The sequence below is a fragment of the Talpa europaea genome (genome assembly GCF_964194135.1).
Source record: "Talpa europaea genome assembly, chromosome: 7".
NCBI lineage: Eukaryota > Metazoa > Chordata > Mammalia > Eulipotyphla > Talpidae > Talpa > Talpa europaea.
In genome coordinates this window covers 90,739,671-90,883,849 of record NC_140074.1, presented here as the reverse complement: position 1 = coordinate 90,883,849, position 144,179 = coordinate 90,739,671, and the positions used below count along the sequence as shown (strand labels likewise).

Sequence of the window (144,179 nt, the reverse complement as noted above, 5' to 3'; positions counted from 1 at the left end):
AAAAAGTGCCTTAGATGCAAAACTATTGTATATTTATATACATTTTACCAAGTAGGTAAATCAATGTGATTTTCATGGGTTTTGGTGATCTTTCAACTTCTTGATGGATCTGATTCTCATCATACAGAGGAAACTGAGGCATAGACATGACAGTCTCAGGATCACCCAAGTAAGTAAATGTTGGTTGGTCAGATATCTTCTCTGTCCCTTTGCCTAAGGTTGCACTTCAGTGGGAACCATGAAGCAGAAGCTTAGACCAGAAACTTTCCAGAGCCAGTAGCCAGATGAGTAGTGTCATGCCTATAGATCCTAATTCTCATAAGGAAGTGATACAAACCATATTTCCCTTTGGGCACAGCCCTCACAATGACTTATACCAGTTTCCAGAATTGTTGGTAATTTGTTCATGTTGTAATCTCTCCATTCAGAAGAAAGGGAACAGTGGTGTTTTCAAAAGGTGCAAGGATATATAGCAAAAGCACTAAGGTGTCTAGGGAAAGGATGATGAAGCAATTCAGATCCACCTTTGATGGGGCCTGAAACTGCCTTGACCACTGTCTCATCTGTTCCTAAGAGAGCCCCCAAATAACTACCATTTCATTTCTAGCAGAGTTCTGCAACTAGACAGAGCTGAGTTCGAGTTCATGCTCTGGTAGTCACTAGCTGTGTGACCATCAGTAAGTCACTTAATTTGTCTGTGCTTTAGTTTCCTCAACTGTTGAAAGGCAATAATAATGTATCTCCCTGATAGAGTTGTTGAGAGAATTAAATGAGATAACCACTGTGAAGTGCCTAGCATAGGGCTTGACACACAGGGCATGCTCAATAAATGTTAGCTAATAAGATTTATTCATTCAGTCAAACAATTTTATTAATTATCCATTAAGTTCCACACACTGGTTCTTATTGATGGGTAAACAGTGGTAAAAAAGACAAGAAAGGTGGGCCTCCCTGGTGGCATTGTGGGTTAAGCACCACACTGTGAAGCAATCCGCAGCCTCTGCAGCACGAGTTCGATCCCCGGCCGGCCAGGGAGAAACCCACATGGTGCAGCAGACCTCTCCTGTCTCGCCCGCTGCTCCCCTCAGCAGTGTATTTCAGTCAGTCTGCCTGTGTTCTGCTCCCCACTCTGTCTTTGGTGAATCCTCTCACTCCCCTGCATCTCTGGCCTGTACCCCAGCTCTTGTATGTATAAATAAAATAAATCTTTAAAAAAAAAAAAGACAAGAAAGGTTATTATTTCCTGGAGGAGGTAGGTAATAAACAGGTGAACAGCAACTAAAGAAGACAATTTTGGATAATTGTAAGTTTCATAAAGAAACCTCGCAGGATTATTTTAGATAGGGAAATCAGGAATGGCCTCTCTGGGGTGACGACATTTGAGCTGACAGCGGAAGGATGAGATACAGGCAGCTATGCAAAGAACTTAAGGAAGAACATTTCCATCAAGGGAACCAAGCAGTTTTTCTGATAGGAAGAGGCTCAGTGACACCCTCAATTTCTTTCTACTCATGCTCCAAGCTGTCATTTGAGTATGAATTTACACATTGAATATTGGGAGCATTAGTATTTATTCTTCCCCATTTTAACTTGCTCATTTCTTTTGAACAAGATGTTGCCATCTGTGAATCCTAGTGTTATGGACAAAATATTTGGGCCCCCATGAAATTAATGTGTTGAAGCCTTAATCCAGGGCCCCCAATGTGGCTGCATTTGAAGGTGGGGACCCTGTGGAAGTAATTAAGATTAAATAAGGTTGTAAGAGTGGGGGTCCAGTCCAATAGGATTAGTGTCTTTATGAGACTCCAGAGAACTCCTCTCTGTCTTCCCCACACTGAGCCCCTCTCCCCTGCACACTACACAGGCAGGGAGGCAAGGCCTTGTGGGGATTCTGCAAGCAAGGAAGAGTGCACATTGGCCGGCACGGTGATCTTGGACTTCTGGCCTACAAAACTGTGAGAAAATACATTTCTGTTGTTTAAGCTTCTTATCTATGGTATTTTTTTTTTATGGGGATCCCAAGATGACTAAGACACCTAGATAAATTTATTATCATACCCTGAATGAGACTGTTATCAGTAAAATATACTTACAGGCATCTTCTGGAGAGGGCAAATGCCTGGGTGGCAGAGGGGGTAATTGATCTGGCAGTTGACTAAGAACATTCCTGGAGAGAGAAAGAGAAGGGGTCAGTGTTGGTTTGCTAGAGTGTTCATAGCAACACTACTCATAATGGTCCCAAACTGGTCACTACCCAAATGCCCATCAGCAGTAGAATGAATGCATTAATCTTGGTATACCCATGATAGTATACTCTGTTGCAATAAGAATGAACAATCTACAACCATCCACAATGAATCCTAGGCAAAATGTTGAGCAAAAGAAGCCAAATACCGGGTCTCCCCGCTGGTGCAGAGGTTGAGCGCTGGGTTGCGAAGCTGCCTGCAGCCTCTGCAGCGCCGGTTCGATCCCCGGCCACCAGGCGAGGGTCCCACATGGCGCGCAGACCTCTCCTGCTGCCCGCTGCTCCCCTCAGCAGTGTACTTCGGTCCTTCTGCCTGTTCTGCTCCCTGCTCTGGCTCTGGTGAATTCTCTCACTCTCCCGCGCTTCTGACTGTACCCAGTGCTTGTATAAATAAATAAATAAATCTTTTTTTTTTTTTAAAGAAGCCAAATACCAAATAATAATAATACTGTATATTTATATATGCATGCACTTAAATACAGCATGAAAACAAGGAGAAAATCAATCTGTACAGTGGTTATCCTTAGGGTGCAGTGACTGGAGGGGAATGTAAGTTGCTGAGGGTGCTGGTAATTTTGTTTTTTGACCTGGATGTTGATTACTTGGGTCTGTTGAATTTGTGGAAATCCATTGAGTTGTACTCTTACCCCATGCACTTTTCTGTTTTCATGTACAGGGCTGTAAGAAGTTCTCACAAAAAGATTGATTCCAAGGAAGTCTTTATCCCTAGATCCCCATTGTGTCCTCAATACTCTGATCTCCAAATTGATACTAGATTCTTTTGAGCCAAATTTTGACTTCCTATGTGTGGTTAAGTGCCCTTGGGGATGCATAAGCATACTGAGGTTGTTGGGTGAGTGCGGAAGGGGACATGTGGCAAGAGTTCCCCCACAAAGGCCTCTCTCTATGGCTCTTTGGTTCTTCCCAGGAAAAGAGGAAAATCGATCTGATTTTGGGAAAAATCTAGCATCTCCTACTTGTTCCTCCACAGCCAGCCTCACTACAGCAAGATATATAACTGCTTGGGTCTTTACCATTTAGAGAAAGCAGGCTGCCCTGCAGCAGAGACTTAAGGTTCTCTGGGACAAGCCTCTGAACCCTACAGGATTTGCTTGGTCAAGTATCAGGAAATGCACAGGCATTTCCAGAAGAGTCACTTTCTGCAATGCAGTTTTATTCTCAATACAGGCATCATTTTGGATACCTAACTGCATGACAGGTTTGTCTTATTCCTCAAGGTAGTAAGAATCGGTGGGGAAGAGGTCTATTATTTGTTGGGTCCCTTGAGCCCCAACAGAAGTCATTTGAGAAAAGCATGAATTTTGTTTCAAATAGTGGATTCCATCCTCCCTCCCCCACCCCAAAAGAAAAAAGAGCTGGTTCTTGACCAGCTCTAAGCTCTAAAATATCCTACCAGATAAGTGTGTTTGCATACCTGGGGCCATGGGCCAGCTAGTGAGATTGATGGTGAATGCCTGCTTTTGTTTGTGTGGGGCCCTGGGCCATGCTGTTTCAGTTTGACCTCTGAAGGGACTGAATGCTCACTCCATGCCTATGTGATCGATCCCAATAAAACCCGTAGGAACAAGGCTGGGGGAGCTTCTCTGGTTGGGAGGCTTCACAGATGCTGTCACACATCCTTGCTGGAAGACTGATTCTGTTGGGATGGGACAACTGGAAGCATGCACCTTTTTCCTTGCTGATTTTAATCTGTGTCCTTTCATTGTCATAACTGATAACAATGAATGACATCACTTTTATGTGTCCTTTGAGTCTTTCTAGTGAATCATTACGCCTCAGAGGTCCTGACAACTGATTGCAATCTTAGAGCCCCAATGATATCATAAAATGCGAAAGTAAATTGAATGGCATAATTTTGTTCAGCACAATAGCTTTTAGAGGACTATCCTTGTAAGCCACCTGAAGAAAAGAAGGGTAACCAGGCCTGCACATGGTGCAGCAGACCTCTCCTGTCTTGCCCGCTGCTCCCCTCAGCAGTGTGTTGCAGTCAGTCTGTTCTGTTCTGTTCTGTTCCCCACTCTGTCTCTGGTGAATCTGCTCACCCCCCACACCTCTGGCCTGTACCCCAGTTCTTGTATGCATAAATAAATAAAAACCTTTTTTTTTTTTAAAAAAAGGGTAACCTAACATTGAGTGTGGCCCAAAACACAGAGTCTGACCCTTATCAAAATAAATGAGATGAGAGAGGATTTGTAGAACAGCAAGCCAGATGGTGACCTGCACATCAAAGACCTGAGATCTCTCCCCTTAAATGGGGAGAGTTGGCAGATAGGGCATTTCAGTGGCTCCACAGAAAGTGGGTGTTTGAGTCATACTAATACAGTAGCCTAGTTGCCAGAGTGGAAGTGAACAGGGTGTTCTCAAAATTAAAAAGCAGAAGGATTTCCTCCTACTTACTCATACATCATTTCTTCATCTCTTCGTTTTTGTTTCAAGTTCTTGACAATTTCCAATTTCTTCTCTAAGGCAAAAAAGAAAGCATATCATTTCAGGAAGAATTGGCAAATGTTGTGATTCTAGAGTTTAGAAGTCCTCAGAGAGCTGGTGGTTTCAGGATGTTTGGAAGAACCGCCAAGAGGAAACAGGCTTAGGGACATAGAGTTAGTCAGTGGTTAAAAGTTAATGCCAGAATGTAACGCAGGCTGTGTGAACACAGAGCCTTGAGCTAATCCAGCAAGGGCAGGATCAAGTGGTCTGTGTTTATTTCTTGTTGCAGTGTACATAGTCACACTCAGAAGTATTGACTGAATGAATAGCCAAAAGTGGGGGTGGGAGAAAATGAGGTAAAGAATAGAAAACAGTGTTGACATGCTAGACATATAAGTTGTTATTATTACCTGCTTGTTGATAAGAGTGGGTCAAGATAAAAGAGAATAGGTAAAGTTTTTGCTTTGTCACATGTTCATATCTGAGAATGAAAACTTGTAAGAAGGTAAATGGATAGAGGATTATATATATTATAGTATATTCTGGGGCCAGAATATACTTTTTGTATTTAAAAAAATGACCAATTACCATCAAAGGGTAGGGAGAAAAGACTTTGAATGGGAAACCCAGTGGATCCAAGTTCTAGTCCCAACTGTGCCACCAACCCCTCAGCCAAGGCTTTGCCTCTCTCTGAGTCTTAATTTTCTTATCACTAAAGAGATTGAGAAGAATGACAAGAATGTGTTGCTTGTTGTGCAGCCCTCACCTTCCAGCATTGGGCAAAGTGTGATTCTGTGGCTCTGTCCAGATGCGAGGGGAAGACAGTGGCTTGATCCTGAGGGATACCTGCCCAGTGTGCCCTGGGAAAGGTGACTGTACCTCTCAGGGTATTTACCATTTGCAGTTGTACCCCAGGCTAAGGTCATTGCTTAAAGAATAAGATCTCCAGAAAAAAAGGGATAAGATCTCAAGAAAACACACTATTGAATCAAGGGGTTGGTGTGTTCTGGATATAAATAAGGAAGTGGAAGCCCGTTTGTAGATAATTGAATGTTTGTGTTAATCTCTGGAAAGTTGTTTGTTTATGCCTGACAATGTCAACAACCTCTGGCCAAAGGCAGATATAGTACCAGAAAATTCAGAGTGTGATCTTAGAGGAGGCAATCATGGTGGCAAAGTAATTAATTATGAGTTAAGTCTATTTTTTGCACCTGAAGGCAACTTTTTTTGAAGAACATTTTATTGACATATAATTGACATAAAAAGTGTTGTATGTATTTAATGAATACAACTCAATGAGTTGGGAATTAAGGCAGTTTTTGACACATAACAGACTTGTGCTCTTTCAGGTGTGTGATAAGAACTGTGATCAGGGCCTCCCTGGTGGCGCAGGGGTTAAAGTCTCAGGGCTATCAAGCTATTGCCAGCCACTGCAGCATGAGTTTGATCCTTGGCCAGGGAGCAACCCACATGGTGCAGCAGACCTCTCCTGTCTCGACCACTGCTCCCCTTAGCAGTGTACTTCAGTAGATCCGCCTGTTCTGCGCCCCACTCTGTGTCTGGTGAATCCTCTCACCCCCTGCACCTCTGGCCTATACCCCAGTTCTTTTATGCATAAATAAATAAAAAATAAATCTTAAAAAAAAAAAAGAACTATGATCAACAGCCATAATGGAGAGAGAAAGTACTGTAACACGGGCTGCCTGGAAACAGCTTCTGCATCCAAGCCTGGGGCTGGAAGAGTTCTTGGAAATTAGCTTACTTTTCCCCTATTCACTATGTAGATGGGGAAACTTAGGCATAGAAAGAGACACAAGTTAGTGACAGGGTTAGAACTCCCACCAGAGCTCAAAGTTCAGGCCAAACATACATACTGATCTAACCTTCTTGCCTTAAGGGAAGCCTAATGCACTCACAATCACCTCTCCCTCCCTTCTGCCTGCCCAGGTGAGATGGCCGTTACCTCGTCTAAGCAGCCACCTACAGATGCAGAACAGGAGAAGACCCAGGCCCACGGAGACAATGATGATGGTCACAGCTATGCTGACCCAAAAGTTCTTCCTCAACCATTGCATTTCAGTAAGATCCTGAGTAGAGTGTTGATTCATCTGCTTGGGAGCAGGCAGGCGTGACTGGCAGCTGGGTGACCTCAGGCAAGTCACTTAACCTTCTCTGAGCCTCAGTGTGGTCATCTGCAGTCATGGAGTGACACCATCTACCACTTCACAGGGGACCTGTGAGGACTAGAGATAAGATATATGCTGAGTAGTTGCTCTAGAAACGGTAGACACAATCGCTTTTCTTTCTTATATGGCCAACTGCATAGCAGGAGGGGGAAATGCCATTTAAACAACAACTGATCACTGTTTCTTCTTTTTAAAGATTTATTTATTTATGCATACAAGAGCTGGGGTGTAGGCCAGAGATGTAGGGGGTGAGAGGATTCACCAGAGATAGTGAGGAATAGAACAAGCAGATTGACCGAAGTACCTTGCTGAGGGGAGCAGCGGGCGAGTCAGGAGAGGTCTATGGTGTCATGTGTGTTTCTCCCTGGCCAGCCAGGGATCGAACTCGTGCTGCAGAGGCTGCGGATTGCTTCATAGTGTGGTGCTTAACCCCTTGTGCCACCAGGGAGGCCCTGATCACTGTTGTTTTTATATTAATTACATTATATTTTATATTGAGGTTAGAAAAATAACTTGATGGAACAAAAAAGAAAAGATAAATAACTTGATGGTTCTTTTTGAGTGAGGCAAGTTCAGAAGGGGTGGAGGTGAAGCTGCAAAGCAAACTGAGTTAAGTCTGCAGGAGAAAAATAATATGAATTTGGGCACTGACAGCTGACGTCTGGAGAGGAAGAGAGTCTTGGAAGAGGAAAGCAGTGAGAGGGAGGTTAAGAGAGAGCAGTAAGAGATGTTCTTCCACAAAAAAGAAATGGCAATCATGTGACTTGAGGGTTATTAGCTTAGGCTCTGATGGCATTCAATCAGACAATATCTAAGTATATCAAACCAACACATTGTAGGGCCTCCCTGGTGGCCTAGGGATTAACACTTACTTAGCACTATCACTACTGTGGCCTGGGTTTGATCCCTGGCCAGGGAGCTGACCCACATATGGTGCAGCAGACCTCTCCTGTCTCACTGGCTGCTCCCCTCAGTAGTGTATTTTATTTTATTAAAGATTTGTTTATTTATGCATACAAGAGCTGGGGTACAGGCCAGAGGTGTGGGGGGAGGGAGGGGCAAGAGGATTCACCAGAGACAGGGAACAGAACAAGCAGATTGACTGAAATATACTGCTGAAGGGAGCAGTGGATGAGACAGGAGAGGTCTGCTGTCTCATGTGGGCTAGCAGTCTGGCTGGGGATAGAACTCATGCTGCAGTTGCTGCAGATAACTTCATAGTGCTATGACTCAACCCCTTGTGCCACCAGGGAGGCCCCTCAGTAGTGTATTTTTATTTATTTATTTATTTATTTATTTATTTATTTATTGTAACACACCGCTGAGGGGACCAGCAGAAAAGACAGGAGAGGTCCACTGAGCCATGTGGGTTGCTCCCTGGCTGGCAGGGGATCGAACTGGCGCTGCAGAGGCTGTGGATTGCCCCACAGTGCAGTACTTAACCCCCTGCACCACCAGGGAGGCCCCTAAAGATTTATTTATTTATGCATACAAGATCTTGTTATGCAAACAGGAAATTTATTTATTTATGCATACCAGAGGCATGGGGGAGTGAGAGGATTCACCAGAGACAGATTGGGGAACAGAACAGGCAGATCTACTGAAATACACTGCTGAGGGGAGCAGCAGGCAAGTCAGGAGAGGTCTCCTGCACCATGTGGGTATCTCCCTGACTGGGGATCGAACTTGTGCTGCAGTGGCTGCAGATAGCTTCATTGGTTGCGTCTTAACCCCTTGCACCACTAGGGGGCCCAGTAGTGTATTTTAGATCTTCAACAACAACAACACATTGTAACCTTAAATGTACACAATGTTATATATCAACCACATCTCAGTGAAATTGGGGGAATAAAAAGAACAAGAAAGCAGAAAGTCTGACTATTGTTAGACTGTGCATCTGTAGGAGAGTTGTATCTATTCTAATATTCAGCCTCGGGGTGTTGCCTGTATAATGCTGTGTTGTAATCTTCCATTGCCATTACATCTTCAATAAAATTGTACAACAAATGCTTGTATGAACAGAGCCTGGGGATAAATGACAGGTGTGCAGTCGTTTTCCAAACTGGGGGTGACATATGGGGAAGTCGCGGGAATGGCAGTTGCCACACTCCAAGTGAGGGGGTTGGGGAGCAGGCTGAGGGATGGATTCACAGGAGTAGTCTCCAGGATTTCAGGGAGATTTTGGGGTGGGGACAGCTCCCCTCATCCAGGGAATGGGCACTTTATCAGTTCATTGGAATATTAAAATCCTAGTTATTTGAGGATCCATGTCTTGTGTCATCTTTTAGCCAATGGAAACTCACTCGGGTAGCGCCATTTCACATTCATACATTTGAATCTGATGATGTCAACAGGAACAGGAGCAAAATTAGGCTGCAGCTAAAGTCATTATTACTACAAAAATCTCCTAGCTTGGTTTACTATTTTAAAATGTGTTTGTATTACTGGCATAGAGTCTTCACTTACTAAGTTGTGTTATAGTTCAGATTTTCAGTAAAAGCTGCTTCTTTTATGATGTGGCTTGATCAAATATGAAACTATTTGGCATTATTAAGTTTTATGCCATAAAGTTATATTTTCTGCAGGTTTTTTTTTTTTCCCATAATATGTTTTTGTCATTTGTCCATCTTGGTAGATATGCTGGAGGTTTACTCTTAAGAGGGCTAAGTGTCAGCTCCCTGGGATATCTTACCCCAGCCTCCTCCCCAGGCCTGCACATGGCCTGCCTTTTCAGGATGCACAAAGCTGCAAAGGAAGAACAGAGGGTGTAGGGAAAACATTATGGAGACTGGAAACTTGGCTCCTAGTAGGGTCCTATGAAATTTGGTTTTCCAGGGTCCAGTGAGGCCAAAGAGCACTGGACTTAAGATACAACATAACAGAAGGTGGACTCTGTTCAACAAACCTAAGTTAGGGTCTCACCTCCTTAGCCCTGGGGAGCCAGATAGATTGAAAGATGGGTGGATAGGCAGACAGGTAGATAGGTAGACATACAGATTTTTCCCCCCTTCATTTTCTCATTCCTTTTTCTCTTAGTCAAGTATGTCGCTTCTAGTTCTTTGTTTAATTTTCCTCTCATGTCTTCTCTTTCTTTTTTATTTTACTCTTGAAGGATTTCTCTGAAAAAGCAACATAAATATACTGTTTTTCAGCCATAGGAATACATACCATGACACAAGAGTTAAAAGCTGTTGTATCATAAACACATGCTGGGCGAAAGGATGGAAGTGTGAAGACAAGGGACTGCTTTTCACTATAAAACCAAATTACACAGGGCAGCAGCTTTCTGGCTGCCTGTGACCTGTACCATGCCAGGACTTCTCTTCACTGACCTCCCTCAGTGCAGGCAGCTCTCCTCAAGGCCGCCTGCCTGCAACCATGCAGGCCTCAATTAGTAAAACCTTTCCCTTTCCCCAATAAACCTGCTCTTTAAATATAAAATAAATAAATAAATAAATAAATAAATAAATAAGCAAATAAATAAATAAATAAATAAAAAACAAATTACAGGCCTCCCTGGTGGCGCAAGCGGTTAGGCACCGCACTATAAAGCAATCCGCAGCCTCTGCAGCACGAGTTCGTACCCCGGCTACCAGGGAGCAACCCATATGGCACAGCAGATCTCTCCTGTTTTGCCTGCTGCTCCCCTCAGCAGTGTATTTCATTCAGTCTGCCTGTTCTGTTCCCCACTCTGTCTCTGGTGACTCCTCTCACCCCCGACATCTCTGGCCTATACCCCAGCTCTTGTATGCATAAATAAATAAATCTTTAAAAAATAAACCAAATTATTTGATTTTTGAACTATTTCAAATTTGTGTTTACTTTGGTAAACTTGAAAAAGGGTCAAACAACCCTACTCTACAGCTATTGTAGCCATAGCGTAACATGTAGTAAGATGTGTGTGTGTGTGTGTGTGTGTGTGTGTGTGGGCATGCTCTCAGGCCCTCCTCGTAGTTGCATGAAAAACCATTGCTCAGATTTCAAGGTCAAAGAAATTTCATTTTTGTCAGAATCCTGGAGAAAGAAGAAGTCGAATGGGGTCAGAAATCGAAACTTTGGGTCACTTTTCAGAAGTACATGCAGTGATAAGTATTTTGCGGTTCTGTTCTTATAGATTGAACAGATTTGATTTGCTATCAGATGTGTTGAGTGTGTTTACTGCACCTAGCAATCTGCAAGTGTTTTCCCAACTCTCCTCTCATTTCATCCTCACTAGCACCACCCTGTTCCAGACAGGGAGCCCAGACGGAGGTGAAATGACCTGCCCAAGTTCTCCCAGGGCAGAAGCAGGGTGGAATGCTTTCTCTCTGCTTCATAGAGCCTTCCTCTGCTGCTGTTGGTCATGCTGCCCACAATCAAGGAAAAGTCAAAGGGGGTTCAGGATATCTTACATGAAAGTGAGCACTGCTGTGGGGTGATATAGGATACAAGGGACCCAAGGATTGCCCAGAGTGAATGATCAGGACTCACAGTTAAGAATAAAATCCCAACTTCCCCATAATCTAAGCCTAAGCACCCTTCCCCATGAGCTGCTGAGAGATGTCTTTTCAACAGAATGAAGAAGAGCTTGTCTTTTGGGGAAAGTGCAGCTGAGAGAGGAGGACATTAAGAGAATCACATCCCTTCCCAGTTGGACATTCACTGGGCCACTAGGCTAGTTTAGTAGCCAGATGCCACTAGGGAAGAGGAACTATAAGGAGAGATGACAGGGGTGGAGGGTACAGGCAGTGGGGAGCATGAATGTCTGCATGGTCAAGTTCAGGCCCCAAAAACGTATGGAAGGAATCACACCAGGGCACCATGTAGATAAGACTGTGGGGTGCAGGCCTGCCCAGAGCTACTGAAGCATGGGCAGAGAGGTATGCATAAGAGACGGTGGTGGTAGTCAGCCCAAAGACACAGCTTAGTCTCTAAGGGGCTACAGGGGACCTCTTAAGATCTAAGGGTTGAGTTCTCATCTGTGGACTGAGTAGAAGGCCTGCCCTAGTTTGTGGTGATAAACTAGCTCAGCGAGAATGGCCTGTAAGGGCAGACTTTCTGTGGAAAACTCTCTTTCTTTTTACTCGCCTGTCTAGTAACAGGGAAGTAAGTGCAGGAAAGGGTGTGGAGGGAGCTGAGATCTCCTTCCACCCATCTTTCTACTCCCCCTCACTGTGGCAAAAGGGAAGCTTTGTGTCAAAGACAAGATCAAAGTTTTAATAATGAACTTGACTACAATTTTAAAACTGAATTGAGTCTGATTAATAATCAAAATACCTTCAATGTTTTGGAATTGGACTGAGATCATCAGAGGAGGTCACTCCCCAAGGGAACAAGGCAGGAGCCTGGGCAGCAGCAGCTGCTGGAAACAAACCAAAAAAGGCAAAAAATCTGTTTTTAAGAGTGAGGACATAGGAGGGTTCTCAAGTCAGATCCCAGACTCAGGGATAAAACAGAACCCTGTGAGCCAGGTTCTACATAATAAGAACCTCAATATGAAAATGTACTTTAGAATAGTAGTAGGGGGGGTCTGAGGTCCAGGGTAGACCAGAAAGAACAAGATCCAATGCAGGACCAGAACTGGTCCACCCAGAACCAGAGGTCAGCAGGTCTCAGGACATGAGTTGGGGTATGGGGTAGGCTGAGTCCACAGATGCATGTTCAGGCTGCAGGACCTAACCTCAGTTTCTGTCACCTGGAGGAGCATTTGGTGGATACCATAATTGGAAGAAGGAGGAGCAAAAGGAGTTATGGGAACACCTTTTAATTATTAGTTTTTGGTTCCTTGGGTGTATCAGGAATATCAGAAGTTCCCAGCTCTGCCTGAAAGTTTGCTTTAAACTTCCTGGGAGAACTTTAAAGACTGCTGTTCTTTGCTCTACATATATCAGTGCTTTTCGGTTAAATGATCTGGGGGGTGGGGGCAGCCATGGAGTAGATTGTTTGTTTTAATAAAGTTCTCCAGGTGATTCTAGCATGAGGCTAAAGTTGAGAATCAGTGACATATTTTATCACCTCATTATAGCTTTCCAAGGGAGGAGGTGCTATTATTACTCCCATTTAATAGATAAAGAAACAGAAACAGGGAGATTAAGAAATTGCTAAAGGCAATATAGCTAATAGTCAACTGACCCAAGATTGCAACTCAGCACAGTCTGATGTCAAGTTCAAGCTCTTTCTCCTCTGTCAGATCAACACCAAGCTGCTAAATGTTTCTTTTCATAACAGAACTGAAAGCAGAACCGTTGTTTAAGAACTTCCAATATTGGCAACACCTCAGACTTGTTCTACATAATAAGAACCTCAGTATGAAAATGCACGTTAGAACAGTAACATGCATTTCTTGCTAACTCACTCCAAGTCCTCAGTGCTATAAGGCATCTCACTGAGTCCTCACAATGGCTCTAGAGCAGGTCATAATTACTATCTCATTTTTCAGACAAGAAAACAGAAGCTTAGAAGAACCCAATAATTTGTTCAAGATCACAGAGGTATTAAATGGGAAAATCAGAAGCCAAATGCAGGTCTTTATGATTTGAGGGCCCCTAACTTATGAGCACCAGACCAGGGCTTCTCAAATGTCAGTTTGAATTGCCTGGGAATCACATTAAAATGCAGGTACCAGGATCCCTGTGTCCCTGATCCACACCCATTTCTGAACTGTAGGTCTGATAAAGGACTTGCAGATCAGCATTTTAAATTTATTTATGTATACAAGAACTGGGGTGTAAGCCAGGGGTGCAGGGTGTGAGAGAATTCACCAGAATAGGGAGCAGAACGGGCAGATCTACTGAAATACACTGCTAAGGAGAGCAGTGGGCAAGACAGGAGAGGTTTGGAGAGATCTGCGTGACCATGTGGATTAGTTTCCTGGCCAGGGATCGAACTCATGCCACAGTGGCTGGTGATAGTTTGATATCTCTGAGACTCAACCCTGAACCATCCTGATCCCAGATCAGGATTTTTAAAAAAAGATTTATTTTATTTATTTATGCATACAAGAGCTGGGGTATAGGCCAGAGGTGAGGGGTGGGGGGGATGGGAGGATTCACCAGAGACAGAGCAGGGAGCAGACAAAGCAGATCCACTGAAATATACTGCTGAGGGGAGCAGCGGCCTAGATAGGAGAGGTCTGCTGCACCATGTGGGTAGCTCCCTGGCCAGGATCAAACTCATGCTGCAGTGGCTGCTGATAGCTTCATAGTGCTGAGACTTAACTCCTTTTGCCACCAGGGAGGCCCCAGATCAGCTTTTAACAAGCTTTCCAGGTGGTTCTCAGGTCTGGGGGGTGGTGGTGGGGTCTAGTGGGCAGAGCTGGGGCAGGGAGTTGGATGCTTATCCCCAACATGGGCAGCAATAGCAGCTGACAGGAGATACAGACTCCTTGAACCACTAAAACAAACTCCTTGAACCCAAATACCTTTCTTGTCAACTTGTCACAGTGCCTAGAATTCCATCAACTCTCTTTTCTCCAGAATAAAGTTCCATGCTACATCCCCACCCATCTTCCCCTCCATTTAAACTCATTAACCTGGGTATACCAAACACTGAGGAGGAGAGACTGATTTTTATTTGGGTGTGAGTGACTTCACTGGATTCTCAGGCTTCTGTCCCTAGGGTGTTGGCAGGAAGAGAGACATTCTAGAATCTTATCCTAAGTCCTTGGAGGATATTTATAACTGAACACAGTATCTCAATGAAGGGCCAGAAAGACCCTGTTGTCAAGGCATTGCCTCCTTGCTTATCATCTCCTCCCTTCCTCACAATTGCTTCCCTGCTCAGTTCACAGCGCCTGTACTCACTCTCCCTTTTTCTCCCCAGCCACCCTGCCCTCCAGACAGAGCCATTTACTCTTAGGCCTCCATGATGAGAATGGCTTAAAGAGGCTCCATGGTCAGTGTGATTAAAGTCCAGAATGCAAGGGAAGCTTGGATTTTAAGAAGGAAGGAAGTTGAGGTTGAGGAAAGGGTGATTGTTCAAAACCCAAGAGACTTCACCCTATTTATAAACTGTGAAGTTGCCAAGAGAGCAGATAAGAATGAAACACAAAGAAGAGCGAGCAGGAGCAAGATCTGAAGAAAAGCAGAGGAGATGCCTTCATGATCTCAGACCGAAAAATGAGTTTGTAAAAGGGAACAAAGGTCAGGAGAGGAGAATGATGTTGGATGGTAAGAGACTAAGGCATGGGGACAGGAAGTTGAGAACTCACACTCCAGCACTCCCATTCTCTCCAAAGTAGGCAATAAAGTCAATGGGTGGGGTGCTGGGTGGGGTGGGTGAAAGACAGATCCCCCCACAATTTGTTATGATCAGTGTGTGTGATGCCTTTCCCCTGCAGCTCAGCCCAGGTAGTTTTAGGGTGATTTGATTTATAGGTCTCTTGATTTATATTTGTTCATTGTCTGTCTCACTAGCCTATGAACTCCATGAAAACAAGGGCTTTGCCTTTATTTTTACCACTGTTTCCAATGCCCAGGCCAACATTAGGCACTCCGTAGGTATCTGTGAGTTGGTGAATGAATGGCTGATATCCCAGCCTCTTTTCCTGCCACTGTCTGCCTTCCCCTGTAACAATGCAGGGTAGTGGGCATTTGGACCCAGAGTCTGACACTCAGGAGCTGTGCATTCTAATTCCAGTCACCTCAGCTGGACATGCGAGTTTGGATGTGCTACCTGTGTTCAATCTGCCATTGCTGCTGGTTTCCAATAGCTGGCTGGGAGGGGAAGCAGAGGCTGGGCAAGTGTGGGAGTGGGGGGGTATTCTGGCCCCGCTTTTGGTTCTCCCCATTTCTCGTAGCCTAAGACATTTTTATCAGTGAGCCTGTTGCAATTCTGAATGCCGTGAGGGTGGGATAGTAGCTAAAAGCACCACACCAGTCTCAACTCTCACTTCCCCAAAAGGCATTTCCAGGGAGTCTGAAAGAAATCATACTTATGTATACTAGAAACTCGGAGACAGTATTTTTTTCAGCGTTTCCTTTTTTTTAACCAAGATCCTTAGTAAAACAGACAGTTTATAATGGGATAACTACACATTTATTCACATATCACAAATTTCACAAAATATCTTTATTGCAAAATATCTTTGATAAACTGAGATTTTCTAACCTATTCTATCCCATTTCCATGAAAAAATAAAAGGACTGGGTGTAAGTCCCTAAATTTAGTTCACAACCCACTAATGGTCATGTCCTACCTATTTAAAATGGGTTTTTCTCATGAAAATAAATGACATCAAATAGACATGTGTCCCAAAAGTTATGGGTAGAATGCATGTGTGTATGTAGTGGGGGTGGGAGGTCAGGGTTTCAAGAAGTTGGACTTGGAAGAGGACTCGAGAAGCATTTGTGGGAAGACACAGACTTGCAAACAGCTCAGTGGGAAGGTGGGGAGACCTGAACTCAAATCCAACTCTTTCCTGGCTGCTATGAAGGGTTTCATGACCTTGATCACAAATCCCATTACCCAAGGCCTGTCCAAGGCACAGCCACTGACCACGTGAGGCTAGCCTCTTGGGAATTGCTGTCTGGTTAGTTGGGGCTGGATGAGCTGTAACTATGAAATGCACTCTAGATTCCAAAACTCTGGTATGAAAGAAGAACATGAAAGATCTCACTTATAAATGTTTGTATGGTTGCATGTTGGGATGATACTACTGTGGACATATCAGGCTGGGTAAATATGATATTAAAGTTAATTTCAGAATAGTTCCCCCTTTTAAAATTTTTTCTCCCATTTGAAATCCACCCTTCACCCCCAGCCCCGCCTTGCTTACATTCACATTCTTAGGATCTAGACATGCTAATCTACTGGTGTGAAAAATTGTGTTAAAACAGAATGGAATTCAACAGAAGAGTGGGTAAATAGGCTGATATATCCATACCCATGAAATGCTACCCAGAAATTAGAATGAAATTCCTGATACACACAATAGCATAGAGAGATCCTGACAACATGGATTTTAAGGAAGGAAGCCAGGTACCAGAGGGTACAACCTGGTGAGTCTCTTCACATGAAGGTCAAGAACAAACTAAACTACTTACTCTCTGGTGGTACAGATCAGAACAGTGGGAGGAAAGGGTCTAATTGGAGAGGGGTCTGAGAGAATGTTCTGGGTGATGGGGATTTCTACATCTTGTTTTGGGTGGTGGTTTAAAGAATACAGAAAACGACTAAAAGCGTTAAGCTGTACATTGCAGACCTATGTATTTTACTGATGTTGATTATGCCTCATTTAAAGTTTATAACAAAAAAAGCTGCCCTTAAAGTACTGAGCTGTCTGGGCAGGGAATGAAATTTGCTGGTAGGAACTGTGGACTATTGAATTCTTCTGGGTAATGGGGTGGAGGAGAGAATTTGGAGCTCGGCGGGGAGAAAAAGCTGAGAAGGAATGGGAGGAGGAAGTGAGGAAGGTGGGCGAAGGAACTGGTCGAAAGTGCTCAGAAATGTAGTTGCCAGCAACATTTTAAGGACCGGGCTACATTCCCTTCAATCTGCAGTTGTTTGCGTTGCTGCATTAAAGCTGTCTCCTCTGGTCCTCTGCTCAGACTTCAGTAAAGTCTACTGCATCTGCCAATGCTTTCGTGAGCAGTTTTGTTTTGGGGGTGTGTGTAGCCAAGAGACTGAGTTTCACCCCTGGGTCAGAGAAGTGTGGAACAGAGGCTCACGCACAGGGACCTGGAGCTAGTGCTAACCATAGGAAAGAGGTGTCCTCCTGGGGAATCCACCGAAGTCTCAGGGAGGGCTTGACTTTAGCAGGGGGTGGAATCAGCGATTGAGCTGCTCTCAGTCCAGATCTCAAGGGTCTGGGACACTATAGATAACACTTAGGCTATACATGAGTAGTTCTTGGGGAGCCTCTTGTTCCCAGACTGTCACTGCCCATGTTCAGTGAGGCCATGTTCCCACCTGACCTCCTCGACAACGGCCAATGTCAGTGCCAGAAATGGCTGTGTGTATAGTTGATGGAAGCTTAACATCCAAACCTGCGTGGGGATAAGCAGGATGTTCTAGCTGAAGGGAGTCCAGCCTCTCTTTTCCCTTCTCTATCCTTTCATTTCTGTGAAAGGCTGAATATAAATCCTATGGAATGAAGGATAGGGTGAAGTGAACATATCCTTTTAGGGTTGTGCAAAGCCAGGCTCATTCTATATGCTTCCTTCAGTGTGGCAGCTCTCATTAATCTTGTTTGATTTATTTCATGACAGGACTCGACTCTGTTCATATACGCTCACTCATCATCGTTTATCGTTCCCCTGGAATATTTGTCTGTCCATGGTTAGACACGACATCTGTTTGCTAGCAAGAATGAAAAATAATGATAATATCCTCTCCTAGCAAAGTTGGGGTGAAATCAATCCTCTCACCTGGCCAGTGGCAGTCTACATTGATTAAAATAGTTTTTTGGAAAGCAAATGTTAATACATTTTAAAATGGCTGTAGTTTTTGATTCCATAAAAGCATTTCTAGAAATCAAGCCCAGGAAGTAAATCCTAAATGCACAGATATGTTCACCTCCGTAGTGAGAAACAAAGAGCCTAGTAGTCACTAGTTGTAGGTTTTTTCTTTCAAGAGCACCAAGATGTATCCCAAAGTTTGCATATTCAATGCCTTGACCCCCACTTCCACCTCCAGCACCGACCCAGTAAGGTCCTCTCAACTGTCAGTTACCAAAACTCACCATCAGAATTCAGAGAGTAATAAAACCCCCTTTACAGCACATACATCTCACTCCCAGTCATTATGTCATTTCAACCTGAGGAGGCTTCTATTGCCCCAACCTATATAGGAGGAATCTGAAGCCCTGAGAGGCGAAGGGATCCTGAAGCCACCCAGCCAGTGACTGGCAGGGCAGATTCTCCAACCAAGACCCTAGACTACAGTCCCCTAGCCCAAGCCCAGCTGATCACTCACAGGAACACATGCCCAGATGCCCACACTGACAGACGCCTGCCATGGAGAAGCAGGAAAGTGGCCCTGGGAAAGCCAAGGGGCTTACCTGGGTCAACAGGATGTCCAGAGGTGAGTGGTTGAGGGGAGAGCAGTGCCCCAAGTGCTGTGGCTCAGTCACAACTGGAGAGAGGCGTCCCGCCTACCTCAGAGCAGTGTGCTCCAGTCTGACCTCACTTCCCCTTTCTGCTCAGCCCACAGAGAGAGAGGTCCAGGCCCCACCAGCAGGCAACCAGTCCATGTCCAGGGAGCTGACTGCTGCACCTCCCCCTGCAGTGACCCTTAGGGCTAATGGCTTTCGCCACGGTCCCTAGGTCGGGCTGGGCAAGGAACCAGCGTGCAGGGGGAGAACAGCAAAACTCCCTGAAGCAGGGGAAGTACAGCAAAGTTCCCTGAAGACATAGATAAGACAGAAGCTTATCAAAAGATAACGACCACCAGGAACCACTACAAGAATGCTAAAAAACCTTATCCCGTCTTTCTAGAACTACAAACTTTATCCCTTAATTGTCTTTCTAAACTTCCTTCTTCTATAAAGTTCATTGCTTGTTAATCAAAAAATCATATGAAATCCTTAACACAAAGCTGACTCAAATAAAACATTACTAAACCCTGTAATAATTAAAATATAGTTTAGGTAAAAAAGTAGTTAGTAAAAAATGCGATTATATAGTTTAAAAACAAAACTAATGGTCTATCTACTTAGGAATGAGGCTAGGTCCAGATGTAAATCACTGCCCTGTCAGTGATAAGCTAAACCCATGAACAAGCTGATTTCATTGATATTCATTGTTCCTATGCTTTTAGAAAACATATATATACTGGTCACCAACTCAAAGAGAATTACACTCAGATTTACACTCTCTCTTGAAGTGTGTCTGTTTGTCATTTCTTCAGCTGAATCCCTGACCACCCTGCGCAGTCTCTCAACCCTGAGATGGCCTCATCGTTCACTGCTGTGCTGGTCCGCGGCAGCTGACACCTGAGGCTTCCCTAAAGTCAGAATCTTCTCACTCCTCCTTGTGTCCCTGAAAGACCCACCAGGCCACCATCCCAATGTGGAGGGGGATTTGGAAGGGGTCAGGCCCTAGGGTGGAGACTTGAAAGTTGCGGGATCAGAGATGTCCCCACAGATGAGCCTGCCCTGGCACATTAGGGCTCCAGAAGAGGGGAGTCTGACACTCACCCAGAGATAGCCAGTAAGAAATCAGCTCATGAGTGACACACCATCCCACAATAGAGCAGCTCTTGCAAACTGCAGGAACTCTGGGAACTGCTGACCCAGCTTCTGCCTGGGAAATTGAAGAAAAGAGTCCCCATTGAGAAAGGTACTTGACAGGCTGCATCAAGAAATGGGTCCAGGGCCTCCCCAGTGGTGCAGCGGTTGAGCGCTGGGTTGCGAAGCTGCCCGCAGCCTCTGCAGCGCCGGTTCGATCCCCGGCTGCTCCCCGGCCACCGGAGGAGGGTCCCACATGGCGCGCAGACCTCTCCTGCCGCCCGCTGCTCCCCTCAGCAGTGTACTTCGGTCCTTCTGCCTGCTCTGCTCCCCGCTCTGGCTCTGGTGAATTCTCTCACCCTCCCGTGCTTCTGACTGTACCCAGTGCTTGTATAAATAAATAAATCTTAAAAAAAAAAAAAAAAGAAATGGGTCCAGGGCCTCCCTGGTGGCCCAGCGGGTTGAGCGCCATGCTGTGAAGCTGTCCACAGCCTCTGCAGCATGGGTTCGATTCCCAGCCGGCCAGAGAGATACCCACATGGCGCAGCAGATCTCTTCTGCCTCGCCTGCTGCTCCCCTCAGCAGTGTCTTTGGTCTGTCTGCGTGTTCTGCTCCCCGCTCTGTCTCTGGTGAATTCTTTCACCCTCCCATGTACCCCTGTTCTTGTATAAATAAATAAAAATCTTTAAAAAAAAAAAAGAAATGGGTCCAGCTGACTATTATTTTGACTGAGTTGGCTTTCTTCTCCCAACGCATGACTGAGTCTCTTAAAACGGAACTGGGAGTGGGGAAAACGAGTCGACCATTTTGTTAATTGACACTTCTGACTGCAATGAGCAGTCATGTTGGAAAAAATAGCCAAACTGGTGTGCTTTGGATCTGCTCCAAGTAAACAAATTATTATTATTCTCAGTAATAATGATAATACCCTGAGATGTCTGATAAATGTTTAGCAACCGACTCTCCAGAAACAGAAAGCTTTGTAGTGTCTGCTACTTTCTATGATGTAGATATTCCCACCATGGCCTATTTGAAGCTACCAACAGGATGTCACTGGAGTTGGAACTGGGAGCACATGTGCACAAACGGCCATGCACCACAGAATCAAGAAACCTCATTATTGATCACCTACTGGGAACCGGGACCCGAACCCAGTGCTTTCTCTCCTTAGCTCACCGCATCTTAATTTCCCTGAAGGGTTATCTCCATTTTTACAAGTGAGAAAATAAAAACTCAGGTAGATTACATCATGAATCAACTCTGCACAGCCAGAAACAGGTCTTTGAACCCAGGTCTGTCCATTTACAAAAGCTGTGCTCTTTCTTTTTTGGTGCTGATTCAGTTTATCCGCTCCCAAACCTCCCTGAAAGCATGATTGAAATGCTTTTTAAAAAAAATTTAATGTAGGGCCTCCCCGGTGGCGCAGCGGTTGAGCGCTGGGTTGCGAAGCTGCCTGCAGCCTCTGCAGCGCCGGTTTGATCCCCATCCAGCGGGCGAGGGTCCCACATGGCGGTCAGACCTCTCCTGCTGCCCGCTGCTCCCCTCAGCAGTGTACTTCATCACTCTGCCTGTTCTACTCTCTGCTCTGGCTCTGGTGAATTCTCTCGCCCTCCCCCGCCTCTGACTGTATCCAGTGCTTGTCTAAATAAATAAATAAATCTAATATTTTGACAGTATAGGTTTTCTCCCTTCAGGTGTGGTCACCGTTGCTCTCCACCACCAAAGCACCCACAGTCCTCTACCATAGTTCTTTGTACTATACCTCTCCTCCTCCTTCAGGTGTCTGATCAGCTTTCAAGGGTAGGTTTTAATATTTGTCTTTGACTGACTCTATGTTTGATTTCTCCACATTCCATATACATGTGATGCCATCCAGTATTTATTTTTTTCCTTCTGGCTAATTTCACTTAATGTAATACCTTCCAACTCCCAAATGATCTTTGGAGAAATAATAAGTGCTTCTGTGGGTAAGCTCATCCTTTGCTACCAGTGCAGTGACCCCTTGGTTTGTGTTCCATTGGCTCATTTAATAAATGCTTTTTCTGGCCCTTTGTGAGGCCCTCATTCAGTAAACTTGACCAACCCACTGCTCCTACAATGCACTTGGCACAGCAAGTCCAAGCCTAAGGTGTCAGGAGATCAGAATTCTGGCTCAGCTTGCCAACTACCTATGTAAACCCCTCCCTCATTGAGCCTCAGTTTCTTCATTTATAAAATGAAAGAGTTTGTCTAATAAACATAAGGTGGACCAGGGATTGTACCACGAACTCTCTTCCATGACTGTCACTCTCCCTGGCTGGCACAGGGTAACCCCCTCAACAACCCTTCCCAACCAGACACCTAGCTCAGTCCTGGCCATAGCAGTTAATGCTAGAGATGTGTTGACTGAAAAAAGAAGCCTCATCATCCACAGAGAGAAGTGAGTTACATATACCAAAGGCAGCCACTTCATCCCAGCAAACTTGCCAGACGCTGTGCTGGGCAATGCGAGGGCCAGAGAGGAGAATCAGACCCAGCCCGAAGTCTCTCATGGTGTGGGAGGAAGAACTAATATAATGCAGGTTAGGTTCAAGCCGCTTTACTTTGTCAGGCTTTGCTCCTGAGTCTGCACACAGATCTGAGATTTCACGGCTCCTGGTGGAGCTCCTGTTCTCCAAGACAGAAGGGCACATAAGCAATTACTATTGAAAACCATGAATACTGGTGCTGTGGGACCACAGAAGTGAACAGACTGAGAGGGCCCCAGAAGTGAAGGTTTTTTTTTTTTTTTATAGAGGCATGTTTTTATTTTTATTATTTATTTGTTTGTTTGTTTTGTTTATACATGCACTGGGTACAGTCAGAAGCGTGGGAGGGTGAGAGAACTCACCAGAGCCAGAGCGGGGAGCAGAGCAGGCAGAAGGACCGAAGTACACTGCTGAGGGGAGCAGCGGGCGGCAGGAGAGGTCTGCGCGCCATGTGGGACCCTCCTCCGGTGGCCGGGGAGAAGCCAGGGATCGAACCAGCGCCGCAGAGGCTGTGGGCAGCTTCGCAACCCAGCGCTCAACCGCTGCGCCACCGGGGAGGCCCCAGAAGTGAAGTTTGAGCCAGGCCTGGAAGGGTGTGTGGGAGCTCCCTAAGTGACCAGAATGTGGATAGACCAAGCCAGAATGTTTGGAGAGCAGCAGATGGTTGTGTGGCTGACAAGGAGTGAATGTGAGAGAGGCCTGGGACATGTGGACCTGCTCACTTCCTTGCAACCCACACTCTCCCCCTGACTCCCCCATTGTCTTTCTACCACAGAGAGGGCAGGAAGTTAGGATAAAATACTTGACTTTCTCTGCACATCTAAAATGCCCCCTGCAGGTCTGGGCCTCTATGGTGGCCAAGGAGGAGAGGGGAGCACACCCCCTGGTGGTCACATGTGGCACTTTCCACCTGGAAACACAAGTTTACCTCTTAAAAATCACAGAGCAGGACAGTCTATAATAACTCAGAAGGAAGATAAACTCATGGCATTCGCAGCAATGTGGATGGAACTAGAAGGAATTATGCTCAGTGAAATATGCCAGAAGGAAAAAGAAAAATATCGGATGGTTTCGCTTATAGCAGGAATATAGTGAAACCCAATAAGGTATCAGTGTAAAAAAATAATAACAGTATAAAACACAACAAAGCAAAAATGGACAATCATAAATCAGAGACATCCTGCAGGGGAGGAGGAGGGAGAGGGGTGAGAGGGAGGGAGGGAGGAGCACAGGGGACTGAGGTGATGGTGCACGGGTGCTTTGGTGAAGGAAACTCTGGGGACTACACCTGAGGGAGTGGGGGGAAGCAAATATTGTTTAAAAATGAACAATGATGTAAAAATTTAAAAATTAATATAAAAATAAAAACAAACAAACAAACAAAAAAGAACTCAGAAGGGATGATAGTCTACTCTGTACCTCATGACTTAATGTACCTTATCAACATCCTGCCAGGTGGCACACGGCCTCTGCTGTACTGTTTCTGCTCACTGAGTCATCCAAGATATATATAAATGAAGGTCTTACCCCTTGTGCCATTTCACAAGTGTTAATTAATCTGTGTCATGAGAAACAATTGAAGAAAGGGCTGCATGGGCAGAAATAATATTTCAAGGGGCTGTGATTTATGCCTTCTAATTGCAAAACTGCTGATAGAAGGAAGAAGGTTCCACTTGCCTCATTTGGCATGAGAAACATAGAACCAGAACCATCTGGGGGAAACTCCCATATGGAAGAAAGTCTGCAAGGTGGCAGCTGGCACCCTTGGACAGAGTGGGCACTTACAGGTGGAGGCCCACAAGCTACCTTGAACTGTAGGGCACACTTAGGTAATTTTTAAAAAAAATTTACTTATTTATGCATACAAGAACTGGGGCACAGGCCAGAGGTGCGGGGAGTGAGAGGATTCACCAGAGACAGAGCAGGGAACAGAACAGGCAGACTGACTGAAAAATACTGCTGAGGGGAGCAGTGGGCGAGACAGGAGAGATCTGCTGTGCCATGTGGGTTGTTCCCTGGTCAGCCGGGGATCAAACTGTGCTGCAGAGGCTGCAGATAGCTTCATATTGCTGCGCTTAACCCCTTGTCCCACCAGGGAGGCCCCAGCTAGGTAATTTGATAGAATGGAAAGAGTACTCGATTTGACAAACTCAGATTCAAGTGAGGTCCTCCCAAATGCAAAGTGAGTGTCTCTTTCTACTGTCCCAGGCAGCTGATGTCCTGGAAAACGGGTGGCATGATTTGGATGGAAAACTCTCTTATTAATGGTTTTCACTGCCTTCCTACTGACTCCTTTATATCCAGTCCAACATTTTTACCACCCTCTGGCTCAAAGTATCAAACTATGTTAAACTGAAAGAAAGGAATAAAGAAAAAAATATCTGTTTCTATTTTGGACTAGACTCTAGAATTTCTCTATGGAGAGACATACTGTCCATCCCATGACTTGATTAAACAGCCCAGGACCTTGCTCTGGGAGTCCTACCACTCAGGTAGTTTTCTTGAGAACTCACCCAGTCTCAGATGCAAACAAAAGTTGGTCATTGGAGCAGGTGCGCTTCATTTGCATTGTCTAGCTACCTCTGAGTTTGCCCCTTTGCATTGACTTCCTCCATGGGAGATGAGAGGCAGTTACGTATCTGCACCAGGAAGGTGGGGCACTTCAGGAAAAAGCAGCAATAGTGCCTCGTGACACTGTCTGTTAGTATTCATTTATTTGATCAAAAAATTATGAAGGCTATCCTAAGTGCCAGTCACTGAGTACAAGGTGAACAAGACCCAGGTCGTCTAAAGTGACTCACAGTCACAGACAGGTGAGCAGATCACTAGTCAGGAAAGCTGCAAAGTGCTCACAAAAGAGTCCAGAAAGAGAACTCCCCAACACATGGGAATTTGGGATCTGATAACAGTGGTTCCTTAAATTAGCATGGGAAAAGAATGATCATTCATTTCATGTTATCATCTAGTCATTTTGAAAAACGACCTAGCTAGATTTCAATCTCACTTCTCACAGGAACACATAACAAAGATTGAAGTTTATTTTTATTCATATTTTGGTTTCATTTTTTTAATTGATGAAATACAGTTATAGGGCAAGGAGAGGGTCGCCTGGGGTCCCTCAAACCTACGTGCTCTAAATGGGTTCTTCCATCCACTGCATCAAGACAAAACATACTCTAGTGTGTAAGACCTTCAATGGAAAGGAACTTTAATTAGTGTGTGATATAGAGAAGAGAAAGAGAAAGAATATAGGATTTCTCCTCTTAGGTATGATTGAGCTTTCCCACCATAAGCACCATAGTCCTTTGTGCTCTCTTTCTCCCCACCCCCATCTTATCCCCTTACCTTCTCCCTTAGATGTCTCAGATCTATGATCAGTTTTCAAGGATTGGTTTTATAGTTTGTTGCAAAGATTGAACTTTAAAATATGAAATCACAGAAGTACCAGGAGAAAATATGTATAATTTTCTTTTTAAAATTGTCATGGGTAGAGAAAGTCTTTCTAAGTTTACTACAGCAGCAGAAACCATAGAAGAAAACATCAATAAATTTGATTATATATGTTTATGTTTCTAAAAGGTAACAGAAATCATACACATGGGTGAAAGGTAGATGGTTAAATGGAAAACGCTTGCAGATATGATTAAGCACTTTTAGTTTGAGAGATTATCCTGAATGATCCAGGTAGGCCCAAGATTATCACAAAGGTACACCCAAGAGGGAGGCAGCAGAGTCAGAGTCAGTAGGAGATGTGATCATAGAAGAAAGAGTTTGGAGTGATGGAGGAAGGGGCCATGAGCCAAGCAATGCAGGTGGCCTTTAAGAGCTGAAAAAGGCAAGAAAACAGACTCTCTTCTGGTGTCCAGAAGGAACCAACCTAGCTGACCTACTTTAGACTTCTGACATCTAGAACTTTCACAGATTTGTGTTTTAAGCCACCAAGTGTGTGGTAATTTGTTACAACAGTAACAGGAAACTAATGACTGGTCAGAGCACTTCCAAGACCCTCCCAACACCATCTCCTTGTTTATGTCTAAACCAGTTCAAAGAAGATGTCTGTCATTTTGTTGCCAAAACAATTCTTTTAGAACAACAGTAAGTACTACATACATACTGACAGACCTGACTCTCCCTTATGGTCAGCAACTTGTTCTTATCTCATCCATTTCCCTCCATGGAGTCTTCTAGATGGGGGGGTCATAGTCATTATTTGTTGTTTGGTTGAGAATTGAAGGGGTGGGGTAAGAGGAGGAAGGTTTATTTTTAAAAATCACATACATACAAAAGTTCAGTCTCAGAGAAGCTGTAAAATCTTGTCCCACTCGTGTTCCCTATAGGCACCCACTCAGAGAAGTGTTCAAATTAGCAACTCTTCCTCTTTTTTTTTAATTGTGGTAAACTGCACATAAGGTAACATTTACCATTTTAACCAAACAAATCAGAAAGCTTCAAACCAAGTCTTCTCCCCCATTCAGAAAAACCTCAACTCTGCCTTCATGATGAGTTTACCAACCACATATTGCTCCCTGTGGGGACCAGAACACAGAAGTGTGATCTCCATCTGAGACCAGAGGGCAACTAGAGGGGAGCCATGTCACCTCTATTGGGCTCCCCTGAAAAGGGACCTTTGCAGGTTTTAATACCAGAAAACTAGGCTCTTCTGGGTGCAGGGGAACTGCCCAGTTTAGTGTTAAAGGATAATTTTCAATGATAGGTAAAATCTTGAATCTCAATCAGATGTAAAAATGAGCACCTGCTAAAGATTTCATTCTAAGTATCAATCAATGAGGGAATCAGGAAGATGATATAATAAATTTATAAGAGAAACCAAATAACAGACAGATGTTTAGATCAGGAATATTGAAATGAATGTGCAAATGTAAGCTGAACTGGTTTTTTCACAAAGCAGGTGGAGGGGGGAGGAAAGTCAATGCAACTTCTACTGGTGGCACAGACTTTCCATATCAGTAAACAAGAGTCCTTTCTGTGTTGATATCCATTATCTATGTTTAACAGAGAGGTGGGGTCAGAAAACCCTGAGGGATTTCCTTTAGAATTCAGACTGTGCATAGTTTTTGGAAACGATTTTTTTTCCTCTATAGAAGTGAGGGATGATTGAGGCTAAGAAATTAGAAGGAAGAGCACAGTCAGTGGAGATTTTGAGAGAGGGAGGGCATCAGGAGTAGTGTGTGGAAAGACACAAAGGCCTCATATTTCTGGGAGATGCTAGAGCTTCCATTGTTGAATTGTTTCCCTGGTCCCTGTTGAAACTGGCAGTGAAGCTCTAATATGAATGACATGAGGACTTGTCTTAGGAACTGCAAGGAAGGGCGAAGACACAAAGCAAGGCTGGACCCTGGAGCCTTCATGGGAAGGAAGTACAGGTATTTGAGAGGAAGGGAAGTGCAGGTGAGTGGTGCTTGGCCACTGAGGCAACCAGACCAAGGCTGGATGGATTACACTGTGCAGTGGATGTTCTGCACAGGTGGAAGATGGATCCTGTAGAGGGGTGTGCATTCCAGAACTGGAGGCAGAAAAGGGATAAGGTGACTCCAAAAGAGCCCCAAGGTTTCCCTGCAGGAGGAATTTTGAGACTCTGAGGGAATTCCTGATATTGGCCAGAGGACAATCTTGGGCCCATGTGAGCACCGCCTGGGGACCTCTGCAGTGAAGTTTACCCTGCCACTCCCACACGTGAGTAAGGGGAGGAGCCGCTGCATTTCTTACTGAATTAAAGAGAATCTCAAAAAGTGACAGCCCAGGGGCCTCCCTAGTGGTGCAAGAGTTTAAGCTTTCGGCAGCCACTGCAGTCAGAATTCAATCCCCGGAGAATTGATCCACATGGCACAGCACCTCTCTTTATTTGCCCGCTGCTCCCCTCAGCAGTGTATTTCAGTCAATCCTCCTGTTCTGCTCCCCACTGCCTCTGGTGAATCCTCCCCACCACCCATCGCCCCTCACCTCTGGCCTACACCCCATCTCTTGTATATATAAATAAATAAAATAAATCTTTTTTAAAAAAGTGACAGCCTGGTAGGCGCTGCTAATCCCCTGCATGGATCTCCATTCAGCCTCTTCCTAGTGTTATAGAGCAACCCCGATATTAAACGGGTTCCTGGCTGTGGGTCCTCACCCGCGCGCTTTAAAGGGACTTATGAATACTCTACTACAGACACACGCAAAAGGGTTAATAAAAGGTTTATTTACAAGAGAAAAAGAAATAAGGAAAATGTACAACTCAGGGAGAAAATAGGGAAATAAAGTCTTTAATGCGTCCTACCCGATCCGACGACCTGGAAACCCAAAGTCACTCTCAGAGCTGGCCAGACGCTGCGAGCTGGCCCAGAGCCCAAAAATGGAGAGCCCCCCAAAGCCCACGTGTCTGCCTTTTGTATCCACCTGGCTGCTTAACCCCACCCTCAGGTCCCAGCCACCTTCCCTTTGGTGGTGATGGGATTTGGAGTTCCCAGTGTCTTTGGCTTTGACCTGGGGTGGGGGTGGAGTCCACAAAGCCTATATGGAATTTGCTTTGGGACATCCTTTTCCCCCTAACACTAGGATTCTCAGTGACCACTGAAAGTCAGCTTCACCACTCATTCTTCCAAATGTACCAGAAATTCTAGTCAGTACAATAAAATTTTAGAGAAATAAATGAAAGGAAGATGAGTTGGAAAGGAAAACATAAAACCATTTTTATAGGAAATACGATTGTCTACATGGAAACTTATTCAAATGACAAAAAAGACACTAGAATTATTAAGTGTGTTTAATAATGTTGCAAATACAACACAAAGCTAAAGTATTTCTACAAACTAGCAATGATCATTCAGATATTGAAACATGTTTAATATAAAATTATTAAATACTTAAGGAGAGATTTGACAAAGATGTGCCAGATATACACATTGAAAAGTACAGAGCATTGTTAAGAAAAAATCAAAGAAAACCTAAATAAGAAGAAAGCTATATTATATTCATGGATCAGAAGACTAATATTGGTAAGGTGTCAATTTTTCCCAATGACCTATAAAATCTTTACCATCCCAATCAAAATATCAGAGTGTTTTTCTTTTTTGATTCCAAAATTTATACAGGAATGCTAAGGACCTAGAATGGCCAAAATAACACTGAAGAAAACAACAAAGTTGGAGTTAATAATGTCTGATGAAAGACTTATAAAGTTACAATAATAAAAACAATGTGTTGTTAGTGCAAATAAGTCAGTAATAGAATAGAGAGTTAAGAAATAGACCTGCACATATATGGTCTATTGATTTTTAACAAAGGTGCAAAGACAGCTCACTAGAGAACAGACAGTTTTTCAGTTCTTTGACTAGATCAACAGAACAGATCAGTGTCCGGATATAGACATACACATACATGGTCAATTGATTTTCAACAAAGGTGCAAAGGCAATTCAGTAGAGAAAGAAAGAATAGCCTTTTCAGTAGTGTCTTATACTGAAACCATAAGACATCCATATGCAAACAAGACAAAATTAAAAGAAATAAAAAATGAAAATGAAACCAAACCAAACCAAATGAAACCAACCAAATGAACAAAGAAAAAATCCCTCAAAATTGATTCAAAGAACTAAATGAAAACTATAAAACTTCTAGAAGAAAACATGGGGAAAAAATCTTCGTGACCACAGGGTTAGCAAAGATTTCTTAGATAATCAAAAAAGATAAACTTGTGCCATTCACAGCAACATGGATGGAGCTTGAAGGAATTATGCTCAGTGAAATAAGTCAGAAGGAAAAAGAAAAATATCAATGGTTTCATTTATAGGAGGAATATAGGGGAACCAAATAAGACATCAGGGGAAAAAATAACAACAATACAAAACAGAACAAAACAAAAACAAACATAATTATAAATTAGAGACATCCTGCAGGGGAGGAGGAGGGAGAGGGATCAGAGGGAGGGAGGGTGGCACACAGGGGACTGAGGTGATGGCGCTCAGGTACATTGGTGAAGGAAGTTCTGTGGGGACTGCACCTGAGGGGGCGGAAGCAAACATTGTTTTAAAATGAACAGTGGGGCCTCCTTAGTGGCACAGGGGTTAAAGGCAGTGCTAGCAAGCTGTTGCCAGCTACTGCAGCAAGAGTTCATTCCCAGGCCAGCCAGGGAGCAACCCACATGGCACAGCAGACCTCTCCTGCCTCGCCTGCTGCTCCCCTCAGCAGTGTATTTCAGTCAGTCTGCCTGTTCTGTTCCCCACTCTGTCTCTGGTGAATCCTCTCAGCCCCCACACTTCTGGCCTGTACTCCAGCTCTTGTACGCATAAATAACTTAGAAAAAACTTAAAAAAAATAAAAATGAACAATAATGTAAAAAATATAAAAAATAAATTAATTAAAAAAAGATTTCTTAGATAAGAAATCAAAAGCACTATCTGTAAAAGAAAAAAATCTAATTGGACTTCATCAAAATTGGAAACTTCTGGGCTTCCCTGGTGGCACAAGGGGTTAAACACTGCACTATGAAGTAATCCACAGCCTCTGCAGCATGACTTCAATCCCTGGCCAGCCACATGGCACAGCAGATCTCTTCTGACTCGCCCACTGCTGCTCTCAGCAGTGTATTTCAGTCAGTCTGCCTGTTCTGCTCCCCACTCTGTCTCTGGTAATCCACTCACCCCCTCCCCCCATCTCTGGCCTGTTACCCCGGTTCTTGTATGAATAAACAAATAAATAAATCTTTTTAAAAAAAAATTGGGAACTTCTTTTCCAAGACCACTGTTGAGAGCCTGAAAACATAAGCCACAGACTGGGAGACAATATTTGAAAATCATATTTCTGATAAAGACTTGTGTACAAAATATAATAAGAATAATTAAAACTCATCAATAAGAAAAACATCCAAATGAAAAATGAAGAAAATATTTGAACAGGCACTTCACCAAATAAGATATATAAATGGTAAATAAAGCTGATGAAAATATCCTCAGAATTATATATAAATAGGGAAATGCAAATTAAAATCCCCATGAGGTATCTATAGACCTATTAAAATGACTAAAACCTGTGTTGGTGAGGATGTAAAGAAATAAGAACTCAGACACTGCAGAAGAAAATGTAACCCAGAGTAACCAGTTTTGAAAATTTTGGTAGTTTCTTATAGAATTAAATGTGCATGGACCATATGATCACCCACTGGTCCCCTAGGCCTTTATTCAAGAGGAATGAAAGCGGGCCTCCCCTGGTGGCGCAGCGGTTGAGCACTGGGCTTGCGAAGCTGCCCGCAGCCTCTGCAGCGCTGGTTTGATCCCCGGCCACTGGCAAGGGTCCCACATGGCGCACAGATCTCTCCTGCCGTCCGCTGCTCCCCTCAGCAGTGTATTTCGTCAGTCTGTCTGTTCTGTTCTCTGCTCTGGCTCTGGTGAATTCTCTCACCCTCCTGTGCTTCTGACTGTACCCAGTGCTTGTATAAAACAAATAAATAAATCTTAAAAAAAAAAAAAAAAGAGGAATGAAAGACTTGTCCACAAACATTGAGAGTGCCTTTATTCAGAAGAGGCAAAAACTGGGAACAATCTAAAAGTTCATCAGCAGGTAAATGGATAAAACAAATTGTAATACATTCATACAATGGAAAGTACTAAACTTGGCAATGAAAAGAAATGAACTATCATGATATACAACAGCAGGGATGAATCTCAAAATAATTGTGCTGAGTGAAAGAAGCCAGATAAAATGGAGTAGGTATTGCTGATTCCATTTATACATAACCCCGCTCCCAAATTGCAAACTAATGTATAGTAAGAGAAAGTATAGCAGTAGCTGCTGTAGGGGGCATTCAGGAAGAAGTGGGAAGATAACGGGCTATGAGGAAACTTAGGGGGTGATGACTTTCTTCATTATTTTGATTGTAATATTGGTTTCTGGCAGATGTTGTGTTCACCTTTAAACAAGGCAGTGGGAAGGGAGGCTTAAGGGTGTTCACAGCTCATGCAGTGGAAAATCTGAATATAACTTACAGTTTGGTAGGCCCTGCGTTCTGCACCAGAGTCAACCAGCTGACATCCTTGGTTGGTTGAATCTGTGAATGCAGAACTTGTGACCCCACAAGTTCAAACACATGTTGTTCAAAGATCAACATATCAAATTATACACTTCAAATATGTGCAGTTTATTTATTTCAATAATACCTCAGGAAAGCTCTTGACAAAAAAATCTGAGTCTTGGGGAGTAAGGCTGGGTGTCAGAACATGGAGGACTTTGAAAGCCACACCTAGGGGTGTAGATGATGTCCCTGAGGTGATGGGTAGCACTGGGTGTTTACTTCAGGATTCGGTTGTGGGAAGCCAACCCTGTAGGAAAGGTCTGGAATAGTCTGAGGAGAGCAAAGCCAGGTTAGGAGATCCTTGCAATGGCCCCACCAGAGGTGTGGGGATGGATTCTAGAGAAAATAAAGAAGGGAAAAGCAACCAACGGGATCCATGATAATTTAGGACCCAACCCTGGTCCCAGGGCAGTATGTTGATAAATCAAATCTGGGGCAAGGAAGGCCTTTGGGACTTGAAAAATAAAATCCTGCCACGTCAGCTTCTCTCTGGTTTCTTCTCCCTTGTGAATAGGTCCTGTGACCACAGCTCTTTTTTGCTAACCACAGCTGGGTGTTACTGCCTGTCAAAGAGCCAATCTTTCTGCTGAGGCTCACCCTGCAGGCCTCCAGGGCAGGAAGGGGCTGGCCATGGAACAACTTTTCCTGTTGGCCTTCCTCTGCGCCCTTTTTCCTGCTGAGGCCAGGCACTGATTTCTCTCTAACATCACGTTACTCCTTGGGTCTGATGTCCATGTCTCTAAGTTTAATGGAAACCATCAATTTTCATCCCTTCCTTGGAACTTGAAACTGCATTTTGGGAACCATCTTCCTGGTCTGACAGGCTGAAGCCCCTGCTCAGTCACAACAGGCTAACCTTGTTCTAAGAAGAAATCATGAAAAGAAAATCCATAAGAGCCCAACCAAGAATCTGGTAGGAGAGTTAGGACGCGGTGTGAAGACTCTGATGCCTCGTCTTCTTGATGGACAGACAACAGTTTTAGGCAGAACAACCAGGAAAGTTTGACACTTCAAAACCTATAAATGAGGGGCCTCCCTGGTGGCACAAGGGGTTAAGTCTCAGCACTATGAAGCTATCCACAGCCACTGCAGCATGAGTTCTATCTCTGTCTCTCCTGCTGCTCCCCTCAGCAGTGTTGTAGGGTAAGGAAAAAGTATCAGGCTTTTCTACCCTCCTGCCATTAGGATAGGTGAGGGAACCCTGTGTCCTGAATGCATGCCTGATGGCGGGCACCTGAAGTGGGTACACCTGGGTTGAGAGACTGAGTTTATAAGGACGGCATCATGGAGACGCCAGCAGAAGCCGAGACAGAAGTAGAACAAGCAGAAGCTGAGAGAAGAGAAGCAGAGAGAACGCCAGAGAGAGCCCAGATAGAGTGAGGATTTGCTGGGGGCTGGGAGGACTGCCAGCCTCCTGGACCCCCAGCACCCCTGCCTGCCATGTGCCTGGTAAATCTAAATAAAAGACCTGCAAAAGCCACTGAGGACTCTGACTCCTCCTTTACCCGGTCTGCAGGGTCAGAAAACCTGCACTGTGGTCTTCCTGTCCTTACAATTGGCATAAGTCAGCAAGATGATCCATGCAGACCGGTGTGGAGCCCTCCGAAGACCTGGAGGGACTAAGGAGTAACAGACTGTGTTTGCCTGTGATGACGCTGGAGGCGTCATGGCGGCACAGGAGATGGACGAGGTCCGGGAGCTCCGGGACGAGAACTTGCGTGGAGGAGACGCCCAAGAGGACCAGCCAATGACCCCTGAGGCAGCAAGAATCGTCGGGGAAGAGAGCACCACGATTTGGAGCTCGCCAGTGCTGATGGCAGGGAGAGGCCTAATGGACTTGGACTGACAGTCCCGCCAGAAGGAGGAGGAACTTTGGCAAGTTAAGTTTTTGGGACCCTGGGGGAGGATGCTATTGTTTGTACACCCCAGGAGATGGGAATCTGGGGGTGGCCAGTGGGCCTTAATGGCCAAAAGCAGCCTGTGTATGCCCAGCAGCCAGGCAGAGGAGAAAAGCCAACTGAGAAGGCAAAAGCTGGTACTGATGCCAAGTTTGGGAAGCCCTGAGTGGCTGCTAAGCACTAAGTAAGCTGAGGAAGGCCAGAGAGTCTCGTAAAATCACCTGTGGGTGATGCTCTGCTCATTGTCGAGTGAGGGTGAGGAGCTGAGGAACCCGTCCTTGGGGGACGGGTGGGGAACGTGGCTTGGGGTGGAGCCCAAGCCGAAGAGGGAACCCAAGAGAGGCCGCATGTGGAATTTGGATCCCCGACCCGTGTGCTTGTGCAGTGGGTTGGCCTGAGTGCAGGGGTCTGTGTGTCATATCGGTGGCTATGAAAGCCCAGTGTTGGAGTGACCGCAGACAGAAACCCTGGGGGTTGGGCGATTATCCCCAAAGAGTAGACAATCCCCAATCCAGGAGTGAGTGCATCCTGGGGGTGGATGTGGTGTGTAGTTTGTGGCCGAGACCACAGCCAGAGAGAGTCAGGAATCCTGATGGCTCCTGGCATGTGACAGAGATGTGGAGAGATTTCCCCTTCTTCATATGAGCAGTGCCTTCGGCAGCAGATTTGGTGGATCATCTGCTGGTGCCAATAATTGTCTTTTGTCACTAGGTTATTTTGTTCTGTTGTATTTTGTTATATTTTTCTATTGTGATGTATATTTGTTTTTGTGGGCCATGGCTGCAGTGTTCTATTGCCAAGAGAAACATATAGACTGTATGGCAGAAAACCCTGAGGGGGTGGACTGTAGGGTAAGGAAAAAGTATCAGGCTTTTCTGCCCTCTGGCCATTAGGATAGATGAGGGAACCCTGTGGTCCTGAATGCATGCCTGATGGTGGGCACCTGAAGTGGGTACACCTGGGTAGAGAGACTGAGTTTATAAGGGCAGCATCATGGGGACGCCAGCAGAAGCTGTAGCCGAGACAGAAGTAGAACAAGCAGAAGCCGAGAGAAGAAGAGAAGCAGAGAGAACACCAGAGAGCCCAGAGAGAGTGAGGATTTGCTGGGGGCTGGGAGGACTGCCAGCCTGCCATATACCTGGTAAATCTAAATAAAAGACCTGCAAAAGCCACTGAGGACTTTTGACTCCCCCTTTACTCGGTCTGCTGGATCAGAAAACCTGCTCTGTGTCCATTCCTGTCCCTACAAGAGTATTTCAGTAGATCTGCCTGTTCTGCTCCCCACTCTGTCTCTGGTGAGTCTTCTCACCCCCTGCACCTCTGGCCTGCACCCTAGCTCTTATATGCATAAATAAAACAAATCTTAAAAAAAAAAAAAACCTGTGAATGAAAATCAGAAACACTTGTCAAAAATTAACCCAAGGATCACTGTACCTTTTTTTAAAACCTTTTATTAGTTTTTTTTTTTTTTTTTTTTACATTGCTGTTCGTTTTTGTACAGTATTTTATTTCTCCCCTCAGGTGTAGTCCTGGTAAATATCCCACCACCACATCACCTGGGAACCATCACCATGGTCCTTGTGCTCTTCCCACCCCTATTTTGATCCCTTTTCCTACCCCTCCCCTGCTGTAAGCCTCGGATCTATAGTTGTCTACAAGTTTTGTCTTTTTTTTTTTTTTTTTTTGACCCTTGTTTGGTTTCCCTATATTCCTCCTATAAGGATCACTGTACCTTTGACCTAAGAAAAAATAATTACTCCCATTTTTCCTGAGGTATGTCATTTGCATGAGGTATCGCATATAAATTTGTGATTGGTAGAGCTGTCTCTCAAAGTCAATCTTTCAGACTGTTTCTGGGTTCAAATCCTCACTTTGGTTATCTAGTAAAGTCTTTGTCTAATTATCACTATTACTAGGATGATTATATCAGTCCACATTTGCTTAAATGAGCTGCAGTCAAATGCCCAGGTTCTCTTTCCACTTCCTCACTGCCCCTGGGCCCACCTCAGTTTACTCCTAATAACACCACAGCTGCCATGGTGCCCTGATTAATGGGTGACCCCATCAAGTGACAGAAATCTAAATATAACTGTGGCTGCCTGCCTGAGTGGCTGACTTCCTGTGTGTGTTCAGGGCAACAGACCAGGACTGATGCCTTCCCTGAGCCTGCAGATCCAGATCTGTGTTGTAGGGATGGCTACCAGGACACAAGTTTGCAACCTGATGACAGAAAGAGAAGGTGTGTGCATGGGAGATAGCATGGTCCAGAGAAAAATGGGGGCCAAAGCCCAAGTTTTGATGGAACATAATCTCATAAGGGTGCCAAGTCCTGAAAGGTTAGTGGTTGTGTTAACTGAAAATAGTGTTTTAGTGGTGATGGTTAGACTAAGAGTTTACTAGATAATTAAACTGAGAATGCAAACCTGGGAAGCCAGCTGGCCAGTTTTACTCTGTGAGAGCCCATCCAACAACCACAAGTTTGGATTTAGTTAATATAGGTAGGAACAGGGAGTCATGGCATTAAGAATGTAAGTATTTTTCATAGGAGGGGCTTCTGGTTGTAAATTGTCCCAACAGATATGCTGATGCGAGCAGAAGGCAATGCAGGATTTAACTTCTTCCTTTCTAAAGAAACCACTGCAGAGAGGCAAAGTCTGGTTACTATTGATAAATTGTCTTTATCTGACTTCTTGGTCTTCAGTGAGCGTGAAAGGACTGGCTTTATCTTCATACAGAACTCCTGTATAAGTGACAGGATGGAGCCCATTCACACTCTAAGCACTTTAAGTCTATGAAGATCAAAGCCTTACTTGTCAGTTTGGGGCAGGGGTTATGGGTGCTGGGAAGGGCATGTTATCCCCAGTACTTACAATATGTTGGCAACAGGAATAAACTGAGAGGTATGCTGTAGGGTAAGTGAAAATTATCAAGCTTTTCCGCCCTCCCCCCACCAGCATTAATGTTACATCCTTGTGGTCCTACATGCATGCCTGATGGCGGGCACCTGGAGTAGGGTGTGGGCATGCATAAGTGGGCACACCTGGGCTTAGAGACTGGGCTTATAAGGTCAGTGTCACAGGGTTGTCAGCAGTGGTGGAAGCAGCAAAAGAATGAGAGCAGAACCAGCAGAACAGCAAAGGCGAAACAGAGAAGCAGAGTCCACAAGAGAACGCTAGAGAGCCCAGAATGCTAGAGAGCCTGCCAGCCTCCTGCACACCCCACCCCATACCCCCAGCCCTCCTGCTTGCTGTGTACCTGGTTGCCACACTCCAAATGGTGTAAAAAGCTCAATAATAGCCTGAAAAAGCCACAGAGGTCTCCAAGACTCCTCTTACCCGTCTGCTTGGATCATGGAAAACCTGCTCTGTGCCTTCCTGCCACTACAGAGCAGAGTCAGGTAGGTGAGCTTGAAGATACCTCCGAGAAGTTTGGATATTGGGCACTTAGGTTAAGATGGTACAGTATTGAGATTTATAAGAAATATATATTTGGTAATTCAGATGGCCAAAGTATATTTCTCATACATATTTTGTTTTCAGCCACAATTCCTGGCTCATAGCTCCCAGAAGTCTAGAAATTTCCTGTGTTGAGAGTGATAAAGGTGTCTGTAGTTAAGTTACTGAGCTGCCTTTTGGGAAGCACCTGAGGTTAGTGGGTTGGAATTTTCATTCCCAACCCTCTAGAGGGAAGAAGGGCTGGAGGTTGAGTTCAATTTGCTGATTGTCAAGAGTTAATAAATCATGTAATGAATTCTCCATAACAGCCCAAAAGGATAGGCTTTGTTTTTTTTTTTTTTTTAAAGATTTATTTATACATGCATACAAGAGCTGGGGTACAGGCCAGAAGTGTGGGTGGGGGGGAGTGAGAGGATTCACCAGAGACAGAGTGGGGAACAGAACAGGCAGATTGACTGAAGTACACTGCTGAGGGGAGCAGTGAGCGAGACAGGAGAGGTCTGCTACGCCATGTGGGTTTGCTCCCTGGCCAGCTGGGATCCAGGATTGAACTCACTCCTGCAGCAGAGGTTGCGGATTGCTTCATAGTGCGGTGCTTAACCCTTTGCGCCATCAGGGCGGCCAGGATGGGCTTTGGAGAGCTTCACGGTTGGTGAATATGGAGATTTGGATAGAACAGTGCCTTGGAGAAGGCATGGTAACGCCAAGCTTTTCCCCATCCCTTGTCCTATGCATCTCTTCCATCTGGCTGTTATATTCTTTTAATAGCCATCAAGTGAGTAAACAGATTTCCTGAGTTCTGCGAGTGGTTCCAGCAAGTTAAGCAAACTTGAGGAGGGGAACTTCTGACTTATGGTCCACTGGTCAGAAGCACCTGGGGCTTGAAGGTTTGCAGCATATCTGGTCGGAGGACTGTCTCTGTAGGCTGAGCCTTTAACCTGGGGAATCTGACACTATCTCTGGGTAGATGGTGTCAGAACTGAGTTGAATCCTGCTGGTGTCTGATATTTGCTTATTTATGTGGGTAAGTCTACCCATGCTCTCATTGGAACTGGGTCTAGGAACCCAATACAGATGGACACAGGATATTGAGACAAGGTAAGTCTTCTATCTTGAAGGATTTGTATACCTGTCTAAGAAATATAAGTTATATCCAGCTAGCTGTAGGGAGCCAAATGGAGTTTTAGACATGTCAGAAGAATCTTGCTTTCTACAGCATAGAGAGTAGAAAGTACACAATTTGGGAAGTGGGGAAGCCGCTTAAGCACTCTAAAACTATCTGCAGCCAATTCAGCACCAGTTCGATCCCCAGCCAGGGAGCTACTCACATGGAACAGCAGACCTCTCCTGTCTCACCCACTGCTCCCCTCAGCAGTGTATTTCAGTAGATCTGCCTGTTCTGCTCCCCACTCTGCCTCTGAATCCTCTCACCCCCTGCATCTCTGGCCTGTACTCCAGTTCTTGTAGGCATAAATAAATCTAAAAAAAAATAAGTAAAAGAAATTGAAGGAGGCAGGACAAATTTTAAATGTCCGGAGCCGCCTGGAGCATGCGCTGTGTTGCACATGTGCTCGATGAATTAGGTTTCGATTTACTGTTTCGCCTTCGGAGAAACCCCTGCGTTCTCCTGTAAATCACGCGAGACTGAGAGCACGATGGGAGGAGCGACCGGGGTATAAGAAGGGAACCACGAGCGAGAGGGAGACTGCGAGGAGACTGAGAAGGAGATATGGCGAGGGGTACTGCGAGAGGAGCAGAGAGAAGGCCAGGGAAGTAAGAAAGACAGGGAAAAGAAAGATATGTAAAAGTAGGAAAAGGATAAAGGAAAATAAAGAAGCAAACGCTAGGGTCAAGTTGTCTCAAGCCCCTCATTTCAATCCTCAGCCCTTCTCTTTTCGTGCCTCCGAATCCCGCTGGTCGGGACATTAAAGGAGTCAGACAATAGGGTAAGTGATGGTCAGGCTTTTGCGCTGTTGGCCTCTGTGGCTATCACCTGTGGCCTTGAATGCAAGAGGCACTTGGGAGAATGTGCTTGGTGGACACCTGAAGTATGGTGTGGCATGCGAAAGTGGGCATACTTGAGCCGGGAGGCTGACGCTATTAGGGTGGTATCACAGAGGAGAGTGTGCAGTAGAGAGTAGTGGAGAACAGCTAGGAGAGAAAAGAGCATGTGGAGATTTGCAGGGGGGCCCAAGTTGCTGTCTTCCTGCTGGCTTGTTTCCCCTGCATATTAAAAAAAAAAAAAAACCCATGGGGATGATGCCAAGGGCGCCAAGATTCTCTTTAAGCTGCCTGAAATGACAATGAACCTACCCGACCTGGGATGGTTGCAGAACAGGTGTCAACTGGACAAGTGCTAGGAAAGCTGGAAGGAAAGACCTCACTGGAGCACCATCCCAAACTCTGTGACCTCAGGCCCTATAGCTTCTGGCTCTGTAAGGGCAGGACTGGGCACAGTGCAGGTTTTCTGATCCCATGCAGACCGGGTAAAGGAGGAGTCAGAGTCCTCAGTAGTTTTGCAGGTCTTTTATTTGGGGTTCACCAGGCATATGGCAGGCAGGGGTGCTGGCTGGGGGGCTGGGAGGCCTGCCAGCCTCCCAGCCCCCAGCAAGTCTTTACTCTATCTGGGCTCTCTGGCGTTCTCTGCTTCTGCGTCGGCTTCTCCTTCAGGTTCTGCTGCTGCTGGCTGGGGCTGCTGGCGTCCCCCCGTGACGCCGCCCTTAAAAGCACAGTCTTAACTCAGCTGAATCCCATCTACCTATGCCCACACCCTATTCCATGTGGCCGCCATCAGGCATGCATTCAGGACAAGGATCCATCATCTATCCTGATGGCGGAAGGGCAGAAAAGCCTGACATTTTCTTTACCCTACAGGCTCCCTTACCAAGTTCCAGTCACACCAGTCTTTCCAGTCGTGTGCTGCGCTAAGACGGATTTTTTCAGGGTCTTCACACTTGCTGGTCCTCCTCCCTGAGATACTGTTCCCCAGCTTTTCACACCCCTGGTTCCTTCTCATTATTCAGCTCTTTGTTCAAATAGCTCCTCAGAGAAATTGTCCCCAATCACCCTATCTAAGTAGCATCCTCACCCCCTTTCAGTCCCCCCACATTCCCACTCTTTCCACTTCCTCTGTAGACGCAGGACTGGCCACTGAGCAGGTTTTCTATGATCCAGCAGACTGGGTAAAGCAGGAGTCAGAGTCCTCAGTGGTTTTCTGCAGGTCTTTTATTTAGATTTAGCAGGCATATGGCAGGCAGGGGTGCTGGGGGGCCGGGAGGCTGGCAGTCCTCCCAGCAAATCTTCACTCTATCTGGACTCTATCTGGGCTCTCTCTGCTTCTCTTCTTCTCTCGGCTTCTGCTCGTTCTTGGCTTCTCTGGCATCCCGGCGACACCGCCCTTATAAACTCAGTCTCTCAGCCCAGGTGTACCCACTTCAGGGGCCCGCCATCAGGCATGCATTCAGGACCACAGGGTTCCCTCATCTATCCTAATGGCGGGAGGGCAGAAAAGCCTGATACTTTTACCTTACCCTACAACCTCATATTGTGTTTTTGTTTTTTTTTTTTAAAGATTTATTTATGCATACAAGAGCTGGGGCACAGGCCAGATTCACGGGGAGGGTGAGAGGATTCACCAGAGACAGAGTGGGGAACAGAACAGGCAGACTGACTGAAATACACTGCTGAGGGGAGCAGCGGGCAAGACAGGAGAGGTCTGCTGCACCATGTGGGTTGCTCCTTGGTCAGCCAGGGATCAAACTCGTGCTGCAGTGGCTACAGATTGCTTCATAGGTTGTGTCTTACCCCTTGCACCACCAGGGAGGTCCTCATGTTGTTTGTTTAAGAACACATTGCTGGGTGACATTGCCTTTTATTTGCTTTTATTTTACATCTTCACCAGAGAGAAGCTCTGTGGGAGCAGGAACATTGTTGTTTTCATCAGGGTATCCACCAGTACTTGAAAAAGTGCCTGGTATGTAGGGCCTCCCCGGTGGCGCAGCGGTTGAGCGCTGGGTTGTGAAGCTGCCCGCAGCCTTTGCGGTGCCGGTTCGATCCCCGGCTGCTCCCCAGCCACTGGAGGAGGGCCCCACATGGCGCGCAGACCTCTCCTGCCGCCCGCTGCTCCCCTCAGCAGTGTACTTCGGTCCTTCTGCCTGCTCTGCTCCCCGCTCTGGCTCTGGTGAATTCTCTCACCCTCCCGCGCTTCTGACTGTACCCAGTGCATGTATAAACAAAACAAAACAAACAAATAAAATAAATAAATAAATAAAGCATGCCTCTATTAAAAAAAAAAAAAAAAAAAAAAGTGCCTGGTATGTAGTAATTACTCTTTAAATATTGAATGAAAGAATAAATACATGAAATAAAGTCATTCTTGGGGTTCGGTGCCTTGGCCAAAGTAACCTGCCTAGGGAGGGCAGATCTAAGGCAAACACTAAGTTACTCTCCACCTCTCAGTTACACAGCAGGGCGCTCTCAGCCACAGGGCCCTGGGCACATAGAAGCAATTAAAGGAGGCCAGCTTGGGGAAAACACTGCACTTCTCATTTTTGTGTGGTTGCCTTTCCAATCTCTCCTCTTAGAATGCTTACCCCTATCTTCACCTGGCTAACTTCTATTTATCATTTATGACTGAGCTCAATTTAGCTAAATGGCAGGACAGAACAAATTTATAAAGACTAGGAGCTATAAGGTACATATTTACCAGTTTGACTCTCTCTCTCTTTCTTTCTCTCTCTCTCTCTCTCTCTATATATATATATATATATAAAATGCATATACTAAAAACCAAAACCTTCCATACTGGGATAGATTTTACAAAATTAGATGAAGCTGGGAGAAAATAATTGTAACCCATTCAACAGATAAAGAATTAATACCCATAACATATAGAATGCTCCTATAAATAAATGAAAAGACAAATAAGCCAATTTAATAAACTTAGGCTGAATGGATGAACAAATTGTAGTACATCACTGATTAAAAAGGGATAGGATATAAATAGATAATTTAAGACTAAAAATAAAAACGGGCAATTAATTTATTAACTTAGAGAAATACAAAAGAAAACTTATTTTCACCTGTCAGATTGCCAAAAAATTTTTTTAAACAATTGGACTGGATTATTTTATTTTTAAGATTTATTTATTTATGCATACAAGAACCGGGGTACAGGCCAGAGGTATGAGGGGTGAGAGGATTCACCAGAGACAGAGTGGGGAGCAGAACAGGCAGATTGAGCGAAGTGCACTGTTGAGGGGAGCTGCGGGCAAGTCAGGAGAGGTCTGCTGCTCCAAGTGGGTTGCTCCCTGGCCGGGGATCGAACCCTTGCTGCAGTGGCTGCGGACAGCTCCATAGGCTGTGTCTTAACCCCTTGCACCACCAGTGAGGCCCCCAGCTTGCCAAAAATTTAAGAATAGTAATATACAGTGTTGATGAGGGTGTGGGGGAATGGTATTTTTATTCACTATTGGTAGGGCAGTAAATTTGCAAAGTCTTTTGGGAGAGGAAAATTGGCAGTTTGTACCAAAAATAATTTTAAATGTACTCTCACTTTTAATCCTCATTTAATTGAAACTCACCTATTAAACCTTTATTTATGAAGTTATTCATTAGTGCAGCACTGGTTTTAATTAGAAACTAGTCAAATACTCATCAATAGGGTAATAAGTAATAAAAAATAATACACACTAAAATACTATAGCATACTACAAAAATCAGTTAAACATTTAAGTACAGGAATAAAGTACACCATATATGTTAAATTAATAAGCAATTTGCAAAATAGTGTGTAAAACGTATTCTCATTTCTTTGTAAGATACAATTTAAGAACATTCTGACATTCATTTTTATGATCTTCAAATTTACTGAAATAAATATTTTTGTATAAAAGTAGTAGCTTTACAAAGTCTGTGTTTTTAAACTCAATTTAAAAGCTTTAAAATAATCTTGAATTTAGTTGAAGAACTTTCCTCATGGGCTAAGTAGTTTGTTATATAAACATAGAAAACTATCATTATTAACTTCTTGGTATTCAAATTAGAACAAAAACCAAGCATCAAAGAAACCAGCAGCTGTGGAATACCCCGAAAAGGCTTGGACTTGCTGCCACAAAAATCTGAGCAAAAACTTGGCAGTCACTAATTAGCTGTGTGGCTTCTGACTCAAACTCTTGAAGGTTTGCATTTCTTACTTGCAAAATAAGAAGTAACAATAAACAGCAACAACACCCTAATGTAGGAGGCCTGAGAAGCAAAAGTGGGATTATTGAGTGCAGAGGAAAAAATGAGTCAATGTAGCTCAAAATGATAAGATTTAAAACTTTAATCCAGTCTTGGTTTAAAATTAGGTTAAAATTGGTCATAAGGATATTTGATAAAAAGGCTGGAAAGGAAATAATGTATTTGCCCAAATTATATGCGAATTCATGTGTTGTGCAGGTTATTGCAATCTCAAGAGAAAGAAGAAAAAGGTAGCATAGCTGGAGACTAGCCAGCTGTCACCAGAGATCGAATACGTGATTAAACTAGACACCCTGGCTTCCTTGTCAGTTCCTCTCTCCATGTGTTCACTGGTATTCAAGGAGAAGGAACTACAGCTGTTGCATGAGATAGTCATTTGTTAGAACACAAAAGGTGTTTTGTTTCTGTTTAATTTTACAGGAATGTAACCTTTACCACAAAGTTTGGGATAACCACAAACTTGTAAATTATATTTATGCTGACAGATTGTATTTGCTTGTGCAGATCACAAAGTCTGCTTCTTCTAGGAAGTTGAGTTTGTTGCTTTATCTGTAAATGAACTCAATGGTTTTATGATAATTAATGTACAATTTTATAAATTAAATAATTTCCATTGCATAGACTTGGGCTGGCTCAAGGTATTGCCAAGAGAGCTGGAGAAGCAGGTTTGAGGTTATGCAGTGAGAACCACAAACAAAATTATGGCATAGAACCCACTGGTGAGGACACTTCTGCCATCCCAGAGGGGCAATCCTTCAGTGGTGTTGCTGATGGCTCCACTGGCACTGTGCCTTTAGGAACTGGATGTTGCCATCTCCATCTCTGTAACAGTCAGTGATGATGCACCACTGCCTCTGTTGATTCCTTAGCTCCCATTCAAAAATTCAGGACAAATGTTGGCGAGGTTGTGGAGAAAAAGGAACTCTCCTACATTGCTGGTGGGAGTGCAAACTGGTCCAACCACTATGGAGAGCTGTGTGGCGATTTCTTGACCTACTAAAGATAGAGCTTCCATATGATCCAGCAATTCCACTCCTAGGTATTTACCCAAATGACACAGAAACATTAATTCCAAAGGGCACCTGCATTCCTATGTTTATAGCAGCACTATTTACAATAGCTAAGCTATGGAAACAACCCAAATGCCCAAAAATAGATGACTAGATCAAGAAGATGTGGTGCATATACACCATGGAATATTACTCAGCAATCACAAAAGATAAACACAGGCAGTTTGCAGCAACATGGATGGAGCTAGAAGGGATCATGCTCAGCGAAATAAGTCAGAAAGAAAAAGAAAAATACCAGATGGTCTCACTCATAGCAGGAATTTAGAAAACCTAAATAAGGGACCAAGAAAAATACTGATTAATAAAAGTAAAAATCAAAATCAACAAGCAACTATAAACCAGAGACACACTTCTGGGGGTGTGGGGGGAGGGAAGGGGAGAGGAAGGACTAGGGTCAAAATAAGGGGGGGTGCAATTGTATGGGGAATATAAGCAAAATGAAAATGCATACATTGTGAAAAAATGAAAAATGATGTAATAATTATATAAAATAAAATATTAAAAACAAAACAAAAAATTCTGGACAGTGCAGAGACTGCCTATGTCATGAACTCATAGCTGCAAAGGAAAGAGGTTCTAATAGATTGGAAAGGGGTTCAGATTCTGAGCAGCCAACAAATTATAAAATCCAAATATTTTCTTAACTCTCTCTACCTCTGCACCCACACAAGGGAATGTTACAAGAGAAAATCAACTCACCATACTTATTTAAAATTACTCACTTTCAGTTTATGTCCATAAGTCTCAAATGAGCTTGCAACACTATCAGACTATTCATTTTTCTTTTTTCACTTCCTGAGATACTATTTCATATTTCTCACATCAAATGTCCAATATCTCCCCTTCATTCCAATGGTGTCTTTGTTTAGTGATCCCTCCAGAAAACAGATTCATTCAGAGGAGCTCTCTCTACCTCCTCTTTCTACCATGGCAACCCTTCCACATGCTCTCTGTCCATCCCCTTTACCTACTCAAAGACTTCACTCCTGCAGCCTCCCCTCTTTCACATTCTACTGGATCATTCTCAGTGGCATAGGGACATATCTTTGTATCATTCATCTTCTAAAATATAAACAGAACTAAAACCTCCTTCAAACACAGTCCTCTTTCAACTCACCTCATTTCTCTCTTCTCTTTCTCAAACTCATCATTTGAAGGTGTCTTCTTGCTCTCCTTCCTCATGTCCATCTTTCCCACAAACCACTTCATCAAGCTCTTGTCCTCACTCTTTTATTAAGGTCACCATGACCTACATCTACCCAAGCAAATGTTTGCTTGTTTGAGTTTTTCTTTTCTTTTTTAAAAAGATTTATTTATTGGGGCCCCCCCAGTGGCGCAGAGGTTGAGCGCTGGGTTGTGAAGCTGCCCGCAGCCTCTGCAGCGCCAGTTCGATCCCCGGCTGCTCCCCGGCCACCGGAGGAGGGTCCCACATGGCGTGCAGACCTCTCCTGCCGCCCGCTGCTCCCCCCCAGCAGTGTACCTTCCATCCTTCTCCCTGCTCTGCTCCCTGCTCTGGCTCTGGTGAATTCCCTCACCCTCCCGCGCTTCTGACTGTGCCCAATGCTTGTATAAATAAATAAAAATAAATCTTAAAAGATTTATTTATTTTTATGCAAGAACCAGGGTAAAGGCCTGATGCACGGGAGGGTGAGCGGATTCACCAGAGACAGAGCGGGGAACAGAACAGGCAGACTGACAAAATACACTGCTGAGGGGAGCAGTGGGTGAGACAGGAGAGGTCTGCTGCACCATGTGGAATTCTCTCCGGCCAGCCGGGATCGAACCTGCGCTGCAGAGGCTGTGGACAGCTTCACAGCTCAACTGCCTGCGCCACCAGGGAGGCCCGTTTGAGTTTTTCTTTGGCACCTTATTGAACTTCTCAGAAGCATTTGATGCTCTTGAATGCTTTGTCCTTTTCAAGACACTTTCTTCTTGAGCTTTCAGGATTTCATACTCCCCTGTTTTTCTTCTTCTCAACATTTTTTGCTTCCCCATGACTCTGTCCTCGGTAGTCTTCTCTCTTCTATATTCTCTCTAAATGATTTCCAACCTGTTTACCTACTTTTCCCTGCTCTATGCATTTTATCACACTTCCTGCTTTGAAAAATCTCAAATTTACCTAGAAGTTTGAAGAGTAATAATTATGAGTATCTCTGTACTTTTCAATGATATTCATCAGTTGCTGTCATTTTGCCAATATTTGTGTGTGTAATTTCTCCATCTCTTCCCCACCCTATACACTTTGGCTCAACCTTGGCTTCAACAAATTTCAATCAACATGATACAGTTCCTTTAAATATTTCAACATTACCTTCCAAAACTGAAGTATTTTCCTAAAGAACTATAAAACTATTATTATAGCTAAGAAAATTAACAATAAATCACTATGCAGTATATTTTCAAATTTTCCCAAATCTCTGAACTATGATCTATATAGAAATCATTCTTTTAGGGCCTCCCTGATGGTGCAAGGAATTAAGTCTCAACATTATGAAACTATCTGCAGCCAGTGCAGCACTAGTTGGATCCCTGTCTCGCTCGCTGCTCCCTTCCACAGCATATTTCAGTCTGCCTGTTCTGCTCCCCATTCTCTCTGGTGAATCCTCTCACCCCCTTTGCACCTTTGGCCTACACCCCACCTCTGGTATGCATAAATAAATAAATCTTAAAAAAAAGAGAAATAATTCTTTTAAATCCAAGGTCTAATCAAGAATTACTCATAAAATTTCATCATTACCTTTAGTCTCTTTCATTATTAAAAAGATCATCCCTCCCCTGTCTTTTGTTGTTTTCCACAATATTGACTGTTTTCAAAAGTCCATTCTTTACAGAATGCTTTCTAGATTAGTGGCTCTCAAAAGGGGTGATTTTGTTCCCCATGGGAAATTTGATAATGTCTGGAGATATTATTGGTTATCACAAAGGGGCAGGTGTGTCTTAGACATATAGGGCTATTGTAATGAAATGCCATAAACCAGTGTCTTATAAACAACAGAAACTTATTTTTTGACATTCTGAAGGCTGAGAAGTCTGAGTTCAAGGTGTTGGCAGGTTGAGTGTCTGGTGAAGTATATTTATATATATCTTAAAAAGTGAAATGTGGGAGGGAATTTTCTCTGGTCTCTTTTATGGGGACACTAATGCCATTCAGGAGGGCTTACCCTCATGACCTAAATACCTCCTAAAGTTCCCACCTCCTAATATCATCACCTTGTGGGTTAGGGTTTGAACATACGAATTGTGGGGGGAGGGGCATTTCACATTCAATGCATAACAATCTACTGGCATCTAGTGGGTGGAGGCCAGGGGTGCTACTAAACTTCCTATAGTGCACACAATAGCTCCCAGACCAAAGAATTATCCACCCCAAAATGTCAGTAGTGCAGAAGTTGAGAAACTCTAGATTCATCTGATAGTTTGCTCATGGTTAGATTCAGATACAACAGATGATCCTCGCCTAAACAACTATTACAATGGGGGTTGCAGAATGGTTACTTTCTTTTATTCTGCCATTCTTTGTATGATTATAACTTAGAATTCTTCTGTAATGAAGAACTTTGCATTTCTGTTTCTCTTTTTCATTTTAGTATTACTTGGACTAATGGGAAAACAGAATGCATCAACTTTACTCATCTTGATATTCAAATTTTAGCATGTATATTTAGCATGTCACTAACTTGGCCAATGGGAATCATGTTAAACTCTTATCCTACGGACATTGCCATTTCTTTAGTCTTCAGTCTTCTTTGATTTCTGACATTAAATGTCCCAGGTATACCTTCTACTTTGCCTGCCCCCGTCCTGGAATCATCCATTTCTTGAAATATTGTTTCTTTTAATGGGGTGTAGTATTTAGAAACCAAGGACTGGATACTAGATATGTTCATTGCTACTGGGATATCATTGGTTCTAAGTCCATGGAGTGGACAAAGCAAAAATTTGAACTTATGAAAAAATACACAATTTAAATTCAGCAAATACCTCTCTACTATTGTCTCCTCTATTTGTACTTTCCTTCTCCTATTATGAGAAACCTGGTTTTCAACAAAATCAATGTATTTGTTCATTTGCTTTATCCTATAATATACCCAAAGTTGCTTGATAATTATACCCTGTATAGTGATTATTAATAGTCTCTGATTTATTCTGTTTCTTATTGTGGGAAAAAAATGAATAAAGATAGAAGCACTTCCAGAATGACAAAGATCTCTGAAAATCTACTCCTCCATAAAAGTAACAAGAACACTGGCAAAAGTTGTCGAAATCAACTTTTTCAGAACTCTGAAAAGTAATCAAAGGCTTGCTAAACTTCAAGGAAGATTTATCCAAGGAAAGCAGCTGAATCTAGTAAGAATCTAGGTAAGAATAGAAGGTTTTCTGGCATTTTAACTTACTCTCTTACCATCTTCCGCTCAGCTTTTCAGTATCCTTGGAACTGTACTAGCTATGAAAATCAGAAGCTTAGCAGCCACTGGAAGGAATAGAACAACTTTGAACTTCCCCCAAATGCCCAACTCAGACAATTGTCACTATTAGACCTGCCAGGCTGTCACTTGAAAACCTTCACTCTTAGGGCTTGTTTTTATTTGAAGTGACTCAGAACTCATTCTATGCCTAGCAGTCCTATTCCCAGGTATTTGTTGGGAAAAAAAATAGCTGCAATCGCTTATATCTTAGTTGCTTGAGGTGGTAATACCAGTTGGGACTAGTGAAAGGCTGACCAAAGAACAAAACAGGAGAAACTGGGATATTTGTTAATTTATTGATTGGTTTTGTTAAGAGCTACAATTTAATGGAATACAACATGACTTTTTTTTTTAAACAGATTTATTTATTTATACAAGAACTGGGGTACAAGCCAGAGGCACAGGAGGGTGAGAGGCTTCACCAAAGACAGAATGGTGAACAGAACAGGCAAATGGACCAAAAACACTGCTGAGGGGAGCAGTGGGCAAGACAGGAGAGGTCTGCTGCACCATGTGGGTATCTCCCTGGCTGGTCGGGAATCGAACCCACATTGCAGAGGCTGCGGACAGCTTCACAGTGCTGTGCTCAACCCACTGCACCACCGGGGAGGCCCAACATGACTATCTTTTGATGATTTAATTTTTAAATAACTCCAAGGGGAAAATAAAAAAGGAAAAACTTGGGAATGAGATTTCCATAGAGGGCTTTGATAATCTCTGATTTAATTTGGGACTCTAGAAAGACACTTGCATGTGCATTTCCATACTTTACATATTTTTTTAAACTCTGATTTTTTTCTCTTAATAAGATATCTTGGCATTCACTTTATAGTAACACATAAAACTCTTATACATTCTCTTTTATGACCATGTATCATTCAATTGTGCATATGTATCATCTTTATTTATATATTCATTTTTTTTCTTAGGGCAAAGTGTGAATGCAGTCCTCCACTTCTACAAATTATGCATTCAATTTTCCCACATTTGGGGAAATCACAGAGGTCAGCACATCCAGAGTACAACGGCTGAGCCTCACCTGGGGAAAACCACCGTTGTGATCATGGCGTCTCCCTTGCCAGGTAGGTGTCTTTAATTGAACAAGTTTTCGATGTAGGTGGCATACGGGTTGTTTTAATATTTTGCTATTAAAAATAATGCCATAATTGGGCCTCCCTGGAGGGAATAGAACAACTTTGAACTTCCCCCAAAAACCCAACTCAGACAATTGTCACTATTAGATCTGTCTGGCTGTCACTTGAAAACCTTCACTCTTAGGGCTTGTTTTTATTTGAAGTGTGTTTCCAGCGGCAATGTAAATAAATGAGTGCCTGTTTTCCTTACAGCTTCTCTAGTACAGGAGGTTGTCAACCTTTTGAACTTTGTCACTCAATGGATAAGAAACAGTATCTCAATGTTTCAATTGCATTGTGTTTTGAGTGAATTTGGGCATCTTTTAATATGTTTAAAATGAACTTTTAATGTCTTTTAAAAATGAATCTTCAAGTCCTTTGCCCACTTTTCTATAAGTTTTCAGTTTTGTCTCTTTAGATTTTTACAGGGCTCTTTGTATATTCTGGCTGTTGATTATGAATACCATCTGAACTGTTGACTTCTTAACCATATACCCCTGCCTGAGCTCCAAATTTGTATGCCTGACTATCTATTTGACATTTCCAGTTAGATACTCAATAGGTGTTCTTGACAAAAACAGAGCTCTTTCCTCCTCAGCAAATCCTTATCTCATAAGTCATATCCAACATCTGTCCATTTTCTATATCTTCCCTGGTATCATGCTGGATGAAACTACCATCACTGACTATGGCAGCACCTCTTAACTCTTCCCCACTTCCATCATTACCCTTCCTCCCTCCTATAATTTATTTTTCATATAGTAAACAAGGTTATCCCTTTAAAAGTGTAAATTGAACCATGTAGCACTTCCATTTAAAACTTTCTGATGGCCTCCCATAATAGATGGAATAAAATAGATATTAAGATGACAATGGGCCTCCCCAGTGGCACAAGGGACTAAGTCTCAGCAGGACTAATTTGCAGCTACTGCAGCACCAGCTGGATCTGTGGCTGGGGAATTGACCCACATGGCACAGCAGACCTCTCCTGTCTCACCCGCTGCTTCCCTCAGCAGTGTATTTCAGTGGATCTGCCTGTTCTTCTCCCCACTTTGTCTCTGGTGAATTCTCTCACCCTCCATACCTCTGGCCTACACCCTAGCTCTTGTATGCACAAATAAATAAATCTTTAAAAAAAAATACGACAGCAGGCCCAAAATTAAGTCTCTTGTACTAAGCCTTATGTCACCAAACCAAGACTTTATTTTTGTTGTTCTTATATCAATTTTTTTTTCTTCAGGGAATATTGGTTTATGATACTGTATATTATCAGAGATACAGAATCACACTTCATCAGATGTATGTTACCAAACCACACCCACAACCAAGGCACCCATAGTCCTCCATTATAGTCCATGGTGTACCCTCCAACATCCTGTTTGCTACCCTTCCTCTCCTCCTCCCATTGTGGTATCCTCAATTCTATGGTCAGACTGCTAGGATTTGTTATTGGTTTGGTTCTGTCTGATCCTTTGTCTTATTTCTCTATACTCTACAAATAAGTGACACCATCTGGTATTTGTTTTTCTCCTTCTGACTTATCTTGCTTAGCATTATCCCCTCCATTTCCATCCAGAATAACAAGAGTTCATCTTTCAAAACAATATAAAAACAAAACAATATATATGGAATACTAATCATATATATATTACATATATATTCATGCCATCTGCAAATAGTGATAGTTTTCCTTCTTTCCCAGTTTGGATTTCTTTTATATCTTGCCAATACTTAATTTGATTACAGATTAAATTACATTTAAGAAGTTGAATCTTAAACCAGTAAATCAGGAATCACCTCACCAGCAATAGTTAGGTAATCTTCCTGAAAAACCCCCTGCCATCCCCTTCAAGAAAGTGACTTTGTTATAATCAGACTGCTCTTTGACCTAGTGTAACTTCCTTATTTCCACTCCTTCTGCATATAAAAATCTCTCATTTTACACAGGTCCTCAGAGTTCCTTTCTGTTTACTAGATGGGATGCTACTCAATTCATGAATCATTGAATAAAGCTGATGAAATACTGAAGATTTACTTAGTTGAATTTTGTTTTTAAAGACAGAATATAATTTAGTTCATGTTGTGGCATCAATGTCTTAGGACTGACTCTGGCCTCCCTCTCCTTTTCTACTTACCACTCTGGCTTTCCTCTACTCTGGTCCCTGGTTATTATAATTTTTTTTAAAGATTTATTTATTTATGCATATGAGAACTGGGGTACAGGCCAGAGGTGCGGGGGTGAGAGATTCACCAGAGACAGAGTGGGGAGCAGAACAGGCAGATTGACCAAAATACACTGCTGAGGGGAGCAGCAGGTGAGTCAGGAGAGGTCTGCTGTACCATGTGGGTAGCTCCCTGGCCAGGGATCGAACTCATGCTGCAGTGGCTGCGGATAACTTCATAGGTTGCGTCTTAACCCCTTGTACTACCAGGGAGACCCCCTTTTTTTTTGTCTCTTGGACATACTAAACCTTTTAATATTCTTGATACTTTTTAAAGTTTATCTTTTTTTTTTTGCATGACTATTCTTTTCCATAGCTTCTAATTGCTGCCTCCATTGTCCCACTCAGATAGCTCCACTTCCATCCTCCATTGTTCTAGTTAATTTTTTCAAAGCCTCTCCCTTTGGAAAGTTACATGAGAAAATTTTCCTTCTTTCCTTAAAATGGTTTGAGAGTTTTTTTTTCCTTGCAACTGAAATAATTCTAGTTAATATATTTATAGGAATTTATCAATAATAAAGATAGCATTTCAAATTATTGGGGAAATAATGATTTGGGCACAATTACTTGTCTACCTGAAAATAAAGTTAGTTCCCCTACCTAACACCATGTAAAAAGTCATTCCTAATAGATTAAAAAGGAAAACATGAAAAACCAAAGATATACGCATACTGGGAAAATGTTCACAGAATCATTGCCCATTTATGGATTTAGGGTTGAAAGGCCTTCTTGGAGAGAGGGGAAAAAAGCTATAGAAAGATAGATAAATTGACAATTAAAAACTTAAAATTCTGGGGCCTGCCTGGTGGTGCAGGGGTTAAAAACAGCTCTATCAAGCTATTGCCAACCACTGCAGCATGAGCTTGAAAACCTGCCAGCCGGGGAGAAACCCACATGGTGCAGCAGACCTTTTCTGCCTCGCCTGCTGCTCCCCTCAGCAGTGTATTTCAGTAGATCTGTCTGTTCTGCTCCCCACTCTCGTGTATCCTCTCACCCCCTGCACCTCTGGCTTACACACCAGTTCTTGTATGCACAATAAATAAATCTTGAAAAAAATTAATTAAAAAAACCAAAAAACCTTAAAATTCTGTAAATAAATGACACTACTAGTATTATTAATACTAAAAGACAAATAACAAAATGGAAGAAAATACCTCATATTTTACATATAAAAGATTAATATCTACAAGATGTTAAGAACTCTTTTAAGTCAATAATAAAACACAACAACCAGTGACAAATATCCAAAGATAAATAAAATCTGTGGTAGATGAAATGCAAACAGCTAATAAAATGTAAAATGATTCCTAACCTCATTGATATTCAGGAAAATGTTTACTAAAATGTCATTAATATATAATCTCTTGCCCATCAAATTGGTAGGCGAAAGAAGATTGATAAAAGCTAGCAATGGTATGTGCAAAGATGTTCACACATGTTGAGTGGAATATACATTATGATACTTTTTTATAGTAATTTTTTAAAAAAGCTTGTAATTTTTTTTTTATTTTAAAGATTTATTTATTTATGCATACAAGAGCTGGGGTACAGACCAGAGATGCAGGGGGTAAGTGGATTCACCAGAGACAGGGTGGGGAGCAGAACAGGCAGATTGAAAAACACTGCTTAGGGGAGCAGCGGGTGAGACAGGAGAGGTTTGCTGTGCCATGTGGGTTGCTCCCTAGTCAGCCAGGGATCGAACTCGTGCTGCAGAGGCTGTGGATTGCTTCATAGTGCAGTGCTTAAACCCTGCACCACCAGGGAGGTCCCATGATAGTAATTTGTCTGTGATGATAATGAAACGGTGTTTATGATCTTTGATTTTAGTAATTCCAAGTGTATAGGTATATATCCTGGAAAACCTCTCATATAAGTGTCAAATATACATGCATGTTCCTTGCTGCATTGTAAATAGAGAAAAATTGTAACTTAACCATTTACTAAAATGAAAACTATGTGGCAGTCAAAAAGATTGAATAGAGTTATATGTACTGGTCTGTATTTTTAAAGGAAAAAAACCACACTCAGAATAATATATTTAGAAACGTATATAATGGGGCCTCCCCGGTGGCGCAGCGGTTGAGCGCTGGGTTGCGAAGCTGCCCGCGGCCTCTGCAGTGCTGGTTCGATCCCCGGCTGCTCCCCGGCCACCAGAGGAGGGTCCCACATGGCGCGCAGACCTCTCCTGCCGCCCGCTGCTCCCCTCAGCAGTGTACTTCGGTCCTTCTGCCTGCTCTGTTCCCCGCTCTGGCTCTGGTGAATTCTCTCACCCTCCCGTGCTTCTGACTGTACCCAGTGCATGTATAAACAAACACAAAACAAACAAAATAAAACAAAGAAAGAAATAAAACATGCCTCTATAAAATAAATAAATAAATAAATAAATAAATAAATAGAAACGTATATAATGTCATAAACCATAGTTACCTCAGTTAAATAGATACATGAATATGTTTAATCGCAGGAAAAGTTAAAAAGTAATATGAACAATTTGATCTTATCTATGTAAGAGACACATGACCCTACATGTTCATAGATGCATAGAAAAATATCTGAAAGGATTCATATAAAGCTGATAATAATAGTTCTGGGGAAAAGTGTGGGATTGTGTGTGTGTAGGAGAGGAGAGATTTGGGGGGTATTTTTGCTTTATCTTTTTAATTTAGAATTAGGACTGGAAATTTTTGAAAAAGATGCACAAAAATATAAGGGAGGATAGCTTTTGGAGATATGATTGAAAATTCTGAAAATGAATTTCATTGGCAATGGTATAGGAGTTACAGGGGGTATTCGTTGGTTTCTGATAGATATGGGTAGCCAGCACTGATAGCAAAAAAGTATATGCTTTGGAGTCAGAGAAACTTGGAGTTGAAATCTCCTTCTTCCATTTACTATGTAACTTGGGCTGGTCGATTAACCTTTCTAAATAATGAATAGAACCTACTTCAAAGGGCTGTTATGAGGACTGAGGTAAGATCTCTAACATGTAGTACTCACCATGTAGTTAAGTGGTTAAGTATTATTATTAATGTTAATGGTTAAACTTATGTTCTATAATCCAATGAGAGTTGAGAAATAGATTAATGATGACCAAATCAAGTTGAATCACAAAGATTTCATCTGCAGATTGCACATACATGTCACTAGCAAGGATTCCTTATTATTTGTTCCATCTACTTTTTTTTTTTGAAGATTTATTTATTTATACAAGCACTGGGGTACAGGCCAGAGGCGCGGGAGGGTGAGAGAATCTACCAGAGACAGAGCAGGGAGCAGAACAGTCAGAAGGACCGAAATACACTGCTGAGGGGAGCAGCGGGCGAGGAGGGAGAGGTGGGAATCTCCCAAGGGGCTGGAATCGAACCAGTGCCACAGAGGCTGTGGGCAGCTTCACAGCGCTGTGCTCAACTTGCTGTGCCACCAGGGAAGCTCTGTTCCATCTACTTCTAATATTATTTATTTATCCATTCATTCACTCATTCAACCAGTAAGTATTTACTGAGCATTTCTTATGTCAGGCAATTGATATATGTTAGAAATAAATGACTCTTCCCACTTTCTGGGAGTTGTTATTGTTCCCCAATGGGAGAAAGACATGAATTTAGTTGGCAGCATAGCAATGGAGTTACACATACAGTCAGTGGACCCAGATAGCCTGGGTCTAATTTCCAGCTTTACTCACTTATTAACTCTGTGACCTTGGAAGAATTATTTAACCTCTTTGGTCTCATTATCTATAAAATGGGGTTAACAACAGACCCCCCTTACTCCTACTCCCTACCTTCCCACTGTAAGGTTCTTAAGAGGATTAAATGAGTCATTGCAAGGATAAAGTACTTTGCCCAGTACCGAGCACATGGTATACACCAGTAAATGTCAGCCATTTTTATTTCCAGGCAATTATGTCACGGTGTGGTCGCCATTAAAAGAGGAATCCTGAGAGGGGAGACCACACCAGATATAAAGTTACTTATCTACCTATCAAACTTCATTTAGTAATAATGGATCCCATTTCATATTATTAATGAAGAGCTAATATAGAACTGGAATAAGAACTCCTAATCAATATGAGATAATTAACGTGATATACTTTTGTCCAAAGTAAAGAAACTTGACATTTTTAACCTTGGGGAATTATCTAGTGTAAATGGGACAGTGCCATTAGGAATTTCTTTCACAGAACCTCTGACCAACTGCCAGTCAGTTCTACTTGTACACTTGCAGAGACAGACAACTCACTCTCTGAAAGGTAGCCTTGTGTCTGGTGAGCTCCAACTGAGAAAAAGTTCTCCTTTAGGTTGAACTAAATGCAATCTCTGGCCCTACAACATATTGTATCCACTATCCTCCAGGGTCTGATGATAGTCTTCATAGCCCAACACATCTTCCCCCACCCCCATGCTCAACTCCATGCGGAAGTACCTTCCTCTGATACCTCCAAGTACTTTGCACACATCATTTCAGTTTCCACATTCCCTGTGGCTCCACCCACCTCAGCCAGTCAGTGTGCCCTTTAAGTAATGGTGCCCCAGAACAAACACTATCAGCACCGCTGATGTGACCCAATCAGGGCAAAGTGCAGGACAGGCATCACCTTCTATAATCTACACTCTGATTCTACTAATGAAGCACAAAAAAAAAAAAAAGTTTTCTGGCAGCTGCATCGAATTTACTTAATTAAAACCCCTAATTGGCAAATAACCCCAATATTTCTCACCTAGACTACATTAAAGTTTGTGCTTCCCAGATTGAGAATTAAATGGATTCAAGTTTGGTCATTTTCAATGTGGTAAAGTTGTATGATCATTTTAGAATTTATTTCCTTATCCTGTTGATGAATATTTGGGTCATTTATTTAATGGATAAGGAACTCTACCACCTTGAATATTTTTGTATGTGTCCCCTGGGGTACATGTGCAATGTAATTGACAATTATTTCATATGTTTAAATCTTATTTCTCAATTTCCTTCAGAACACAAGAATCACATCTTTTGCACTTAATAAAAGCTTTGAGCACATGCCAATTTTCTTAGGAATATATACCTAGGGGTGAACTTGCTGTGTGTTAGGGTTTACTTAAAAATATGAAAATGTACATAACTCTTGATTGATTTCAAAATTGCTTTTTAGACCACCTCCTTAGCAGAGGGAGATCTAGGTGTCTAAACCACCAGTCTAACCACTTCCAAATGACATTGATCTTAAGGGCCTGGCTTGGAATCCCAGAAGAGGCAATAAATGGGCCTCTTCTTCACTGAAACGAGCCCCTATAGTAAAAGGTATCAATATCTGCTATCTTTGTGACCTCTGCCTTGTGTTAGTCATCACAATAATGTAGAAGATACACTGGGCTACCCTATGTGGGACAAAGGTTCTCATTGCCAAGTGCAAATTTGCTCACCCAGGAAAGTCATCTCTGAGGGAACTGGGGGTGGGGCTGGGGTGGAGGAAATAGTACTGCTTGCTCTCTCCCCAACATACCACCCATCCAAGGATGTTACCTGCTCAAAACACTGAAGTCTCTGTTGAAGCCCTTCCTAATGTGAGCAGGATTGTGAGACAAAGGTATAATAGATGCCACATGTTTACCTAAATTAATTTAAAATTACAAATTACTCCAAATAATTGTTAATCTCAATGTACTCTTTTTACCTTCACAAATACATATTTTTAAGGAGGTGAAAGACCAGGTTCAAATTTAGAATTCCTGTACTCAGATGTATGCACTTGAATGAGGTAGAGGAGCTCCAGACCTGATGGGCTTTTAGCTCATGGCACATCTGCCCTCTATTCCCATCTCTGTTCTGCGTTAGGGGGGGTCTGATGTCCAGAAGCTCAGATGTCCAAGTACTGTGCCACCTCCCCCAAAACACAGTGGCCCCTCAGCTACTTTTACGGGTGCTCATGATTTTGCCATAGTGAAAATGGACCTGGGGGGAGAAGCTACAGCATCCAGGCATTTGGGAGGGAATTCTGGGTTCACAGATCAGAGGGTGCCTTAGAGGCAGGCTTTAAAGTACTGGCCTGGAGCCTGCTCTCTTCCCTAGGTGTAAAGGCAGCGCTGTAGGCGCCTGTCTCTCCTCTCCTAGGAGTGCAGGGAGAGTGGCTGGGCTCTTTCCCCAGCGTCTATCCCAGCCCCTGCCACTGAAGCCACGTTGCACACAGACGCTTAATGGAAAAGTTAAGTCTCAAACAGTGCTTCATACTTTACTTCATTAAAAAATTTCTCAGTCATCATACGGATGAAGGCCAAGAAGCTTAAAGAAGTGAAATGACTCGCCCAAGGTCACACAGTGAGGCGAGAGGCAGAGTAGACTCACACTCACTCCACCAGCCGGCCTCCTCCCTGGTCCCTCTTTATTTATTTTCCTGTCCTTCTCTGCCAAAGCGGGCGACTGGGAGGCGCCCTCCAAGAGGCCGAGTCTCCCTCGCCGCCCACGTGCCCCCCCTCCGCCCCACCCCGCGCATCCCACCGCTCCCTCCCTCCTCCCTGCAGCCTCCCTCCGCGTCCCGCGGCGGACCCAGCGCCTCCAGCCTGGCCTCCCGCCCTCGCCCCCTCCCCGCCCCTCCCCCGCCACAGGAGAAGCCCCGCCCCTCCCTGGGGCGACGTCACGTGCCGCCCCATCCCCCCGCGCATGCGCACTGCTTATTTCCCGCTGTCAGGATGAGGAGGCGGAGGTCGGCGCTCGGGTCCGTCTCTGCCCGGGGCTGTGGCGGCACCGGCGGCTCCAGCCTTAGCGGTTCCTCCCTGGGCGCTGGCGGCGGCGGCTCGGTCGACGCCTCTCCCGCCAGCTGAGCCCGCGGCAGCGCTGGACGCCGCTTCCCCGCCCATCCCCGCTCCCCGAGGCCGGCCACCTGGCCATGGCGCAGCCGGGCCCGGCTCCTCAGCCTGACGGTGAGCGCCCACCATGGCAGGCGCGGCGGGCGCGGCCTGCGCGGGGCTGGCTCGCCGGGGCTCCTCCGGGCGGCGGGAAGGGCTCGCGCGGGCCGGGGGGGAACCCCGCGGGGCCGAGGTGGGAGCGTGCGGGCTCCGGACGGGCGGCGCGCGAGGGCGGCGCGGGGGCCCGGGGGGCTGGGGCCGGGCGGCCGCCGCTGGGGAGGGGGTGGGCGGCGCGGGCGGGAGGCGGAGGGAAGGGCGTGGGGCGACTCGGGGACCTGGCGGAGGCCGGGGAGCGCGGAGAGCGAGCTGCTTAGGCAGCGCCGGGACCGGCACGTGGGTTCTGCCCGTGGGGTGGGTGGCAATCGGGAACGTGCGCTGTATTCGTTAAAAAGGAATTGCCTTAGGTGTTGGTGGGTGCCCCCACCCCCTTTCGGAGCCAAGCTGCAGAGATTTTGTGATAGAAAACTAATTGGGAACATTAGCTGGATTTAGTGGCGTCCCTTGAAGCTGGGTGGTTTAATTTTAAGTTCTGGGGCCTGGGAGTCTAAAGGACCTGGATCCTTTACTGGCAAGCTCTAGGCCAATTCCTTAACCTCTTCGGGTTGCAGTCTTCGCGCTCAAGAAGAAGTTCATTAATGCCTTTATATTTTATTCATAAAGATGCAAACGTGCGTAAAATTATTATTATTATGGGGTATTTGGGAATAACGAGGAGAGTGGTGTCTGTTGAAGTCGAGGAAATGGTGACTTTCATCACACTTTTATTTTTAGAAGGAAAATCAGCCCTAAATAATCCAAGTTGGTTGTCAGAATCCTTCATTAATACCTCTGGGAAATGTACTAAACTCTGCTTCAGATGATGATTTGATCACATCGGGCCAGACTTTACTACCTGGAGTAATGTTTGAAAAAAATGTGATTCGTTTTTGGCAGGGTGCTACTGAATCTAGTTGAGAAAGTACTTACAGGTGTTTTTCTGTAAACAGTGCTTTGCATTTTTAAGAGTGAGTAGAATGTTTGGATATCATGCTGGACACATAGTAGGTACTTAAAAACTTGCCTCTGCCTAGGGTTGTCTCTTAAATAACCTTTCGTGGAAAACCTTGCACTTTGTTCTTGCCTCTGGCAGAAACAATGTTATCAGATTTTAAGGTTTTAAGGCTAGCTACTTTCTTGGAAGTATCCTTCAACGCTTGGTAGTCTTTAGTTTCAGGTTTTGTTAGTTACCTCAGGAGAGATGTCTGTTACAGGGCAAACCCGATATGAAATGGGTTATCTGACTGTAGGTCCTCACCTGCGGGCTTAAAAGGGACTTATAATAATACTTAGTTGCAGGCACATACAAAAAGGTTATTAAAGGGTTTACTTACAAAAGAAAGGGAATTGAAGAAATGAATAACTCGGGAAAGAGAGGGAGATAAATTCGTGAATGCATCCTACCAGTTCTGCTGAGCTGGAACCCCAGTGGCACGCTGAGAGCTGGCAAAAAACTCAAGAGACCCCCGTGGCCCACGTGTCTGGTTTTATACCAAACCTGGCTGCTTAACTGCACGCTCAGGTCCCAGCAGTCCTCCCTTCACTGATGATGACATTATGGGATTTGTAGTTCTTGGTGTCTTAGATATCTTTGGTCTGAAGTGGGGGTGGAGTCCATAAACCATATTTGTGGAGTTTGTTCAGGACATCCTTTCCCCCCAACATGTCCAGTCTGCTGCAGACACCTGGAATTCCAGAAGAATCTGCTGGCTGTTTCTATTCAAGTAGAAGAGAAGGGAGGTACTTCTGGTGGTTATCAGAGAGGAGACAGGGATAGTTCAGGCTACATTTTAATTCTCACCTTTTGCATTTGGTATTAGGGAACAAAACTGCTTTTCTACAAACCCAGAGCTCTTTGTTAAGTGCAGACAGAGGCAGAATACAGAGTACTCTACTGGCTTCTGGTTGTGTTCTGGAGGGGGTAGTATGCTTAGCTGGCTGCTTCCTTCTCTTGAGTTGCATGGAAACAAATGTCTAAGGCAGCTCAGGTGACATGACAGTCTGGAATAAAAATTCCCTGCCTCCTTTGAGATGTGAAATGGTTTTCCTTGTAAATAGGCAGAAGTGACTAAGCACTGAAAAAGAGCCTAGAAAAATTCGATTTAGGACTGTATTTTTGCTAGTCTTGGTAGAAATTTATTCCCTATTTTGCAAATTCTGTGACTCTAGGATGAGATTTGGTTTATATAAATGACACTACTTACAATTAGTATAGTAAATAAGAAACTACAACTACTGTTTAGAAACAGAGTATTTGGGATATTTGAGTGCTTTGTGTCAGTGTCTTTGTAGAAGTTCATTTTGGGGATTTTACTTTTTCTCTTTGGCTGAATTTGAATAGACCACTTCTTTTTTTTTAATTTTATTTTTATATTCCCCATACAATTGCAACCCCCTTTTTGACCCCAATCCCTCCTTTCTCTGCTCCCCCCTCCCATAGTGTGTCTCTGGTTTATAGTTGTTTGTTGATTTTGATTTTTTTCTTTCTTATAGTTATTCTTTTTCCTGATCCCTTGAATAGACCACTTCTTAACGCTTTAACTTTAAACATACTCAAGTTTCCTACCCCTGCTGATTTAAAAAAATGCAGAATTCTTTGTGTCAAATTGACAGTAAAAGATAACTGCTTCATTTCTTACTTAATCTTTCTTTTGACACATTCTTAGAAGCAATTGTGTTTTGTGTTGACATTGTTTTTTCTTTTTTGCATACCTTTGTTTGTCAGGTAGATATGTAGAGTAAGAAAAGATTAGATTTGTATATTAATTGAAATGTATTATTTTCTGCTTATTCTTTTACTCATTTGGTAATTTTTTTTGAGAAGTTAATCTTCAAGAAATCTTAACAGCCAAAGAGTTCAGCTGATTTCATTTTCCCTTGAGAATTCAAAGACAATATCATTTAAAAGCATTTGATTTTAATATTTTAACATCTAAGTTATATTTTTGAAACATTTGCTCTGATTTTACACCATTACTTTTTTTTTTAAAGATTTATTTATTTATTTATTTATACAAGCACTGGGTACAGTCAGAATCGCGGGAGGGTGAGAGAATTCACCAGAGCCAGAGCGGGGAGCAGAGCAGGCAGAAGGACCGAAGTACACTGCTGAGGGGAGCAGCTGGTGGCAGGAGAGGTGCGCCATGTGGGACCCTCCTCTGGTGGCCGGGGAGCAGCCGGGGATCGAACCGGCGCTGCAGAGGCTGCAGGCAGCTTCGCAACCCAGCGCTCAACCGCTGCGCCACAGGGGGGGGCCCTACACCATTACTTTTTTATTTAAAAACACTCTCTTCTAAAATCCCTCCATTAAGAAAGTATGTATATTAAGAAATATGTCTCGGGCCTCCTTGGTGGCGCAGGGGGTAAAGACACGCTATCAGCAGCCACTGAAACATGAGTTCGATCCCCGGTCAGGTAGCCAACCCACATGGTGCAGCAGACCTCTTCTGTCATGCTCACTGCTTCCCTCATCAGTGTATTTCAGTACATCTGCCTCTTCTGCTCCCCACTTTGTCTCTGATGAATCCTCTTGCCGACCCACACCTCTGACCTACATCCCAGTTCTTGTATGCATAAATATATAAATCTTAAAAAAAAAAAGGTCTTCTGTCTCCTGCAGTTAACCACTAATAAGTTTTCTGTCTTCTTGACTTTTTTCTATAGTTAAATAACTTGCTACCTTTTACCCCTGAATGGGACACGCTTTAAACATACATAGGGTCAGCACTTGTCTATTTTACTTAACAAATGTTTAGCTGTGATGTTTATTATTATATAATAAACATATAATAAATGTTTATTATATATCCTTGTAAGTGATTACGTGGCCTTGTAACATACTAAAAACTCTACATGTACTATGTCAGGCAATCTTCATATCATTGAGGTAGGTACTATAGTAGTATTATCCCTATTTTATTGATGAGGAAACTGAAGCATAGAGAAAAAAGTGCCGAGAGTTGTAGATAGTTAGTGGGGGAGCCACAATTCAAACCCAGGTGATCTGATGCCAGGACCCTGTAGTCTATATACTAGATCATAGACTGCTTTCCATTTCAGTGTTACAGATCTGCCTCATTCTTGTTAAAGTATTCCATCACATTCATGTACTGTGTATGATTTTTTAAAACGATTTATTTATCGCATACAAGAGCTGGGGTACAGATGCAGGGGGAGAGGTGAGAGGATTCACTAGAGACAGAGTGGGGAACAGAATTGACAGACTGACTGTACCACACTGCTGAGGGGAGCAGTGGGTGAGGCAGGAGAGGTCTGTATCGCCATGTGGGTTGCTCCCTGGCCAGCCAGGGATCGAACTCGTGCTGCAGAGGCTACGGATTGCTTTATAGTGTGGTGCTTAACTAACCCTTGCGCCACCAGGGAGGCCCACTATGCCTGATCTATTTGTGTGTTTTATTGATGGAGAAGTAGACTGTTTTCAGGTTTTTTAGCTTTTTTTTTTTTTTTTTTTAAAGATTTTATTTTTGCGTAGAAGAACTGGGGTTGAGAGGATTCACCTGGGACAGAGTGGGGAGCAGAACAGGCAGATCCACTGGAATAGACCACAAAGGGAAGCAGTGGGTGAAACAGGCGAGGTCTGCTGCGCCAGGTGGGTTGTTAGCTCTCTGCCAGGGATTGAACCCAGGCCCTTGCCTTGGCCCTCCTGGTTGTAGCACTGAGACTTAACCCCTAGGTCACCAGGTAGGCCTAGTTTTTTCATTTTATAAGCAGTGCTTATACATATTTTTCAGATGCTCTTGCCTTTTTTTTTTTTTTTTAAAGATTTATTTATTTATGCATACAGGAGCTGGGGTGCAGGCCAGGGGGATAGGCAGTGAGAGGATTCACCAGAGACAGAGTGGGGAGTAGAACAGGAGGATCTACTGAAATACACTGCCAAGGGGAGCAGTGAGCAAGACAAGAGAGGTCTGCTGCGGCATGTGGGTCACTTCCCTGGCTGGGGATCAAACTCGATTGCTTCATAATGCTGATGCTTAACCCGTTGCACCACCAGGGAGGCCCCACTCTTGTTTTTCTGAGACTATTGAACAGAAGGTTATGAGCTCTGAGTAGCTTAAATTTTAATAACTGTTGCTAGATTACTCTAAAAAAAAAGTATCAATTTATGTACCTACCAACAGTATATGAGAGGGTGGATTTCCCCTTCAGTCTTATAAGATCTGGATAATGTCTTGTTAGATAAGATTCTTGTGTTTTCTAATAGATTAACAAGTTATATTTTTCATTTAAATGTCTCCATGCTTTTTTTATGCAAAGCCCACTGCTAGGGTCTAGGAAATACAATGACCAACAAAACTGACTCAAACCGTGTTTCTCAGTAGTGAATCAGATGGCCATTAATTAGATAATTCCATAGACAAGTATAAAACTATTAAACAAATATGAATGTCTACTACTTGTCAGGCACAATTCTAGATATTTGGAGTAATCAGTGGGTAGCACAGATGACAAATAGCCCTGCCCTAGTGTGGGAAAAACAGATTAGTTGTAACTAAACAACATAAGCAAGTGATATGTATTGTTCGGTGATAAGTGCTATGGAAAAAAAGAAAAAATAGAGCCAGGGTAAAGGAGGATGGGTTGGTTAAATAGGTTGGTCAGAGTAAACTTATTGAGAAGATGACTTTTGAGCAGACTTGAAGGAGAGATAGGGATCAATTTTTCACATGCCTTAGAGGAAGGGGCATATCTGGCATGTTTGAGGAATGGCATGGAGATCAGTGTGACTGGAATGAAATAATGGGAGGGAGGTTGGGTAGAGAGGAAGAGAAAGGAGAATAATAGGATATGAGGTGAGAGGCAATGGCAGAACTTGTGGGGTCCTAGAAGGATAATAGAGATTGGTTTTCCCTGAGGGAAATTTTGAGGTTTTGAGCAGAGTGGTGATGTGATCTGACATGTTTAAAAAAAAATCAGTACAACTGATACATTGGTAATAGAGCAAAGGGTGGCAAGAGAGGCATTAATCCAGGGAAAAAATGATGAGGATTGAATCAGGGTGTAATGGTGGAGGTTATTTTTTCAAGGTATGGCCAACAGCATTTGGATTAGATAAGGGATGCAAGAGAGAGAAAGGTGTTAAGGATCACTCAAACATTTTTTTTGGCTTCAGTACTATGAGAGTACCTAAGTACCTGTGCAGTACTCCTGAATGCTTATATTTGAGAAGTTTGACACATCAGGGAGGCCATGAAAGGTTTCTGAGGAAGTGGTCCTGGAGCTGATATATAAGGGATGATCGGGAGTCCCCTTTTGGGAAGAAGCAGGATGTGTGAGCCAACGGAAGTTGGTTAGTGTGGGGGAGTAGAGAGAATGAGAGGGTGTGAAATAGCTATGAACAGGTCTTGAGTGGTCTTTTGTCTTAGAGCTGTAGGGGAAGCCACTGAGGGGCTTTAAGTGAGATGGTGACATGATGGCTTTTTAATTTGTACTTCCTTGATAGTGATTGTATGTTTTTTCTTTTTTGTCCAGAATGCTTTAATTTTTATGTTGCTCTGACCTTTTTAAAAATTCTTGGTTTCTAGATTTCTTGCCATGCTTATTAGGAAGATCCTCCTAACTCCATGTTTATTCAAACAAACAAGCAAACCAACCCTCATTTTTAACACTTTTAAGATCTTTTGTCTTATATTTTCTACTTTTATCCAGCTGGAAGTTATTTAGTTAATATTTCGTGAATACAAAGAATTAACTAAACCAGATTATTTAAGAGAAAAAGAAAACCCTGAAGAATACAGGAATAGAAGCTGTAAGGTGCAACCACTGTCTGTAGGGCTGAGGCAGAGCACCTAAGGAGGAACAGATCTTTCAGTGGCCATTTCCAGAACAGATCCAGACTTTGTTGGAGAGGGTGCATCTGTGACCCTCTGAAGTATAGGGATCATTGATGGGCCTCTTGGGAAGAAAAACACTTTCTGGTTTTCTGGGGAAGTCTGCCTGTACTTGGAATTTATTTTTGCTATGACATAGGGACCCAACTTTATTTTTCTTCTAAATGGATAACCAGTTGTCTTAATACCATTTATTCAATAATTCTTGTATTTGCTTTATTATAATTTGACAAATTTTTCCAAATGCTAATCTTGTAGAGATAGTTGATCTGAAACACAAAAGTCCTGTGCTCATCCCAGGGTCTTTTCATTCTGATGTTCCAACACACATTAATTTGAAATTGTAACACCTTTAATTTGTCTTTCCTGAATACCTGTGGATGAAACTGCCTTTGAATGTTTTTTTAAAGTTTTTTTTTTTTTTTAAGATTTATTTATGCGTACAAGAGCTGGGGTATAGTCCAGAGGTGTGGCGGGGGGGGGGGGGTGTGGTGTGGTGGGTGAGAGGATTCACCAGAGAGAATGGGGAGCAGAACAGTCAGATCAACTGAAACACACTGCTGAGGGGCGCAGTGGGTGAGACAGGAGAGGTCTACTGTGCCATGTGGGTAGCTCCCTGGCCGGCTGGGAATCAAACTTGTGCTGCAGTGGCTGGCGATAGCTTAATAGTGCTGTCTTTAACCCCTGCACCACCAGGGAGGCCCTACCTTTGAATCTTAAGGGGTTTAATTTCTAAAAAACGTGAACTACATCACAGACTAGTTTTTATTCAATGAAATTTCATGAGTTCTTTTTGTATAGTCATTGAATTGAACTGAGTCTTCACTAAGAGTAAGAGAACTTAGTCTTCAACAAGAGTATTTTTTTTTTTTTTTGCATAGTATTTTTGTGCTAGGCATTGTGGAGGGGATATAGAAGTGAGTGAGATGTGGTTCTGCTTTCAAAAAATGTATGCTCTAGTGGAGGAATGGGCCTTAGGCACACTAAGGTTAACTGAAGAGGTGCCTAGTGAAAGAACACAGTCAGTGCTGTTGGATCACTGAGGAACCTGTTATTTCAAGTAAAAGAATAGGAAGACTATGAAGGAAGGTACCTTTGTTCAGTTTTTTTATTAAGATAACTGAATTTCTTCCAAGTGGTAGTCTTATTTCTGTTTGTCTCTGGAGAGAAAGAACTAACTACTTCCTAGTTTGGGCTAGTTCTAATGTTTTTCCTTTAAGCAGAAACTTGCCTCATAATTTCTACTCACTGGTTTTAGTTTTCTAGGATCACAGTGAAGAAATCTAAGGCATTCTTCCCCATGTTTATCTGAGGAAATTTGTTGGTAACATCATGTCTTTCCTAAGCATTTTTATTTCTCCTGTCAGATGGTTTTGAATCTACTTAACATTTTTATTCTCTTTGAGACATTGGTTGTTAATGACTTTAGATGGTCCCTAGTGTTCTCTAGATGTAGTCAACCTATAGGGAGTATTAGGTATTGAGACATCTTTGAAAGGAATCTTGGGGTCTCCCTGGTGGTGCAAGGGGTTAAGACGCAGCTTCCGCAGCCACTGCATCTCCCAGGCCAGCGAGCTGACCCACATCGGGCAGCAGACTTCTCCTGTCTTGCCGGAAGCTCTCTTCAACAGTGTATTTCAGTCAATCCGCCTGTTCTGCTCCCCACTCTGTCTCTGGTGAATTCTCTCACCCCCCATAGCTCTGACCTCCCACCCCAGTTATTGTATGCATAAATAAATCTTTAAAAGAGAAAAAGAAATTAATCCTAAAAACTAGTTATCTTTCCTCATTTTACAGGTCATGAAACTATGAACTAAAGAGGTGGAAGTGACTTGGCCTCGTAGGAGACATTGTAAAAGAATTTAGGAGTGGAATGGGGCTGTCTTTCTTTTTGTTACTACTTCTTAAATTTATGTAGCATGAACTTTCTAGATGCCTCATTATAACATGACCTGGTAAGAATCATGAACTTTAAAAAAAAAAAGATTTATTTATGCATAAAAAAGCTGGAGTGCAGGCCAGAGATGTGGGGTGAGAAGATTCACCAGAGTGGGGAGCAGAACAGGCAGAAGTACTGAAATACACTGCTGAGGGGAGCAGCGGGCGAGGCAGGCGAGGTCTGCTGTGCCATGTGGGTCATCTTCCTGACTGGGGATCAGACTTGTGCTGCAGTAGCTGCAAATTGCTTCATAGTGCTGATGCTTAACCCCTTGTGCTATCAGGGAGGCCCAGAATCATAAACTTGATATAATTTGATTACAATCAAAATGCACACAATTTCTTGATAATCTTTTTTTCTTTAATACTTTCATTCTTTAAACATTTACTTTTAATGCTTATTGCATGAGCCTTGTATTGTGGATATTACAACAAAATAGAAAGGTGTTCCTTTCCTGATGGCCCTATAAGTCTCGTGGTAAATATAGACAAACTCCTCCCTGAGGACAGGGCATTTTTGTCTGGCTGATGATGGTGTCCTAGCATAATGCTTAACATAGAATAAATATGAGCTATAGGTTGTTTGTTGAGAGAAATGAGAACATGTAGATTTAGTAATGTGGTAACTTCTACATTTAACAATATTTTTATAATACATAACAGGGACATCTAATAATATTCAGGAAATTTAGTTAACATAGGACCCTCCCTCCATTTCAGCCTTACTGCATCCCTTATGTTGGAGTAAGTGGCATTTGAATAGAGCTAGAAAGTTGTGTAGAATTTTTGACAGATGGAAATGGTGTCTTTGAGAAAATGTTAGAGGAGAGGAAGGAATTTTGCAGGATGGGGTGGAGCATGTGCAGTATTGGGTGAAACATGTGAGTAATCTGGTGTCATGGGAGTGTGAGTCCTGTTGAAGACAGGTTTGAAGGAGGGGGTTGATCCTTAGTAGCAGAAAGCTATGCTGCCAGCTAAGGAGTTTGGATTTTTCTCAATGATGTCCATAGGCCTTTGTCTTCAAATATTTAATGAGTGTTTTTCCATTTTGGCAGTTCCTCATGTGAAGATTCTCTGCCTTCACCATACTTCTTGACTTTCTCTGCTCTCTAGCCAGACGTTCTATTTGATACAATATAGATTACTAGTGTTCTTCTTAAAATGGTGCACCTAAAATTAGAGAAAATATTTCAGACATAGAATCTATGTGACTTGGATATAAAATAGCTAAAGCACTCTTTTTTTGATCAAGACCATCAACTCTAAAGGTTAATATTCCCTCAATTTGTTTTAACCCCCTGTATCATACTAGTTCATGATTAAGTAGCAACTGATTTATTGGGAAGCTACAAATAGCTTGTACTGGACTGTGTATTAATTTTTCTTTGAGTATTATAGACTAGATACTGTGCTAGCACTGGGGACACAGATATGGTTATAATAAAAAAAATTAATAGACTTTCTTAGAACAGTTTTAGATTTGCAGGAAATTATATAGAAAGTACACAGAGTTTCCATATACTCCCTCCCTAGGGGAACTCCCCCTTCCATCAACATTCTATACCATAGTGGTACATTTGTTACACTTGGTGAATTTACATTGGCACATCATTATCACCAATGTCCATTGTTTACATTAAGGTTCACTCTTGGTGGTGTATAATTATTGGTTTGGACAAATGTAAATGGCATATATCCACCATTGTAGTATCATGCAGAATAATTGTCATAAAAATCCCCTGTGTTTTACCTATTCGTTCTTCTTACCCCCTGAATCCTTGCCAACCACTTTTCTTTTTATTGTCTACATAGTTTTGCCTTTTGGAATTACACAATATGCTATCTTTTTAGACTGGCTTCTTTCATTTAGCAATATACATTTACGTTCCTTCATGTCTTTTCATGGCTTGATAAATCATTTATTTTTGACTGATTAATACTCCATTGTATGGATATACCAGTTTACTTATCCATTCATACATTCACCTGTTTTTTTTTTTTAAGTATTTTATTTATTTATTTATTTATTTTTTTGTTTATGCATGCACTGGGTACAGTCAGAAGCGCGGGAGGGTGAGAGAATTCACCAGAACCAGAGCAGGGAGCAGAGCAGGCAGAAGGACTGAAGTACACTGCTGAGGGGAGCAGCGGGCGGCAGGAGAAGTCTGCGCGCCATGTGGGATCCTCCTCCGGTGGCCGGGGAGCAGCCGGGGATGAACCGGCGCCACAGAGGCCGCGGGCAGCTTTGCAACCCAGCGCTCAACCGCTGCGCCACCGGGGAGGCCCCCATACATTCACTTGTTGAAGGATATCTTGGTTATTTCCAAGTTTTGGCAGTTATGAATTGAGCTGATTTTTTTTTTTTGAAAGATTTATTTTATTTATGCATACAAGAACTGGGGTATAGGCCACAAGTTGGGGCGGTGAGAGGATTCACCAGAGACAGAGTGGGGAGCTGAATAGGCAGATCTGCTGAGGGGAGCAGCAATGCTGAGGGGAACATCAGGTGAGGCAGGAGAGGTCTGCTGCACCATGTGGGTTAACTCCCTGGCCGGGGATCGAACTCATGCCACAGTGGCTGGGGATAGCTTGATAGTGCTGAGACTTAACTCCTGCATCACCAGGGAGGCCTGAATAGAGCTGCTTTAATATAACTTTTTGTGTGTATATGGATATGTTTCCAGTTAATTTGGGTAAATACCAAGGAGTGTGATTGTTGGATCCTATTGTCAAGAGTATGTGATAGTAACTGTCATTTGCATTCCACCAGCAATGACTGAGAATTATGTTGCTCCACTTCCTCAGCATTGTTGTCCATGTTTTGGATTTCAGTACTTTCAGTTGTGCATTGGTACCTAATTTTAATTTGCAATTCTCAAATGATGAATGATGTTGAGTATCTTTTCAAATGCTTAATTACCATCTGTTGTATCTTTCATGAAGTATCTGTTCAGAAATTCCCCTGATGTTTTAATCAGGTTGTTCATTTTCTTATTGATTAGTTTTAGGAGTTCTTTGTATATTTTGGATAATAGTTCTTTATCAAATATCTTTTTGTAAGTATTTTCTCTCAGTGTGTGACGTGTCTTCTCATTCCCTTGTACAGAGCAGTGGTTTTAAATTTTGATGAAAATTATTTCTTTTGTGGTTCCTACCTTTGGTGTTGTATCTAAAAAGTCATTGCCATACTGTGTGTCATGTAGACTTCCTCCTATATAATGTCCTAGAAATTTTATAGTTTTACATTTTACTTATGTCTGTGACTCATTTTGAATTAATTTTTGTGAAGGTTGTAAGGTCTGTATCTGTTCATTTTATATATATATATATTTTTAAATATTTATTTATTTTATACAAGAACTGGGGTACAGGTCAGAAGCGCGGGAGGGCGAGAGAATTCACCAGAGCCAAAGCCAGAGCCGGGAGCAGAGCAGGCAGACGGACTGAAGACACTGCTGAGGGGAGCAGTGGGCAAGGCAGGAGAGGTCTGCTGCGCCATGTGGGACCCTCCTCCGGTGGCCCTGGGGATCGAACCGGCGCCGCAGAGGCTGCGGGCAGCTTCGCAACCAAGCGCTCAACCGCTGCGCCACCGGGGAGGCCCTACCCAGATATTCTTGATCCAAGTTTTTCCCCCATTGATTTTGAAGTGCCACCATTTCTTCTATGCTAAATATCCAGGAATACCTGAGTCCATTTCTGGTTGGCTTGTTGTTCAATTGATTTATCTATTCTGATGTTATACCATATAGTTAAAATTACTTTCTACTTTCTAATGTTTTACTATTTTTTTAAAGATTTATTCATTTATTTATTTATACAAGCACTGGGTGCAGTCAGAAGCGCGGGAGGGTGAGAGAATTCACCAGAGCCAGAGCAGGGAGCAGAGCAAGCAGAAGGACCGAAGTACACTGCTGAGGGGAGCAGCGGGCGGCAGGAGAGGTCTGCGTGCCATGTGGGACCCGCCTCCGGTGGCCAGGGAGCAGCCGGGGATCGAACCGGCGCTGCAGAGGCTGTGGGCAGCTTCGCAACCCAGCGCTCAACCGCTGCGCCACTGGGGAGGCCCTAATGTTTTACTATTTTAAAGAACCAGGTATCCTTCATTACTCATTTTCTGTAATTTTCCTGATCTATTCTTAGTTATTTATTCACTCAGATAAAATTTGAAATGATCACATTAAATTTGCCTACTATGTTCTTCTCATCTGCCTATAAAGGGGAAAAGGGGAACCTTAAAAAAAAAACGCAACTCATTGAGTTTATAAACTAAGGAGCATGTGTATTTTTAAGAAACATTTTTGTAATTAAAGTACCTTATGGCACTTTAAATACATTAATTCTATTATTTAATCCTTTAATTCTTTCAGGATGGTAGTATCCTTATTTCACAATTGAGGAAATGAAAGTGTAGTACTTGTTCAGGGTCCAGTCCCATGACTATTTTTATTCTACCCACTCTCTCTCAGGTCAGGTCAACCAAAGTAAACTGTTAGGTCATTAAAACGGAGCTAGAATTAAGCCCCAAATTGTTTTTTTTTTTTTTTTTTTTTGGATCATAAAGTACAAAGAAAGTGTAACTGAACTTAGCCATAATTTTATCATTTGGAGTATTTTGTAATTTTAGTGTATTTCTGATCCTGTTTTATAGCTATAAGTAAACAGCATTTTAAACAGTCATTGTACATGTGGTTTTGTATTCTGCTATTTTTTAAAAGATTTATTTATGCATACAAGAACTGGGGTACAGGCCAGAGGTGCAGGGGGTGAGAGGATTCACCAGAGACAGAGTGGGGAATAGAACAGGCAGACTGACTGAAATACACTGCTGAGGGGAACAGCGGGTGAGACAGGAGAGGTCTGCTGCGCCATGTGGGTAGCTCTTTGGCCAACCAGGGATCTGATAGCTTCATAGTGTGGTGCTTAACCCCTTGCACCACTAGGGAGGCCCTCTGCTATTTTTAATTATGATGTGAAGTTTCTCTGTGTGTCGTTTTTCAGAAAACATGGGTTTTAAAAGTTTATTATGATTGTGTTCTAACAGTCTTCTTATTGCCTATTTGATTATTTGTAAAATCTTGCTATTAATAATTCTATAGGAGACATCCTTGAACAGTAATCTTTGATCTCATCTTTATTTCTTATAGAGTTCTGAATCAAGAAGTATGAGTTTTGGTTTTGAGATATGGTTGCCAAATTGCCTTTCAGAAGGTCCAGTTCTAGTTTATAGTTCTAACAGTAGTGTCATGTCTACTTGTGTCATTGTTAACATTATATACATATTAACATTTTCTTTGCCAATAATATAGGCAACAATGGTATCTTACTGCTGTTTTAAATCATGTTTTTAGTATGATTGGCCTTTAAAAAATATATTGGCTGGGCCTCCCTGGTGGCGCAGCTGGTTGAGCGCAGTGCTGTGGAGCTGTCCGCAGCCTCCTCAGTGCTGGTTCGATCCTGGCTTGCCAGGGAGAATCCCACATGGCGAGGCAGACCTCTCCTGTCTCGCCCGCTGCTCCCCTGAGCAGGGCTTTCTGTCTGTTTGCCTGTTCTGCTCCCAGCTCCATCTCAGGTGAATCCTCTCACCCTCCCGCGACTCTGGCCTGTGCCCCAGCTCTTGTATAAATAAAATAAATCTTAAAAAAAAAATATATTGGCTATTCGTTTTCATTTTCTTCCTTGTTCATTGACTAACCTTTGCCATTATCTTTTTTTATTTTGTTCCTGTTACAGAAAACTCCATTTATTATAGACTGGCAGTGTTTCAAATTGTGGAATTTCTACTGGTCTTTCAGTTCCTTCAGTCTTCTAATGGCAGACTTCCCTGTGACTGTAAAAATGGTGTTGTAGGTCCATGCACCACCACCTACCATTTTGATGCAGGAACCACAGTGCCAGGTCCCCACAGCTCATATCTTCATTTTGGTTTTGCCACAGAGGGAGGAAGTGTACTTGGTGTGTTGGTTAACTTCAGTTTTCTTACCATTTTCCTGAGGGAGGCACCATGATGGGTACCCTATTTACCATCAGTCCTGACCTTGGTGTGTTTGGCCATGTCACACACTATGTCAGAGCCCAGAGACTTCTTTGTTATTTCCTTATTAATTTATAAATAACTGTCATTGTATTAGCCTTTTTGCTTCTGATATTTTCTAAGTTTGTCACTTTATTTTGGCTTTTTGGTGATTTATGATATAGAGAAGTTTAAGATTTCATTTGAACAAACTTAATAGTGCTTTGATACTTTTAAAGACCCCTCTGTCTCACATATCATCTCATTTTCTGTTTTGTGTTTAAAATTGTTTTTTTAAATACTTGACTAGAGTTAGTTTTTTTTCCCCCAGTATCATTTGAATTTTTAAGTATTGGTTTGTGTCTTTTTAATTTAATGAAGTGCCGTTGTTTTAGATGCTTGTAAATATTTTAAAAGTATACGGTTTCTCCCCTCAGGTGTGGTCACCTTGCTCTCCCATCACCAAAGCGCCCATAGTCGATTGGTCTCTTCTCTTCCATCCTTTTAAGTTGTTTGTGTATGAGCTATTTATCAAGTTAGGTCCCCCACATCATGTACTTAAATTATTAATTTCTGCAAATAATTTTGTAGTTTTAGATAAAATTCAGAACGCCTATTGCAAACAATTCAGAAAATGTAGAAATGCATGAAGAATAAAACTGATCATCAAAGATAATTTCCATTAACATTTTGGTGTATTATCTTTCTAGAGTTTTCATTTGTATATTAAAATGTATGAAAAAGTACTTAAAGTTCAATAAAAATGTTAGTATTTTTATAGTATACATTTCCTACTTAAACATACATTCATTCATGATGTGTTAATAATGTTATTTAAAGTAATTGGATAGTATGCCATTGTGTGAATTCCATAATATGCTTAATTAATCCCCTCTTGGTATTTAAGTTTTAATTTTTTTCCTGTTACAAATAATACTTTAGTAAACATTGGATTCATGTTTCTGCTTGTTTGTGCAAATATTTACCTCAATAAATCCCTACTAGTTGTTTCAAAGGTGATATATATATATATATTTTTTTAATTTTGGTGCTTAAGTTTCAATGTATTCTTTATTCATTGGGAGTAGGTATGTCTCAGAACAGGTGTAACTCCAACTCCTAGTGGTTTAAACAAGAGTTCAGTTTTTGTGTGTAACAATTTGAGATAAAGCAACTTTCAACTGTTGAAGGATATCCAAGTTCCAGATTCCTTTTATTTTTTACTTTCCTTCTCTGTGGATCTCTTCCGATCTTTATTTTTATCTTACAGACTCAGTTCTGCTTTCCTTTTGGGAATATTTATTCCTTTAAGTCTTTCAGTTTGTTTTTTTTTTCCCTGTCATTATTTACATTATTCTATTCCATTTCTTGGATTCTCTATGCATATGGGTCATCCTTATATTGAATATTCTTTGCTTCTTGTACCTATTTCCTCTTTAGTTGCTTTACTATTTTCCTTTTCTTTGTAATTCACTGAGACTATTTCAGGTTTTTTTAATCTAGCAATTGATGAACAGATATATTAATGTTGGACAGCTTTTGTATGCATGTGATAAACTCAACTTTTGTTTGTGATGGATTCTGTATACAGTTAGATTTGATTTGCTAATGTTTTAAAAAATTTGCAGTTACCTTTGTAAGATTGGCTGTTATTTTTACATTTGGTATTTTCTCGGGTTTTGATATCTTATTTTACCAGTCTGGTAAAACATGTTGGGAGCCTGTGCTGGGTGCAGCTTAATAGTATAGGAAATGTTTATTCCTGGTAGATTTGATAGAATTCTTTTTCAGGTTTCACCTTGAGACTTGCATAGATATTTCATAATTTGCTTGGTCATGTATCCATTAAACATAGGTTTGTTTTTAATATTTTGGAATTTTAACTGATGCTGCAGTCAACATTCTTGCAATTAATTCTACATATGTCCATGATTACTTCTTTTTTTTTTTAAGTTTTTTTTTTTTTTTAAATGCATGCATACAAGAACTGGGATACAGACCAGAAGTGGGGGTGAGAGGATTCTCCAGAGACAGAGTGGGAACAGAACAGGAGGACTGACTGAAATACACTGCTGAGGGGAGCAGTGGGTGAGTCAGGAGAGGCCTACTGCGCCATGTGGGTCACCTCCCTGGCTGGGGATTGAACTCGTGCTGCTGTGGCTGCAGACAGCTTCATAGTGCTTCATCTTAACCCCTTGTGCCATCAGGGAGGCCCCCCATGATTACTTCTTTTTTTTTTTAAGATTATTTATGCATACAAGAACTGGGGTTCAGGCCAGAGGTGCAGGGGGTGAGAGGATTCACCAGAGACAGAGTGGGGAACAGAACAGGCAGATCTACTGAAATACACTGCTGAGGGGAGCAGCAGGTGAGACAGGGGAGGTCAGCTGTGCCATGTGGGTCACCTCCCTGGCCGGGGATTGAACTCATGCTGCAGTAGCTGCGGATAGCTTTATAGTGCTGCGTCTTAACCCCTTGCACCACCAGGGAGGCCCCCATGATTACTTCTTTCGGGTAAATTATTGGCGGTGGAATTGCCTGGTTAAAGAGTATACAGAATCTAAAGGTGTTTGCTATTGATTCTCGCAGTCATCCATCTTTAAATATACCCTGGATTTGTTTTCATTAGGTATGGTAAGAGGTCATACACAGAGTCAGCCACCTATGAAAGCAGAGTTTCTTACAGTTTTCAAGAGAGAGGTGCACCCATGCTACATAGAGCCCCATGGGGTAAGTATGAGGGTGCAGGGAGAGCATAGTTCAGAGATTTATTGTCATTTCCATGGAAAGGAATAAGTGGGCCCTGGTAGGCAAGTTTAAGTAAATTTAGGATTGGATAATTCAGATTGTGTTGGTGGCCTGTGGTCTGTGGGAATGGCCTCTGATTGTCTGGTACATGGCCTTTGGGTAACTTAGGACAGGGGAAATATTGATATGGAGCAGTTCAATAAAGGAGGTACTAGGTGTATGGACTTGGAATTGTTTGTTTTATATGTGGTAGCTGTGTTCACAGGTAAGTTGTTCATTATCTTTAGGAATTAGCTAGCCCTAGGAAGTGCAGTCTTTTCCTGGCTACAGAGTCCTATCAGGTTAAATCATCATAAAATATAGAAAACAAAACATTACATACCATTCTTTAATATTATAGTAGTTGGTGCTCACATCAAGACTAGGTAGTGGTATTTTTAATTAAAAGAAGGAAATCCAGGGTCTCCTGGTGCAGTGGGTTGAGCACAGTGCTGTGAAACTATCCAGAGCCTCTGCAGCACGGGTTCGATTCCTGGCTGGCCAGGGAGATTCCCACATGGCGTGGCAGACCTCTCCAGTCTCGCCGGCTGCTCCCTTCAGTAGTGCTTTCGGTCCGTCTGCCTGTTCTGCTCCCCACTCTGTCTCTGGTGGATCCTCTCACCCTCCTGCGCCTCTGGCCTGTTCCCCAGCTATTGTATAAATAATAATAATAATAAAATCTTAAAAAAGAAGGAAATCCACAAAAATGTTGGCTAATTTTGCAAGCAAAAATCTGTGTAGTTGTGCATTTCTTTGATTTCTGTTTGCATTTGGAATTTCTTTGCAAATGGTCTATCTTTATCCTTAAAATATTGTTTGTCTTTTTTATTGATCATGAAGAATTTTATTTACAAGAATAGTACCCTACTAAATAATAGGTTTTAAAATGTATGTTTTTTGGTGAAATATGGTTACCATAATTTGAATTAATTTTGCAAAGTTGTCAGAGGAGAACAAGTTATGGGGTGGTGGTGTTTAATGTGGGTATTGCTACCTCCCAAAAGTTGATTTAACTATCACTAATTGATAAACCATATATACCTGTGCACCATACATACTATTGATACTTCAAAAATCATAAAAAATGTGTAAAAGTCATTAGAGAATGAAGTCCTTCATCTTTATTATTACAACCAGAGTATTTTTTGTTTTAACTGTTTTTGAGTGATCTGGTTAAATTTAGAACAAGAAGTTAAACATTTCTTTATGCATTGTCTTCCCCCATTAAAAAGAGGTTTTTTAGATTTTGACTAAAATACTTCCATGAATATTTTGGATACAGGGTTTGGATAGTTGGTAGAAGTATTTGACCCTGTAGTTCTCCAAGATTTAAATTGTTTCATTTTTGTGAGGTAGAATATTGAAAAAATACTGAAGTAGGTACCTAAGAACATACTAAATGAGCATTTGAGAGAGCAGAACAGGCTTTTTACCTGTTTCCTAGGCTGTCATTTTATTTCAGAAGTTCTGATCCCTATCTTTTTTTTTTTTTTAAAGATTTATTTATTTATTTGATTATTTATACAAGCACCGGGTACAGTCAGAAGCGCGGGAGGGTGAGAGAATTCACCAGAGCCAGAGCGGGGAGCAGAGCAGGCAGAAGGACCGAGGTACACTGCTGAGGGGAGCAGCGGGCGGCAGGAGAGGTCTGCGCGCCATGTGGGACCCTCCTCTGGTGGCCGGGGAGCAGCCGGGGATTGAACCGGCGCTGCAGAGGCTGCTGGCAGCTTCACAACCCAGCGCTCAACCGCTGCGCCACCGGGGAGGCCCTGATCCCTATCTGTTTTATGACAGGTTTTACACCTTGTCACTATTAGCATTTTGGGCAAGGTAGTTCCTTGCTGTAGAGGACTGTCCTGAGCAATCTATACACTAATGAGAATGTGTTTCATCTAGGTCTTTCCCTAGTGCTGGGATTCTTACCTTGGCATCCATAGGAACAATACAGAAGTTTACGAATTCAGGAGTAAAAAAATCTGTGTTTCCATGAACTTGAACTGTACATTGTTGAATGTTTAGCAGCATCTTTGGCCTCTCCATGCTAGATGCCAGTTGCTTTCTCCTTTTATACACCTCCTCTTTGTGACAACCAAAAATATGTCCAGACATTGCCAAATGTCCCATGGGGAGCAAAATCATTCTCTGAGAACCACTGGTTTATTATGAAGTGCTTTAGAATCCTTTACCCTTCTGATATAAATTATACACGTGACTAAAAAAAAGGTTTAATTCCCTTTCAACATCTAAGTGAACAGTGACTAGGTAAAAGAACACCCCTACGAGGTGATGTTATACTTGCTTATAAACTCTGCTCATGTGATACATAAATTTACTATATTAACCTCCTCTATTCAATGCCTGTATTCACATAGAAATCTTTGTAGGTCTTGGAGCCAGGCAACTCAGAGTTTGAATCCAACTCTGCCGTTTATTAGGTGTGTAACAGATTAAGAGATTAGTTAATCTCTTAGAGCATATTACTTCATCTATAACTGGGAGTGATAATGTCATCTTTGTGGTTTATTTTATCAAATTTAATGAGCCAATGTAGAAAATAACTTTTGTAGTACTCCATGTAGAACTATATATGGATTATTTTAATCTTTACTACAACTCTAGAAAGTGGTACTATTCTAGTCTCCTTTTTACAGATGAAGAGAAGCAACCAGTTTGTAAATGGTAGAGCCGGAATTTGAGCTCTTAATTCCAGAGCCTGTGCTTTTAACTATTATGCTATATTGCTTATTATATAATACCTGATAAATAGGTTAGCTCCTGTTAGGGTTTCATTTTCTACCTTTGAGATACTCCTCACCCACAAATGTTAACATCAGCTCTATTTCCTTAAATTTTTTATCTTTCCCTTTCTAGAGACATTCAATTAATTTTCTTTATCCATGTATAGGCAGGGTAGCTATTTTCAAAGATTCTGATTCCTGTTTGTGTTTGACTTTGATATTTCTGCAAAGCTCATAAATAATGCATTCAGCTTTCCTTATAAATAAAATATAACCTTTGTTTTTATTTATTTATGGAAAACTTTTCTTCTGCTAAGTAATTTCTATATTATTGCCTTTTTAAAAATAACACAAGTGTGGGGGCCTCCCTGGTGGCCTAGGTTTAGGTCTCAGTGCTATCACTGCCACAGCCTGAGTTCGATCCCTGGCCAGGGAGCTAACCCACATATGGCACAGCAGACCTCTCCTGTCTCGCCCGCTGCTCCCCTCAGCAGTGTATTTCAGTCAGTCTGCCTGTTCTGTTCCCTACTCTGTTTCTGGTGAATCCTCTCACCAATCCCCCCCCCCCCCACCTCTGGCCTACATCCCTGTTCTATGCAAAAATAAATAAAATTTTAAAAAACCAGGGGAAAAAAAGAATACTTCTGTTAAAACACAAGTGTGGGAGGATAAATGCGGGTACATTTTAGATTTTCCGTGTTATAATGAAGGACAGTGTATGCACAGGGAATTTGATTTTTTATGTTCCATTAGACTCAACTTTTCTCCCTCTAAATGATAAAAAAAATTCAGATTATTCTAAACCACTTACCATTTTATATTAAAGAAATTGGTAATAAACAGAAATAATTGAATTTTTATTAATGGTTTTCCATTGTGAATTGTATGTGTGCATATGTATAATAATCCATTATCTGGATTGGTGGAGGAATGAAGTTTTATTGGAACATTATTTTCCAGCTAATTATGCTTAAGACCCTCAAAGCACAGAAATGGCAAGACTTAAACAAATTAATGTCTTTATATGGGATATTTTTTAAACACTTAAAAAAGCACAAAGGTTAGTGTATAGATTCACTGCACTCACTTGGTCATGATTACTAATGTATAGCCAATCTTCTTTCATTTATAACCCTCTTCCCACCTCCCCTACTGGATTCTTAAATTGCAAATCTCAGACATTATGTGATTTCATTTGGAAGCATTTCAGTATATTTATAAACATAGTGACAATACTATTTGTAACACCTCAAAATAGTTAATAATTCTGTAATATCACATATTAAGTCAGTGTTGAAATTCTGTAATGGTCTCAACTTTAAAAATTGAGTTGTTCAAATCAGGATCCAAAATAAGTGCTGTCCTTAAAATTGGTTGCTGTATCTGTCCTTTCCCCCTCACCCACTGTAATATATTTGTTGAAGAAATCCATCCTGTAGAATCTTCACATCTGTAATTTCCTAGTTGCGTCTATGTGGTGGTGGTCTCCGTGTTCTTTTTGCCTTTTGTGTTTCCTCTAAGTTGGAAATGACTTTTAAAAGTAAAGATCAGATTTTTTTTTAATGTGGTGGTTTTGTTTTGTTTCTTAAATGAGTATTTCAGAATATTTGCTATTTAAAAGAATATTTCCAAAGAATATTCAAAATTGGTAGTCTTTTTTTGAAATGATTTTAAAAATTAAAAATCAAGAGACAGAAGAACATACCAATTTGTTGGAGCAAAATACTCAGGGAATTCTCAATCTAGTGAACTGCAGAATGTGTCTAATTAATGAGTCTTGGTGAATTAAGAAAAACAATGGATGATAAAAATCATGATCATAATACTGATTGAGGAAATATGAGACTGATACAGCTAGAACTAATGGATTTTAAAAAATGCTATAACCAAATTAAAAGTTATAATAAAGGGCTTTTACAGTAGACAAATAAAGGTAATGCAGAGAATTAGTGAGCTTGAAAGCACAATGGTGGCAAAAACACAGAATAATAAACAGGAAAAAGTGAAAAAAATGAAAACAGTATAAGAACTCTTTGGGATAACTTTTTCTTTAAAAAGATTTATTTATTTATTCATACAAGCACTGGGTACAGTCAGAAGCGCGGGAGGGCGAGAGAATTCACCAGAGCCAGAGCGGAGAGTAGAACTGACAGAGTGAGGAAGTACACTGCTGAGGGGAGCAGCAGGTGGCAGGAGAGGTCTGTGCGCCATGTGTGACCCCCACCCAGTGGCCGGGGATCGAACCGGGGATCGAACCGGGGATCGAACCGGCGCTGCAGAGGCTGCGGGCAGCTTCGCAACCCAGCGCTCAACCGCTGCGCCACCGGGGAGGCCCTCTTTGGGATAACCTTAAGAGAAATAATATCCATAGTGTGGGGATTCCAGAAGGAGAAGAGAAAGGAAGGTATAGAAAGTGTAAAGAAAAATTGCTGAGAACCACCTCAATCTGGGAAATGATCCAGATGTCCTGATCCAAAAGCTGGAAGCATTTGCGTAGAAATATTTGTGTGGAAATTTTCATTTATAGAATTGTTGGTTTGTATGGTAAGTGTGTGTTTATAATAAACTGCCAAACTTTCCCAGAGTGGTTATACTGTTTTTGCATTCCCACCACCAGCAGCTTTATCAACAGTTGGTACATTTAAGCACAAAATTAAGTTTAACCATAATTTTACTCTCAGTGAACCTTTAGTGTGTCCCAAGTCAGGCATGAAGTGGCATGATGTAGTTCTGCTTATGAATGCCAGTAGAGTTGTAGGTGGAAAATTGAATTTTTTTGGCCTGTCTCCTTAAGCCCAATACTTAAGTTTTGAATATTTTTTCTTGTGAAGAACTAAACTATTTAAATATCCAAATGTTAAAAAAATATATCTGCTGATCAGTCCATTGACAGTTATCCTTTTACATCTGGCTTGCCTTTATATGGTATTTGAAATACTGTGGAAGTAGGATAATACCAGTTTATACAAATTGAATAGTCTGTTTTTATCCACACATACTTTTATCAGCTATTGAAAACTAGCTTTGACAATTACAATAATTTGATTAAATGTAATTGGAGAAAATGACACACACGGTGTGGTAAAATTTATGTAATGATGGTTAAATTTTACCGTGTATCCTGACTAATATTTTTAAATATTCATTGTTTATTTCACCTATATTCCTGTTTATTTCTGAAGTAATCCTTATTGGCAACTATTTGAGATTTTTTTCCTGGTTTACATTTCAATATATATTCCATATGGGAAAACATGATTGAGTATAGCTTTACAGTCTTATAGTAATACAGGAATAGAGCCTGGAATATAGTTGATACTGCATTGTTCATGTAGAAATAATTTGAACAATGTTTTTTGCCCTAGTATGTTCCAGAAATTATGATTACTGAAAGGTCATGGGAAGTTCCCATTCTTTTGTTCACAGTTTATGCCTTTTTTGTGTATTTGACTTTTTCTCAAAACTCTGGTTACCTGCTTTTCATACTGATAAATTTGAGAGCAATTTTTGGAACATTTAACAATAGGTTATTAAATAATTTGTGAGTATTTGAAGAAATAAGTGATTTTCGTAGTTGTCATTAGGAAAAATCTCTAGATCACCATGGACCAAATTAATATCTCCGTTTATTTTTTTAGCAGAATTATGAAACCGAAGCCATTAAATCCTGAAGCTGTTAATAGTAACTATCATTTGAGTGCATGTTACATGTGAGTTACCTTTTATGATGCTTTCTCTAATCCTCAAAGAATGGGATACTCTGCAAAATGGGTATTTTTGTTTTAGTGAAATCTTGAAAAGGTTAAACTATTTGCCCTAGTTTATATAACAATAGCTTATCCTTGCATTTTAATAAGGTATTTGACCTACATGTTATGAAATCTTTGACCTACATGTTATGAAATCATGGATAAGATGAAGAAATGTCATTTGACACTAAGGGTTAGAATCAATTTGTAATTAATATAAGAGCAATCTCTAAATTTGTAATTAATAGAGACCTCCGCTGGGATCTCAGGTGATATATTAGAAGAATATCTTTCATTTATAACTTAAACGTTGCTACACACACCCACCCCCACACACCCACCTCCACCCCAACTCAAACTGCAACAAGACTAAAGCTGTAGTGAAAGTTCAAGCATAAAGAATTTAAGGAGGCAGTGTTAAATTACCTTAATGGCTAATAATGACAATGTGCACTTGTGGCTGAAAACTAGGGTAGATTTATAATACATTATTAAGAGCGTAGCCCTCAGATAAAATGTTTGTATTAGACTCTATGCTGATATTTTATTAGTGTCAGAATGGCTTATTTTATGTAGAATTTTGACTAACTTGTATTTCAGGAGAGTAACTGAAATAATGAAGATTTACTATTAAATTGCTAGTATGTGTTTCATCTGGAGAAGAAAAGAGAGGGCAAGTGTGAGATTTCAGATACTAGAAATTTCCCTTTCTAATTCTATTGGGCAAATCTGAGATCTCTAAGGAAACTGATTAAGGATTGTGTTACTAAAAATAGGTATTTCTAACAGCTGACCAATTATCCAACAGGGAAGAAGGGGCTGATCTAAAATCTCCAAACAGTTGAATTGGCAGCCCCATGAACTGAGCTATTTAGATAGCTGTTCATGTGGAAAGCCATATGATCACCTGTCTGTGATACTGTAGGAATGGATTCCTTTCTGAGCTAGGAATTGGTGGCATTCAAACTGTTTTTATATCTGTCCACGAGTAAGACAGCGCATTTTTCATTGCAATGCAGTGTAAACATATCAGAAACATAAATTTCATGAAATAACATACACCCATATTAAATGTGTTGCTGAAGTTTTTTGTAGTATTTCATTCTTTTAAAAAGGCAGTTTACTAATCACTAAATTGATTTAACAATTCACTAATTGACTCAGTTGAAATAAACTACTTGAATAATCTCTAAAATCTTTGAACAGTATGATGTTGTGATTGTCCCTGTATAACTAATAATCTAGAACCAAAAATTAAACCCAGAATACTCCATATTGCAAATATCTGGAGATACTAATTTTGATCATCCACCTCTAGGCAGGTTGAAAATGAGGAAACATTCTGTGTCCTCCTATTCTCCATTCTTCTTCTGAAGATGAGAAGAACTTCATATTTTCTCAACTCCTTTCACTCTTGCCGCCACCCAGTACCCCCTCCCCAATTTAGGCTTTTCCATGTTTTTTCTCCTTAATTCTTTTTACTCTTTTGAAAATTCTTAGTTTTTATTTCATTTTCTCCCTGAATTAACATTTGGTGTTGATTCTTTCACTTAATATTTTTTTTCTGGATTCGTAATAGCATTTTCTGTTAGTTTACATAAACACCTAAGCTTTAATATGTAATTGATTTTCTTATTTGAAACACATCATCTTCCAAGTATTTTTTAATCAGAGGTATTATGATACCTAATTGCTTTAAGAGAGTTGCTAAAACGAGAACGACTTTTCACTTTGATTCACGGAAGGAAGGCTAAGTAATTACTTTGTGCAATCCTCTTAACTAATAGTATTCTGTATTAGAACTGTTTTTTTTTACTCAAATGGACAAGCTAAAATGGGGTGCTGTTTCTTAAAGTTGCAAAAGTAAGATGTCTTTGAGATTATGTAAAGTGAAATGAGAGTATGTAAAGTGAAATGGCAACTTTCTATTGGTTTAAAGAATTGCAATTATCTTTAGTATTTTTTTTCCAATGATGACATACCTTTAATTCAGTTTTTTAGGATTGTTGTAAAATGTCAGTTTTTCCCCACTACCTCTTAAATACCCCTTTGACTCTTCTCCCTTCCCTCTCCTTCTTAATCTCAGTTTGGTTGTCAATTTCCACTAGTTTATAGTTTGCTTTTGCTTTTTCAGTTCATCTACTTTGTTTCCTTATGTTACTCATATATGTGAAATAGTGCAGTCTTTATCTGTCTGTCTTTGCATCATTCCCTCAAGTATCTTCCATTTTTTGCTGTAAATGGTATCATTTCATCTTACAACTTGAATAGTACACCATTGTCTATATATACCATATCATCTTTATCCAGTCCTATATTAGCTTGCATTTAGCTTGCTTCTCTATGTTGGCTATTGTAAATAATGCCAAAATAAAAATTGTGGAGCATGTAATTTTTTGAGTTGATGATTTCATGTTCTTTGCATAGATACCCATGAGTAGATTTCTGAGTTGCATGGTATTTCCATTTTTACTTCTTTTTGTTTTTACTTTATAAAGATAGGTTCAGACTGCTTTCCAAAAATGTCTATGCCAATTTACATTCCCACCAACAGTGTATAAGAGATCTCTTTTCTCCACATTCTCTCAACACTTGTTGGAAGTATGTCATTCTCAGAGGTATGAGATGATACTTCATTGTGATTTTGATTTGGATTTCCATTGGCTTTCTTATATCCACTAGGAACTGTGGATTTATTTCTGGGATTTCTATTATCGTTCATTGATCCAGTGTCTATTTTTATTTAATACTGCATTTTAATTGCTGTTGTTTTATACTATGGTTTAAAATCAAATAACATGCCTCCATTTTTCTTTTTTCTCAAAATTGCTTTAGCTACTGAAGGTCTTTTATGGCTCCAAATAAATTTTAGTATTTTTTGCTTTTTTCTTTGAAAAATGTCATTGCAGTCTTAAATGGGATGGCATTAAATATGTATTTTGTTTTTGGTAAAAGAGTCATTTTGACTATATGTATTTTCTCCTTCCATGAACATGGGATATTGTTCCATCTCTTTGTGTCTTATAGAATAATTATCATAAATTATCATAAATTCTTCACATCTTTGGTTAATTCTTGGGTATTTGATTCTTTGAGGGGATTGTAAATGGAATTATTTTCTTTTTCTTTTTTTTTAAAATAAAGTTATTTATTTATTTATTTATACAAGCACTGGGTACAGTCAGAAGCATGGGAGGGTGAGAGAATTCACCAGAGCCAGAGTTGGGAGCAAAACAGGAAGAAGGACCAAAGTACACTGCTGAGGGGAGCAGCGGGCGGCAGGAGAGGTCTGCGCGCCAGGTGGGACCCTCCTCCAGTGGCTGGGGAGCAACCGGGGATCGAACCGGCGCTGCAGAGTTGCAGGCAGCTTCGCAACCCAGCGCTCAACCGCTGCGCCACCGGGGAGGCCCTGGAATTATTTTCTTAATTTCTTTCAATTATTTATGGTATTTTCCTCTGTCTCTTCATTTTCAGTTTTTAAGGGTTAAGGTGAAGAACTTAATTTCTTTATCCTAGTGAATTAGCCTTATATTACATTTGCAGGTTACAGTGTATGATTCTAGGTTGCTTCATAGATTGAACCCTCAAGTTCCCCTGTTTAGGGGTGAAGGGGCATTTTTACTCTCCAGTTCTGGTTGCTTCCTGGCAATATAGCTTTTATCTTTACCTTTGCACTTTTTTGAATGACTGGAGCTCTGTTGCTGGCAGGGGGCGGGAGATAGGAACTGGGGCAGCATGATCCAAGAAGTTGTGCTGTGTGTACCAGCAGTTCAAGCCTCCTAAGGTTCTTTGGAAGTCTGAGTTGCTTGGGGATTTACAGTGCTTTTCCCTAGGCCAAAGTGGCCAGAATAATCTTGGACTAACGTCAGTCTCAGCTCTGGTTCAGCTCTGGGGTGTGGGTTCTGTGACCAGTAACACCATAAATACCTCCACTCCCAGTCCCCCATATGTGTAGGAGCAGAATGATCTGAGAGCTTCCCACTGCAGACAGGCTACTGTTCCAGTTCTGAATCCATGTGAATTAGGGTTGTGTTTCCCAAGGTTTCCACCTGCCTTCCCTGTAGACCTCTCTCAGTAGTTGTAGGAGGGGGCAATGGTTGGAATAGAATCAGTCCCTTGTCTTTCAAATACAGAACCTCCCCCCACAAACACCCCCCCCCCCCCGCCCAAAAACCCGCGCCATGTTTGCTTCTGTTGCTAGGACCTGGCTGCCTTATACTCTGGTTGATGGCAGTATCCATTATGTATTATTGCTATCTCTGCTTTGGCCCTGGGTGCTGGTGATGCAGATGAGTCTCTGCTATAGAGAGAAGAACCCTTGCTTGTATAGCCTGCACAGGTGAGCCAGTTTAGCTTTCCCTTTAGTTCTGGCTCCACTTTTTCCTGTCTGGGAGCTGCAAGCTTAAGCTGACAATCACTACCTTATACAAACCCCATGCTGGCAGTTGCCAAGACTGTCTGTGACCCTCAAGTTCCCCTGTTTAGGGGTGAAGGGGCATTTCTACCCTCCAGTTCTGGTTGCTGCCTGGCAATATAGCCTTTATCTTTACAGGACTTGAACACTATGCTAGTGTTCTTTGGAAAATGCCCCCCTATTCCTGTAGTTCTCTGGAGGTAGAATCCTCTGTCCTGTATACTTAGTTTGTGTACCTTCACTCTCCAGTGTGGTCTCCATGGGTTCTAAAGTCCACAATGTGGGTGTGAACCTTTCAGTTAACAACAACAGAGGCTCAGTATCACAGTCATCACTCCTGCTCTTGGCTTGCCCTGTCTTAGTAACTCTCCCAGCACAATTACATTTTAGCTTTTTCTGTCCTCTCTGCTTGGCCATTCCTCTTTTTGCATACAGTGTTCATCCAGTTATCCTCCAGGAACCTTTATCTTTATTTATGTGTGGGTTTTTTTTTTTTTTTGTGGGACCCTCACCGGGGGCCTGGGAATGAACCAGCGCTGCAGAGGCTGTGGGCAGCCTCGCAGCCCAGTGCTCAACCGCTGAGCCACCAGGGGAGGCCCTGCCTTTATTTATGTATAATTTGTACATATGTGGAGGAGGAAAGCTCGGTGTCTTCACTCTTCCACCATTTTGCTGAACTCTGTTCTAACATTGCAAAGTGATTGGTAATATTAATCCAATTACCTGTGTGTGGATTGCTTGTGTGATGAATAGTCTCTAGATTAGTGACCCTGCTAGCCCCATCAACTCCTTCTCTCTCCTTTTGTGAGGCATGCTAAGTAATTATGGATTTATCTAAATATTAGCCTAAAAAAGTACAATTGAGAGAATAGAGTTACTCCATATTTTTAGTAATTCCTAAAAGAATTTGGATGTGATGAGTTTTTAGAGCACAGAGAAAAGGGAAGGCCACTTTTCAAACAAGATACTTTGTTTTTAGGGAATTTGTCTATTTTTAACAAATTGCTTATTCTAGGGAGAACGTAAGTATAGTTTCAAAATTGATTGTTTTTTATGTTAAACAGTTTATGAGCAAAGAACTTGAGACAGAAAAATAGATGAAAATAATCACTAAAGTAAAGCAAAATGAAGCACTTCATTACCTTTATTTTCAATCCAATCAGTGTAAGCTGTCCTTTTTATTGCCCTTTGAATCAGTGAGGTAGCCACTGTGAATATAATTTGGCGTATTCTTTCCAGTCATTTTTCCTTTTTTTGAGGTACAATTCACATATTTTTTCTGCTTTGATATTATCCCATTGGGTGGATGTATCTACCATTCATAATTTCATATTAAAGTTCAGTGATATTAAACTTAAGACTTCTGAGTTTTAAACGGTTCATGTTCTTTTGTTCTACTGGAGTTATGTTCTTTTGTTTTTTGCTTGATAAGAGGTATTTTCTTGGATCTTGAACATCTTTACACAAGGATTCTGCTTGTAGTAATATTTGACCTAGACAACTTTTTTCCCTTTTTCCGTTACTCGTGATTTATCAAATTTAGTACAATGTTAGAGGAATCTAGTCGTAGAACACAACTTGGGGCTTAAAATGTTATTATGTATTCTCCCATTCATGTCAAAATTAGGAAAGATATATCTAAGAATTACTGAGTTTTTTCATTTACTTACCATCTCATTTTTTTCTTTCTGGGTTGTTGCTTAATTCAGGTACTTGGAGGGAATGGTCTAAAATTTTTTTTCCCTTTGGATGTCAAGCATTAAAAGTTAGCCATTGCATCTGCAGCAGCATGGATGTCGCTGGAAGGGATCATGCTCAGCGAAATAAGCCAAAAAGAAAAAGAAAAATACCGGATGGTCTCACTCATAGCAGGAATCTAGAAAACTTAAATAAGGGACCAGGAAAAAGAATAACTATAAGAAAGAAAATATCAAAATCAACAAATAGGGCCTCCCCGGTGGCACAACGGTTGAGTGCTGGGTTGCGAAGCTGCCCGCAGCCTCTGCAGCGCTGGTTCGATCCCCGGCTGCTCCCCGGCCATCGGAGGAGGGTCCCACATGGTGCGCAGACCTCTCCTGCCGCCCGCTGCTCCCCTCAGCAGTGTACTTTGGTCCTTCTGCCTGCTCTGCTCCCCGCTCTGGCTCTGGTAAATTCTCTCACCCTCCCGCGCTTCTGACTGTACCCAGTGCTTGTATGTATAAATCAATCAATCAATCAGTCAATCAATCAATATATCTTTAAAAAAAAGAGAAAAAAAAATCAACAAATAACTATGAACAAGAGACTCTTTGGGGGGGGTGTAGGGTGGGGGAAGGAGGGCTTGGGGTAAAAATAAGGGGGTTGTAATTGTATGGAGAATATAAAAATTTAAATTAAAAAAAAAAGAACATAAGGTTCCTAGATCCACATAATTTCCACCATCACACATCACTTTCATCAGTGTCTGCCAGTTGATTCTGTAGTAAATGTGAATCAATGCTTTGAAGAAATAAAGAGCAAGTGGGCGAGGCAAATAAATAAATAAATAAAAGTTAGCCATTGCATAAGATAGTTTATCTGTTTTTCTTATAATTCAAAGGTAACACTGGATGTGTGAAATGGTTAATGAAGGCTGGTATGCTAATAACTCTCAGTTGCTAAGTTAAAAGGCATAATGTTGTTGAAGGTTGACATTAATGCTAATTTGTCCACAATGCTATGAAGATACTTGGTAGGCGGGAAAGGCATGAGCTGGAAATCTAAGCTTGGAACTGAGTCAGAATCATGAGGTTAGAAGCAACTTCTGGTCTTTTGTGGCTACATACAAAGTCACTTGATCACTCTACTGTTTTCCTTTATTACAGAAATATCACTAGTTTAATAATTACAGCTAATATTAATCAATAATTACAGCTAATATTAATCAACGACTACATTCCTCTAACATTGTACTAAATTTAATAAATCACGAGTAATGGAAGAAGGGAAAAAAGTTGTCTAGGTCAAATATTACAACAAGCAGAATTGTTGATATCATCTGTACCTGGCAAAGTGCTTTTGGCATAAACTATTAGCTAATTATTGTGAACTGCTTGTAATTATGTCAGAAAAATAATACAGCATTTTGTGTGATGAGAACTATTTTCAGTTTGATTTGTGGTTAGTTACTAATGCATTAGGATATGCCTGTTTGTAAACTTTCCTGATGTCTTACGCAAGGCTAATTGATTTTTCTAGATAAAGCACCAGAGGCATTTTTGGAAAAAGCAGTTATTTCAGCTGTAGGGTCAGGAATGGACCAGTGCAGGTTTTCTGATCCCATGCAGACCGGGTAAAGGAGGAGTCCTAGAGAGTCCTCGGTGGGTTTTGCAGGTGTTTTATTGGGATTTACCCGGTACACAGCAGGCAAGGGTGCTGGGAGGCTGGGAGGCTGGCAGTCCTCCCAGCCCCCAGCAAATCTTCACTCTATCTGGGCTCTCCAGTGATCTCTGCTTCTCCTTCTTTGCTTTTCTCTCGGCTTCTACTACTACTTTCTCGGCTTCTCTTTCGGCTTTTGCTGGCGTCCCCGTGACGCCACCCTTAAAAGCCCAGTCTCAGCCCAGGTGAATCCCATCTACCTATGCCCACACCCTATTCCAGGTGCCCGCCATCAGGCATGCATTCAGGACCGCAAGGATCCATCATTTATCCTGATGGCGGGAGGGCAGAAAAGTCTGACATTTTTCCTTTCCCTACATCAGCCTTTATCTGTATCATACAATTATAATATATTAGAAGTATTTTTGTTTTATTTTATTGGAATACTTTTATTAGAAGTATTTTTATTAAAAGATGAGAGAATAAGAGTTATTTAGTATACCCTCAAAGGGGTCACAATTCCTGGAATTGAAAATGATCCTGAAGCCTGGAGAGGCAGCCATATCTGGGGGTATGGACTGCATCTGACCTGTGATTGAGAGCCAGGTCCAGACTGGGAGTGAAAACACATGTAAAGCTGCAATTATGAAGCAGTATTTTAGCTTTTATTGGTTCATTATCTTCAGAGTCTAAATGAAAGGTATGGATGGTATGTGTGCATGCACTTGGGCACACGTGCACATGCACATTTTGGTAGAAGATAGTAATGAGGTTGGAGAGGAATTGTTAGAGTAAGAACTGGAGGGATCTTAACTTTTTCTTCAATGTTGATTTCCCAGAGCCTTTCCTACCTCATGCTGTAATTAGCAGCTACCAGTAACATTACAGCATTAAGAAGAAACATGATTACACAGAGAGCAAGTTTCTTTCATGATTTCAGATGGTACATATGGCATAACTGGACATTTACCCCTTCTAATAGATTCTTCTTCTTTTCTTTCTCCTGTCACTTCACTTGACCAGATCTCATTCTTTGCTTTCTCCTAAAGACCCTAGGTATTTGCTCCTCAAAATGATTCCTTCTTATCTTTTATGACATGGAATCCAAAGCAGTAATCATTTCTTCTTACTGTCATAGATTGTACTAATAATGCTAGATCTCTGATGAGGCTGGTCTGGAGATATGGAAGTGAACAGATAATGTTTTTTGTTTTGTTTTCTTTTTACCACTGAAGTAGACTATTTTTTTAGCTTGTGTTTATCCTTTTCAAAATCAGATAGACAGAAAGCATGAAGACAACTTTTTTTTTTAAATTTATTTATCCAAGCACCGGGTATAGTCAGAAGCAAAGGAGTGTGAGAGAATTCACCGAGCCAGAGCGGGAAATAGAACAGGCAGATGGACTGAAGAACACTGCTGAGGGGAGCAGCGGGCGCGGCAGGAGAGGTCTGTATGCCATGTGGGACCCTCGCCAGCGGCCAGGAATTGAACCGGTGCTGCAGAGGCTGCGGGCAGCCTCGCAGCCCAGCGCTAAACCGCTGTGCCACCAGGGGAGGCCCCCTGAAGACAACTTTTTCTTGCACCTGTAGTGGATACTTTGGCAGCAGGCAGTAACTGCCCCAGGTCTGTCAAATAGATGCATTCAAAACTGGTCTTAATTAATTCCTTATTATCAAGGAGTTGTAGAGAACTTTGAAAATCATATGGAAGGTATAAATGACCCAATTCTGTTACTCATAGATAAATCATTGGTGCATTTTCCCAGTCTTTTTTCTGTGTCCTATAAAATCAGCTCTCATTTAAATTGAGTAATGAATATGTTTGGGGTAGGAGAGGGTTTTCAGAGATAGTCTCAGATTATGGTTAAAATTGTTGACAAATCATCATCTGGGCATAGCTTGTAGTAAGGAACTGGGACCTCTACTGGCCTAGGTAATCAGGCAGTGATGTTAGTACTGATAGGTATCCCTGGAGGAATTAGGGCCAAAAAAATTAGGGCCATTTTGTAACTGGGTTGCTGTTGGGCTAAAGGAGGAGGTCAAGGTTTTGAACCCTGGATTTCCCACCCTTGCTTGAACTTGAAAAATCTCTGGATTTCGTTAGGATAGGTCTTTATTTAATTAGTTGTGGCTAAATTATACAGTCCCTAAAATAGCAATGTGCCCCAGTCCCTGCCACATCACAATTGACATTAATTGAAAAACTCAGTGGCACAGTGGTTGAGCGCTGGGCTGCGAAGCTGCCCGCAGCCTCTGCAGCGCAGGTTTGATCCCTGGCCACCAGCGAGGGTCCCACATGGCGAGCAGACCTCTCCTGCGGTGCCTGCTGCTCCCCTCAGCAGTGTATTTCGTCAGTCTGCCTGTTCTGCTCCCCACTCTGGCTCTGGTGAATTCTCTCGCCCTCCCCCACTTCTGACTGTACCCAGTACTTGTATAAATAAATAAATAAATATTTAAAAAAAAAGTAATTGAGAATTCATACGGAACATACACTTTTGTGTTCTTCCTATATGAAAGGGTTTTTGATTGGTTTCAGAATAATAATAATGGATCATCTTGAAAATGGAAGAGTAGTTCAGACTGGAATGACTATCCTAATTAGGGAATTCATTTGCTTTTGCTTATAATACTTGAGAGAAACAGGAGCTAGCAGGATTGGCAGTGGGTTCATATGTGAGGTATATAACCCAAATAAACCAATATTTAATAATTTCAGAATGGATTGCCATTCTGTCAGCTATACATAAAAACAGTCAGTGTTCTCTTTTGAGAAATTTACCTTGTATGATTCTGTATATATGCTGTTTCACTTTCTATAATTAATTCAGTTTGTGTATTTTTTTAAATTAGAATTTTCTAGAGCATATTGTATCCTGGATGAAGCTTGACTGCTTGTTTTTTATTTATAGAAAAGTGCACTTGGAATACCAGTTTGTTGTAATAGTTCATAAATAAGAGTTATTTGTTAACTAGTATTTTTTTTTCCAGTTTCTCTTCAGCAACGGGTAGCAGAATTGGAAAAAATTAATGCAGAATATTTACGTGCACAGCAGCAGCTTGAACAAGAATTTAATCAAAAGAGAGCAAAATTTAAGGAGTTATATTTGGCTAAAGAGGGTAAGTTCATAAGTCTCCCCACCCCTATTCTGACACTATCTTGAAATGTGATGTTTCTTGGTTATACAATGTTAATTTTATCGTTTGAATTAACCTTGATTTTAATGGTACTTACATTTATAATAAAAACTTTGGAGCTGGGGTTATAAATGCACTTGAAAAGTAAGTTGAAAAAAATGCATTATTCAGATTTTTCCTTGCTTTTGACAAAACAAAAAACATGATATTTATTATAGTAGGCTGCATATTTCCTGTGACATAGGACTTTCAGTGATCTTCGCACTTGAAAGATAGCCCTGGACAAATCAGGACTTTGCATTCTAATAATAATAGCTTTAGCCACATTATATTAAAACTAACAATTCATGGAATTTGTCCAATAAATGTTCAGTTATTTATCAACAAATGTTTAATACCTTCTATGAGGCAGACATTGTGTCTGGGTGCTGGGTTTACAGCAGAGAAAGATTCATGTGGTTCTTTAACTCATAGAACCTGACCTCTTGTATAAAAAAAAAAAAAAGGAAAGTATGTAAGGGAAATCCATGAGAACATTATTATGGAAGATCTAATCTAAGGAATAAGAGAAAGGGCTTACATTTTGGATATTGACTTAGAAATATATGATTATGGTTTTCACAGCTCTCTAGACCAGAGTTTCTGAAAGCCTGATTATGGAATAGCAGCATCAACATCACAGGCATCTGGGAAATTTAATGTCATTTAAATTTAAATGTTAGAAATGCAAATTTTTGGCTTCTACCTTAGGCTTACTGAATTGAAACTCTGGGATTAGTGTCTGCCAGTTGGTGTTCTAAGAAGCTCTTTGGGTAGTTCAGATGCACACTGAATTTGAGAATCATTGCTGTAGTTTAGACTGTGGTTCTCAACCTTTAACATGGATAAGTCTCCTGAAGAGCTTGTTAGTTTGTTGGTATGAGGTCTGAGAATTTGCATTTCTAGTAGACTTGTAAATGCGATATTGCTAGAGACCACGGTTGAGAACCACAGCTGCAAACCATCACCAAATTTTTTAAGTTTATATATTCATAAAATATTTATACCCCTCACATGTTGACATTTAAATTTTTTATTTTAGGGCTACCCCAGTGGCGCAGCGGTTGAGCGCTGGGCTGTGAAGCTGCCCGCAGCCTCCGCAGCACCGGTTTGATACCTGGCTGCTGGCGAGGGTCCCAAATGGCCTGCAGACCTTTCCTGCCGCGCCCACTGCTCCCCTCAGCAGTGTATTTCGACAGTCTGCCTGTTCTGCTCCCCGCTCTGTCTCTGGTGAATCCTCTTACCCTCCGGCGCTTCTGACTGTGCCCAGTGCTTGTATAAAGTAAATAAATCTTTAGAAAAAAAATTTTTTTTTATTTTAAATTTAAAAAGCTGTGAAAGATGTAAATTATATCATGTTGTCAATATTGACAATTTAAATGAAAACTTAATGTTTTGAAACATATACAGTGAAATCAATCACCATCTATTTCATTAAAAAATGAATAAGCTCTTTAATAGAAAGTTTACATTTTTGTTGTCTTTGTGTGGGGTTCTTTTTCATTTCCCTCAGAATTTTATTCTAAAAAGTGTTTTTTTAACATTTAAAAAAAATTTATTTTTATGTAAGAACTAGGGTACAACTCAGAGGCATGGGAGGGTGAGAGGATTCACCAGAGACAGAGCGGGGAGAAGAACAAGCAGATGGACCGAAATATACTACTGAGGGGAGCAGCGGGCGAGACAGGAGAGGTCTGCTGTGCCATGTGGGTATTTCCCTGGCTGGCCAGGAATTAAACTCGTGCTGCAGAGGCTGTAGACAGCTTCACAACACTGTGCTCAACCTGCTGCGGCGCCACTGGGAAGGCCCTAAAAAGTATTATTTTTAGAATACAGACTTGAATATGCATTAGAATTTTACCTGTAGGGTTTGTTAAAACAAAGATGGCGGGGCTTCACATGTAGTAGTTCTCCAATTCACTAGATCTGTGGGATCCTAGAATTTTCATTTCTAAGAGATGAACAGATGAAACTAATGCTGTTGGTCAGGGACCACTCTTTGAGAACCACTGGCCTAAAGTAATATTTTGTGTTTTAAAGCCATTTAAAAAATTTAATTAGAATTCTCTGTAACAAAAATATGCATGTAAATATTCTGTATTAAGCTATAATTACACTGACTCAAAGTACATAATTGATTACACCATAAATATTTTACAAATTAAAAAACATTAACAAATAAAATGATTTGAAATGCAGTTCATATGCGATACATTAAATATTATTCCCCCAAAAGTTATTTATCTGTGGATGAGTATTATTTATTTTATGAAAAAGACAGTTTTAGTTTTTTAAAAAATAGCTATAGGTGCTGTAAACCCTTGATGTCATAAATAACTGGGTGGAAATAGTTTTTTTAATTGTGATTGTTAAATTGTAAATTGAGTCCCACAGTGCTCTAGCTTTAAAAATATTTTTATTCTACTGGTGACAACTCAAGTTTAGCTTCAGTCTTGTAGAAAGCAAGACCTGTCTGACCTGCTAAAAGATTTGTTAACTAGTTGTTAACAATTTATTAAAACACTGGTATTTGAAATTCAGGGTAGGTGAAAAGTCTTTTTGTTCAACAGGAAGGGGTGATTATGATATAGGAGAATATTTAAGTACCCCTCTGTTTTATGAGAGAATATTTATGAAAATTGAATTTCTAGATATTGATTCCTTTAAAACAATATGTGCCTATGAATCACTTAGAAAAAAATCTTTGCATACCCCCCAGAGGATAGGTGGGATCCCAGAGGAATCCCACTTTGAAGACCACTGCCCAGGAATTGTGTTATTCAGATTATAGATTACCCTGTATAGGTTATCCATTGATGGGTAACAAAATTGAGTGGATTGTGACTAGCAATTTATAAAAAAGAATAAAATGGAAAATAATAGCACATTGTACTTAGTAAGGTTAAGTAAGTATAGTTACACAAATTTTTTTTGTTTCATTTACATGTATGCATATGAGCAAAGAAAATAAATTTCATATAAATGTCATGTAAAATACATTTCTTACTGAGAATTGTGGTAGAAGAAATTTGAAAGCCATTGTTCTAGAGGATGGAAGGTTCTTAGGCTTTATAGAATAGAGCTCTGATTGTAGTGCGGAATGGGGTTCCCACAAACAGGAGGACTGTTTCCTCTTTCAGTTTGTTTCTTCATAGATTGATAAGGAGATGGGAAAACTGGTCTTCCTGTTTAGGTATGGTAGTATTTTGCAAGTAACTGGAGGTTGGGATGAATGAGATATGGTTTCTGTCTTTTTTTTTTTTTTTTTAATGCATCAAGAACTGGGGTGTAGGCCAGATGTGCAAAGGGTGAGAGGATTCACCAGAGATAGAGTGGGGAGCAGTGGTTAAGAAGGGAGTGGTCTGCTGTGCCATGTGGGTTAGCTCCCTGGCCGGGGATCCAACTCATGCTGCAGTGGCTGGTGATAGCTTGATAGCACTGGGACTTTAACCTCTGTGCCACCAGGGAGGCCCCTGGTTTCTGTCTTGAAGAAAGTACAGTATAGTAAGTATAGTATCATCGCTTGAATATATGTTAAATGTCATGAGAAATAAATTCTGTCTAGTTCTTCAGTATGTTTATTTGAATTTGTTAGCCTCTCCCTTTTAAAATTTGTTTTAACCTTGAATTGATACCACCTTAAACTCTGTGCAATAATGCTTTCTTGTCAAGAAGACTTGTAATATTTTTAATGTGTATTGAGGAGGTCTGGTTGTATTTTCTAATGGCCAATTCATACTCACTATTATACTAGCTAGTGACATCCTTTTTTTTCTCCCATCTTTCCTCCTGATAATTCTGTAGTTTGAGCATCACTCTATAACTTTATTTCAATCTTGTCTTATTTTTAGTAAATTCAAGTTAACCTTGTCAAAAATTTGTCCATATTTATTTGTTTTCTCTGTATCCAAATAAAACTGTTAGGATTTTCTTAATTTTATTTGAAATTATGGAATTGACTTTCCTGTAAAACTTTGAAATGTGAATATGACCACAAATCTTTCATTTTTGAAATATTTTATCAATTACAGTTCCCTCTCTCTGATCTAAACAGCTTGTAATGTGAATTCATCTAAAAGGCATACTTGGTATGTTAAAATTGCTATGAGTACATCTAGATACATCATCTGTATGTGTATTATTTATATCTTTACCATCTGAAGTTCTTAATGAACTTAAGCTTATTATAGAGAGTAATTGAGGTAACTTTTGCAGAAATTTCAAAAGAAATAATGTGACACTTCTTTTTGAGAGTTTCAATGTCATCTCTTAAAAAGTGCGTAGTATGTAAATCTTTCATGTTGAGTTAGTTTGTCGGGATGTTTGCCTCTATCATAATAAAAATCAAATTTGAAGATTTCCTCTAATGCAGAAACTTACATTGTGTCAACTATGATGTGTAAACCTAACCTTTTATGTTTGTCACAAGTAGTAACAGCATAAGCCATGGGTTTGATGTACTCAGCATTCTGTTTTATCTTTTCAGCAAATTAGGTCAAGGTAACCCCAGAAATCCAAATACTGGTATTTATGCTCTTGTTTATGGAGAATAACTGAAATATAACTGCAAATAATAATAAGAAATGGTAATAGAGACTCTTACTTTTTCACTTCTCTTACTGTCTTTTTGGAACCTTGGAACCTATTCTGATATCCTTTTCCAGCTAAATCAACTGGAATGTTATAAATATTTTGAAACTTTTGTTGCTTTTGTGTTCAACTTGGAAAAATATTTTCTGATTTAGTTTTTTCCTTTAAACAACTTCTGTACAAAGCTTGACACTGAAGCATTGTTTGTATTTTGGAAAGCCTCAGTTGTGGGCAATCAGTAAGTGCCTATTACATGAGACAGCAAACAAAAGGCCATAGAGTTCTTAATTTGACGAAAAATAGTATACATAGAATTTACGTTAATCACCAGAAGAGAATGAAATTTTCCAGTGGTGTTCAAAAAGACTTTATACATGGTCATAATTTATATAAATCTCAGATGCTAAATAATCAGAATTTCAATAGTTAAAAGTTAGGCTTAGAAAGAAATTTGTGGCTCAGATGGTATAAGCTTGTACTTAGATATGGAAAATAGAATAAGAGTATGTTAAACAAAATTTAAAACAAGACTGTATTAAAAAAATTTAAACCATTAGAAATATTGGAAACAAAACAAAAAGGTTAACAGATGGTTTAAACTGTACATGAGGAATTCTCTTTTAGAATGAGACAGAGAGAAAAAATATCAAAGAACAGTTGACATCCAGGATGAATTGAGAACCTCCAACTCGCATCTTAAAAAGATTTCCAGGAGAAGAGAATGGAGGCAGTAGTAGAAAATATTTGGGGGAATAATTGATTTTTTTTTAAGTGTTAAAAGTCCTTGGTGTAAATATTGAGTAGCAGGCAAGGTAAATAATAGTGTATCCATACTTTGACACATCTTAAATTATAGCATATTAAGAAAGTATTGAAAGTTACCAGAGCAAAGAAACAATGCTGGCAGGGGATAATACATAAGGAAAATAAATGCTATGAGACATGAAATAAGATTCTCAAATTATCAACCTAAGATTTTATATGCAGCTAAATTATTTGAGCAAGAACAAAAAGACATTCCAGGCTTACAAAAACTAATTGCGTATGCTGCCTATATAAATCCACTATAAGGCCAGTAAAGATAGAAGAAAAGTAAACATAGAGGGAATGTATAGGATATAAGAAACAGTACCAATCATAGAAATGGATAAACCTCACAATAAGAAACAAAATAAAAATTTTCCTAGTTCACTTAATTTTGTTAAAAGAAGAAAGACAAATGCAATAACATCAAGATTAGGATTTAAGATAAAAAGCATTGAAGGGATATAGAAGGCCATTTCAAAATGAAAGAAGCAATCTACTAAGGAAGTATAATCATGAGCAGGTATGTGGCTGCTAAAATAGCCTTCACATGTCATATAAAATAAAAGATAAGTGGATTACAAGGAGAAATTGATAAATGTGCATGAGTGATATCACATTATATCAATTGCTATACCAATAATAGGTGAAGATATAATAGCTTAGAGCCACAGAATTTTTAAAAGCTTGACCTAGGAATTCTGTACCCAAGAATATAGAAATGTTTTATTTATGTGGAACACTTTAATGCCTATGTTCAACTCAAAGGAAGACTCAGTATATTTAGAAAATAAAGCTACTTACTGTATTTTCTTACCAAATGCTATCAGAAAGATTTTAACAATATAAAAATTTTAAAAGTTTGGAAATTAGGAATGCATTCCTATTATGAGTTAAAGACAAAATCAGAGAGTGCAAAACATTAAGAACACATGAAGATAAGTGTGAAATGTAGCTTAAACAATAGTTTGAGATGATCTCTGTTCATCTCCAGAAGTTGGAAAAAGTGAATCCAAAGAAAGTAAATGAAAGAAAATAATAGAAATTAGTGAAATAGAAAAAGCAAAGCAGTCATCTATAAAGTTAAAAGTATACTTTTGGATAAAACTAGTAGAAAATAAAAAGATATGATTACAGCTAGAGTAGAGATATAAAAGCATAATACTATGTATGTCTGCCAAAGATTTTGAAATTTTAGATAAAAGTAGTTTCTCAGGATATATGAATTACCAAGATTGCCTCACAGAAACCCTGAATAAACCAATAATCATAAAATTTGCCAAGTCAATAGAATTCTTTTTTAAAATTTATTATGTATGCATACAATTACTGGGATGTAAGGGGGGGAGGGGAGAGTTGGTGGGAGAGTGGCAGTGGTGGTGAAGGGATACACCAGAGACAGTGGGGAGCAGAATAGGCAGACTAACTGAAAAACACTGCTGAGGGGAGCAGCGGGCAGACGGGAGAGGTCTGCTGCACCATGTGGGTTGTTCCCTGGCCAGGCTGGTGGGCGGGGATCAAACCTAGTGCTGCAGTGGTTGGGGATAACTTGATAGTGCTGTCTTTAACTCCTGTGCCACCAGGGAGGCCCAAGTCAATAGAATTTGTATTTACAGGACCTGCTGGTGACTACTGGTTGTCTCAGCACTACCACCACGGTAGCTTGATTTTGATCCCCACATGGCGCAGCAGACCTCTCCTATTTTGCCTGCTGCTCCCCGTATCGATGTATTTCAGTAGATCTGCCTGTTCTGTTCCCTACTCTGTCTCTGGTGAATCCTCTTATCCTGGCACCTCTTGCCTACATCCCATTTCTTCTATGCAAATTAAATATCTTCAAAAATCTTGGGGTTTTAGAAAATATTCTTGTTTACAAAAGTTTTGCACAGGCTTATGTTTTATAAACATATTTTGTTAAATCTTTAATATTTGTTACTTTCTTTTTTAAATTGTCAGACACTAGATAAAAAGGGTTAGTGTAACTGGATACTCAAACAAGAAGTATTAATACTAGTACACCAATACACACTTCTCATTTATGATCATAGAGTTTAAAATCTCTAAGTTTTGGTTCTATAGAGTATTAAAAAATAGTATATACCATAAAAATCCGTACTAGAGATGCCAGGATAGTTTAACATTAGAACATCTATTGATGCCACTCACTATATTAACAAATGAGGAAACTCAGAAAGGACCTTCAATTCCTGTTAATAACATGAATTCTTACTAGTTCTCAGCAAACTAGGTATTGAGAGGGACTTGCCTTAACCTAAGGAAATTTTCCTACATAGAGGAAGCAAGAGAATCTGCACTATTAGAACTAAAAAGAAAATTGAACATTGTTGGAATGAAGATCAATATTGAAGATTCAATAATGTTTGTCTCTGTACTACTAATTAGAAAAGTAATAGAAGAAAAAGATATTCTGAAGCAAGCAAATAAAAAGAAATCAGAATGCTTAGTCACTTCTAAAGTAAAGTCAGTCTAAGAAACCTTTGTAGAGGAAATTTATAAAACTGTATTTAAGGGGCCTCTTCGGTGGCACAGCGGGTTGAGGGCAGTGCTGTGAAGCTGTCCAGCCTCTGCAGCACAGGTTCGATTCCTGGCCGGCAAGGGAGATTCCCACATGGTGTGGCAGACCACTCCTGTCGCGCCTGCTGCTTGCTGCCCTCAGCAGTGGACTTGGGTCGTCTGCCTGTTCTCCCCGCTCTGTCTCTGGTGAAGCCTCTCACCCTCCCGTGCCTCTGGCCTGTACCCCAGCTCTTGTATTTAAAAAAAAAAAAAATCTTAGGAAAAAAACCCCACAAAAAAATAGTTTTTAAGGACATACTTTATAAACAGAATGAGATAATGTGTTTATAGGTGGGATGACACAGTGTTATAAAGAAACTCACCTTTATCTATATGTATAGGACAATTCTAATTTTATTTTAAAATCTTATTCCTCCTTCCCTTGGGCCTTTTAAACTATCTACAAATGTACAAGAAAGAATAGGATTAAGAAGAGGGTAATCCACTACATTTTTAAATTTATTTATTTATTTTTTATTAAAGATTTTTTTTATAGAGGCATGTTTTATTTATTTATTTGTTTGTTTGTATATACATGCACTGGGTACAGTCAGAAGCGCGGGAGGGTGAGAGAATTCACCAGAGCAGGGAGCAGAGCAGGCAGAAGGACCGAAGTACACTGCTGAGGGGAGCAGCGGGAGGCAGGAGAGGTCTGCGCGCCATGTGGGACCCTCCTCCGGTGGCCGGGGAGCAGCCAGGGATAGAACCGGCGCCACAGAGGCCGCGGGCAGCTTCGCAACCCAGCGCTCAACCGCTGCGCCACCGGGGAGGCCCTCCACTACATTTTTTTAAAATGGAAAACAGTGGCTATTGGTAAAGGCTATTTCCAATAGTGGCTATTGGGAAAACAGACATACTCCTATATTGTTAGCCCATAGTATCTATAGGTTCTTTATCTGCAGATTCAGTCAGTAGTGGATGAAAACTACATAATTACATCTGTGATGGTTGCATTTGTACTGAATATGTACAAACCTTTTCTGATCATTATTCCTAAACAATCCAGTGTAACAACTATTTACGTAGTATTTTCATTATATTAGGTATTAAAAGTCATCTACAGATGATTTTAAGTATATGGGAGGATGTGCATAGATTATGTGCAAAGACTACATTTTCATGTATAAGGGACTTGAGCTTGTGTGGACATTGGTATTTGCAGGGGTCCTGGAACCAGTCTCCTGTGGATACCGAGGAATGGCTGTATAGTGTTGGTAGGTCCATTTTTTATGGAAGTCAGTTTCCATATATTCTAGCTAGGCTTAAATCATATAGAAAGCTCATCAGATAAACTTAATATTTAAGAGATGATAAAGGAGTGCTGAGAAATTAATCCTAACTTAAAAATATCTGAATCTAATAACTATTATATACTGTTGTTTTATTAACATTCCTTTTGTATTTATGTTGTGTAAGGTACTGTCTTTATAAGCATTTTCATCTAATTGTTTCATCATTAAAACAGCCTTGTGACATGGTTATTTTTAATCTCCATTTTATAGAAATGGAAAGTGAGGCCCAGAAAGGTTAAGAAGACCAAGTTCATTTAACTAGTATGTGAAAGAGCCTAAATTTAGCTCTTAAACTATAATCTTAATTAATTACTATATGGTTATAATCACTATGTGGTTATATAGTTAATAATGAATTGATTTGTGATACCCACATACCTTAAATCTTACCTTTATTAAAATGGTTACATTTTCTAGTTAATTTAAAATTTAATGCTTAATTTCTTTCATTAGAATGTTAACATTGTAGAATTAATGTTTTATTTCTTCATTGGATTTTCAGCCTGTTATAAAAAAAGCAAAACCCTTATTAATGGAAAATTGTTTGCTTTTTCCCCAGAGGATCTGAAGAGGCAAAATGCAGTGTTGCAAGCTGCACAAGATGATTTAGGACACCTTCGGACACAGCTGTGGGAAGCCCAAGCAGAGATGGAGAATATTAAGGCCATTGCCACAGTTTCTGAGAATACTAAACAAGAAGCTATAGATGAAGTGAAAAGACAGTGGAGAGAAGAAGTTGCTTCACTTCAGGCTGTGATGAAAGGTAAAGACAAAGAAAATAAGATCTCCTTTATGATTTTGTGAGATAACTGATTCTGATGATTGAGAGCATTTTTCAGAGGGTCTTAAAAATATATCCTGCGTTTCATCTGTGTTTGTGTATTGCCATCTTTCAAAATAGAAGTCAGTAACATAAATTGGTATGTCATCTATGTTTTAACAAACTTGATAATGGAGAATTATGAGGGTGTTATAGAGAAAATGCATTAAATTAACTAATTCATTATAAGGTTAAAAGCAGGGCTCTAAAATAGTTTTTCTGTAGAAATTAGGTTAGTAATGTCAATGAATAAAGCTGCATAGGCATAGGGAGTGTGCTGAACTGGGTGATCTGTAAATAGTAAACAGTAAAAGGTTACTATTTACACTTAATGGTTCCTGCTTATTATTACCCATCAAGTTCAGTGTTGCCAAATCTTTCACAGTTTCAAGAAAAATTTGGATTTTTATGTGAAATCCCCACTGCAGTCTGTAAGATAGAATGTGTTAGAATAAACTTTTGGTGCCATCAGCTTGTGACCCTTGATCTAAAGAAAAGATAGTCATTTAGTCTCTCTCTGCCATTGACACTTCTACTAAATTACTTCCTGCATTTCTGAGAAGATGAAATGAAATGAAAATGAAGTTGTCTCCCCGAATCTTTGGCTTCCTGGAATTATTTTAGGTAGGATTGTATATGTGAAATAATGATGACCACTCCTCTCCTGTGGGCCACTCCTCTCCTGTGGGCCCCTCTCTGTGGAGTTTTGTGTAATTTTGCTTTAGTGATCTTTATTAAGGCACATAAGACTAGTCGTATTTCTGGGTTTATGGATGTCATCTAGGGATTACTCTCAACTTCATGTAACAATCCTGACTATAGTGACTTACCCAAATAGGAGTTCACTTTTTTCTGACAGAACAAAAAGTCCAGAGAGCTTATCTAGGGCTGGTTACAGTGGTTCCATGATGTCACTGGTGTCTGAGACTCCTTAGTCTTTCTGTTCCTTCATCCTTAAGTATGTGGTTTTCAACTTCATTTTGCCTCATGGTTGAAAAACAACTGCTCCATCGTCAGTTTGCCTCAGAAAAGCAACAGCTTTTTAGAACTATCCAGCATATACCCTTTTCTTACACTTTGAGGTGTGTGTGGTTACTCCTAACTACAAAGACAACTGGAAAATCAAAATTTCAAATTGGACCATTGACTAATGAAATTTCAGTGTTGTTAGGAAGGAGTGGAAATTAATCGACAGCCAGCAATGTTTCTCATATTATGTTTAAAAATTAAGACTGTATAAAATTTGCCTCAATTTAGAATCTTGTTTATAGTAAAATATTCTAGAAATATATCTCTTTTCTTTAACTTTGAGGTAGTTGATTGGGGTGACTTGTTATGTTTCTCTAAGGAGTTATAGCATGTCTAAAAACATAGGTTTTGGAGTTTGAATTCTAGCTCTGCTTCTTTTAGTGGAACATTGATCAGAATATTTAACTTATCCTGAGTTTTCCTCATCTGTAAAATAATGTGGCACAGGTTTATTATGAAGATAAAAGATGATGATTAAAAGCTTTCAGCAAAATTTTAAAAACTAAAAATGTTAGTTATTTTAATTGAAATAAAAACTTTCTAGAAATTAGAAATATGTGCTTATATAACTATTTTAAAAATTTTGGTGTGCAGATATTTTTTTTCCAGATTGCTTAGACATGAAATATTTGGTGATGTTTTGTAGAAACAGTTCGTGACTATGAGCACCAGTTCCACGTTAGGCTGGAGCAGGAGCGAACACAGTGGGCACAGTATCGAGAATCTGCAGAGAGGGAAATAGCTGATTTAAGGCGAAAGCTTTCTGAAGGTCAAGAGGAGGAAAATTTAGAAAATGAAATGAAAAAGGTATGAAGGAATGTATTTATCATGTAGAAATAATTGAATCCAAATGCAAGATGCTTTAACTAATACTCTGGTAACAGAAGTTGTATTCTATGTTTTCTGTTAGAGAATTATTTGGGCACAGGCATAAATACAGTACCAGATTATTTGATGCCCTCCCCCTCCCAACACCCTCAAATATGTATGGCAGACTTGATCACTTTCTTCAAATCTTTGATCACCTTATAAGAGCTGTCCTGACCACCTCATTTAACATTGTAACCTACCGTCTTTCCTCCCCAACACGGATGCTGATCATTTTTATCCTAATTCTTCTTTTCCCATTACACATTTCCTTATACATACAGTTCACCTATTTATTATGTTTATTGTTTGCTGCCTTTCTCTCCATGCTGGAATGTAAGATTCATTAAAGGCAGAAGTCTTAGTTGAATATCCTAAATGCCTAAAGTAGTATCTAGCACATACCTTTTCAAGAAAATTTGTTGAATGAGTATGTTTGCTTGCTGATTATGTCTAAAACTTGTGAAAGATGTTAGTTTTCTTTCTTTCTCAATATAACTTGGTTCCTATGTCACGAATATACTGCATTATTTTGCCTGAACATAGAGCAACTAAATATAAGGTGAAATATTTTATTATTGAGAGAGATCGTAGAGTTCTCATATACTCCACACCCAGTTTCCCCTGTTATTAACATTTTAAATAAGAATAGTACACAATAAAATATTATTGGCACACTGTTAACTAAATTCCATCCTCTATATTCAGAATTCATTAATATCCTTTTATTTTCTTTTCTAGGATCCCATCCAGAATATCACATTACATTTAGTCATGTTTTCTTAGGCTCCTTGTGCTATGACAATCACTCAGATTTTACTTTTGTTCAATAACCTTTCTGTCACGTTACAAAAATCATCTTTAAAAGTTTTATTTATAATGAAATATAATGTTTAGAATTGTGAGGTCAACTTTGCATTAATAGATAACTCAGTCTATGTTACATTCTTTGGTGCTGTCCTCCTTTTTTTCCCCCTGCTGGTTTTTATTATCCGACCTCTGTCAGCATCCCAAATTAGCCTTGACTGATGATATTTTAAGCTCACATGTCTTTCCCAAACAGGACTTACTTCAAAATAAAATAAACCATAAAATGACTTTGTAAGGATTGGAAAACAAAATGAAAACCTCTTTTGTAAGAGATTTTTTTCAGGGGAAGCTCTCTACCCACCTTTGGACATATATGATATTTTTCTCTATCATGAACAAATTCAGTGAATAAAGTTAATTTTTGTTTTCACTAGAAGGAAAAAATTAACTTTTAGAGTGTTCCTTGGTATGTGCATAATTTTATAAATAAATGTCAGTATATAAATGTATAATTATGTATGTATAGATAATTGTTTCTCAACAATTTTTACCTTAGGGTATTGTTTCCTTTTAATCCATGTTTTTTTTTTTTTTTTTTTAAGATTTATTTTATTTATTTATACAAGCACTGGGTACAGTCAGAAGCACGGGAGGGTGAGAGAATTCACCAGAGCCAGAGCAGGGAGCAGAACAGGCAGAGTGTCGAAGTACACTGCTGAGGGGAGCAGCGGGCACGGCAGGAGAGGTCTGTGCGCCATGTGGGACCCTCCTCCGGTGGCCGGGGAGCAGCCGGGGATCGAACCGGCGCTGCAGAGGCAGCGGGCAGCTTCGCAACCCAGCGCTCAACCGCTGCGCTACCGGGGAGGCCCTTAATCCATGTTTTTGAGAATGAAGGATGGAGGACAATATGATAGTTTTAGGAGTCATTGTTTGGGTTTGTTTCACTTAGATATCAAAAGTAAAATAGTTTTTAAAATGCTCTTTAAATAACTAGATGGCAGCTTCTTTATAGCAATATAACTTTCTAGTGTTTTAGAAAGTACATTTGTTTATGTTTAAAAGTAATCAGTCCTTTCATTCTTATGAGATTATGGTTTCATTAATTTAATAATAAGAATTCTAAACATTAATGTATTTATTGTGTGTATTTCTTTTTATATACAAGATATTTTCCAACACAATTATTCAATTAATTTAAAAGTCAGACTTGTCATAGTGAATCCATTTTCCTTCTTTCTCCCAAATTCTAAGTGAAATATTTAGGCACACTCTGATTATGACTTGACAAAGTTATGCAACATTAAAACTTAGACATGTTTCAGTACTGTGAGTGCTAGTACAATGCCTGTAGAATTATTTGTTATACTAATTTTAATGAGTGGGTCACTGTTTCTTAGAAAAGCAATAAAACAGTAAGTTTATAACACTTAATATTTTTTAACTATAGGCCCAAGAGGATGCTGAAAAACTTCGGTCTGTGGTGATGCCCATGGAGAAGGAAATTGCAGCTTTGAAAGATAAACTGACAGAGGCTGAAGACAAGATTAAAGAGCTGGAGGCCTCAAAGGTTGTGAACATTGTGATCCATTTGCTTTAAACTTAGTATTGTGTCCTAATACTATGAGTAAAACTAGAATCACTGAGGGAGTAAAGTGTAACTTAGACTATGGATCTTAAGATCTTTAAAATGCAAAAAAATGCTTTAAGATGAGTTTGCCTTTTTGGATATTTCATTTTATTTTAAAGAATTCTCTCACCCTCCCGTGCTTCTGACTGTACCCAGTGCTTGTATATTTTATCTTTAAATAAATAAAGATTTATTTATTTATGCATACAAGAACTGGGGTACAGGTCAGAGGTGCGGGGGGTGAGAGGATTCACCAGAGACAGAGTGGGGAACAGAACAGACAGATTGACTGAAATACACTGTTGAGGGGAGCAGTGGGTGAGTCAGGAGAGGTCTGCTGCACCATGTGGGTAACTCCCTGGCTGGGGGATCGAACTCGTGCTGCATTGACTTCGGATTGCTTCATAGGTTGTGTCTTAACTCCTTGTGCCACCAGGGAGGCCTCTTTATGGATATTTCAAATAATCATAATGGTGCTGCTTGTGCTGCTTTGTTATTTAGTTAGTAGAGAGCCCAGAAATTGACCATTTGTATATGGAAATTTAGTATATGAGAAGTGGCATTATAAATCAGTGGGAGATGTTTTTAAAAAATGCTTTCAAATATTCGTTATAAATGTAAAATAAAGTGAAATTGGCTTCCTGTTCCACACTTTACAAAAATTAATTTCTGTGATTTAAAAATCTCAGAGTGAAAAATAAATTTTTAAAGCTTTTAGGTGTTACAAAAAGAAAATTATTTGAGGGTACAAAAACTTTTTTTGTTTTTAAGGATTTATTTATTCATGCATACAAGAACTGGGGTACAAGCCAGATGTGTGGGAGGGTGAGAGGATTCACCAGAGACAGCGGGAAACAAAACAGGCAGACTGACTGAAACACACTGCTGAGGGGAGCAGCAGGTGAGACAGGAGAGGTCTGCTGCGCCATGTGGGTATCTCTCAAGCTAGCCGGGATCGAATCCGTGCTGCAGAGGCTGAGGACAGCTTCACAGCACTGCGCTCAACTGCCTGCGCCACCAGGTAGGCCCATGAAAACATTTTTTAAATAAAATAATACTATAAAAGATTGACAAATTTGCCTATATTAGAATATAAAATTTCCATACTAAAAGATACAGTAGGTAGTTGAAAGAAAAGTTGTGAACTATTAGAATATATTATACTCATACAGACCAAAAAATAGTGCCCAACGCTAATAAAAATTGCCAATTCCATATATGATAAATGACCCAAAAGGAAAAGTATCTGAACAATTTACAAAAGAAGAAACTATAGTATACAAGAATGAAAAGATATTCAACCTTACTAGAAATTAGGGAAATGTAAGTTGTGTGAAATTCTTCCCAGTTTCAGTTGCTGTTCCAAGTTGGGTTCCCAGTTGACTATCCTGGGCTTATCTGGGTGTAGATATTGATACCATATAAATCTTTTCCTTATAAGTAGCTTTTGGTGATTTGTCCCCTTCCTCTATTTATCACTGTTTCAGGTTTTTTTTGGTAGATGTCCTTGTGTTTTTGTTATTTTTTTTATTGGTGGCTTCATTTTGAAGGCATTGAAATTCAAGGAAGTTCACACACTGTGCTACTATTAATTACCACCATCTTCCCAGGGTTCTTAATAGTTTTGGAATGCTAGAAATACACCATTAGTTCAAATGTTTATTCTAAGATAATAGCTGATAGAAATAATGGTTAGATACCACCATTTTATGTCTGCCATTTTGATTCTCTTCTACCATCAACATTAGCTGAATTACCACCCTCTCCAAATGAAAGAGAAAATGCCTTAACAACAGCCAGCAGTTCATCATGCTTAGTTAATAGCATTTTGGTTGATGACAACATCCAGTGAAACATTAAATGGCAACTTAAGTAATCGTTTTAGTCCTTGATCAGTACTAATGTATTAATAGTCTTCTAAAGATTAGATAACTAAAAACAGATTACTATTTCAAATTTGAAGACGTGGGATGATAAAAGGCACGAAAATGACTTCTAATAACCATTTGAAAAAAACATAACCATTTGAAAAAACTGAAAGTTAAACAGATGGCCAAAATTTATGATGAACGGTTTATAAGATGGGATGGAGGGCCTCCCTGGTGGTGCAAGGGATTAAGTACCACACTATGATGCTATATCCACAGCCTCTGCAGCACGAGTTCAATCCCTGGCCGGCCAGGGAGCTACCCATGTGGCACAGCAGACCTCTTCTGTCTCACCCGCTGCTCCCCTCAGCAGTGTATTTCAGTGGATCTGCCTGTTCTGCTCCTCACTCTGGTGAATCCTCTCACTCTCTCGCATATGTGGCCTGTACCCCGGTTCTTGTATAAATAAATAAATCTTAAAAAAAAGTTTATTTAAAAATAAAGATGGGATGGAACAACTGATTATATAATCACTATCTGGGGGCAAGAGTGTATTTTATTTCACTTATAACTATCTCAGATATTAGTTTTTTTTTTAACATTTGAATATTGTATCTGTTCAACAGAACTACAGTATGTTTAAAAAGATGTGATTAAAGCATTCTCTGCTTTTCTTCAAGTTTGTGTTCTTTATAGTATGAGACTAGTTATTTTTTGCATCATGACTTCTGTTTTCCCTCTGTGACTGTATATGTCTCTGAGAATGTCTCCTTTTATAAATTTAAGCCACTTGGAATTCTTACCAGAAAGCAAAGAAAAGCAAACTTACAGGGGTGTGATACCATTTTTGTCTTTGAAAGCAACTACTTGTCTTTTTTTTTTTTTTAAACACCACTTGGTATTACTGACTATGCAATAAAATGAGCACATGTAAGTATTGATCTGGAAATACAAATTGGAACTATCTTTTGAAAAGCATGGTACAAAACTGTTATGTGTAATGTCAATTATATATTCACTCTGGTGACATGATTATGAATAATGCCTACTATTGTTATTTTCCCAGAATCTGTAGTATATGTTTTTTAATTAAAAATATGAATTTTCAATTCTTGTAAATTTAAATACAAACATCAATTTTTAGTTTAATAGAATTGTGTTTTGTTTCAGGTTAAAGAACTCAATCATTATCTGGAAGCTGAGAAGTCTTGTAGAACTGATCTAGAGATGTATGTAGCTGTTTTGAATACTCAGAAATCCGTTTTACAGGAAGATGCTGAGAAACTGCGGAAAGAATTGCATGAAGGTAAATATGTACTCTATTTTTTTAATTTCAGTCACTGAGTGAGTTATGTAAGTACTTGATATTGACTAACAACAATACATATTCTAAAACCCAATCCAACATATTAGTGATTCAGTTTAAACTTTGTAGGTGATTTGAATGTTTTCATGAAAAGTTGAGGGTTGTGAGGTATACTCAAATTGTTAACCTCTTCTCTTGCCTCTAGGTCCCAGTAATAATTTCACAAGACAAGTGTTCAGAGCAAAAAGATAATAGGGCTAAGAATTTCTGCTCCCCCCACTTCATTCATTTTGGTGAAGGTGCACATGGGACAGAAAGGGGAGACAATATATTCTGGTATCCTTAAGTAACAATCCTGTTTTTAAGAGACATTTTTTATTTCACTAGCCTGGCAGCAGAATGATGTAGAAATTGACTCTGTTTTCTAGAGATAGAGGAAGAAGGCTCATCCTTTGCCCTTTTAATTCTTCTAATAATTCTTACATACCTGGGGTTCTTAACCTTGTGTTGTAGATTCCTTTGGCAGTCTTCTGAAACCCTCTCAGAATAATGTTTTTATTCCAGAGAATACATAGAATTATGAAAGAAGTGAATTATATTATAAAATTTATCAAAACATTAACTGCAAACTTAAGATATAATAATAAAAGTACCATTTTATTAAATAACAAGGTTTATTAGCAGTTTATTAGTTTATATTAACTACTATAATTTTGAAGTAATGCTGAGCATAAATGATAAGATCTCTGTAACAGCTGTACTAAGATGAAAATATCTGTGACTTCTGTTGGTGATGAAGTCATAGCTATTGCTATACTGAATGTGATTTGTTACCTCCATTTTATAATAGAAGGAAATGATAAATTTTAGTTAAAGGTTAGTAAAAATAAGATATAGCATTTTCAAATCATCATGTAAATGCATGGACCCCTTGGAATCTTAAGTTTGTTAATAATTATACGAGTAACATTTTAATATGAAGGTTTAGGACTATAGTGATAGAATCCTACTATGAACACTTTTCAGTATATCAGCTATTATGGATGATACAGCCCTTTCTTAAATAACTTAGGTTTTCATGAGTTATTTTCCAAATAGTGGAAGGCTGAAATGATACAATCCTCAGGATTTTTATGAAAGTGACCCAAAGTTTGAGGAAACATTTTTCAAAAGTACTTCTACAGTCAAAAAGACAATTTGAGAAAAAAAAATTCTGTGTCTGTAAAAAACAGTTTTCAATTAAAAAAAAAAAAAGATACCCTGAAAGGTGTCCAAATGAAATAGGAATTTATGCTTAAACTCTACACCCCAGTTCTTTCAGAATTAGTGTAAGACTACCAAACCTTCCTACGATATCTGGAAAAGTATCTGAGAAGGTTTATTAAGTTGTGTAATGGGGTGTAGTAATTTCAGTAATGAAATACACACAGAAAGTCTCCAAATGAAAGAAGACAGAATGGAGCAACAGTGTAACTTACAGTCTCAGTTGGTGGAATCAGACAGGAAACCAAGTTAGTGCAGTTATGTATGATAGGTGCTAGGCTTGGAAATGTAGGAGGCAACAGTGTCACAGATGTGCTTCTTATAAGAGGTTGCTTTGAACAGTCATTTTCCAGGTAGTCAGAGATGAACATAGCATTTAAGCCATTTGCATGTATACAGAAAGGTAAAGAAGTTTAAGAAATTAATTCAGCAGAATTAGATGTAAGATGTAGTAGGGCAAAATGTAAGATAAGAGAGCAAGGGGCCAAGATTGTAGAGACCTTATACTATGGACTTTGGATTTCATCTTTCTTTTTTTTAATGGAAGACAGTAATCTGATTTAATAGTTGTTCGTGCAGAAATCTACGGGTATTAGCTTTATCCAAATTTGATGTGAATTAACAATTATATTGACAGAAATAGAAAAATTAGTATACATCAGTGGAAATGTGTGTATATATATAGAGTGAGATATAATTCATATGCTATGAAGGTTACGCTTTTGTAATGTACAATTCAATGTTTTTAATGTATTTACAAAATTGTGTACTATCACCACTAATTCCAGAATGTTTTCATTACTCCAAAAAGAAATTCTGTACCCATTACCCATTATCACTCTCTGTAGGCTCCTTTTCTTCAGCCCCTGGCAACACAACCAATAATCAGAAAGATTATTAAAGATTATTAATAAACAAAGTCTCTATAGATTTGCATATTCTGGACTTTGACATAAATGAGATTATATAGTATGTGACATCTTGTCTCTGGCTTATTGGAAGGGTTTGTAATTGACAATGATATTTTGTGTTTTAGAAAGTTCTATTTCACAGAAGTGTGGTGGATAGAATAGAGGGGACAAAACTAAGCAAGGGCAGGAAGAATAATAAAGACACTGCTGTTGTAGTTGTTTAAGGCATAAGGACTGATCTGAGGCAAAAGTCTGTGATGCCTGTGTGACACTGCACAGAATGGAGAATTCTCTAGGCCTCTGTCACAGGTGAATGTGTTGGGTGAGAAAAAGTCAGAAGTCTCAATTGTCTCATATTTCTGATTTGAGTAACTGGGTAGATGGACACATAGAGAATGCTACCTACTTTTTTGGGTGAACTGATGATATAAGTCAAAATTTGAACTGACTCACCCTGAGAGTTCTAAACCTAAATGGGCTCAAGAAGTTTTCTTGGATAACAGATTTATCAGAATGTATTAAAGAGAACTGGAATGGTTACTACACCTTTGACCTTTACAACAACACTTACCAAAGTATATTCTCTAGAACACTTGCTATATGATTGGCTGTCTAGAAAGGGTTTTTTAAAAGTGAAATAAATTTGGGAAATGTATTATATATCACTTTCCATGAGACCATATATATACTCTGACTTCAAAGGAATCTTTAAAAATATTTTTAACCCAGGTATTCTAAAACTTACTGAATACAGAAGAATTTTTTCCCCACATGTTCCTAAGAGCACACTTTGGGAGACTGCTTAGAGACAGGGTGTTATGTGTAAGAACAGCTGTCATATGCAAAGATAGGCTCTTCCTTGGTTCTTGTGAAAGGCAGAATCCCAGGCAGTGCTCCATTGACCAGACCTATGTTAAAGAAATTGTCTACCATTAAACTTCAGTGTTTTGTATTGGGGGATTCCTAAACAGTTTGCCATCTCTTGGAGCAAGAGCGACAGCAACACAACCAGTTAAAACACACATGGCAGAAGGCCAATGACCAATTTTTGGAATCTCAGCGTTTGCTAATGAGGGACATGCAGCGAATGGAGATTGTACTAACTTCAGAACAACTCCGACAAGTTGAAGAACTGAAGAAGAAAGATCAGGTGAATAGCAGTTTTGTGAGACCTGCTTGCTTTGTTAATGATACAGTCCATATGACTATTACTTTATATAGAGATTAACTTAAACTGATACAAGTTATATACACCCTTTCAAAAAGCATAACTGCTTTTGGAGAATTTTATTTTCTAGTTTTACAAATGACCTTGTCCGGGGAAAAGAACTGATCTAGAAATGATCATCTTCAAGACTGCTGAATGCAACAGAGAACATTTTAAAAAATCTTTATAATTCTGTCCAATTTTCCTGGGACTCCTGAATTGTGTTAATCCATACCAGGTCTTTTATAAAGGTGCTCTAAAAGCCTTATTAGAAGGTGACAGGGTGGAATGGAGGAACTGAGTGATATGAAAAGGCAGGTATTTAGAGTACCGCATACCCAAGATACTATTTTCTCCTTATCTTTAAAAAAATTACTGAAATTGGGGCCTCCCTGGTGGCACAAGGGGCTAAGTGTCAGCACTCTGAAGCAGTCTGCATCTCCTGCAGCATGAGTTTGATCCCCTGCCAGGAAGGTGACCCACATGATACAGCAGACCTCTCCCAACTTGCCCAGCAGTGTATCTCAGTAGATCTGCCTGTTCTGCTACCCACTCTGTCTCTGGTGAATCCTCTCACCCCCTACATCTCTGGCTTACACCTTGGTTCTTGTATGCATAAATGAATAAATCTTTTTTAAAAATCACTTAAATTACATGCGTAACACACAAATACCATCCTCATGTTAAAATATTTTAAGTACAGAGTGAAGTAATAAAACAATAAATTGAAAATCTCCCAAGACCTCCCTTCCCAGAAGTAATTACTTTGCACTAAAATGTACTCAGTCTGGAAGGCAGTCTTCTAGACCATTTCTGTGTTTATAAGTGTGTATTTAGGTCTTTAAAAATTGTACAACTAGTATGGTATTAATGTTCTGTAACTTAGGGTTCTCATAAGCATTATCTTGGACATATTTTCACACCAGAGATCTCATTTTGTTAACTGGTAGCATATGTGTACTGTAATTGGTTTTATCCTTCCCCTGTAGTGCGTGTCTAGATGGTTCTCCTCCTCACCCCCACTTTTTTTTTTTAATCATTTCAAACAAAGTTGCAGCTAATATCCTGTACTATCTTATTCACTAGAATATGTCACTAGGATAACTATGTAAAAGTTTTTCTACATATTATAAGAAATATTTAAAATTACCTTATATGACTTAGGTTAGATTTTGTTTTTCTGAAGTTTCTTCTTTTTAAATTTCTATTTTGTCTCTAATTCTGACTCATTCATCTATGTGCGGACACAGCCAGCTTAAGGATTTAGATTTTTAAAGTATAGAACTAATCATGCTCTTCCTGCTGCCTATTAAAACAATCTACACTCCTATACTGGTCATTTAAAGCCTTTATTAACATTTCCTGAGTTTTTACTATAAGCCAGCATTGTGCTAAAACTTTATATATAAAACTTTATCTCTTGTAGCTCTCAGTATTAACAAATAAATGAGCACACAAAACAACAAAATGCTGCAAATGAAATAGGTACTATGGACAGATCTGAGGTTTGACTCAATTTCTGATTCCAGAGTGTAAGCACTGAGTCACCACCCTCTTCTCCTTTATCTTATTCCATGTATCTCATGTTCCTGCCTCTTTTTAGTGACATCCAATTATTCAATAATCTTCCATTTGCCTGCTCTTCTGTAGCTGTACCTTTGTACATGCTTCCTTTCTTCCTGGCACCATTTCTTGTCTCCTCTCACACATTTATTAAACTCATTTTACTAATCCTGCAATATCCAACTAAATTGTTAACCTTTGAGCTTCCATTCTAGTTCCATCAGATGAAAGCAGTCATTGATTTTTCTCCTATAGAACCTGTACGTACTTGTGTAGTGTTGTAATTAAATGTACCTTTGTCCCTCCCTCTAGCCTGTTTGGGGGCACTGAAGGTATCAGTTCATTTTTGTTGAATTATTGGATTAACTCCAATCATTCCTTTATTTCATATAAACTTGGACATGTTTCTAATAGATATTAAGTGTCATAGCTTTGTCTTGTTTTCTATGATAATTTGAAAGAATGTTCTGTGTAAATTTTCATTTCAAGAAGGGGGGTGATTTACTTCTTTTGCTTTGCCTTTCACAAAGTATACTTTTCTTGAAAGCTGTTCTCTGATTTCTTCTTTATGCCAGGGTTCATGTTTTGTGCCTGTAGTATTTAAGCAACATGTTATGGTCATAGATGTCCTTAGATGTTATTATAAAACAAAGTGTCCAGTTTTCTCTCATCATAAAACTCTGTTCATTTTTTTTTTTTTGTTTTGAGCAGTTAAATAATTGTAGATAATGAAATACTATACATAATGAATCATTACATATAGATTACCTGGGTGATTTTATTTTTATATTTATTTTTTTCTTTTTACCTTTTAGGAGGAAGATGAACAGCAAAGACTTAGTAAGAGAAAGGATCACAAAAAACTGGATGTTGAGGAAGAAGTGAAAATACCAGTAGTCTGTGCTTTAACTCATGAAGAATCTTTAGCCCAGTTGTCAAATGAAGAGGTATAGTGAATTTATCATTAAAATTATTGTATGCATGATGTTATTTTAATTAATATAATATCTTCAATTATTTTTATGGTATTATTGGTAGTACATTTTGAAACATGTTGCAATTTCTCTCACTGTCTCTGAAATAGCTGTTCTTTCCCCAGTGGTTCCAAAATTAAAACATCAGAAAATTTTAATAACTACAAGAGGTTTTTTGAAATGAATGGTAAGTGTTGCCAATGCTTGAGCTTCTCATTTAAAAAACTATCTGAAATATTGAAACATTTAACTTCCTATAGCATATATTTAATTATTTATTAACCAGTAAAAGATCTTAAGGCCTAAGAACAGTGGGTGAGGTTTGAGAGATTCTGATGGGTAGGAAGGAGCATTTCAAGTATTGGGTATACGAAGATTGGAAAGACCTGAAGCAGAAAGTGTAAGGTGGTGTTCCTATGACCTCATCACTTCTCACCCACAATGGCTTCTTTATTACCTTTTCTGTTTTCATCCTGTCTCATTGTAACCTCAAACATATTGTCACATTAAATTTTCTTAAATGCAGCCACAGTCAGACCACACCTATTTCAAAAACCACCACTGACTTTGTTCTACATCATGAAGTATATAAATTGCCACTCAGTCAGTCAGTGCCCTTCATAGTATGTGCTCTGTTTTTAGCCACAGTGCTTCACTTGCCACCTAGGTTATTGGTTCCTTCCCCTGGAACACCCCTCCCTTTACCTTTCTGAGTATGGAAATCCTTCTATTCATTCTTCAAGACTCAGTGACGATACCTCTTTTTCAATAAGGGAAATGCTTCTCTTACTGCCTTTAGGTGAAAACTTAAGTTCCCTCATTTGGCACACAAGGGCCTACAGTTGAATGACTCATTAGCCTTATCAGACAGTCGGCTGTATCATAGCCAGATCTTTCTGCTTATTGTCCATGTGCATATTCCTATTTATACTGCCCCTGCTGTTTAGAATTTCATACTTTCCTGGCTTGTGAACCAATTTCAGTTAAGTTAGATAAGGGTCTTTTCTCAAATTCAGTGGTATCATGTTTTTGTTTAGATTGAAGATTTACTTAGACCTGTATAGAATCTACTTCCTGTTTATGGATTGTTTAACATTTAAAAAATGCTTTAAAAATTTCCAGTGAACATAGAAAGTATGATGTAATTGTTTTTATACATTCTTTGTTTTGGGTCATACACTGAAGGTCACTTCACCTGATTATGCTGTGCATTTTTAAATAGTTAGACTTGCAGGAGAATGTCTTAATTTTGGGGTGCTGTCAGACATTATGTAGTTTTTGCATCATGCAGTTCTATGTCCAGAATGTTTGAAAAAGTTTCAAACTTCAAAAAATATTTTAGCAGGAAATAAGGAGAGGGAGATTTGTTGTGATTCAGAATGAAGCATTTTTCTTATTTTTGGTTCTGTCTGAACAGACATGTGATATAGTGTACATAACTTTTTCTAATATTTGAAATATCTTTTAGATGATCAGATCTGGTATTTTGTAATTTGAGTGTTGAATGTACATGTTTTGTGTTGAAAGTTACTACAGTTTATTGTAGCTTGTTGGCTTAAAGTTAATATGAAATGCTCTTGACACTTAGATTTCTTGCTAAAAACATTTAAAATTTATAGAACCTTGTATCTTCTTTAATTGGCAGAATATACTTTTCTAATTACTTAAGTAATATGTATTCATTATGACAAAGGAAAGTACAGAAAGAAAGGTTATACAAAGTAAAATTACTGATAGGTAATTCTGATGTCCAGAGATCACCACCACTTAGCATTTTGGTATGTGCCTGTCCTTTCCCTCTTTCTCTTTTTGTTTCCAAAGATAACATTTTTTTTTTAATTTTTACTTTTCAAACATAATTCATATTGTAACTGTTTAATGAATATCATTTCCCACCTAAGTTTAAAAGTTTTGGCAAAAATGCTTTCCCTAAACATGATATTTAATAGCTTAATTCTCTACAAATTGATTTGTGCCCAGGTTTTAATTTGTAAGAGTTGTTAAGGGATAATATGTATAGGTGAGTGCCATTGAACAAGAAGTGTAATGTTAATCACAGTTCACCTAAAATGAGAGGCATGTAGAGCCATATGAAAAAGCACCAGTTAGTCATGAGGCAAAAGCAGGAGCAAGAGGAAAGCATCAACCCAGCCAATAGGAGTTTTTGCGGGAAAGGCAGGACAGGGCAGGGTAAATAGTATAGGAAAGACTATTTTGAATAATCCCATTGTGCCTTAGGGCATAAAGTCTGTCTTTAGTTTTTTAGTACCTGGTCCTGGGTTGACACAGGGCAGGGGAAATACTGGCTTGGTGTTTAAGAGTTACATGAAGGAGTTGGATGGATGAGGTGTGTGGAATTGGTATTGGTTGATTTCTTTAGAAAGGTATCTTCATAGACAAGTTGTTATTATGTCTAGGAGTTAGCTACCATGGGAGGGGCAGTCTCTCCCCAGTCAGCAAGGCTCCCCAACAGTCAAAAACATCATAAAATATAACGATTTAAAAACATAATTAACATGCTAATTAGTCAAGTGGCTTTTCATTTTTTATTGGTATAATTTTTTATTATAAGTTATGCATAATGCTTTTATGTATAATTCTTCCCTATACTGAAATCATTATGGAATTACCTGATTATGTACTTAGTATAAATTTTTATGAAAAGGACTGTTGAGTTTAAGGCCATACACATTTTTATGGGATTAGAACATACTGTTTAATTACAGAAACACATTAACAGTTTATGTTCCCTTTTTGCTAGAAGTATGTGTCCCTTATACTGTTATTAGTATGTTTTTAAAATAGCCCTCAACTTTTCTGCTGGAGTTCCTTTTTCTCTTTGGTGTCACAGCAGAATTGTATATGATACCTTTAGATGTCAGACTTCTTTGTAAGCAGACAGAATGCATTGACATGCCAGTGTTTATTCGAATACTTATTTTGGGACCTTTGCCATAACTAGTTTAATATGTACTAGATTTGTGTTCCTCTGCCATCTGAATTTCAACAATTAATTCTTTAAAAAGAATTAATATAAAAGGTGTTGACTTTTTATTATACCAAATAAGGATAAATTTAAAATATTTTTTTAAAAATCTGTATTCTTTAGTTTTCCAGTTCATAAAAGGCAGGGCATTTAACAACAAAAGTTATAAAGGATATGTTACAATAAAGACTAGTCCTTTAAATGGAATAAGTTTGTCTCCAAGAAAAATTTCCTATTTTCCTAGTTTCCTGATTTCCTAACTCACTGTGCAACTTGCAGCTGCATCATGGAATGCCAGTAGTGTGCTTTTTGACTTTGCAAATATGCTAATTGGAATGAAATTCATGTAAAATGATATTAATCATTTGAAGTGTGCATTTCAGTGGCATTTAGTACCTTCATAGTGTAAATGCACCCATCACCTCTGTCTAGTTTCATAACATTTTTATCACCCCCGAAGGAGACCCCATTTCTGTTAAGGACTCATTCGTCATTGTTTTTTCCCCTTAGCTTCTGGAATCACTAATTTGCTTTTAGACTCTCTTGGTTACCTGTTCTGGACATTTCATATAGATGAAATCATACAATACTTTTTTTGGTCTGACTGACTTCTTTCACTTAGTATACCACATTCATTGTGATTACACCTTATTCGAAACTTGGTTTCCAGTATACCACTAAACTCATTTTTCCTCTGCTTCTCTAGCTACTTCTTCCTTTGTTTAGCCCCAAAATGTTGGTTTTTTTCAGGGTTCATCCCTTGGCCTTCTTCTCATCCTACAGACTTATCCAAGGTGTTCTGATTTGCTGCTGTGACTTTATCATTATGCAGTGGATATGCCCTATCTTTATGTAAAGACTTACATGGTCCTCTATCAAGTGGACATCTCTACTTGGATATACCATAACCACCTCATATTCAAAATACCCAGCCCTGAATTTCAAGAGACCTTCCCTGACTCCTTATGTCTGGGCTGAATTCTTCTTCTTGAACTCCCAGATCATTCCTAGTGCTACTCTTGTCATTTTACTAAGTATAATGTTCTGATAGCCTGCTTGTTTATTTTTTTTTTCATGAAACTATAAGCACCTTGAGGTCAGAGTTGTACAAGTTGTATCTTGTCCACTCTTTGTATCCTGAATGTTTAGAGCCTGGCATAGTAGAAACTTAGTAATTATTCCGTGAATATGTGAAGGTAGCACATTAATGATCATCCTATGTAACATGTGGCAAAGTAATTTCAATATATGGTGGTTTGTCTCTTTGAAAATATAGAGACTTGGGCCTCCCCAGTGGCGCAGTGGTTGAGCGCTGGGTTGTGAAGCTGCCCGCAGCCTCTACAGCGCTGGTTCGATCCCCGGCTGCTCCCTGGCCACCTGAGGAGGGTCCCACATGGCGCGCAGACCTCTCCTGCCGCCCACTGCTCCCCTCAGCAGTGTACTTCTGTCCTCTGTCTGCTCTGCTCCCCACTCTGGCTCTGGTGAATTCTCTCACCCTCCCGTGCTTCTGACTGTACCCAGTGCTTGTATAAATAAATAAATAAATCTTAAAAAAAAAAAAAGAAAATAAAAAAAAAGAAAATATAGAGACTTGCAACTTGGCAATATATTTTTTCACATTTCAGGAACATTTAGATAGTACCCATGGTTCAGTCCATTCCTTAGATGCAGACTTACTGTTGCCATCTGGAGACCCATTCAGTAAATCGGACAATGACATGTTCAAAGATGGACTCAGGAGAGCACAGTCTACAGACAGCTTGGGAACCTCAGGCTCACTGCAATCTAAAGCTTTAGGCTATAACTACAAAGCAAAATCTGCTGGAAACCTGGACGAATCAGATTTTGGACCATTGGTTGGAGCAGATTCGGTGTCTGAGAACTTTGATACTGCCTCCCTTGGGTCACTGCAAATGCCAAGTGGGTTTATGTTAACCAAAGATCAGGAAAGAGCAATCAAGGCGATGACACCAGAACAAGAAGAGACGGCGTCCCTCCTCTCCAGTGTTACACAGGGTATGGAAAGTGCTTACATGTCCCCCAGTGGTTACCGCTTAGTCAGTGAGACAGAATGGAATCTCCTACAAAAAGAGGTGAGTTATCTTCCTTATTTTTTCCTCTTGCTTTGAGAATACTTGGTAGCTCTGGGATTCATTGTTCATTTACTAGCACCTGGAGTCAAGCATCCCTCCAAGTATATGTTAACCCATATTGTCTGACCATTGTCATAGTCTGCTTTGGCTGTTCCTAGTGACTGTGACAAAGGAGGGAACTAATTTCATTTAGTGTCAGCTTTTCCACTTGCAATCACACTTTTGAAGTTGGAGCAATCTTCCTGAAAAGCATAGCAAATTTATGAGTAGCTTGAATTTGGTTTGCTTTGCAGGTTTTTATAATCTCAATATATTCCCAAATTTATACTCTTTCATTTTTCCTTGAGATCTAAAGGGCAAATATTTGTTAGCAGTTGATGCTGAGAGTGAGTATAAGGAGGGAGTAGAAAATAAGAGAAGAGAATGGAAGACAATCTTCAATGAGGTTAAATTTCTTCCTAATACCATTTACAAACTCAGAAGATTAGGAGGTAAGAAATTGAATGAAATAAAGCAGAGTGCTTTATAGAATACAAAATCCTTTTATATACCTGATCTCTTTGAGCTTCATGATATTAATGAGGCAATCAGGGCATGGTTGTCCCCCAATTGTAAGTGAAGAAAGTGTCTCTGAAAGGTAAAGTGAATCACTCAAATTCTTCCTTTGATTTAATGGCAATATCAGGGTTAGAATCCAGGTTTTCTGACTTCTGGTGCTTTCCTTTACTCACAGCTACTTCTCTTTAAAGAAGCTGTTGATAAGTATGTGGAATAGCCTATTAAACTGAAAAGAAACTATTCTCTTTAGCCTTATGGAAAACATGTATGAGAAGGTGCTACTTAATAGTTTCATACTACTTTGTAATTGGAGCTGGTAAAATGGTGAATTGGCACTGCTTCCCTGTTTTCACTCCCCTTGGCTGAGTAGTATTGATTTAAATTGTGAGTGCCATGGTGTTATACCATTTGCTTGACTTGTTTTTCCTCAAATGTGGTGTTTTCAGTCCTTAGCTTCATGATGATAAAGTTGTGGCCTTTTATTTTACTACCACATTTGCAATGGAGCTTGTAAATCTTTTAAAATCTGATTCTATAGTTTAACTTCTTGCCATAAGCCTGAAGAAATTATTTACTCCATGTTCTACTTTAATAACATAGGTAAGTCTGTGCATGTGTTCCTCAAGTATGTGATGTAGAATTATTTTGTTATGGCTGATAAGAGGTAATTTTGGTGCCCTCCAGGTACATAATGCTGGAAATAAACTTGGTAGACGTTGTGATATGTGTTCCAATTATGAAAAACAGTTACAAGGTATTCAAATTCAGGAGGCTGAAACAAGAGATCAGGTGAGTTTCTTTTGGATATACTGGGTTGGTGAGCTGTTGTAATTTTATTGAAGGTATGGAATTAACTTCTTTTTTCCCTCTGTCATTTGCTTAATGAACTGTATCCATCTTGTTCAGTATGAAATAATCTGGTACATGAAATACCAGTTACATTTCCAGCAGGAGCACATAGCCTCTGTTGTTTATCTGTTTTATTAACTTGCCCAATACCACACAGGTCAGTTCAGTAGCCCTGGCATATCTGGCATATCTCTCTGCCCCTTCCACCCAAGACCTAAAAATGGTATTGTCATGAATATATATATGCATGTGAAAGTACATTATCATTTGTAAATTTTGGCAGATAAGAACTTGATTATTGCCTCTAACTGAATAAAAGCTTAATTGAACATTATATTAATCAGTATTTGGCCTCTGCATTGCTTATTGGCTACATCTTGTCATAAATTTGTTGAATTAATGTTGATTTATAGGGGCCATAGAAATTAAGATTTGGTATGCTGAAATGAACAAATCTTAAGTATCTTTCCAAATACATGCTTAATTCTTGGCTCCTTAATATCATTTGGGAAATAGGTAGAATTTCTTGAGTAGGCTTGCCAAAGTATGAGTAAGGAAAAGAAAATTAATTTATAGTTCCAAATTGTTCTTTGGTATGAAGATTGTTCCCATGGTCTTCAAAATAATATGAAGAAAATAAGAATGATTGTTCAATATTTTCCAATGTCATTGGCATTGATTTCTTATATGTGCTTTTTTCATAGATGATTTAAAGATAAATTTCTAAAGTTACTTGTAAAACTAATACAGTTCTTACAGTGTGACATGGACATGGGCTATTAGATTCTAGTCATTTCAATAGACATTTTACTGATGCTTCGTTTGTGCTTAGAATTCTGCGGACTCTTGGGCATTCAAATACAGATAAAATACACTTTGAGTGTTGCCAGCTAAGCCATTAGTTAAATATACTTTGTTCCTGTAGATGTACACACAGAACTAGAGGAGGGATAGGGCAGCTAACTTACTAGTTGGCTCAGGGAAGGTAACGCTTGAGCTGAGTTGTTTTCAAGCTGGAGTGAAAGTTAATTAAGAATAGAAGTGGGGAAAGGATGTTCAAGGAAAGGAAAGAAAAGAGTTCAGTGTTGTGGAGAAGTAGCTAGGCATATGGCATGTGTGTGGTAGGGGGTAAGAAGGGGGGGTATTGGGAGAGGAAGCTACTAAAGAAAGACCATGATGAGAGCATGAGGGAGGGTTGATGATTGTGAAGGGATTTAATTTTACCCTGAAGAGTTTGAGAGGCATTTAGAGATTTTAAGTAGGGAAATAATATGACTTGAATTTTGTTTCAGAAAAGAAAAAAATGTATTAGTGGGGATTGTGGACTGGAGTCAGCGGACAGACTGGAGTTAGGGAGGCCAGTGACCTAGCCTAGCGGATCTAGGAAGAAAAGCACATATTTTCAAATGAGATAATATATGTGAAAAATTGCCAAATACGGTGATTTCACCTGTTCTCCTTTTGAATTAACAAATATAAAATCGTTTTTAGGGGGAAAAAGATGAGATATTTTAGAACTATTACCCAAGTTAAGGATTTTTGTTTGATTTATGAAGGAATTTTGGTACTTTCTTCTAATTAACACTTAAAACTGCATAGGTGAAAAAACTGCAGGTGATGCTAAGGCAAGCAAATGACCAGTTAGAGAAGACAATGAAAGATAAACAGGAACTGGAAGACTTTATAAAGCAGAGCACTGAAGATTCAAGTCATCAGGTAAATGAAGGTTTTAAGACTGTGCCCTGGAAGATGACTGGGTTGTTTAAAATAAAAAACAACTGTGTTCTGAAAACACAGTATTCTTTGTTTCTTGCCCTGAAGAGATAGCATTTCTGTTTTTCTTCAGGTAAAAAGATATCTTACTGTTCTTTCTCTGGTATCTGTTTTACAGGTTTTTTAAAAATCAACTTTTAAAATAACTGGTTATGAATATCGGGAGACTCAGATTTTCCTTTCCTTTTTGATTTTTATTAAGTTTTTCTACTGTACAGGCAACTTGATGACAAGAAAGATACTATTTTTAATTTTCTTTTTGACTCTTCAGATTATAGCATCCATTAGGAAAAAAATCCATCTTACACAGATACACCAAACATACTAGAGCTAACATCTGTGAAGCCACCATCAAGGTCAAGTAATAGAGGGGCCTCCTTGGTGGCGCAAGGGGTTAAGTTGCGGCACTGTGAAGCTATCCACAGCCACTGCAGCATAAGATCAATCCCTAGCCAGGGAACCGACTCACATGGCGCAGCAGACCTCTCCTGTTTTGCCCACTGCTCCCCTCAGCAGTGTGTTTCAGTGGAACTGCCTGTTCTGTTCCCCACTCTGTCTCTGGTGAATCCTCTTATCCCCCTGGCCTGCACCCCGGCTCTTGTATGCATAAATGAATAAATCTTTAAAAAGAAAAAAAATGATCAAGTAATAGAATATTAACTAATACCCCAGAAGTCCTCATTTCCCCCTCCACTTATTACCTCCTCCCTAGAGGTACCATTGTGCTAATTTCTAACACTGTCAGATTAATTGTGACTGTTTTGTGTTTCTTTTTTTTTTAAACAAACGAAGTATATAGAATGCATTCTTTGGTATATGTGTTGTCCATTCAACGTTGTGATATTCCTACTCACTATGCATGGAGCAGTAATTCGTTCATTTGTGGATATATTATAGTTTGTCCATCTTAATGTTGATGAGAGTTTGGGTTGTTTCCAGTTCTAGGATATTATGCATAATTCCTACTTTGAAATTTCTTTTTATGACTTCTTGCATAAGTTTCTGCTGGATATATGCCTTGGAATGGAATGCCTGGGTCAAAATGTTCATCAACTTTAGTAGATTATAAGGCCAAACAGTTTTCAGAGTGATTGTACACATTTATACTCCCACTAGGAGTGTATGAGAAGAATTCCTGTTGGTCTACAGTCTTCATAAACTTGTTTTTGTTATTTTAATTACAGCCATTTTGGTGGGTGTGGAATGGTATTTCATTGTTTGCATTTCTCCGGTGTTTACTTAGCGTTTTTCATATTTATTGGCCTTTAGGGTATCATATTGTGTGTGTGTGAGAGCTTGAGTTCCCGCAGCTCTGAAGCAAGTCTTATGCTAATTTTTCTGTTAGGATGTCTGTTTAGGCTTTATTATTTTTTTTTATGTTATGTATTCTTTTATTTAAACTTATTGAGCCCTTTGGTGATATGTCTTGCATATGTCTTCTACTCAGTTCCTTACTTTTCATTATTTGAATAGTATCATTTGAGGAACAGAAGTTTTTAATTTTATTGTAATCAAATTTATTATCTTTTCTCTATTAGTTATTTTTTTGCCCTGGTTTTTAAGATAGTATTTTCTCACCCTGCAGTTATGGAGTTATTTTCATGTGTTTTGTAGACGTTTCCTTGTTTTAGAGTCATGTTTATATTCTAAACTCCAGCTAGTGTATATATGCTGTATGTGTATATGCTGTAGGTCAGGGTAAATTTTTGTTTCACTTTTCCATATGGATAACAAGTTCTGGTACCAGTTAGTAAATTGGTCATTTCCCCCCACAGCTCTCAAAGTTATCTTTGTTCTCTGTCAGGTGAATATACATGTGTGGGTCAGTTTTAGGACTCTTTTTTTGTCTTTGCTTATTTTCTTCTGATGTTTTCTAGATCACTAATTTTTCCCTTCAGATGGGTATAATCTGTTTAATTCATCCATTCAAATATTAAGATAAATGGCCTTGTATGCATTGTATTTCTATTTGGTTATTTTTCATTGTTTCCAATTCTCTGGCAGTTCTAAATTTTGTCTTTTAAATACCAAACAGGCCAAGTATAGTTATTTTAAAGTCTGTCTCTAATAAGTCACATATCTGGATTCCCTTTAGATCCGTTTCTACAATCTGTTTAGTTTTTTATAATGTCCATTTGTTTCCCCTTTTTTTTTCCTTAAAATGTCAGGAAAATATCCTTTTCATGTGCAATTTTACTTGAGGGCTAGGCATTGAATGTGAAAAATTGTTGAAATGATATAAAACCGTTTTCTTTATGAGAAGCAGGCAACTAGTAGTACTAATGATTCTGGGTATTACTGTAATCCAGTTGCATGAATTGAGATTATCTGAAGGTTATTAGATTATTTAAATTCCTCTCTTACCCCTCAGTGTGGCCCTTTGGGGCCTCAATCTAAAGTGCAGGGTGTTTTCTGAGCATCCTCAAATGCTTTGCTCAGCTTTTCAGTGTCACCTGTTTCTTTTGGAGTTGGCATTTACTTTTAGAGAAGAGCTGTTGTAGATGGTGCACTCAACTCTCCAGGTGTCCACATTCAGGTCCTTGGCTCTGTGATTCTTTCCGCCTTGTTCTCCAATGTCTTCAAATGGTTGTTTTCATATTTTAGTCTAGGTTTTCTATTTCTTAATAAAAGGTTGGTTTACATTAACTAATCTGCTATTACTGGAAGCAGAATTCTGATAATAATCATGTTTTAAATGTCAAAAAGTTATTTTATTTTATGATTATTCTATGAGTCATTAACTTTCACATAAACCCTTCAGGAACATTAAAGCCAAGTCACGGGAGTGTAGAGTTCAGTGGTGTCAACCTTGTGTTTATTGCTCTAAGTAAATCATCTTGGAGGATAGTAGGTAGTTGCAGAAATGATTCATTTGTCCTTTGAACTGTGTGAAATTTCACATTTCTTTTGATTTTTCTTTAGCTTCTTTAAGATTAATTTTTATAATGAGGTCACATGGATTGATATTTGTCTAGAGACACCATGCCGATTTCTCATCTGTAGCAGCATGTGACACTGGGGACTTTGGGTAGTGCCTTGTGTGATCTGAAAGGCAGAGCCACACATTATATGTTGAATGAATAGTGAGTGGGTTACAGTGGACAATAAACATCAATCCTGGATGTTAACTAGGAGAAGAATTACCAGTTTCCTAACTGTATATTTTCTTTATGTACATTTTTTCTCTCCCTTAAGATCTCTACACTTGCCCTAAGAGCCCAAGCATCTGAGATCTTACTTGACGAGTTACAACAGAGCTTTTCCCAGGCAAAGAGGGACGTTCAGAAACAGATGGTAAGTTAACACTTAATTAAAAAAAAATTCATTATGTATTAATTTATATGTATGTGTTCTATCTTGAAATCATCTATTAATAGAACTTTTTTTTTTTTTTAAGATTTATTTATTATTTATACAAGCACTGGGTACAGTCAGAAGCGTGGGAGGGTGAGAGAATTCACCAGAGCCAGAGCTGGGAGCAGAGCAATCAGAAGGACCGAAGTTCACTGCTGAGGGGAGCAGCGGGCGGCAGGAGAGGTCTGCGCGCCATGTGGGACCCTCCTCCGGTGGCCTGGGAGCAGCCTGGGATCGAACCGGCGCTGCAGAGGATGCGGGCAGCTTCGCAACCCAGCGCTCAAACGCTACGCCACTGGGGAGGCCCTATTAATAGAACTTTTAACTCCCTGGTCAAAGTGTCTATGGTTTTCAGGTTATGGTTATGTTATTCAGGGCCTACATAACATTAGTAATGGATAAGATTATGGGGATGGAGCAGAGAGCTTCTTGAAGAGCTGTTTGGAATCTCTGCAAAATAGTACCCCAGCTTTGGGCCTCCCTTCTTATTCTGGCTCATTTTGCCTTATTCTTTTTCTCAGTGTTGGAGCCCTGCATCTGATAGATAGCCCTTTGTAAATTATAGCAGAATTGGTCCTGCTGGGATGGACCTGCAGAGCTGCCTCTTGTCCATCTCCCCCAGGGTGACAGGAAACAAAAGCCTCAAGTCAGTTGGTAATGGTTTTTGATTGGCATTAGGTCAGTATCTGAATGGCATTCAAGCTGCTCCCTAAATTAGTCCTGTTTTGTTGGGAAGCATCTCATCCCTATCATCGACCAGAGAGTTTCATAATTTTCCATTAACTAGAGAACACAAGGTAATAGTCACTGACCTAAGAACACTGTTACATGCTGCCAGAGTTTCATAGTGCATAACCTCCTTATACTCTCTCATCTTTTTTTCTGCTCTTTTAAAACCTTTGCAAACAGTTGATTCCTTGTTAAATGAATGTGTTGCAGGTGACATTGAAGAATGTTTGAAATTAAGGTTGAGGTTCTGTTAATGCTACTGTATTACCCTTTTTTTCAAAATTTCCTTTAAAAGTTCTTATGCTGAGAGAGAGAAATTCGGTTTCTTATGCCCCTTCAGAGAAGAGTACCTGTGGTTGTGGTGGGGATCTTGATATCTTACTGTAACTTTTTATTTTGAAATATTTCCTATTTATGGGGAGGTTTATGGAATGAACACTCATAAAAATCTTTCCTTAAATTTACTAGTAGGGGCCTCCCCGGTGGCGCAGCAGTTGAGTGCTGGGTTGCAAAGCTCCTCGTGGCCTCTGTGGTGCTGGATCAATCCCTGGCTGCTCCCCGGCCACCTGAGGAGGGTCCCACATGGCGCGCAGACCTCTCCTGCCGCCCGCTGCTCCCCTCAGCAGTGTACTTCTGTCCTTCTGCCTGCTCTGCTCCCCGCTCTGGCTCTGGTGAATTCTCTCACCCTCCCGCGCTTCTGACTGTACCCAGTGCTTGTATAAACAAACAAACAAATAAACAAACAAACAAAAAAAAGTAAAAAAAAAATTTACTAGTAAAATTTTGCTACATTTTTACATGCTTGCAATTAATTACTCTTTTAGTCTCTTTCATATGTATGTATGTATGTATATATTATTATGTGTATGTATGTTTTTCTTCTTAGCCATTTGGAACATTATGACACATCTGCCATCTTTGTGTTTCTTAAGGCAGAGAAATTATTCTATGTAACCAAAATTCTGTTATTATATTCTAAAAATCTAACCAAGTCCTTGATTATTTCTTGGCAATGGTTTATTTATTTAAAATGTTGGATCCAGGAATCAGTCAAGAGTCACATATTGTATTTTGCTGTCTTGTCACGTTAGTTTCTTACAGTCACTTTTTTTGGGTGTGACTTTATGACTTTTTTTTAATTAATTTTTTATTTATGTATGTATGCAGGAACGGGGTGTAGGCCAGAAGTGCGGGGGTGAGAGGATTCACTAGAGACAGAGTGGGGAGCATAACAGGCAGATCCATTGAAACACACTGCTGAGGGGAGCAGTGGGCGAGATAGGAGAGGTCTGCTGCGCCATTGGTGGCTTAGCTCCCTGGCTGGGGATTGAACTCAAATTCATTCTGCAGTGGCTGGGAATAGCTTAATAGCGCTGAGACTTAACCCCTGCACCACCAGGGAGGCCCTATGACTAACATTTTTGAAGAATCCACACCAGTTATCCTTATAGAATACATATGTCTGATTATTTCCATATGAGTAGATTCAGGTTAGACATTTTGGCAGGAATACTACATAGATGAAATGATTCAATGGGAAATTCATAACATCAAGAAGTATGTAATAATGGGCGTTTTGGTTGTTGTTACAGCTTGATCACTTAGCTAAATGTGGGGACAAAATAGTTTCAGAATGACCACACCAATATCGCTGTCAATAGTAAATCTACTAAGTAAAGCTCAACATTTCTTTATATTTCTTTCTGTTCTTAGAATGTATCCCAGGTAAAGATTTACAGTTAGGATACTGTGTTCAAAAGTCAGTTGAGCTGATTTTCACTTGTTACCAATATAGTTAGTACCATTTGTTTCTGTATTATGGTTTGGGATTTGCTGTTTTCTTTTTTAATTTACTCTTTTTTTTTCTTGAACATACAAATGGAAAACTATTAAAATGTAGCAGTATCCAAAAGTCTCACTTTCATTCCCTGTCCTTTTTCCCCTGTTCCTACCCACCCCCTTTAATGATCATTTAATTTTTGTTTTTTCCTCTGTCTTTACAAAAATAAATCAGTATACAGTTCTTCTTTCCCTTTTATATCCCAAAAGTAGTAGGATACTAATATATGGTATAAGTGGATTGAAAGTGATAATAAAGCATAACTGATTCTGGTCTGAAGATAATGAGAACCAACAGAACTGATCACAAGTTAGGCATTACCTTGACTTCCAGACAGCAGCCTGCTTAAGAAGCAGTTATTACTTCTGGAAAATGTTCTTGAGTCCTTTCCCCTAATTTGATACCCTTTTGTCCTTTTATCATGGCCGTACCATTCTCTGTCATGACACTTGGGAAATTTTTGGCTTACTTATCTTTCCCTCTGCTGCGCCTTCAACTTCTCCAGAGAAAATTATCTGCCTTTTATCTCTGTTCCCAGTGAACAGCAACATGTGAAATAGATTAGGGCCTCTCTGGTGGCTTAGGGGGGTTAAGCCTCAGCACTATCATGTTTTCACTGCTGCAGCCTGAGTTCCATCCCTGGCCAGGGAGCTAGCCCACCTGTGGCCCAGCAGACCTCTTCTCTCTTGCTGTCTGCTCCCCTCAGCAGTGTATTTCAGTGGATCTGCCCTGTTCTGCTCCCCACTCTGTTTCTGGTGAATCCTCTTCCCCCCCCGCCCCATACCTCTAGCCTACTCCCCAGCTCTTCTATGCATAAATAAGTAAATGAATCTTTTTAAAAAAAAAACTAAATAGATTATTACCTGCTAAATAAATGTTGAGTGAATAATGTACAGTTTATACATAATGATTTAAAATTATTTAAAATCAGCAGATATTAAATACTTCTGCAGAATTTTATCTTAAATTAACTGGAATAACTTTATATTGATATAAATTCATAAAAAATACCCAAAATTATTTTATATGTGAATAGAATGCTCCATTTTAAGAATGAGTTACTTAAGTGTCCTATATTTCTTAATGGCCTCCAATATTTGTGTTCCCTGGGCCATTCACAGTGATCCTGCACTTGAACAAATGTATGCAATGAAAGATGAAGATGCTGCTTTTTGCTTCTCTCTGCTTCTGTTGAATGCATGCCATGAGGAAATAGGAATTGTTTTGGAGTACATGCTCTATTTGATACAGGTCTTGACTATGTCAGCCCTTTCCAATGAGCTAGAGATACTGTTCCTTCTGTAGTCCAGGGATGTGGGGGAAGACAGTCATTTTAAGCTTTTGGTAGAAACAGTGGAGATTTAGTTCAGATACTTGCTTTGTTGCCTGTCCCCTTTAATATATGTAATGGCTATAAATCAAATAATCTTTAAACTGGTTTTCATGTCATATATAGAACTTTATTATGTACCTCTCTTCTCATCCCTCATTTGGTTTGGCTTTCGTTTTTTCCTGTTGCAGCTACCAGCTGATAGGATTTACCTTTCTGGCTGTGATTAGTATCTGTTTCTATTCTAGGCAGTGCTGATGCAGTCACGGGAACAGGTTTCAGAAGAGCTGGTGAGGTTACAAAAAGATAATGACAGTCTTCAGGGAAAGCATAGCTTGCATGTTTCCTTACAGCAAGCAGAAGACTTCATTCTCCCGGAAACAATAGAGGTGACTTGTTTTCCACATGATCAAAAATATAAACAAGTACATTTTCTGAAATGGCTCTAATTTTTTTAAAGACTTAATTGAGATATAATTCAGATACCCAACGATTCACCCATTTAAAGTGCACAATTCTTTGGTTTTTAGTATATTCTCAGATGTATAACCATCACAATCAATTTCAGAATATCTTCATCTCTTCAAAAAGAAACCGTTTCTTCATCGTTGATTCCTTCTCCCAACCTTAATGAACCACTAGTCTACTTTCTGTTTATAGATTGGCCTATTCTGGACTTTCACATGAATGAAATCGGACATTTTATCATCTTGTGTATCTGGCTTCTTTCATGTAGCATACTGTTTAAGAATTATCTATGTAGTAGCATGTCCATTTCTTTACTTTACTTTTTTATGACCAGATAACACTGTGCTGCGTGTGTGTGTGTGTGTGTGTGTGAATTTATTTGTCTGTTAATGGACACTTAAATTGAATTTACTTTTGGGCTATTATGAATAATGCTAACATGTACATGCTAATCATTCATGTACAGGTTTTGATGTGGACATGTTTTCATTTTTCTTGGGTATAAACCTAGGATTGGAATTGCTGGGTCATAAATCATCTGAGGGCGGCACTCCATCTGCCCGCCTGTGACTATGCTGGTGCTTCTTTTCACCAACTCTCTCCTGCAGGGCAGCAGCTTCCTGCCTTCCCGTGAACTGTACCATGCCAGGACTTCTCTTCACTGACCTCCCTCAGCGGAGGCTGCTCTCCTCAAGGCCACCCCAGCCTGCAGGCATGCAAGCCTCTCTTAGCAAACCTGTTCCTTTCAGGGCAGCTCTTCCTGCCTGCTTGTGTCTATGCAAGTTTCCTTTATTCTTCTGTCCCTTTCCCTAATAAACCTGTTCTTTAAATATATTTAAAAAAAAAAATTAGATCATCTGAGGATTTCTCTACATTCTCACCAATATTTGTTCTCTCACTTTTGATTATAAACTTCCTAATGGGTATCTCATTGTGATTTTGATTTGTATTTCCCTGATGACTAATGATATTGAGCATCTTTCATGTGTTTATTGGCCATTTGTATATTTTCCTTAGAGACATGTCTCTTCAGATCCTTCACTCATTTTTAAACTGGGTTGCTTATTATTACAAGAGTTCTTTATGTTTTCTCAATATAAATCATTCTCTTAGCATATAAATGATTTGCATTGTTTTCTTTCACTCTGGATTGTCTTTTTCACTTTCTTGATGTCCTTTGAAGCACAAAGGTTTTTAATTGTGATAAAATCCAGTTTTTTTTTTCTATTAATATTTTCTGTGTCATAGCTAAGAATCTCTGCCAAATCAAAGATCTGTACATTATTCTGGCAGGTCCAGATGGAGAATGCATCAGAAGTTAGGTCACCAAGCAGGCTTCTTGTAATGTCTTTCTGTCTAGTACTTCAAAGGGTTTACCACCCTGTTTTCCTTTTGTCTTCTAATAACTTTTATGACACTTTTAATACTTCCATTCTTTTTTTATAAATTATTTTAAAATCAAACATTATAGAAACTTATAGTTTTGTAAGTAACAGTTTTCCCCTATTCTACTCTGCAAACTAAACCTCTATAGTTTGGACCTTATTCTTTCTCCCTATATGTATGTGAACAATGCTGTGATATTTTTGTTGTTATTTTGTTTTTATTTTGCTCATTTACCAGGGCTCCACTGCCTACTTTGCCATTAGTTCCTTGTTCTCTCTTAACCCACTTCCATCCCCAACTTGTGATATCAGCTCAGGTTTCTGCACCTTGGGAGAGGGAGCTCTCCATTTGAAACTGGTGACTGATCTCATCAAAGAGAACGTTTTGGGAATCTGTCTACTTTTACTATCAGCATGCTACTTTCAACTGACCGTTATTAAACTTTTCTCTTTTGGTATTAAAGAGTCCTTTCTTCCATTTTTTCTAGAGAATTTCAATTCCTAAAAAGTCCCAAGAATCTTTGAAGGATGTAATTAGTATATAAACTTTAATTCTTAGACTTGACTCAGTAATGCATTTTATGAAATTTTTCTTGTGTTACAGTTTATACTCTTATTTTTTACTCTTCTTTAACTTATACTTTTGGTAGTTATCAGGAATTCTAGTTTTTACTTTAGGGTTTCTTTAGGATATAGTTGGGAGGATTTTGAAAAGAATGACAACAAAAGTTAAGGGAAAAAATAAGAAGTAAACTGAATTATAGGAAAACAAGTGATTATCGTAGAAAGGCATTCTTTGTTATATTTGCCTCTGGCTTAACATAGTTTCACAAGAGTTTCACACTTGGCTTCTAAGTTTCAGACTTTTTGGCCCTCATTCCCTAACTCCCCTCAAACTTAAGCAAATAATAGAAGTTCCCATGCTATTCATAGTAAATGCCACATTGTAAGCCATCTAACATTTTTACTTTTCTGCTTCTGAAGCAGTTTTGAAAGGAAAATATAGTTCACAATACACATTGACTGAAAATAAACTGACTGTTGATATAGCATGTGCCCCTTGAAGCCCGTAAGTGGGTTGGAGTTCAAAGTCTTAAATTCTGAACCATTTAAAACAACGTCTGAAATTCTGATTGCAGAAAATCTTCAGCTTCATTTCATTTCTTTGTTTTCTTTCACTCTCACAAACCCAATAACTATTTGTTTTTTTAATCCAGGCACTTCGGGAGTTGGTATTAAAATACCGCGAGAACATCATTCATGTGCGGACAGCAGCAGACCACATGGAAGAAAAGCTGAAGGCTGAAATACTTTTCCTAAAAGAGCAAATTCAGGCAGAACAGTGTTTAAAAGAAAACCTTGAAGAAACTCTGCAGCTGGAAATAGAAAACTGCAAGGAAGAAATAGGTGAAGATAAAAGTGATATAGTTTAGAATTGGAGGCACAAAAGAAAATTTCTAATTACAAGAATTAATATATGGTCATGCAGTGTGGAAAATGAAAGTAGAGGAAAGAATCAAGCACTTAATCCATTTTTCTAGGTGTTCTGATACATCTAATAATGGGGAGTAAAAACTAAGAAACAGGACAAATGAGCTACTCTTTGGCAGTTAGTAGTAGCTAGGAAAGCTTGAAGCCAGACCATTGGGGAACATTATTAGATGGGGGGCATTTCCTTGCAATACCTCAGTTTGTCGACACACTCCTGCTGGGGCTATCTCATTCCCCCAACCCCCACCCCAGAGTTGTGTGGATAGTTTCTGATAACTGTATGCCTCTGCCCGAGCTTGATTGGTTGGGGAAAAATTTTTTTAAAAGATTTATTTATTCATACAAGAGCTGGGGTGCAGGCCAGAGGTGCGGGTATTGAGAGGATTCACCAGAGACAGAGTGGGGAGCAGAACAGGTGGATCTATTGAAATACACTGCTGAGGGGAGCAGCGGGTGAGAAAGGAGAGACCAGGTCTGCTGCACCATGTGGGTTGCTCCGTGCTGGGGATCAAACTCATGTCACAGTGGCTGGCATAGCTTGATAGCACTGAGACTTTAACCCTTGTGCCAGCAGGGAGGCCCTAGTTGGGGAAATTTTTGACAAAGGAGTGTTGCATTCTTCCCATGCTCTCAGTATGTTGACTCCTTCCATTGTATGAGATTGAGCTTGTAGTAGAAAGGGATATTTTAAGACAAAAATTTAAATGCCAAATCATAAATGCTAACCTTGCCTTTCCTTTTTTTTTTTTTTTCCCCCCTTCTAGCCTCCATTTCTAGCCTAAAAGCTGAATTAGAAAGAATAAAGGTAGAAAAAGGACTGGTGAGTTTCATGAGTTTCAGATTAATTCTGTCAGCGATCACTAGTTATTTATTGAATCCTGCTGTGCTAAGCTCAACAAATAAAAGATAGACATAGTCCCTTTACAAAACTTGTCTCATGGGGAAAATATGACAGGATTAAGATGTGAGGACAGTGGAGACTGTTCTTTGAGTCCTGTGTCAGGGCATGTGTTAGCTGGAGGTGGTCCAGGGAGGACCAAGATGTGACTGCACCCCGCAGTCTCCACTATAGTCAGATGGTCATGACACAGTCTGTACTTAAAGCTACACTAGAAATATATATAAAATCTTTTTCAAACAAGAAGTGGTGTTTTCTAGCTGACTTAGAGTCTTCTCTTAGATAACACTAAGACCTTGTTAAATGGCCCCAGTCTGTTCCCTGGCCTCTTTGTTTATGGATCAGTGACTTTTACCTCCTCTTTGCCCTTCTTTCCCACATGCTGAGCTGTGCCTTGCCCCACCACTGACATTTCATTCACATCCCTCACCCCAATCTACTGTCCCTCCAGCTCTATATTCATGGACCCATCTGAGTACCTCAATTCAGAGATCTTTAATTCTCTGAACTTTTCCTTTTCTCTTAGCTTTAGCAACTTCTTTATTTCTTTGCTTTCTGTCTGTCTAGGCTGCATCCTGTAAAAAGATGAAAAAATCTTGCATCTTCAGCTAGATTCCCACTGAAACCCACAAGTCCCCTGATGCCTTGTTCTCCTGATGCCCTGTTCTAACAACCCATTGCAGTCTGTCTTCTGCCACCACTGTAATGTCAAGGTTGCATTGGCAGAAACTACCAGAAACGTGTCCAACTCTTGCCACTGCCACTGTGGTTGCAGACTTCAGTCCTCACCAGACTTATTTTAACAATCTAACTTCTTTTCCTGCTCCCACATTTTATCTCCTTCCAGTTTATCTTCACACTGAAACCAAGGTGAGCTTTAAAAATTACAAATGACTGTGTCCCAGTCTGATTAAAACTCCTTTAGTGATTCTATTTCCAGGATCAAGTCCATACTTCTTAGCCTGGCCAGGAATTCCTGCCTCACCGCTGCCTTTATGGTCTCAGCCTCCAAGCCCCAGCGCTCTGTGCTGTAGTGTAGGCAAGAATCACCACATTTCCTAAACATATTTTTATACATGTTATCCACTTCATCTTTTTTGGATTATCTCACTTTACTTTCTCTCCCTTACCATCCTTTTCCTTCCATTAGATTTTTTCATCTTTTACAGGTCAGGTATCTCTTTAGGGAAGTTCTTCCCAACTTTTCAGTAGAATTAAGTATTTCTTCCTTCATGTCCATGTGCCGTAATGATTATTATTTTTTTTTTAATTTTTTTTTTAATAGAGGCATGCTTTATTTATTTATTTGTTTGTTTGTTTGTTTTGTTTATACAAGCATTGGGTACAGTCAGAAGCGCGGGAGGGTGAGAGAATTCACCAGAGCCAGAGCGGGGAGCAGAGCAGGCAGAAGGACTGAAGCACACTGCTGAGGGGAGCAGCGGGCGGCAGGAGAACAGGCAGGCTGACTGAAATACACTGCTGAGAGCAGCGAGCAAGTCAGGAGAGGTCTGCTGCGCCTGTGGGTTGCTCCCAGGCCGGGGATCGAACTCCTGCTGCAGAGGCTGTGGCTAGCTTCATAGTGCTATGCTTAACCCCTTGCGCCACCAGGGAGGTGGCATAATTATTTACATGTCTGTCTCTCCTTGCCAAGGCCTTAGAACATAATAGATGCCTAATGTTTAATGAAAGATAGAAAAGGTCCTGAAAATAAACTGAAGCTCCACGGAGATCAAAGGGTGAGAAGAGTGAACGTAAGCATGGCCAGCGTCTGAGGTCTAGGAGTCCCTGAGGGTTGGGGGGTGCACATCTCCAGGCCACAGGATCCTCAGGCATTTCTGTGAGTTTAGTTTTTTCCTTCTTAATTTCACAGTTGGAGTCCACATTAAGAGAGAAGTCTCAACAGCTTGACAGTCTTCAAGAGATAAAAATCACTTTGGAGGAACAGTTAAAGAAAGAGACTGCTGCTAAGGTGATATTTTTGTTGGTAATTTATTTTTTAAAGATTTATTTGTTTATGCATATAGAGGTGCAGGGGGTGAGAGGATTCACCAGAGACAGAGTTGGGGAGCAGAACAGGCGGATCTACTGAAATACACTGCTGAGGGGAGCAGTGGGCGAGACAGGAAAGGTCTGCTGTGCCACGAGGGTCACCTCCCTGGCCGGAGATTGAACTTGTGCTGCAGTGGCTGCGGATAGCTTCCTAGAGCTGACGCTTAACCCCTTGCACCACCAGGGAGGCCCCCCACCCAGATGCTTTTTGATGATCAGTCACCAGGCTGTTGGGGTGAGCCTATAGGAGTGGGGGGTGCAGCACTTTATTTTTTCTTCTTTCATACTCAGTTTATTTTAGGACCTAGAGCAGATAGCTAGGTGGCTTGCCCATTGCTGTGTAGATGAAGGGAGGCGAACAGGATCCATGACTGTCATGGGCATCCACCGTCCTCTCGAGGGTAGGAGACCACAGGTTCCTAAATTTCCGAAGTGCTTCTGACCCGAGGCTCTTTGGCATTAACCCTCATTCAAAACTTGTACTTTCTAGGTTTCCGTTGAACAACTCATGTTTGAAGAGAAGAACAAAGCTCAGAGGTTGCAGACAGAACTAGATGTCAGTGAGCAAGTCCAGAGAGATTTTGTAAAACTTTCTCAGACCCTTCAGGTGAGGCATTCGGGGTACCCCAGGACTCTGCACCAAGGCACTTTTGGGGATCTTGGTACCCAGGAGAGGCTTGCCAATCCCTGACTCAACCACTGACAATAAGAGCTAGAGGTTTAGAGACGAAGGCTGCCCAACCCTGGCCCCAAACAGCTGCTTGGTCATTTGAAACAGAAATATATTTCAGGCTTATCCCACTTTCCTTTCCCTTCGGCACCTCGCTGGTTTTGCCACCTTAACCCTCAGCTGTAAACTCCTCAGCATACCATGTAAGACCCCTCCCTAGCAGGCTTAGCCATGTGTTTTATTTGTTCCTCTCTCTGCCTCACGTCATACCTGTATGTGTGAGAGCTGCTTGTGGTTGCTCAGCCACGGCGCGGTGTCCCTCTGGTAGGCAGCTTGCTTTCATTGCCCTTTTACCCTTTCAAGGCCCAGGTTAGGATTGTCTTTGCCATAATACCCTCTGTAGGTCCCCAAAGTGGGCTGCAGTCTCCTGCTCATGGTGCTTTGGCATTCGATGGGCATCTACAGGGACATTTACTGTACTGTGACAAAACTCTCTCACACCTTGTTTCTCCATCTGAACTGTGGGTTCTCGGGGCTCAGTCTCTCATTTATGTCCATGGTCCCAGCATCTTGTGCTAGGTCTGTGAGAGCGGCTTTGGGAAATTTTTGATTATTTTTGCTGTTTTCTTTCTTTGAAGTGACTATTCTCTGAATTAATTGCTCCATTTCTGCTCTGTTTCTGCTCCATTTCTGAAGTTCAAAGTAAACTTCAGGAAACCTAAGTGGAGGCATCTGCACTGAACTCAATGCATTGTTTCTCCAGGTGCAGTTAGAGCGGATCCGGCAAGCTGACTCTTTGGAGAGAATCCGGGCAATTCTGAATGACACCAAACTGACAGACATTAACCAGCTCCCTGAAACATGACACCCTGATAGCAGGACTCTAGCCTGCACTTTGGATTTTTAACTCATCTTTAGAGCAACATTAATTATTATTTAACTCTTAACTGAAGAAGCAGAAGTCACAAAAAAAGGGAAGACTGGAGAAATGCTTATTTCTAGTGGAAGAATGTGCAGCACAGGAACAGCGACCAGCCAGAGTAACTTGCATCAAAAAAACCTTTCCAGTGGGAACACTAACGAGACTCCAGTCTCAGCCCAGCAGGTGTGGTGGAGAAAGTGCTGTTTCCTTGCCTGCTTTATCCAACATTTCCCTACCCTAATGCAACATCCTCCTAAGTGTTTGGTATTTTCTGTTCTTAGGTATTGGAAGAGAGCCTTTTCTGTTGATTAGAGTTCATCAGTAACAGTATTCAGCTAGCAGACAGAGGTGTAGTATGCTGTATGACTATTTTATATTAAAATATGAAGTTTGAGAGCAGGCCATTGGCTAATGACTGTATTTCCTAGCTCACTGCTTTCCGTTTTTTACCACTTTATCTTGAGATGGAAGACCTTAAATGCTACTGAAACTTTCCTGAGACCCCCTAAGACAATGGCAAACAAAAGCAATTCAAGAACTGAATTAATTGTGAGAATCTGAAAACATGGCTGGGGCTTCTGTTGAGATCAAAGGAAAAGCACAAGAAGCAGTTTGGAAGCACTTTTTCTGCTACCTGGATGATTTTGTGCGCCCACAGGTACCAGAGTCAAACTTAACTGGCACCATCTACTCTTTCAAAAACTGTCTTAGTTATTGGATCAGTGGAAAGAAAAAAAATTACAGAACAAGCTGTGTCTGACAACATCTAGTATAAATTTATAAATCTTATTTTCAACTCAAATCTGTGGGCCCGAATACTACTAGTCTCAAACACCAACATGCTAACTAGGTTTGACAGATACCTGTTTTGTATTTTTCTTTTATAATTTAGACCTGGGGTGTGATGCTTACTGAGGTTGTGGAAAACCCAGCTGGTATAGTCATCGTTTTGGAAATCGCTTTGTAATTTCTGTGAAGTTAGATTCCTTTCCAATGTGCAAAAGGCTTCAATGAGCAGGTTATTTTTGCCATAGCCTTATGAAATGTTGCGGAAAGCACAAAGACCAGATTCAGGTTCACGCTTTACCTGCCGCTGTTCTATCAGGCAGTGGAGGGCAATACTGTAGTTCGTACAGGTGGTTCAAAATAAAATTATTAGTATCAAATACCTTTTGATACTGGTGTTGCATAACAGCAGGGTACTGGAAGGAACTTTATGGGAATTAAGTGGATTAAGTAAGATCGGCTCATGGAAAGCCACCATCAACTTAGAATTTAAAGTGAATTGTGTTTGTTATAAATGAAGTTGTAATGGACTAGCCTTAAAGATCTTTATTTCTCTGTCTTCCACAGAACAAACGATAAGGACTACATACCTCATCCCCTGGGTTACTGTTGTAGTCTTGCATTCATAATTATGAATTTAAAAGTAAAACTAATAATGGAAATAATGCTATAGGCTTGCCATGCATGAAACATTTTAATTGGTTTAAAGTCCCTTTGTATAAAGTGCTACTTGGTTTAGATAGAGGAAATGTATATCCTCATTGAGTTACAGGGAATTTCATTCCAAAATGCAGTCAATTTAAATTATATACGCATAAGACTAGTCCCTTAGATTATCCACCAAGCTGACCTGTTTCAGATTATTAAAATTGGCACTTTAAAACAGGATGGGTAATTCATAACCTTCCTGCACTAACTGAACATAGCTCCAGGGACTTGCTGAGATCAGGCATCTTGCAGATGTTTTTCTTCCTAAGATGGTATGGGGCCAGTAAAATCATGATTAAGGAATGTTTTTGGTCTCTGTTGTGGCAGATGCGATCTGTTGAGAAAAATAGCCTAGAAAAACCCAAACTAAGATTCTGGGGTTTGTATTTCTGGTATGAAACAAACTGTTGGGACATTCTAGTAGAAAAAACTCCTGGAACTGGGTTTTCTGTAGAAGTGGGCAGCTGATTTTGGAGGTAGGATTTTAGCGCTTCTAGACAAAAGGACAGTTGGGTTTCATGAGTGTTCCTGTGCTTGTATTCAGTCTGTACACTTGTTCTCACGCATGTCTAACCTGATTTACCTCCTACCTGTAACCTACCTTATTACCATGTGGCTTTTAATTGGCAGTCACTCAGCCATTTCTAGGCAGGTACATATTACCTTTCAGAACTCATATTGATAGGTATAAAAAGATTACTAAAGCTGAGGACAAGATTTATACTGCATACCAGCCATTTTCTTCTTTCTCCCTTTTGAGGTCCTGCACCTGCACCTCATACCCAGCAA

The 144,179-nt window shown here is 40.2% G+C and overlaps 2 protein-coding genes and 1 pseudogene across 8 annotated transcripts in view; 1 reads left to right on the top strand and 2 right to left on the bottom strand.

The window, feature by feature from the left end:
* The window catches only part of SCIMP (SLP adaptor and CSK interacting membrane protein), a gene marked incomplete at both ends in the record, with an annotated part of 6,988 nt that extends 220 nt beyond the window's left edge, over nucleotides 1–6,768 (bottom strand). The window contains 3 exons of the mRNA XM_084237903.1: nucleotides 2,094–2,167; nucleotides 4,664–4,727; nucleotides 6,657–6,768. Of these exons, the coding sequence (XP_084094029.1) occupies nucleotides 2,094–2,167; nucleotides 4,664–4,727; nucleotides 6,657–6,768 (250 nt within the window). The remainder of the gene's footprint in view (nucleotides 1–2,093; nucleotides 2,168–4,663; nucleotides 4,728–6,656) is intronic.
* Nucleotides 6,769–59,947: 53,179 nt separating this feature from the next.
* RABEP1 (rabaptin, RAB GTPase binding effector protein 1) lies at nucleotides 59,948–141,839 on the top strand (the record flags this gene model as incomplete). Of its 6 annotated transcripts, none has more annotated exons than XM_084236643.1 (18): nucleotides 59,948–59,981; nucleotides 94,811–94,939; nucleotides 104,816–105,019; nucleotides 106,752–106,912; nucleotides 109,230–109,349; nucleotides 112,448–112,583; nucleotides 115,729–115,907; nucleotides 118,343–118,474; nucleotides 123,113–123,580; nucleotides 124,823–124,927; nucleotides 126,587–126,703; nucleotides 129,956–130,054; nucleotides 134,262–134,402; nucleotides 137,084–137,273; nucleotides 138,122–138,177; nucleotides 140,126–140,224; nucleotides 140,795–140,911; nucleotides 141,738–141,839. In XM_084236643.1, 18 exons carry the CDS (start codon nucleotides 59,948–59,950, stop codon nucleotides 141,837–141,839), a joined length of 2,589 nt encoding a protein of 862 aa, XP_084092769.1. The 6 variants fall into 6 exon arrangements, with proteins under 6 accessions (XP_084092769.1, XP_084092768.1, XP_084092772.1 ...); XM_084236642.1 differs by having other exon boundaries at nucleotides 109,230–109,352; nucleotides 112,430–112,583; XM_084236641.1 differs by lacking the exon at nucleotides 59,948–59,981 and adding an exon at nucleotides 91,075–91,151.
* Nucleotides 74,566–74,840, bottom strand: LOC311173326 (large ribosomal subunit protein eL43-like; annotated as a pseudogene). Its single transcript has one exon. The product of its transcript is annotated as a large ribosomal subunit protein eL43-like (transcript).
* Nucleotides 141,840–144,179: the final 2,340 nt, after the last annotated feature.